Below are 121,896 nucleotides of genomic sequence, written 5' to 3' on the forward strand. Positions count from 1 at the left end.
CAATCATATGGTTACCTAATTGCGTTGCCTTTAAAAAGTTATTTATATTGAAACTGGATACTACCGTCATGCTACGCCGACTATTTTACCGCCCTCGCTTCTCAGATTAATTATTTTGTCGCTCAATAAAGACTCTAATAACGTTTCCAGAGCCTTCCGTGGATAAACGCCCGTCAAACTTGCTATGCCTATGGTTAATGGAATAGGAAATGAGAAGCTGCAGGGATTGGTCTCAGCCCTGGCATAATGTAATTTTCATAATAATAATGAAATTTGAATATCCTTAAATCCTGTTAGGTAAAACAAATTATTTAAGAGGGCGCGTAAAACATAAACAATAATATTCTTTATTGCAACCATGGTGATCATACAATTATTAATTATTGAGCATCGTCATTCAACGAGGAAATGCGGCCAGCCTGCTGGGCACACTGCCTGCTGGCGGTGAGTTAGAGGATGTTTTTATTTGTAGAGTTTTTTATGTATACTTTTGAGTAAGTAAGTTGACGAAGCCTGTTGCAGATTTTACCGCTGTATTGTTTTGTGACGAAGCCTGTAGGCTGTTTGTGAGTTTGTGTTCACCGGACGAAGCCTGCGTTGCGGTTATAAAATTATGGTCCCTGAATACAATTTTATAATTGAAAATTAGACATATTTCGTTTTTTTTCTATCGACCCAACTTAAACCTGTTAATACAATCAGAATACGCCTTCGTAAGCTTTAAATTAAAATTTTAAAGACCCTAGATACCTAATCATAGCTTAGCATGGCTTATATACCTAGGGTATATCTGGTCTATAATATCACCAATAGGGCTAATATGCTAGGCTCTTTATCATTTGTCACTATGCCTGTCACGTTCTAACAAGTATGTAAGTGCGAAAGTGATGAGCATAGTGACAAGTGATAAAAATGGAACCATACTGCCATCGCAGATCATCAATAAGTATAGGATTTAATTTTCAATAGTAATATCCAAATTATCACGCATTCGTGTTTACAATAACTCTAAATTTAATTGAATAGGTTCCACCACCACCATGCCATGCCATAGTATCGGCTAATGTCCCATGCGTTCTGGAACCACCGGGTTTGTCACGTACGGATGGCAAGAGGCTGGACGTGTTAACGTTGGTTCCTTGGCGGAAGAGGCGTTGTCTCTTGTGCGATGCAACAAGTATAAGTACATATGCTGCATCTCATTTGAGACACACTCTTAAGTCGGTGGGATCGGCGGCAGAAACGGCTGCAAGGCTCAAACACGCCAAGTACTCCACCTTGGAAGTGACGTACAATTTCATACCGGTCGCTGGAGACTGCTGGACCCTGGGGTAGTAGTAGTGAGGCTCTGAAGTTGGGCGTTTGCGGGAGAAGGGTAATGATCCCGCTCTGAGTCTTGGCTGATTTCCATCGCCATAGAGCGTGGGAATGCCCGGCATAATGGGAATTTTAAGGCCGGTCTTGTTGCAGGGTGGGGATGGGCGTTAGTTTATAGATGTTTTTGACAAAGCTTGTTGCGAAATTTATGGGTTGTTTTAGTATTCATGTAGAATAAGTTATGACGATACTGTGTGGATTACATTTGTGTTTTGACGAAGCTTGTGGCAGATAGGTAACCTTTGTCTTCTTCCTCGCGTTGTCCCGGCATTTTGCCACGGCTCATGGGAGTCTGGGGTCCGCTTGACAACTAATCCCAAGATTTGGCGTAGGCACTAGTTTTTACGAAAGCGACTGCCATCTGACCTTCCAACCCAGAGGGGTAAACTAGGCCTTGTTGGGATTAGTCCGGTTTCCTCACGATGTTTTCCTTCACCGAAAAGCGACTGGTAAATATCAAATGATATTTCGTACGTAAGTTCCGAAAAACTGGGAAACTTTGTAGGGAAGGTGAAATTCGGCCGAACCTGCCGGGACTCTTTAACGTTTATAAATAAAGTGTGCTAGAGGCCATGTTTTTGTAATATCGCCGTATATGCAGACTATGCATAGGTACTTGTCAACCGGGACCGCGATAAACCTTAAAAATCCGACTGCCTTATCTCGGGTGGTGCGACTGACGCTATTTGGTCAGTTAGCGTTGCGAATAATACAATCATCCTAAGAACCCCTAGCCCATTCCAGGAGTTTCTGTAAGGAGCGAAAAGGGGAGGCGGCATAAGAGCCGTATCAAGCCCGTTACGGACGAGTACGATAGGCGACATATACGCGGGGTTTTATAGATTTCTCACCTTCGGTAGCGGGCTTTAAAACTTCGCTTGTTATAACACTCATGAATTTCAAGTTAGCGAAGGGATTTATATCTCGTTAGCTCATGTAATCTTGTTATATTGGATAAGTTCAGGGGTTACGTTAATCTTATGAAGCTCGTTCAGTCCTCGCCTATAAAACGGATATGTTAAATTCATTTTTAATAAGAAATAATAACTGTAAAACCGTACAATTTTGGCTGATTTTAACAATATCTAAAACCGTTTTAAGTGAAAACGCATTTTCCCTAGTTAAAACTAGTTTTAACTTGAACAATTAACTGGAAGAGATCCCTGAAAGGGATACCTAAGTTCGCCTTTTTTCTATTTGTACAATAAAGTGTTTCACTACTACTACTATAATTAGTTAAAATTAGTCTTCACCAAGACACTTTGTGAAAACAAGTTTACACTTAAAAACCCAGCTAAAACAAACAGAATTCTTATGCAAAACTAGTTTTAAGTAGTAAAAACGCGTACTAAGACGATACGGAAAATTAGTTTTAACTAGGGAAAACGCGTTTTCACTAAAAACGTGGTTTTAAGGTGACGTACATATATAATGTGGGTCCACTTTCTTATCTTTTTTTTCTTAATTTTTTTCTTGTATTAAGAGGCCTTATTCCTACAGACGAGCGTATTTTGTAAAATGCTTCCTTTTTCATTCAAGATTACGACGTAACTATTAGTATTTATTCAAAAACTGATAACGTACTTAAATAATCGTTTCCTAAACTAGGGGCTCCAACAGTTCAAATTTTCATTTTCTCTTTTAAACCTCTTTTTTAATGAGGTTTTTTGGGAGTCTTTTCCAAATTTTGCAGTGAGATGTGGCGTTTCGGTTCTCAATTTTGCTATAAACAAGAATCATTTGGTACATGAATGACTACAATTTGATTCAACATATCTCGTACGAGGGGCTGGAATGATTAACAATCGAAGATTCATTTGAAAAAACTGATAAAATACCTTCCGAGTTTTCTTCATTTTTTTGGCGAAAACAGGGTTTTATTATATTTTATTTCCGCAAATTGTATGCATATTTTGCTTTAAAAATAATATTATAGCAAACTGTAACTTTATGTTAACCTATAAAAAAAAAATCGTAACTATGGGACCTACATTGCCGTAAATTTATATTTTTTTAAAACACGTATAAATCACGCAGCAGCGACGCCCCGCTCTCAGTCCGCGCGGAGCGCGCTTAGAGGACGGACCTGTGCTCGATTGTCAGGCATTCGTTGTGTTCGTAATCAGCTACGGAGTTCCGAGAAGTGCTATATACTGCGATTAGAAAATCTTAATAATAGTATGCCTAACAACAGACTCGCTTATTGATGGATTTTCAGTGTTACTTTTTTTTTATACTACGTCGGTGGCAAACAAGCATACGGCCCGCATATGTACGCCTGCAACTCCAGAGGAGTTACATGCGCGTTGCCGACCCTAACCCCCTCCCTCTCCTCGTTGAGCTCTGGCAACCTTACTCACCGGCAGGAACACAACACTATGAGTAAGGTCTAGTGTTATTTGGCTGCGATTTTCTGAAAAACACATTTTCACTTGAAATTACGTTAGGGTTTGCATTATTATTTTTGACCCGGATGAAGTCCAAGTTCTCATGATGGAGTCAGGAGTTGGTCACCAGAAATCCTAATCTACTAATTATAATCCCATCGTGTTTGGGCTCAAAAGATTTGCCCTGACGAACACCATCGATCTAGATGAGGTCCAGGGTCTCATGATGGAGTCAGGAGTTGTTCACCAGAACTCCTACTCTACTCATCATAACTCCATCGTGTTTGGGCTCAATAGAGTTGCCCTGACGAGCACCTTCAATCTAGATGAGGTCCAGGGTCTCATGATGGAGTCAGGAGCTGGTCACCAGAACTCCTACTCTACTCATCATAACTTCATCGTGTTTGGGCTCAATAGATTTGCCCTGATGAACACCATCGATCTAGATGAGGTCCAGGGTCTCATGATGGAGTCAGGAGTTGGTCACCAGTACTCCTAAACTACTCATCATAACCTCATCGTGTTTGGGCTCAATAGATTTGCCCTGACGAGCATCATCAATCTAGATAAAGTCCAGGGTCTCATGATGGAGTCAGGAGTTGGTCACTAGAACTCCTAATCTACTCATTATAATTCCAACGTGTTTGGGCTCAAAATATTTGCCCTGACGAGCGCCATCGATCTAGATGATGTCCAGGGTCTCATGATGGAGTCAGGAGTTGGTCACCAGAACTCCTAATCTACTCATCATAACTCCATCGTGTTTGGGCTCAATAGATTTGCCCTGATGAACACCATCGATCTAGATGAGGTCCAGGGTCTCATGATGGAGTCAGGAGTTGGTCACCAGTACTCCTAAACTACTCATCATAACCTCATCGTGTTTGGGCTCAATAGATTTGCCCTGACGAGCATCATCAATCTAGATAAAGTCCAGGGTCTCATGATGGAGTCAGGAGTTGGTCACTAGAACTCCTAATCTACTCATTATAATTCCAACGTGTTTGGGCTCAAAATATTTGCCCTGACGAGCACCATCGATCTAGATGAGGTCCAGGGTCTCATGATGGGGTCAGGAGTTGATCACCAGAACTCCTGATCTACTCATCATAACTCCATCGTGTTTGGGCTCAATAGATTTGCCCTGATGAACACCATCGATCTAGATGAGGTCCAGGGTCTCATGATGGAGTCAGGAGTTGGTCACCAGAACTCCTAAACTACTCATCATAACCTCATCGTGTTTGGGCTCAATAGATTTGCCCTGACGAGCATCATCGATCTAGATAAAGTCCAGGGTCTCATGATGGAGTCAGGAGTTGGTCACTAGAACTCCTAATCTACTAATTATAATTCCAACGTGTTTGGGCTCAATAGATTTGCCCTGACGAACACCATCGATCTAGATGAGGTCCAGGGTCTCATGATGGAGTCAGGAGTTGTTCACCAGAACTCCTACTCTACTCATCATAACTCCATCGTGTTTGGGCTCAATAGAGTTGCCCTGACGAGCACCTTCAATCTAGATGAGGTCCAGGGTCTCATGATGGAGTCAGGAGCTGGTCACCAGAACTCCTACTCTACTCATCATAACTTCATCGTGTTTGGGCTCAATAGATTTGCCCTGATGAACACCATCGATCTAGATGAGGTCCAGGGTCTCATGATGGAGTCAGGAGTTGGTCACCAGTACTCCTAAACTACTCATCATAACCTCATCGTGTTTGGGCTCAATAGATTTGCCCTGACGAGCATCATCAATCTAGATAAAGTCCAGGGTCTCATGATGGACTCAGGGGTTGGTCACCAGAACTCCTAAGCTGTTCATCATAATGGTAATTTGATGGTGCTGGTCGGGGTAAATCTATTGAGCCCAAACACGATGGAGTTATGATAAATAGATTACGAGTTCTGGTGACCAACTCCTGACTCCATCATGAGACCCTGGACTTCATTTAGATCGATGGTACTCGTCAGGGCAAATCTATTGAGCCCAAATACGATGGAATTATAATGAGTAGATTAGGAGTTCTAGTGACCTACTCCTGACTCCATCATGAGACCCTGGACTTCATCTAGATTGATGGTGCTTACCAGGGTAAATCTATTGAGCCCAAACTCGATGGAGTTATGATGAGTAGATTAGGAGTTCTGGGGAGTTCTGGTGACCAACTCCTGACTCCGTCATGAGACCCTGGACATCATTTAGATCGGTGGTGTTCGTCAGGGCAAATCTTTTGAGCCCAAACACGATGGAATTATAATGAGTAGATTAGGAGTTCTGGTGACCAACTCCTGACTCCATCATAAGAACCTGGATGGACTTCATTCGGGTCAAAAATAATAATACAAACCCTAACGTGATTTTAAATAACACTGAAACTCTATAGCACTAATGTGCGCAAACGATTGGCATCTTGACTAGGCAGCATGGGTGCGTAGCCACCATGCCAATCGATACGACAACGAAACACTATATGTCTCTCTCTCGTACTAATATGCACAAACGATTGGCATCTTGGCTGGGCAGCATGGGTGCGTAGCCAACATGCCAAACGTTTACGATACGACAAGGAAACACTATCTGTCTCTCTATCGCACTAATATGCGCAATCGATTGGCTTTTTGGCTAGGTATCATGGGTGCGTAGCCAACATGCCAATCGTTTACGATATGACAACGAAACACTACTCTCTCTCTCTATCGCACTAATATACGCAAACGATTGGTATTTTGGCTAGGCACCAAGCAAGTGTGTGGCCAACATGCCAATCGTTTACGATACGACAACGAAACACTATCTGTCTCTCTATCGCACTAATATACTTTATTTATACCTGCAGTCATTTACTAACTTCTTCATTTTCCATTGGTGTGAAAGAGACAGAATAAAGAGCAAGGGTTATAGTACACTCTGTAGTCTGTACACTTAGTAGTAGTGTAGATAAAAAAAAAACTACTGTGCATATACAATAAAATAAAGAGTGCCCATATGATATCATATGACACTAAAATTAATGTTGCTTGAAATTATATTGAAAACTATCAAGATTATTCTAGTCTGCATTGAAACGCGCGTCACGTTGCCGGCGCTCGCGTACCGAGCGCCAACGCCATCTATCGAGCGTTATTTCGTGAAATCGGAGAACGCTCCAAGGATTAAGGGCTCTTAAGTGCTTACTTAGTAGTGCTTACTAAGTACTGCAATCATACGTTGACGTTGGACAATTAACAATAATCTAATAATAATCTTTAGTAATCGGGCTATACAAACAAAATATGTAAAAATGTTAATTGTTTTAGCCCGAATTAATAGCTCACGCCGTTTTCATTTTATCATAAATATCGGTATCGGTCACTTTTGCATAAATATTTCGCTAAGCGAACTCAGAAGTTATCTATAAAGGTACATATCCTCTTAGAAAGCCGCTACAATTTATCAAAGACGCTACGTTTATTGTTGTTTAAAAGAGAGCAAATACCTGTTTACCAGCGTTAGTAATCCCTTTTATGCGAGTATAGTATCCACTAGGTAACAATGGAAACAGGATCTCGATACTAAGAAACGGTACGAATGAGTAACAAATAATGTACGCAGGGTAGCCTATGAACAAAATAAGGGCCGTGATTTCTTAAAAAATGCGCTAATAATATCACTAACTTACAAATATTTAGACACTAGCTCTGCGACTAATCCTTAGTTTAATCCCTTATTTTCAATGGTTGGGGAGTTGTTCCTACGAACTAAGAAGATCATATTGATGTTGATGAAACAATACAATAAATTTTGTTCTGATATTTTATATGTATGTCATGTCCGCTATATTAAGGCGGCAGGGGCGGGACCCGCTCAGACTTCAAAGATGTGTGAAGTAGTGAGAATTTATCCGCGCCCGACCCGAGGGGGTTTTAGATAGGTATATAAAGGTAGGTAAAAAAGGGCCTAAATTATCATAAAATGAATGTTAACTTTTGCAAACGTACAGTTATGTAATAAATTACCTGATATTATAAAAAAACGCATGCACCTTTAAAATATTTAAAAATAACTTAAAACAACAGAGATATCCTAAATGACGAACACATACTGAGTTATAACTGACCCACTGTTTTGCTGTTCCACTATACACACCTTGTTTGTGCAACTTGCCCGTTGCAATTCTGTGTCTAGCTCATTTTTAGGGTTCCGTAGCCAAATGGCAAAAAACGGAACCCTTATAGATTCGTCATGTCCGTCTGTCTGTCCGATTCTGTCACAGCCACTTTTTTCCGAAACTATAAAAGCTATACTGTTCAAACTTGGTAAGTAGATGTATTCTATGAACCGCATTATGATGTTCACACAAAAATAGAAAAAAAAACAATAAATTTTGGGGGTTCCCCATACTTAGAACTGAAACTCAAAAAATCTTTTTTCATCAAACTCATACGTGTGGGGTATCTATGGATAGGTCTTCAAAAATGATATTTAGGTTTCTAATATCATTTTTTTCTAAACTGAATAGTTTGCGCGAGAGACACTTCCAAAGTGAAAAAATGTGTGTCCCCCCCCCTGTAACTTCTAAAATAACAGAATGAAAAATCTAAAAAAAATATATGATATACATTGCCATGCAAACTTCCACCGAAAATTGGTTCGAACGAGATCTAGTAAGTAGTTTTTTTTAATACGTCATAAAAATTAAAAAAAAAAAAAATTTTCATCAAACCCATACGTGTGGGGTATCTATGGATAGGTCTTCAAAAATGATATTTAGGTTTCTAATATCATTTTTTTCTAAACTGAATAGTTTGCGCGAGAGACACTTCCAAAGTGAAAAAATGTGTGTCCCCCCCCCTGTAACTTCTAAAATAACAGAATGAAAAATCTAAAAAAAATATATGATATACATTACCATGCAAACTTCCACCGAAAATTGGTTTGAACGAGATCTAGTGAATAGTTTTTTTTTAATACGTCAATAAATTAAAAAAAAAAATTTTTCATCAAACCCATACGTGTGGGGTATCTATGGATAGGTCTTCAAAAATGATATTTAGGTTTCTAACATCATTTTTTTCTAAACTGAATAGTTTGCGCGAGAGACAGTCCCAAAGTGGTAAAATGTGTGTCCAAAGTGGTAAAATGTTGAACAAGATCTAGCAAGTAGATTTTTTTTTAATACGTCTTAAATGGTACGGAACCCTTCATGCGCGAGTCCGACTCGCACTTGGCCGCTTTTTAATGTGTAATTTCTGGATCTCTCAATTACAAACCAAGTAATTTTAGTTCTACTGCATGCTTAGTACTTAGATATAAATCTATAATATTATTGTTACCGTTTATCGTATTATAATAAATATAATAATGCATGTTTTTTGGAGCAAACATTTGTAAAACTTTAATACTTTATCGACGCAATGTATAAATAATAATTATGAATTTTATATACTTATTCATCAAATTGTATAGAAAAATGTTTCTCGTATAAAACGGCAAATTTATCTACTACTTACCTTTTTCTACTGACAAAGTTGTTTGACCGGCTATAAGTGAAATGTGAAACGTAAATTTCTTTAAGAGGAAATAAAAAAAAAATCTTTAACCCGAAAATGAGGAATAAGTAGGTACAAAAAAAAAACATCGAGTAATAATTAAATAGTTTAGGTTATTAAGATCATTTTTCAATAGTTTTCTATCAAGGCAAATTCACTACTTTTCACTACACAGTTGTATAAGAAATTGGGTCATACACAGATTAGAAAACAAAAGTTTTGTAACCTGTGGACGATGATATTACCAGTATTATCACACAGGTTAATAGAGAAGGAGTGACTCTTATACTAGTACGGAGGGCTCCATTAGTTAATTCCACTTGACTGCCATTAACTTTGAGTATGTGTGGAGGGGGTGCTGTGGAGAAAAAAAATATCGCCTAGTTTACTAACGCGACTCATCATTGAAATAAAGCCTCGTCATAAATTCCCTCGTTTAACCGTGATGTATAGAATATATTTTTCGAGTAAAGCCGACATCTTTTTAGTATACTTAGTACCTACATTAATTACTTTAGTGTAGTTTGTATAGATATTCCATATTGCAAGCTTGCTCATTATTATATCAAAGGTATAAATGATAGTGTGAGTCAAATCTTGCAAGCTAAATTTTACCTATTAACTGATTTGCAATTGAAATTTTCCGACCGCAAATCAGTGGAACCATGTTAGCTACTTTATTGCGGGTCGCTATCGCACGGCTCCGCATGGGTTACATAAACAAATTTTATACCTAAACCTTTCTCAAGAATCACTCTATTGATTGGTGAAAATGGCATGAAAATCCGTTCAGTAATTTTTGAGTTTATCGCGAAGATACATACACACAGACAGACGCGGCGGGAGACTTTGTTATATAAGTTGTTGTGACACATAGTAGCTACTTTCTGCCTATTCTTATACCCTACTGAACTCCTTTAATAAATCATGTGAGGTACTAACTGTTTGTCAATTATTTATATTAAGCGTCCCCGGAAAACTCGGTTCTGCATACAAACGTTAACGTTAACTACGCTATGATTTTAAAACGACTAGCTAGATTGCTCTGAAACTCTGTACTTACGATTGAATATGGTATATAGATATGTAATTAGTTTATGTAGCCTCAGAAACAAATTGAACGCATTAGTAAAATAATTAGTAAAAGTATCAGAAAAAGATTTAAAGAAACATAAAACTAAAGTAATAGTCAATACCTACCAGAGGTCCAGAAGTATTCAGAAGGAAATTAAAATCCAAAATTAGAAGGCTCGCAAGAGTCGCAGACCGGTCTCGGCCTATTGGCCGTAGTTTGGAGAATGAACCTTAAAAAACAGAACCCTGACACATTAAGAACCTCCTCCTTCGAAATTTCGAAGTCAGCTACAAAGGGCACATCCCGTAATCGATTAACAAGGAACGAATCAGACTTCGCGTCAATAGTAGTTATCTGCCATTCTCAATTAGACTGTTACAGATACTTTTGAACGTAAACTGTACAGGGTACAGGGTGCTAGACACTTGTGGCGCGTTGTTTCATCCGGTACTATTGATACTGACTGTACTTATTTACGTATGGGGTAAAAACGATATTGGTTATATGTTCTGCAAACAGAAAAAGGACACATCCTAAAACTGTTTGTTGTTTTTGTATGTTTAGGCATCCGATTGTATTCATTTCTAATCATGGAATGTGTTATGTTTTGAATAAATTAAAGGTCGTTTATCAAAGTCTTATACGAATATAATTAAAGGAAAGTAATTACTTACTTTTGTATTTAACAGAGACATTTGGCTTAGCGCCGACTTCAATAGGATAATTTTTTTTAAATCTTTTTTTAAGTTTGTTTTTTTTTTGTAACAAGTTTTTAGATAATATACTAAGCTGTAAACTTTGTAATAAAACACACTTCTTATACGACGTCGTCACATCCTACATAATTCTACGAAGGCTAATCTATCTATAAATATAGTTTTCAGCGCGTAGCAGCGGTTATTGATCAATTATATCGAACTGTTTCGTAGCAGATGGTGAGTGGCGGCCAATGGCTATCGGCGGTTTGGGTCGCGTGAGGCAGCGCGGGCCAGGCAGTGAGGCCAGTCCGACCGCGGCCGTATACACGCCGGCCGGCGCGCACAACGTGCACAACGCGCCACTACCTCGCGTGCTACCCGCGTCGCCGGACCTATACGATAATAAAATACACCGGCTGATGCGGAAATGTGCAAACATGTGGTGCTTGTTCCTATGATGACCGCCGATTCACGTGCGTATTTTTAATTTATTAAATTCATTGTGATATTTTTATTTATTGATAAGTATATATATATACCCAAAATGGTTTTTTTAAGAAAGTTTTGGTACATGTCCATTATAAAGACGCATGCACAGTAAAACAATAAAAGTAACTTATTTATCTCCGAAAGTATTTTTGTAAATCCACGTTTACATAAGAAGCACTGTGTGTCAAATCACTGCCTATAATATTTACAAAATAGCACAAAATCCTATAAACATTGGTACGGCATATGCATCAGTGTCAATGCAGCTCGTCGGGTGCACCTTGTGTTCATAACTATGGCATTGTGTCGAGTATTGTTTTACATATTCGGTTTTTTCTTCACTTACACGATGGTTTTAGTGAAATGTAAGTACTACAATGTAAAACAACTATTTTACTTTTTTTAATGACTTTAATATTTCGATTGCAGTATATTTAATGGTTAAAAATAAAAACTTTATCTTCAGAAATAATATGAGTTTGTAGCCGAGAAACACAGAAAATAAAACACTAAAACCAAACTGTGCTTAAGCTGGCCGTACACACTACCTATAGGGTATGCCTACCTACGCAGTTTTATCAACTGCTCAAGTAAAACGGAACGTGTGTGGCATTCGACTGTGCAGTTTTATATACAGATTTACCGAAAAGCAGGTTGAACCTAGTACGAAATAATTTTTGTAAGAATTCATAATGACAGCCAAAATGTGCTCCTACGTTTTTGATGCGTGTTGTTTGAGCTGATTGGAATAATATTGATATTATAAAGATAGGTAGGTAATAAACTGGTACTGTATGTACATTACTTTATACTTTTGTATATTATTAACATATTTCTAAATTCACTTTAATATTTTCATTTAAAAAATTCTACATAAACTTAGACAAAATGAAGTTAGGGTGTTATCCAATGACCAATTTTACACTAATTAAGTTGTATCCTATTAATACCATTTTAAACATATAATTTACGTCTCTTAAATATATGTATTTTTTTATTTAAAAATATAATAATTTGTTAGGGTAAATATATATATTTATATCTACAATCAACTCATCACGATTATTACATGGAGAAAACCGCGCTTAACCTTCTAACCTAGTAAATTCGCCGGTGATTTAAGTAATAGCCCACGTAACATGCGCCATAAGTCTTGCATTAGGTCGTTCACATTCGTAGTTACGCACTGCGTTTTTGATGCAGTTAACATCATGACTGTTGTATCGTAGGTCCGAAGATCATAGCTGTTTGTCACATAACTAGTTGGAAAATATATAAAAAAGCGAAGAAATGACAGCAGACTTAGTGGTCTGATATTAGTTTGTTATGGTTATGGATATGATCTGTCAACTGACAGCTGACAGATCAGATCCATAACAAACTAATATCAGACCATTAAGCCAAAAGTCAAAAAGACTTAAGATAGTAGTGGCAAACCGGTTACTTTGATTAGTAGGCTAACTTGATGATAGTTTTTTAAACTATAGAATAGGATTCTATTTTGAACGTTTTCATCATATATTTCTGCTTAGGTTGCCAATAAGCCCATGTACATAATAAAATTCTTTAAGAAATAAATCAACTCCAAATTCCTCAAACATTGATGATGAATGTTACCCCAAGGTGTTGAATGGTACCCCTAAACCCCAGTTTACAGTACATATAATATTCGAAAAATTTTACTGAATGAATAAAAATAGTTCGTAATCGTATGAAATCATACGCTGTTCTCATTACATGAAGTATAAATTCTATAAGTTTACAGAATTACACATTGGCCTTGACAATATAAAATATTTAGAATCACATCAATCTAACCGGCAATGTCATGTGTCGTTTTTCCATTCGGCTCTTCAGTAAATTGCCTGCCGATGCGTCTAGGCCGCCAATTGCCTTAAATTAGGAACCCATTTGTTTGTGTTTAAGTGTCGACTGTCGTCTAATTGTGCCACAAACAGCTAAAAATGGGTGTGGGATGGTGATCAGCTGTGATTGTTGGGATGCGGAACGGAGCGGACGAATTAATTCTCATTGGGATGTTGCGAGCACTATTCATATTATTGATGATTGTTACAGTGGGGTTACTCTGCCTATAGTTTTTTTAACTATAAAGCACTACGCCACACATTCTTTATAATATTTTCTAGGGTCAGTTCTAGTCTAGACTACAACAACCCGAATACTATGAACTTCTAGAACTAATAGATAGATTTGTTTTATCAGTACTGATCATACACTGTGAACTTTGGTTAAATATTTAAATTATGATCAAAAGGAGTTACGATAAATTGTCAATAGTATAGGTATATAAAATTTCAATTATCAATTCGGAAAACAAATACAATAGGCAATGAAGTCAGGCAGTCAGCTTTAACAATAATAAGGCTACATAGGGCCTATTAGTGGGCAGTTACTGTAAGTTTAAACACGCAAAACGTTCATACGTTCAGAACATATTCACGCGTTTTTGACGAAGAGGTAATCGGTTCCGGTGTCCGGATCCGTTATCGGTAACGGATTTCGACTTGTTATAATTCTAGCCTTATATATGTGATTCTAGTATACCTATGTTTCGTCGTATTTAATTTTATATCTTCTTTCTGGTATATGTTGTGATGTGTTCAGTTTAGAGGGATATATTTTATCGTTTGTTTAATAAAAGATTCGGTGTCTCTGTGCCTGTGTCTTTTAGAGACAAACTAAGGACACATTTTACAGGCGATTACAGAACGCTACCATGTCTGTACCCTTACCATCCTTACCACGAGGTTGACAATGACCTGACACGGACATAGAGCGTGTGCGTAACTTATTTTCGACTGGCATGTTAGTGCAAGCGAGATGTACCTATAATAGAAAGCAAGTTACGCAGGCGTTAGCGAATGTGTCAGTGTCAAACTGATCAATGCAATTTGATTTAAAAAGTTAAGTTTTTGACTTGTTTTTGACGCAAATATATTGAAACGACAGGTCTCAAAATTGAAATATATAGGGAACTGCAAACTCTCCAAATAATAATAATAAACGAATAAAACCTAAACTCTGCGTAGAGGACGCCACTACCACAATCAATCAGAATCTGAGTGTCTATCGCAAAACAAGAAAATCGAAATTTTGTTATCTAACCTCTCTATCACTCTTGCTTATTCGAGCAATAAAGAGGCAGATAACTACATTTCGACTTTTGCGTTTCTCGGTAGGCCCTTTGTAAACAAACCACCTTGATGAAACGAAGTCATATTTTATTATATGTGAAAACAGTATGTATAAGTTACGTCATGGTTTACGATAGGTGCTAGTGCTACACTCTGGCGGCAGAACATGCAGTAATACTTCCTATTGTAAGCGGCGAGCAACAGGAAAGCCATCGTGAAAATCTATGTCTATTTTATGTCATTCAAATAATGTAATAATGATAGAGATAAACATACAATTTCTCAGAGTTGAAATACGAGGTTTACGTTCTTAAATTTACTTTACTCTTTGTCTTAAATGCATGCTAACATTGGTAACCCAGATGGCAGCTGAGCGTCCCTAGTTCACCAGACATGCGCACTAGGCTTCACCCCCGCTGTCAAAACAACGTGAAAACATCGCACAATAGGTACATGAAATAAAAGATTTTATCAGAAATTTTAATAGGCAACGGGTAATAAGTAGGCAATACTTTATCGCTAGTGTGTTCAGTGTTGTGTTTGGGTATAAATATGAAGATACACAGATTTGAACTGAGTAAGTTGTATTTGTAGTATAATTCTGTAGAATGAGAGCTTTTCGGATTTTTTATAGTAATCCTGATGAAAACTATAAATCATAGCATATCGTTTTTGGAAATCGGTTCTTTTGTTGAAGGTTTATTAATTATTATATGCAAACACACGTTCAACGCAGCGGATATTAATAATTTTTTTATATGATTATTTATTTTCACTCTTAGGCTAGGCTAGATTTCTTTTGAAATCTGTAGAGATGAAACATTTTCACTTCGCTAAGATGTGCAAACAAATTGACTTTTTCCTTTTTTTGTTGTGGAAGGCACATTACAAAGATGAGTTCGAGTCCCACGTTAGCCAGAGTTATTTTTTTCATTGTGATCGACATCTGTACCTATATACAATTTATAATGTGCAAGCTTTATTGCACATGATTATTCCAATTCAAGAACTTCATACATAATAATATGTTTCGGAAATTCTTCTTACTTTGATAGGGGAAATAAGCGCCTCAGGCAGCTATGAAGAATAATTCTAGAACTATTATTACTTCGTATAGAACCGGTATAAAAAAACCAGTATTTTGCGCCATGAGTTGTCGGCCGATAACAAATTATGGAAGCGGAGCGTAAATCTCGCGACCTAAACGCGTAAGCGTCATAAATTTCACGGCGCTTATGACGTCTTGGTAACGAGGTACAGGTTGCGATTGCGAAAATTTCATTGTCTGGTATGGTTTCTAATAATAATTTAAAGGTTGTAAGGCTAAAATTATTTTGCCCTTACGGTTACCTATAATATTTTTTCTCGTAAGTACCTTATGAAAGATAAACTAAATATTGGTAACTAAAGTAAAAGGAATTATTCACGAATATAAAGTAAATCATACTCAAATTAACATAATTACCTTTTATTTCAAAGAACTTGATAATAACAAATATATTTTACAACAAAATACGATAACAGAGTTACTTTGTTAACACGTTGAGCTCCGAACTAGAAGTGGCGTTCTTCTTCTATATTTATACCCCAGTAACCAATAGAAAAAATATCAAAAGAAAGGTAGCTTCAAATTCCCTTGTTCACATCTACCCGTACTCTGTTTTACTCAAAATATTTAAAAAAATGAAGGTAACATTAACATTTCTTCATCCGTTGACCTGGTGGTCAAACATAGAAAGAGACCTCAATCGATCCCAGATGTCAAAAGAAACAACCCAAAACAGAGTAACTTGGCGCAGAAGAGTGAGCACACCCGACCCTAAATAAAGGGAACAGGGAAAGAAGTAGAAGAGAGCCGCCCAGACATTAAAACATGAAATTATTATTTGACAAAAATAAAGATTCACGTTAGAATAGCGGCTACAGCATGATTGAGTTATTATTACTATAGAGAAGCAAGAAGCTATAGGTATACTAAACAATAAAATTACATTCTCGCAATCGCAACCTGTACCAAGTGACCAAAATATCGTAAGCGCCGTAATGTTCATGGCGCTTATGCGTTTAGGTCGCGAGATTCACGCTCCGCGTCTATGGTTTATTGTCTAAACAATAACTACTCATGGCGCAATACTAGCACAAAATTCGGTAATAATAATACGTAATAATAGTTCAATGTAGAGGATAAAGGTATAAAATATGTGTACGATAAATGTAATTTTTTTTTTTTCTAATTTCTGACAACAAATCAAGAAACGCCAAAACTCAAGCTTTAGATAATTGCACAGTAGGTAGCCTGATAATTAATTTCCATGATATCTACCTAAACTCTATCATCATTGTCACTACTTAGATTAAAATTGACGTGATGTCTGTCACTGTCAGTGTTGTTTTTGCCCGTTAAAAACGAAATTACTAATGTATATGCAGTATAAAGTATAAAAAGGTCAACATATTAAATTCATACCTATATATGCATTTTTTTATCCGTGTGATCTTCCTTTTTATGGATCCGTAGTCAACTGTATATATATAGTTTCGCCATGTCTGTCTGTGCGTTCTTCCGCGGCTTTACTCCGTGTTCGTTAGTGCTAGCAAATTGCAATTTGCCATGGATACATAAATCATGCATGGCAACAGAACGGTAAAATAAAAACTAGAAAAAAATGTTATTTAGGGTAGGGGTGTTGACAAGTTCCGCTACCTCGGATGTACAGTCACGTATACAAACACCCGGGAGGAGGAGATTGCACTTCGCATTCAAAACGCACTACGATGTAGTGCAGCCCTCCATGAAGTGTTGGTGTCCAGACTTCTCAGTAAGAGTACAAAATTATGAATCTATAAAACCGTCATTCGGCCTATTCTTATGTACGGCTGTGAGGCCTGGACACTAACTCAAAAAGACGAAAGTCAGCTCCTGATAGCGGAAAGAAAAGTGCTCAGGAAGATCCTGAGACCTGTCCGAAGTGACGAAGCCTCCTGGAGGATCTGGAACAATGCCGAGATCGAGAAGTTGGTGGCTGAGCCCAATATCATCGGCGTAACTAAATCCCACAGACTTCGCTGGCTCGGTCACCTACTCAGAATGGGGGAGGATCGGGCAGTCAAGGAAGCGTACTTAGGGCGACCAACCGGTCGTCGACCGATCGGGCGCCCCAAGTACCGCTGGTGTGATGTCGTGGAGGCGGACCTGCGTCGGCTGAATGGCAATTCATGGCACGAAACCGCGGTGGATCGGGACAGGTGGCGTTCCCTCGTTTTGGAGGTCAAGATTCTTTTTGGATCGCTGAGCCAAAGCAGTTAGTTAGTTTAGGGTACCTTCCATACTAAATGTTTTTTTTTCGCTTACTCCAACAATCATTTAATGAGCAAGTGAATATAATTCGGAAATAATCACTCCAAAAGAAAAAAAAATGTGTCCCCCCCATAACTTTTCAACCATGGATCCAAAAAATAAAAATAAATAATCTTGAAATAATATCGTAATGCTAAAGATTTCATGAATGAATACTATAGCGAACATGATCGGTCCAGCAATTTGGAATTATTGCAAAAAGTCTTCTCTTAGTAAAAAGACGTACAAAGCGCTGCGTAGGTAGGTAGGTACTCCCTTATAATGTACATGATACTTACTAATAGCCTCCGTTTAGCTTATTCTAACAGAACGGTAACTACGGAACCCTACACTGAGCATGGCCCGACATGCTCTTGGCCGATTTTTTAAGTACCTGTAAGCTTTCAGGACAACGATAGCGTAGATGTAGTTAAAAAATTACAATCTTAGTATAATTTTAGAGCCAAGTTGAATTTATAACGAAACATTTTTAGCGAAGGTCTAGAATATTTAAAAAATATCTATTTCAAATTTTAAACCGTAGTACCTACAAGTAGGTATAAAAAACCCTCCTTATTTCACACATTTTGAGAAATTCGGAGTCGAGAATCTACCCATCTATGATAATTATCGTGTAGTACAGTCAGCTGCAGAGAGGTACTTTATACCCCTGCTTTATCTCTGCAACGGATTGTAAGTATTACCTATAATGTTTTGTGCAAATAAGGTTCGGCCAAACCGCTGCTCAAAAAACGGTGACGGCAATGTTGGCCGAACGTTAATTAGAATTGACCATTAACCATTTTGTAGTGCTTATTTTTGAGGGTTTAAGATTTTTGTTAAAATTTGAAGGCGATGGGGAATCCTGAAGAATACTTGTTTGGCTGGCTTTCGTGGGTATTTTGTTTTATGAAGCCATGGGCGTATTAAAAAGTTTTATCTATCTTTCTATTAGGAAAAAACATTATCACAGCGACATTATTGTATCGACCAGTTTTATTGAGCTTACTGGCGAACTAAATTGATTTAAGTAATTAAGTTTGTCCTACATTAATCGATCATTTATGTTTTATTATTTAACACGAACTTTCAGAATCGAACGCAACTAACTCATTATAACGTGATGGCTTATATTTCTTCTTAATTGAACCGTAACTGTAACCGTCCGTTACGGTTGACGGTTCAATTTGTAATGGTTAATGGTCAATTCTAATGAACGTTCGGCCAACACTGGGTGACGGTACGGAATAGCACTGACGTGCCGTAAGCGTACCGTTTTTTTTTGCGTGCCCTCCAGTTGTTCAAAACACGCTCTTAATCGCAGTGACGCGTCGTAATTGTCACGATTTTATCGCATGCTCTCCAAAAGTACCTTTACTTGATTCCGCACCGTGTGGTCTATCCTTTTCATTTCTCATGCTCTGAACGTGGGTTGTTGTAGTTTTAAAAAGTGTGAAAAAAAGACGCGTTTGCTGTGTGATACGTTTCTACTCAAGAGCACTGTACTTTCTAATTACGTTTTTTTTTCTTTATTTTTTTTACGATAAGAAATTAACATTTTGGGTTTAAATGGATTTGTTGTACAATTTCCATTCTAATAATTAACTCTCCTTTCCATAAATAGCGATATTTTTACCTAAATAGTTAATTGAAAGTACCCTCCAGATATACTACTGAAGTTTATACTTAGCTGTGTTTTTTAAATGCACCCGTATTTTACATTCGCCATATTCGAAATCAAAAGTGAGTATTTGATTTCGAATATGGCGAATGAATTCGGGTGAAAGGCACCATTTCAGTCTCAGACTATTGGCGCTCAAACGCAGTGAGGTCTACCTCGATATAAATGGGTGCTTTTCATCCCATAGTTAACAATCTACTATTACATGTAGGTAATAAAATGGGTTTCATGTATTTTACCACAGACAAATAAGTTCAATGATAATAAGAACACGTTCGTTGATGTATGATGGAATTTAATTTGCAATAAGGATAGGGTGTGACAAAGGCTACATGTCTATCTTCCCGATGCACGTGCAGCTAGTGCCACGTGCACTTACGTGACCATTGCGTTTTTTTACTTAATCGGTAATTCTTTAATGCTTTAAATATTTCAATACACGCAATTATTCACTATTCAATGCTGAACACAATCAGCATGCTGAGTTCGAAGTAAAGACAGAAATATTAACTTTTTTATGTCATGGCGTAGATAAGCGTACAGGAAGCCGACAGAAATTTTTAAAATTTTGTCTTAATCTGTCAATATGTTATTGTAGATCTCACCTGCACTGCTGATTGCGAGATGTGTTCCCCTTTTAACACGGCGTGCGTTAACAGTTAACACTGCTTTTAGCCGCCCACCAACCATTTCTCATAATCCCTTATCTGCTTATCCATACCAACAATCATCGAGACCCAGACAGATAGCTTTACTATCTCGCCTTAGTATGTTATCGATATACATGCATCTCGCCTGAACTTTATATTTATTACAACTGCCACTTACCTATTAAATCTGACACTTAATTATTAGATTACATGTAGTGCTCACGAGGAACCCGAAAGATATTAAACATGTATTTTTGAGGCCAAAAGAAGGATTTTATTTTTATAAATATGAGTGTAGGCCAATTTCGCAAAAACAAAATCAGTTACGTATTTTTAGATTTTTTTGGATGTTTTTTTACATACCTAATAATCTTAAATAAAAAAAAACATAATAATTCGATTTGTTCCCTAGTTGTACGGAAGGTGGAGGTAAGGAATTAAATCTCCATGTACCAAAAAGTGTTATCAAAAAACATTAAAAAGGTGGCGCTACAATACCTAGAATACTTGCACAGAAAATCAAATCATAGACAGCGCACTTCACTCCGTCAATAACGCCTTGGTTCTTAGCTACTCTAGCGCTACTCTGGAGAGATTTGGAACTATTGTTTATAGCTGATAGCTGGACACTTTTGCAACAGTTCTACCATAAGAGATTTCACTCCTTTTAAATTCAAACTCCATACCTAGTTGGTTTGTTACTTGTCACTTTTTGATATCTATCAAAAACACGTTTATTTTGCAATAAGTAAGATGTTTTTTTTTAAATGGGTATCAACTCTGAAACTAGGCGAATTCCAGAAAAGTTGATAGGACAAATTAGTATTTAAATATGGTCAGGAAATCACTGTTAAAATATTTCGGGTATCTCATGAGTACCATGTATACCCATAGAAACAATCACAGGGCTAAGCCCAGACGGATAACAGACGATATTACCGACCTAGGAGTATGAGCGGCGAGAATTCGCTAACAATGTTGCATGCTGTGGGATATGCGCACGCGCCCGTTGTAGACAAATCGATGAGGCACTTGGTTTCAACAAATACTTCCGCTAACTCTTTTATATATTTTTATTTCAAGTCTTTATATTTTTTCATTTATTAAAATAAGTCATTGTTTATACGAGGTTTCATAAAAAAAAAAACGGATGATATCAATCAATCACTGTTGATTTATACCAATATTTTAGATTTATTAATTTTCTTCCATTAAACTACAAGTACGAGTACCTACAAATAAGAATAATATGCATTATATAAACTGCCGCCTTAGAAGCGACTGCATTGTTTTAAGCCACGTTTATGTACACTTCAATTCCAAACTAATTGGACGCTCAATATCTGAATCTATGTATTATAAATAGTCGCCTGTGCCGGCTATGTGGTAAAAGTCGTGAAACTAGCAGGCTGGTTGCCACCCAAATCTGGACCGATAATCGTTTTTAGAAGATCGTGCAACTAACATTCAAACACAAAGTTCATTTGTAATACGAGTAGAATTTTGTCTGGCCCAGTGAAGAAAATCATATTCCTTAGTTGATTGGTGCATTCCGAGTATTCCGTGCCGGACGCCCTTGAAAACATGGTCATTATTCACTCATTGTTACCATAATACGGACGTAAATAAATAACCTGTGCAGATTGTACATGACATTTTATCTTATCACATCGAATCTCTCTGTGTTAATGGCATTCATGATCGCTGTACCGTAAACTTTGTCATGTTTAAAACAATCCAACATGTATATTTAAAATGCCTATAGAATAAAATGCTGCCTGTTATTATCTGTTAGGTAGATACAAATAATAATAATAAAATATTTGTTTTATTTATTAAGGTAATTACAAAAACTATATCTAAAAATTAGTTACAAAGCATCGTTAAACCAGTAAGGTTTGTCTCGATACTCCATTCCGTAGTAAATTTTATACAAAAATAAAATATAAGTTTGCAATTTGCCGTATTTCGATTTCATTTTTTAGAATCCTGTATTAAAAACATTAACAGTTGTGAAGTGAAAAATATATGTGTAGTAAATTACTTAAAATTCACACGAATGAACATCTTATCAAAAAAATCCCATATTAACCTGGGCATATTTTGCCTGAAGTTATTTTTAATTTAGATGCTATTTGTTATACATAACTCTTGCCGTCACGACCTGAGGTGTGAAATTTGTTGCAAAATACAATAAATAACCCTAATTAAAATAATAAAAAGATCATGTAAAAAAGCAATAAGAGGAAAATTTAACTAATAATTAATGACTATTTATTACTGTCTTCCGTGATATTGTTCTGTCATAAAATAACGACTTATGACAAAACCATATCATGCAAAAAAGTAATAATTCGTATGATTACTTTAAAAAAAACTTGCTATACCAGTGAAAAGATTATTTATCTTTTAGTCGCTATCCGAAAGATAATAAACTTTGGTAAAACTCCTGTAAAAAGACTTAGTATAGCCTAAAACCGCGTCGGGACCACATACGGACCACGTTTATGCTATATATGTTAACGGCACCAATCATGGGACATTTAAGAGAAAATTTGGAGTAATTTTGGTATTTCACCGACACCTGTAAAATTTCTACTGCTTTATGTCTATACCATCCTATTACTGGTGCCTGTTCCATTATAGGGGTGTTTACTATATGCCAAAACTGTGCCTATTCCCAGGATTAAGTTTTCAAGTGGATCCCAGGCTGTTGTAAGCCGCCGTGACAAAAATGCCACAATAGTTCAACGTTAGGGAGATAGTAAACTGAAATAGATGGCATTTACTAAGAAAAAGTGACCAAGCCCTCCAGTGACCGAAGTTGGAAACGAACCGGCGTCCTCAGCTTACGCGGCTAACGCCCTGAATCAAAATATTCAACAAATAAAAATAATGTTATTTGTTCCCTAGTTCGTTCGCTTGGAAGATGATGAGTATCTAGCCATCACCGTCACGCTCGTAGCTGTTATTTAAGACGATGTCAGACTTTAATCTTGTCTATACAATCAATAGGATCTAAACGAACCTACAGACGATAATAATTTATATCATAGGCGGATGGAAACAACCCGATCAATAATTTCAATGACAAGTCAATGACAGTTGAGCACAAATCAATATTGCATAGGCATAAGTATGGATTGATTGCTTTAACCGTCTTTCTAAACTGTAATTCACGGCAAAAAAAATTAAGAGATCGAAATCATTAATCAGACATCAATCAACGTTAATTGAATTAACGTTTTATATTAACTAGGTCCATTTTGGGTCTTTAAACTGGATCTATAGAAATTAAAAGGTATATTTATATTATTTATGAACATTTCTTCTTTTTCAGTTACCAAATAGTTATGTATGTACATAAGTGTTGTAAGTAGATAGTCATTTTATTTCTCTTTCAAATGTTCGAAGCACACCTACGGTGTAATGTCGGACCAGTTTGTTAAAAAATATTCTCTTCTCACAGAAGTTAGTATGTAAAATTCTGATCTGAAGGTCTAGTGTAACATGAAAGCAAAATATTCGTTAACTATTCGATGACGTTAGGTGAGAAAACTACTCGGAAACTAAAAACCTATACTTTTTAGTTAACATGCGAGTGTGACATGCAACCTCAAACTCGTCCTTTACGAAAGATAGCTCATTTTGACAGTAATTTACCTTTTTCGTATGTTGGTAGAACTGGGTGTTATAGGTGGCCAAATTACGAAGTACAGCCCATGTGGGATCTTCGAGCGTATTAAGATCACCACTTAATTGGTTCGCGTTATATTTCCGTTGAATAAATGCAGTGGTCGGCAACCTTTAAGCAGCCAATGCACTTTGTTTAATAATTTGCAACTTTATCACTATATCTGATAATTTATTATTATGCAAAGAGCACTCGACAATGTCAACGACGACTGAAAACGACAACAATTGTCAACAAATACCTATTTTAAAGGATACAAAAAAAGTTTCCGACAGCGGCAGTACTCTCAAGTTCAAATGCCGCACGGGCTTGCGCTTGCCTTTTACTTGATAGTAATACTTTTCGATAATGAAAATCTACAATCAAGCTGTTTTAAAATATGCACCCTTTCTTCGTGGTTCGCGATACTTGTATAGTAAATCTGAATAGACCATAGATTAAGTACAGATACAATTATAATATGTTAACGGCACCAATCATGGAACATTTAAGAGAAAATTTGGAGTGTTTTTGTAATTTCACCGACACCTGTAAAATTTCTACCGCTTTACGCTTTAAAAGTTGAATGTCCAATTCGTCCTTTATGTCTTTTATGTATTTAATGAAAGCTACTGCAATTGGTTTCAATATTATTAACCAATAAAAACTGTGGTTTTTTGTGGCGCCATTAATTTTTAAAATAACAAGTATCAATGAAAAATTAAACTTAAGCAGATCTTTGGCTCTTGTTTATGGTAAAATGTTGCCAGCGATTAAAAACTGATGGTAAATACTTGTTTTACAGGATTTGTCTATACCATTCCATTACTAGTGCCTGTGCCATTATAGGGGTGTTTACTATGTAGTACTACGAACAAAATCGATCTTTGTAAGCGCGAGGCCACGAATCATGTTGTCCTTGTCATGTCATGTTATGTCATGATCATTTGCGTTCCGAACGCGCCGACTTGAGAGACGTAGACCTGATATAAATTTTATATACAAAATAACCAGGAAGGTTCGCTGGCCGCCTGTTGCCGACCCCTGAACAAGAATATTATGTATCCGTTTTCAAACGCGCTGACTGCGGGCGAGTGTAAATTCAAATATGACATTCGTAAACGTTTCGAAACCTAAACTCAATAGTTAAATTAGTCACTCGAGAGTTGTCGAGTGAAATGTCGCGTTTGGAGTTTCGCCCTCAGGTGGCAATTCCATTTTTTACATTTTCTAACATTTATGAAATATTTACTATTAAATTGTCTCTAGTTTTGTTCTGAAATTTGGCTTAAAGTGTTTTAAAGTACAATAAAATCAAGAATCTGATACTATTCGTTAGGACTGACAAAACCTATGCTGGCGCCATCTGTAAAATACTTCGACCGGTCAACCCCATTTAACGTGCAGTAAGAAAAAGTTCAGACGTACAAGGCCACGGCATGTCGCATGTGCTGCTGTCAGAGAGGAGTGCTGCTGTATCTCGGTTTTAACCAATTTTTGAGGAGAGCAAGAAAACGTAATTTGTAGGTATTTCGTCTAAAATATATCATCTGTTTATGCCATTGTACTAAGGGCGATAATATTCAGTTTAAGCAGAGCTTACTTTTTGATATTTTTAGATATTAAACTTTGTACAGGCAAAAATAGTTTTCTGTGTAGATTACTGCCCGAAAATCTCAGAAGCATTCTACACAAATTCAAGTATCTCTTGTTTAGCTTTGAAATAGCAAGCACTTTATCTTCTTAAATACTTCACATATTTGGTTCTTCACTCAATAACTTTTCCAATTTTCATGCCACTCTGAAGAAAATGGTATCAAATGAAAGCTAACTGTAAAACATATTTTTATTTTTCTTATTAGACACTGTTTGACAAAAATCATTTGAAAAAAATTCCTTGTCTTTTAAAAAACTGCCATCCTCTGACCTTCTGACACATGTGAATTGGTACCTATTTCATTGAATTTATTACATTCTAGAAATTATTATGTGACATGATGACACATTCCTTCAGCAAACCCGTTTTAAGTCCTCGTGAATGGGTGGTGCAGGATCATGCTTACGAACTTTTCTGTTCTTATAGTCCCATTTGACAGACGTGTTCGATAGGAATGAGGCTGGTACGTGGTGAGAGCTCGTGAGTCCATAAAAATCTCACACAGGTCGACCTAATTCCCAAATTCAGAAAAAACTTGTGCTTGGGGTATTAGGCGACGATACACAGACTTGTATAGATAAATTTATACTTAGGTGCATAGATAACATCCATAACTCGGGAACAAATATTCGTGATGAACACACAAATAATTGCCCATACCGGGACTTCAACCTGGGACCTATTGCTTTGTAAGCAGGGTCACTACCGTCTAGGCTAGGAGACAGTTGAATTAGACTTTAATTGACCGGTTTTATATTATTTTTATGGAGCTCCCGATATTATTAAAACAATATAAAAGGTAATCATGGTTTATATCCCGGTCAATTTAAGTCTAGTGAAACTAACCGTGACCGTTAAATTACTTATATCGGAAGTTTCGTAGTAATAATATAATTAGATCTCACCATTCCGTATTACCTATTTTTTATATAGCCGTATCGATCTAAAACTTTGCTTAGGTATATATTGTTTACCTTTACCATCGATGAAAATACAATAGAAATAGAGGTATACCTAATAAAGGTAATCGGTGGATCTATTCGGTTGCTAATTTTTTTTTTCACAATCCATAACTCCCGCGGGAACAATATAGGCCTTTGTCCTTCAGTACGCCAGCATGAAATAAGATCTTTTTCGAGCAAGTGTGATGAAAATGAAAATTATACATAATGTATGTGATGTGTACCTATGTGAAACACCATGGATTACCGTATTGCAAATTGCCTCCAGCATGGAACTTTTCATCAAAGTAATTGTTTACCTACCTGTCTTGATCTACCCAAAACGCTTAAGTACAAGTGGATCAGGAGGACGAAGATTTACTTCCCAGCATTCAGCGGAGAGAAGTAGGCTACGGACCGAAGAACGGTGGATAGGCTTGACTTATTCGGTCAATTTTTATCCCTAGGTACCTAATAAGACATTGTTTGTAGATTTACATAATTATTATTATGTTAATTATTAAAAAGTTGAAATAAAATATACGCTTTTTTTTAATTGATCGTTCGCTACATTACAATATTTTTTCAGATCTTGGAAGTAGGTATCCAATATAAACAATACAGTTGGTATTTTGTTTTGTATTTAAGTATAGTTTATCTATGTGTACAAAAATTATGTGCACTCAAAAACAATTCGGCAAGATGTATCCTGTAGAATACTTTACTTGCCTCTGTGCCGCCGCTTCTCGAAGCTCATTATGATATGTTACGCTCTTCATGCTTGCTTTGCACTGGCCACGTAAAGTGGTAAGTAGATAATATGCAACGAGCGATCTAAGATGATGGGATTACATCTTAGCCGAGATGACAATAGTTTGCTACGATAACGAAACGCTTTCCGTTCTCTTTCTCTTCCATATTAGTGAGATAGAGATACATAGCTACGTCAGCACAAACGATTGTCATCTTGAGTAGGCCCCCAGTTCAGTTTTTGATGCGTGCTGAAACTGTTGAAAAAATATCGGACTTCAGGTAGGCATCGGGTAATATTAGTAGGTACTCAGCTATATTAAGGGTTTTGTAAAGTTTATTGCTTGTTCGATACTCTAAAACTTCTCTTTTACTCATTGGCCTCGTACCTATAGCTTGAACAAATAAAGTAGCGGTCTTTATACGCCGGAAGATCCCACATGCACTGTACTTCGTAATTTGATGATTACCACCCAGGTCTGCCAACATGCGAAAAGAATTTAACTATGAAAGTAGTGAGCTAACTTTCAGAATTGTCAAGTGTCACGTTGCGCAATACACTCGCATATTAACGTAAAACGTATCGTCAGTAGTTTGCTCGATTAACTTTTTACATGACAAGTGTCAAACTGAATGTCATCCGAGTCTGGTTACTTTGGAATAATCGTATCTCACCCAATTGTGACATTTTTTTCTTCATAATCAACGTTCTTAAAGAGGTTTTATCTTCATCGTTTTTGGTGATGTTTTGATTCGATGTTCATTTGAATATCACCCTTAATACTTTATCAGTTAGGTCAATATTAATTTGTGTAGTATTTCTACCATTTTTAATGCGAGGGCTTGTAAACATTTTAACATGTTTATGATACTACTGCTTACTGCTGATGATGGCTCCACAACGAGTAGTAGATAGGAAAAATCAATGATATCATTATAAAATAGAAAATGAAACAGTCATTCTATTCCCTTGGTGGTCAACTGGGCCCGCAGGGCACTGAGCCCATGGGCTAAGTTGACCATTTGATTGATTTGTTAAATATTTGAACGGCACTTATAAAATTAGAATAAATAAATGTCACTTATAAATTTAATTTAATGAATTTCTTGAATGTATAAGTTTACTTCTGCTCGATATTGTCTGGACCGTATAAGTCATATCTAGCACAGATGAAATCAACAATCAGCTACTAAAAGTTTGAGCTCACTCAATACCATATTTAACAAATTTACATGCCTACATTTTTTTCGTCATTTCGCTTCGGTATAATGTGCAAAACACGTTTATTAGTTTTTTAAATAGACCATAATTAAATTAACGTTAAATAAAAATATTTTATTATTTATGTCCAATCTTTTCAGAAATTTATAAGTAGGTATATTTAAACATGACTTATCTAAGTTTTATCATTTGTGACCGGTTTATTGATTGAACATGAACTAAAAAACTTAGTTCTCTCTCCTTATCGTTAAGAAGGTGGCAGAAAAAATCATAGACCTCTACGAAGATGGGAAGACGACTTCAAAGCTCTTGTTGGTGCCACTTGGCGGAGGAAAGCCCATGGTCGGGAACTTTGGAGAAACTTGGGGGAGGCCTATGCTGGAAAGCAAGACAATCTCGACTCCGATGTCTGAAACTGAGCATTGATATATAATAATAGTTTTTAAACTAATGATAAGTGAAACTAGGAAATAATATGTTTATTATATTTTGTAAACTAGTTAATAAGATTGTTAAATAAAGGCTTATTGAATTGAATTGAATTGAATTGAATTGAATCGTTAAGAAGAGATTATCGTCAGTGTACTCGTACCTATTTTACCTCAATCCGAGGACAATGCCACTTAAATATGTTCATAAATCTTAGTGGGAATTGTCTCAGGATGTAGGTTGCACTTATAATTTAAAAACCAATAAGTATCCTCTTTTTTGTAACATCTGTCTATGTCTGCTTTTTTTTCAAAAATAAGAGGAAACGAGCTTTTGTGGTTCGCCGGAACGATATACCTAATATTTGTTACTCTCGACTTTCGGAGACACTCGGTTAAATTCGTTTGCATGTATGTTAAAAAGATAGCAATATTTGCCGTTGTATCTTGTAGATATATTCAATTTAACCGGGTAATTTTCTTTCCACAAACACAAAATAAAACTAATTTGCCATAAACTGGTACCTCATTAGAATAGTTCTTTAACCGGTAACCGCAAGCGGAAACGAAAACCTTTTCGTTCCCGAGTAATTGTACAAAAACGGTTTAAAAAATAAAACGGTTTGCGATCCCTTATAAATACGATACGAAACGTAAACGTGAGCGACACTTTGAGTAAACGTACTTATAATTTACACTCGCTCTTTGAGTTTCCAAAACGTCCCGCTTGATGCGCTGTTCAAAATCCCATACAAAATGAGACTTAACCTAAACGCGAAAGTTACGTTACGCTATCGAATGGAAGTTACACTAGAGGTACTGGTCTGTCCGAAAACTGCAAGTGACTCGAACTGGTAAAAAAATATAAAGAGATACCGAGAAGGTATCAAAGTAACTGAAGTGTTTAATTAAATTAGTTCATTTAAATTTCAAGCTTAATATTGCTTACGCTTAAATTACCCATATGTATGCTCATAATAAAATGGGCAGTTTCAACGTTCCCTTTTCACAAAACAGTTTAGGTACTTAGTACACCTCTTCGGTTCTATTAATACATATTTGCAGCATTGTTTTCAGTTCAGTTATCGGCGTACACGCAGGTGGCCCAATTGACAAGAGTTAGCGGTCATCTGTCATGGGGGCTCGTCGTCGCAAGCGTCAATTAATCGCTGATTTAAGCATTGACCCCCACTTGAACTGCCTGGTTCTGTCAGCGATGCGTTCGTCTCATTCTAGACCTTGCGGTGAAGCATTTGTCCACTCCGCCATAAGACTATTGTGTAACCGCGTAAATTTATAAACTATTTCTTCCTGTACGATTTTCACTTTAATATAATTTTAGGGTTCTATACCTCCAAAAGAAATATTAAATCCTTATAGAATCATAGAACCGCCACAAATTGCCATTAACTTGTCACTAACTTATCTGTTACAGGCACTGTTTATTTGGGGGATTCCCATGCTCAAGTTATCAGAGGCAAATATCCCTATCTCAAAAAAGTTATTATCCGCAAAAGCGTTTATTAAGCAATTTGCTTTAATGTTTACTAGCTATTGCAGTTGACTCAGCTCCATATGATACCTGTCGGAATGTCTCGTGGTGATTATTAAATTTCGCTGAATAAACTATTATGTTGAAAATACTCCAACTGCATTTAAGGTCTACTCGTGTCAATCTATAAAAGGCAACATAATTGTATTGCAATAACAATAAAGTTCGTGTCATCCACGATGACGCGCAGATTTGTCAAATCTAACCTTTGATAACATGATATTACAAGTCAATGCTCGCGTCTTCGTGAATGACACGCTGTATAATAATAGGCAAGTATTATTTTGGTATTTTACTTAAGCCTATTTGTGATGCTTTAGTCTCAATTTTTTGGCGACCAAACATTACTCAATTGTGTTATTATTTAGTAATGAGTTATTAAGACATAGAAAATCAAATTGTCAATACAAAATGGTTTCAAACACAGCTCTAGAAGCGAAAATAAAAAGAAATACATATATAGACGGTATCCCCCAAATTATTTGCATGTACTACCCATAGGTTTTACCTTATTTTCACATTATAAATAAATATTTAAGGGCATTATTACACAAATTGACTTAAGTCCCACAGTAAGCGTGTGTTGTGGGTACTTAGCCAATGATACACATATCATCATTCGCTTGCCCTTATCCCATTCATTTGGGGTCGGTGCAGCATGTCTTTTTCTTCCATATCTTTCTGTCGCCCGTCATCTCATAATTCACTCACGTTCGTTTCATGTCATCTCTCACACAATCCATCCACCTTTTCCTAGGTTTTCCTCTCCCGTTCCAAACAAATATTATAGGACATTATTACACAAATTGATTAACAAGGAAAAGTACCCAACTGTCTGGTTCCGATTTGATTTATATTTATATATGTTATAGAGTAGTCTAAAATAACGGACACGTATTTTTTTTAGCTGGCCAAACTCAACCTATTGGGAGAAATTGTCTTCCAAAGTACTAAAAAGTGACTAAATCTTCTAACTCCTATAGAAAGTGATACTCGAGCAACTTGCTAGTTAATGGCTTGTTTGAGTATATGATTGATAACAGGAAGAAAAAAATGTACACGTGTTTTGTTATATCTGCTTAAACTCAAGTTTTCCTAAAAAAACACCCGTCTTTATGTGTAACTTTAGCGATAAGATATATTATAAAACTTCGAATGTCGATTTTTTTTAGGAACAAATGAGTTTTAGCTGATATAACAAAACACGTGCTCATTATTTTTTGCTGCTTTCATACATATACTGAAACCAGCCATTAACTAGAAGTTGCTTGAGCATCGCTTTCTATAGGAGTAAGAAGATTTAGTAACTTTTTAGTACTTTAGAAGACATTTTCTCTCAATAGGTTGAGTTTGGGCAGCTAAAGAAAATACGTGTCCGTTATTTTAGACTACTCTATAACATATATAAACATAAATCAAATCGGAACCGGACAGTTGGGTACCTTTCCTTGTTAGTCAGTTTGTGTAATAATGTCCTATAATATTGATTCTATTTATACACGTATATGTGGTATGCATAATTAATAAAATTATTTCATTTTATTAAATACAGACGATGATGATGCCTATGATGTTGATATGATGGTGTTATGAATGAGTGATATTCGGGTATGTTCAATGTTCCAAAGGTTATACATACTCATATGTACTCGTATTGCATTTGAATTTTATATTATTAATTCAATTTCATGTTTTATTTTTTGCTAGGTTTAGAACATCATTGTACTGAAATAAGTAATGTCAATATTATCGGCATACCCCAGCTTTTTACACATGCAGTTTTATTTAGTTTCACTGATGATTGACGAGTCGGAATGTAGCCAAAGGAACTCTTCAATGGAAAAATATAAACACATTGAATTTAGGCTCATTAGAAGGATCTCGAGTAGAACTTATACAGCCAATCTCACAGTCGGCAATTAAAGTGTGTTTCAAAAATAATTTTGACGGTCACTTGTACGGTTGTAGTTTACTTATTCAAAAACGATATATAATCGCATTTTAATCATGGTTTGATAATACAAATCGATAAATATACCTGATTTTGAATTCTCCAAGTAGTCGATAGTCAGATGTCAATGGTTTCCTTAAAAACTAGGGAGCCGTGACGAAAAGCCGGGACAAGACTTGGAAGGTAACTACTTTTATTAGAATATGTTAGATTTAGACAGTTTACACATAGGAACGATACAATCAGAATACTGAGTATGTGCTGTAATATATAAATTTACTTAAAATTACAACATACATAGGTATAGAATATGGCCGTATACTTACTTACACGACTGTTCGTTTAAATTGAACTCTTATCAAAGAATTAACACACTTGCATTCAGTGAATGCGAAGAGAGCGCTTATCAGTAACGAGGAAGGCATCAATTCTGATTGATGCGTCGCTGAAAAAGACCATTGTTGTGCGATTGAGACGTCTAGACCCTGCCCGTTTACTAAAAGTACGTACGTTCTGAACTGACTAACGGTAGCCTTATGTCTTTACAATAAGATTTACTATACGACAGTGTGAACGATGTTACACCCATTGGTGAACGCAATCGAGGCGAATTCTTTATTCAAACCAGTGTAACCTGATCATGAGATTGAGAAAAATATATTTAGGTACTTAATCTGTTACCGAGAATAATCAAAATTCACATAAATTCCATTGAGTGTAGGCAAAAGTTTGCTCATCAAACTACTAATACGTGCGACATTCTATTACTTACTCATTTTTTTACGAATCTCATGGTTACGTTAAGACTGGTTTCACTGAGGCAAAGCAACCCAGACGGTCATGTTACTCGTATCGTATGTTTAAATGCCTCATAAGCAATAAAGACGCTTAATTAGTTTCAACTGCTTGAGAGATTGCGTGCAAAACGTTTGAACTCACATGACGATACGTCGCATGTCTGGGTCGTGGCCACCAAATTTGTCCGGGATATTTCACTATAAATTATCATTTACTTAGTTACAGCTATAATTATTGGCTTCAATTCTACAATTCGTTGCTGCCTCAATGTGTAATGTAAAGGTAATGATATGGTTATGGAATTGTATTCAGTTTCATATCGAAAACTAGTTAAGCATAGTCAGTACTTACGAGTCTACGAGGCTGAGAGATTAGTCCTACGGTAGGACTAATCTGTCAGCCTCACAGGAAGGACTCCTACCTAGCTAGAAATACGGCGTTGCGTGAACAAAAGATTTCCTTTGGCAGGATTGGTCCTTTTAGGACCCAAGGATGGATTTAAGTGCAGCCATCAAGATTTTTGATGTCACGTTTAGGTTGCTCTCAATTTTATCTTGATATCTATAAAATTTAAGTTACTAGGACAAGTTTGGTATCGTTTTCGTATAAATCAGGGATGCCGAATTCATTTCTGACATCATACTGAAACCATTCCGAATTAATGTAATATAAACATATAAAATAAGGCTGAAGCAATTTAGTCAAAATAGAGATAGTTTGAGTCCCGGGGAAGAACATGGGATTGTTTAAGGGTGTGAAAACGGAGGTAAAAATTTGTATGGGGAATCAATAACCGCTAAACCGATTTAGATGAAATCTACGTCTAAATCTTTGATTAAGTTAAAAATGATACCAAACTTGACTTGAAACTAAACTTAAACAATTATTAACCTCAGACGTCGTCGCTGAAAGGACCACAATGTTTTGGCTATAGCTTATATACATACATAAATCTTGTATTCATACCTATTATTAGTTAAAATATATGTTAATCAATAATATTTCAATAAAAGCAACTTTTGTAAAAATTTTAGGTTAGGTTATATTAGGTTTCTGTCATGTTTGTTTACATTATTTGCCATTTTCTATTAAACTCCACTTTACTCTCTGTACGCATATATACATAATAGTACTTTTGAGCCATTGCGCTTGATGCTTAATATAATATTTTGTAAAATCTAAGCATATGGGATTACCCCGTTTCTTATTCGTAGTTTGCGCGGAAACTTGTATGGAAATCTTGCTTCAAATAGACTAGGTACTTCCCGGGAGGATTATTGACTAGTTTCCTTAGAAGTTTCCCGCTACTAAAAATAAACTTAATACCTAATTATCTTTTTATGACGTTTGAGTAGGTAACCAGAAAAACATATTTTCAAGAATTTTTATAATTGATTGTTTCCTGTTTGGGATGAGGAGTTACAACACCATTAAAACTTTGTTCAAATTGAAGATAAAAAAAAGTTTTTTTTTTTTAAATACATTATTAGTTATATCCTTATTGATTCGGTTACGTTTCTCTCTGAGTCAAGAAGGCGTTTATTACACAATATGATATGAAAACATTAAGTAAAAAATATGAAGCTATATTTTGACTTTGGTTATATAATCTTTTTGGGATTAGTACGCGTAGGTACGATTATATTCTATTCAAAGAGATAACCTTTTGTCTGTGATTTCCATCCAATTTTTTCTTCCTTTATCTCCTAATACATATGACTACGTATATTCAATTATTTGTTTGATTTTTCCCTTTCGTCGATGTTTTTCAATCCTACACTCTATTATTTTGCGCTCAAGATCGTCATGTTGTCTAAATATTTCTTATATTTTTCCTTCTAAAAGACGTTTGACTAATATATATTTTGTAACTTTAATAAGTGCAGATTTTTTTTGAATTTTTAGCCGTGAAAGTAGTTTTAGAGCCAAAAGCTCTAAAACTACTTTCTCGGCTAAAAAATAAACAGAAATATAATAATGGGCCATATCTTATAAATTGTGGTTAAGACTAAAATATCTACTTTTTAACATACAATGCAATTAAAGGTCGGTTACGAAAAATTTCCATAGCAAGAAATTTCAATTCCGTGAGTATTTGGAAACTAATCAAATTTATAACTAGGTAACTGAGATACGTAAATTTGTGAACGGTTAAATATGATAAATGACTTAGATATCAATTTTTGTCTTTACAGTGAAATTGATATTGCATAGGTAACACTTTTACTGCTAAGTTTTATTTTATTGTACATACCTACCTAATAAAAGTGTTATTTTGTTACTTCAAATTAATGGTTTATATATATTTGAAAAAATATGTTTTTCTTTCTTATATTACGAGAAAAAAATAGGAAAATCTAATATTTAATTAACTATAATATCCTTATATCAATCCGGATCCGGTCCGGCCGGATTGAAAATCAATCCGGTTTGCAATCCCTAGTTAGTAATTTATTCTATATCGAAGAAATATCTAGCAGATACAAAAATATATAATAAATGTTTTCTGTAGGTACTTAGTAAATATAAGCAAAATACCTACCCACTACAGCATTTTTTATGTCCCTTTTCCATTTATAGATTTATAACAGCGGGGCGTACTGATTTACAAATACAGAATATTAACATTATCTCTGGCCAAATTCCAGAGTATGCAATAGTTGCTCTTGAATAATACTCGTAATTACGATAATCCTTTTTAAATGAAATGCCCCAATGGCAATGACAAAACAAACACACGTTATAATAAGAACCTATATAATTCAAAACGTTACGAACAAATTAGCTTCAATAATGTCCAATTAAAGTCATCATTTCATTTGAAGTACGTTCAGTCAATGGTATCGATTTAGTAAGTATCGTGAAGTTCAAGTGCCAGCTCAAATTAACGATCGATACTCGGTGCTGCGGTTATTAAATGGTTTTTCATTTCTGATGCTCTGAATGTGGGTCGTTGTTGTTCTAAAAAGTGTGCAGAAAATGATACGTTTCTGCTCTAGAGCATTGTACTTTCTAGGTATGTTTTTTTTTTACAGTAAGCAATAACAATTTTGGTTTTAAATTGACTTGTTGTACAATTTCTATTCTGGTAATTAACTCCCTATTCCATAAATAACGATATTTTTTATCGAAATTGTTAATAAATACAAATAAATAAAATACATTTGATTAACAATTTAGGTAAAAATATCGTAAATCGAAACTTGACAGCCCGGTCGAAAACTCTATGACCACAAACACACTTAGTTTGCATTGACTTGGCAGTGTCAATGGATATACCTATAAATTCATATCCCATATGAGCGGTAGTGTAAACCAGCGTTGTTGCCGAATTCTAATTATCTATATTATACACGTGGTTTGTTCAAGATTTAATTAAATAGTGCATATGCGCACTGTGGTATTATACTCGTACGTATTAGCCTGATTATTATAACGCACGTTATAAAAAAAGAAAACATTATTTCTGCGATCTAGGGTTAGTGCTGTATAACAATTATTCTTATTAAGTTACTATATATTATTCAACTCGCAATGTAGGATCATATGTTAAAACATCATGCCGTATATCTCTATTGCCTTCTATAAATTTTATAAGTGGACTTAATACACGAGTGACGTAACCACAGGACGTTTGATTGCAGCAATGCAGAAGAAGACCTGCAAGCCGGCCATGCTGGGTCGAGTGTGGTCGGCGAGTCGGCGCGCGCTTAGCCTAGACCACACTCCCGCGCATCAGTTCGGGTGCTGTCAGTGGCAGACGCAGCAGCGGCCGCCGGTAGCCTACCTTATATACAGGTACTTATAGATTGAGTATAATTCAGTAAGAACTTCGTCGAAGAGGAGGTTAAAAGACGTCCAAACCTAATATCCTTGGCAGGGCCAGATGTGGCTAGTCCACGCTGAGCATTGAGCAATCTTCCACGCATCTGACTGACACACTTCAGCTGGCTGTCAGTGGTAGTATCTAGCGCACGCCAGTCGCCTATTTCATCGTATACTTATTTACAATCTAAACATAAGATTCTGAGCATTGAAGCAGTCAAGGGAAGCAGAGGTCTGAGATGTCCTTCGTACGTTGTTCATACGTTTTAGAAATAAATAATGCAGCGAACTCTCAATTTATTAATTACTTATCACAAAAAATTACGTCACATGGTATCTTCTGAAAATATTTTTTGATTAAAAGCCGCTGTTACATTACATAATGTAAAAGGCTTAAGGAAATGAAAACTAGATCTAAGTGAACAGTTTGTGTGTAAATTATAAATGAATCCACAACTCCCTATGGCATTTACCAACACAAGAAATATTTCTACTTCAAGTAGCCCTCGTTGGAGTTGTATCGCAAATTTTTAAGCACGTTAGTATTACAGTTGGAGGACGTCCATGCTTGTATATATTTATGGCGACAAAAATAATAAAGGGTCCCAGTGACGGTTCCATAAACTACCTACTATTTATTTCACTGCCTATGAAGCCGATAGTCCTGGGTTCGAATCCCGGAAAGGGCATGTATTTGTGTGATGAGCACAGTTATTTGTTTCTGAGTCATGGGTGTTTTCTATGTATTTAAGTGTTTGTATATTATATATATTGTTGTCTGAGTACCCACAACACAAGTATTCTTGAGTGTAACACACTGTGACACAGTGTATATAAGATTAGATTAGTAGGCGATTACTGCCAACAGTCAATGACAGTTTATTTAATTCATAATTCCAGTTTCCTAAGCGTTGCAGACACTATCGGTAATAAATAAATAAATAAATTGAATTTTAAGAACTAACTAATTTTAATTCAAAATTAATGTCATTTCGTTATATCCCAACACACAACACACATTGTCAATAATAATGTTATTACTTGATGATAATAAAATTGTAATTGATAGTGTTGGCTCGGGACTCTATTATTTTTCATAAAATTTTAAGTCATAATGTATTATTTGTCCGCATTTTCGTTAGCCTTAATTTGGTTTTTCTTAGAAACGCGTAACTTTTCAGTATTGCCATTAAACAAAACAAAAAAAAAAATTCCTGAAAAGTTAACGGTTTCAGAGTTATGACTAATGATAATATGACTATCATTACATTATGACTTTCAATAAGTATACCAAACAAAGGGATCCGGTTTGGCTCGCATTAACCTAAGTTGTTTTCCTTAGACGACGTATGAGAGTTTAAGATGTATTGTTGTGATATCTTCAAGCGAATGAATAAGTGAATTATTTTATGTACTCGTATTAAACATAAAACGAATAAGCCGTCTTTAGTTAAGTTTATGTAATGCAGAGATTTAGCCAGTTTTCGTTTATTAAGAAGTTCCAAAATAAAAATTATTATTTTACATTTGGTACATATGGTGCTACTCACTTTCCGTACATATGTCGAAACTTTGAAGAGCCATATGTACTGTAAAACGTTGTACGCTAAACGTTGTAATATGTAATTCGCAACTCGTGTCGATTGTGGGAATGGAGACGAAGGGAGTGTTTTAATTTATCACCAATTCACCACTCGTTGCGAATTTCCTTTTTTCAGCACCTGTATCGTAATAACTATTTAGGTATATTTTGTCACTACTTCAAAATGGTTATTCCCTCATTTTCTCCTACCAGTAGTAGTCGAAGTAATTTCTTATACGTACATATATGTGCATATAGTTAGATAAATTCAGTGGAGACTCTCAATACCATTAATATTCATCTTCCGCAGATGGCTTCTGTTCATCGGTGTGGTATCGGTCGGCATTGCGAGCTTCGCCTGCCAACAACTACCAAAGCAATACGAGGGAAAAGTAGAGCTAAAGTACATGAAGTGGTTCATATACTTCACAAACTGGGGATTCATGGTGATCGCCCTGCAGTCGGGCCTGGCCCTGGCAGTTGTGCATCGGTACAGAGCGGAACGGATACTCAATCTAAGTAAGTTTTGCTAATCGTTATTTCAATTTAAAATCTCCTTTTGAAACCTATTGCGTCCTTGTTCTTTATCTTTATTTAGATTTATGTCCAATTTATCTCTGATTTAGGTGTACGTAGTATTTTTATCCTGATTGTTGTAGCAGTTGAATGATTTGCATCCTTATTATTGTACAGGATAGCCCCCATAGTTATTTATTTACCGAATAAAAAGAAGTAAAAGAAGAAGATGTATATATGTAGATATTTATGTAATAATTATATTAATTAGTAAAAACGGAAATATTTAATTTTCTCGTAAAATATCTGAAGGTATGATTGTATGTATATTTCTTCTTTCTCATTAAGCTTACCTACAGCTGTTAATGTGATATTAGGCTCCCAATTAGCGTTGTAGAATCTCGGCCTAATTTCGAACTTACGTCAAAAATTTTTAAAAGATACGATATGGCTCGGATATGTCAGTGTCAAAAGTGACGTTTCTTTAAACAAAAACGTCAGACAGCACTGACATATCCAATCCATAGCGTATCTTTATCAAATTTTTAACGTACATATGTTAATGTTCGATTTGGGCCGTTTGTTTTACAATGATTCCGCAATGCAAGTAAATAGTGCGGCTCGCAATTAGTATAGTAAATAATCGGACAGACAGACGGATGACGAATCTATAAGGGTTCCGTTTTTTGCCATTTGGCTACGGAACCCTAAAAAGCGCTAATCAATTATGGAAAATAAATTGATAACTATCACATTCATTATAATAAATTATTGTTTACAAAGACTCGTTGGTACACATAGGTAAGCTCTCTTTTTCTCTTTTCCATGTTTGCAAAAATATACAAAAAAATTAACTGCGGTTGGACTTGAATTATACATTGACACGCCTTATATCGGAGCACGATCGCTTTAACCTACTCTAGCCAACGAAATTGTAAATGTGCCTATTTGATCCCTGTGTTTAAACTCCTCACTTAACATATCTTCAGCTTTATAGCAGCCGAAATCGCTTCATATTGCGAAATCTGTGCAGGGTAGTCTACAGTAACTGCATAATTTGCATGTAACAGAACTCACAGGTGACTCATTCAGTATAATTTTATCAAAGCGGCATTCATCAAGTATCCCACCATAGCGTGACAAGTGAATAATCGTGCCCCCTACTCTTAATCTTATAGAGCAATGTCAAGACTCGCGTGGGTTCCTAATTAGAGGTCTAACTAAACGCTTCCCGCAACCGTCATGCGAATTGCAATTAGTGAGACTAAATCGGCGCAGTGTCGTAAAAATAAAGACAATTTAGTGACGACAGTTTTAGTTTTAATTCGGTGCACGTGAATGCTAGCACGTGTTTTAGTTATTTCGCTGGTGTCGCGTAATTCATCAATAGGCTTCAATTTATTTGTTTACAATTTGTTTCAATTGTTGTGTTTCTAAGATGGAGCTAATTTCGGCAAAGTTGCTATGACATGTCTAATACTAGTAATAATGTTGTATCATTGAAAGTAGTTCTAAGAATTGATTAATTTTATTCATTGACTAAACTGGCACTAAATGTATTGTTGTCCGAGAGATTGCAAACTATATTTTTTCTGAGGAGGACTCGCCCACAGAGGGTTCCGTAGTTTTTAGTATTTTTGTTGTAGCGGCAACAGAAATACATCATCTGTGAAAATTTCAATTGTCTTAACTATCACGGTTCATGAGATACAGCCTGGTGACAGAGGAACAGACAGACGGACGGACAGCGGAGGCTTAGTAATATGTTCCCGTTTTACCCTTTGGGTACGTAACCCTAAAAAACAAGCTTAGGTATTATGTTTTTTTGTAAAGCCTTAGTATGAAAATTACGCACAAGTGATGACATTCAAGTGTTATTGACTATTGTAATCACTTGACATTTGATGTGTCTAAAGCATCTGGCAAAGAACAAAGAGGGCCTATGTCTACTTATAGTTTACTATTTTGCGATAAGCCCAAGTTCTATGAATAACAGAATCAATATTTCTGACGTCAGCGATGCACCATAGAAACCGAGACAAAAACGTCGACAATAATCACCCCACCTGTTATCGTATCGATTTTAACCGTTGCTAACCGAGTGGGGCCACGTGGTCGGGCCATTCCACGCGCGTGCAAATCGCTTCTAAAGTGGCGTTAGAAATTTTAACATAAAAAAATAATACTAGTAGCTCCGTGACCTGTAGACCTCGCGAACATAGCTTAAAACTGAATAAATGTAAGGCTTCGTTATTTTCAAGAATTTATAAAAACTATATTGCCAAAAAAAAAAACAATTATCTAAAAGGGAGGGCCAACTATGTTTGTGGAAAAAAAATGTGGAATAGATTTTATCTTCACAATACTCCCTTTATTATATGATGGAATAGTAATCTATGTGCTAAATTTGACCTCATTTGCTAATGATTTACTTGTCGTTATGATTTTGTGATTTGCAATATCCTCATACAACACAAAAAATGCAAAGTAACCTAAAAGTAAAAAAAGGACCCCCATATTTTTAACATACTTATACTTAACTAATAGATAAAACGTATAAAGAGCCCTTAAAGACATTTCCAAAGCATAATTAATGATGGGTCAGTTTATTTTCATACAATTTTGTATGGCAGAATTGTTTCATTTATGTATAGCATCCTCCAAATGATGTTTGAATACTTGAAATTTTGCTATGGATATTTTTTACGTATATTGGAATAAAACAAACCCGTTTCGAAAGGGAATTTTATTTTTGGACCTGCGACTGCGATTTTAGAAATGCGACCTGTAGAGTAAAGATGGACACACGAAACAATGTTTGCCTAACAGGCCAATTCGAAAGTACACTCATCATCACCATCTAAAAGAATGTCATTCAATTATCGTGCATTTCGCACGTAGATACTCCGTACATGTATTGGCGCAAGCGAGACGCATAATAACTATATAAAATGGTTCATATATCATTCGTGCATTCTGATGTCAGTGTACGTTCGAAATTAGCCTGTTATGGCTTTTCTACACGATAGCTCAGCGTAGGCCAGTCCTAGGGACACATTTATGCGTTAGAGGGAGCAAGTGATATTGCTATCTCATTTTACCGCATTGCTGCGTCCCTTAGACTGGCCTACGCTGGGCCATCGTGTAGAGGAGCCCTAAGCTGTAACCAAGATGCTTCGCCTGCGTTGGTTTGTTTAGTTTGCCAGTCTTTTCAGAATTTTTTCCTCTTCGAAATCCCTCGAGTCGCAATAGAAGGAGTTTCATAGTCTTAATTTTAGCGAGGCGATCCAAATTAAAAGGCTTTAAGATAATGTTATTAATACATTAAACCACAGCAAGTGGCCCAAGGTCGACCACTACTCTAAACAATGCAAAGATAATTTTGACATTTGCGTCAGTAATGCAGTCAGCAGTAGTGCAGCGGCGGTCGGGAATACGAACGTTACCTTTAATTAACCCCTGCGACTGATGGATGGTGCCCGCCTATACAAATCTTTAGGAAGCCAAGTTCTTGCTGTCACAAGTTGTACAGTTATCAAATCTGACCGTCACAACCGAAACGCAAGGAACGGGTAGAGCATGATTAGGAAGATACACCAAATAGTGCCAACGGACCTTTTTTCCGTAAATGACCTCAAAATTGCATCATTGGGCCGTCTCAACATGCAACAAAAACAAAAACCTCACCGTCACCTTTGGGCAGGAGCAACTGGATGCCAGCTTGGACCCTTCGACTCAGTCCAAAGGCGCGCTATACGAATCGTCGACGATCCCAAACTCAAAAGCGGTATTGAACCTTTAAGTAGGAGGATAGTTTGCCTCCTTGAATGTGTTCTACCGCTTGTACAATCGGCTGTGCTCTGAATAATTGTTTGACATGATGCCAACGGCCACTTTCTATCACCGCACCACTCGCCGTCGGCAGGGTGTTCATCCTCATACCCTAGAGCCTAAGTTGCGCACTGTGTGGCTTAAGAGGGATTTCCTCCCGCGGACGCTCCAGCTGTGGAATGAGCTCCCTGCCGAGGTTTTCCCGAGGGTATGCAGTATGGGGTTCTTGAAAAAAGGAGTGTACAGGTTTTTAAAGGGTCGGCAACGCATATGTAATACCTCTGGAGTTGCAGACGTCCATAGGCTACGGTGACTGCTTACCATCAGGCAGGCTGCATTTTAAGCTTAGTCAGGACCTATATTGGTTGTCAAAATACCGCACAGCAAGCTGTTCAACTGATGTGGATTTATACAATATGCGGCCCCCTGACTGGTAAGCTACATACCTGCTGCAGACTAACAGCTACAGAATGGGAATGGAAAAGAAAATACTCCCCTTTCCGTTTCCAAACGCTCACGGTCAGTCGGTCATCCCCTGAATGGTAAAAGTATAACCACCTCCATCTTCGTCGGTAAAAGAAGGACCATCAGAGCTTCACTCTGAAGTGTTCTATCTCTATAGGATTTGGTAATTTATACGCTAAATCACATTTTTCTTTATCGAATACCTTGCTTAAAATATCAACAGGAGATTTATTATTAATCGTCGGAACACTGTGTTCCTGTAAATTCGTGCCCTGCATTTTTGTAGACAAGATCTATAGCAGGCATCGCCGGCTTTACACAAAAATTGACTAAAATAATGCCACGGCTGTACCGTAACTTTCTGCCGCTGAAACATTGCTGCCGGGGCTGCGGAAAAATGTTAGAAAACTGTCTCCCTCTTTTAGGTATGATAATCATTTTGGTAATTAAAGCAATATAACATACATTTACGTTTAAACTTCTGTTCCTAAAATAATATAATTCTTCCAATCTACAACGACATCCGTATAGAAAAGCCAAAGTTGATAAATTAATCTAAGTGTAAACACTGCTCGCACCCGTTTTCGCCTGCGCAACTGTCCGACTCGCGCGTTGTATAGTGTTTATACGCATAGAGAAAAATGAGAACGAAACGCCCATGGAGTGGCCCGGCTGCCGCCGATGCGGGACCGCGGCGGCTGATTGATACAATTTCGCGTCAATGAGGCCCGACTCCACTCGGCTGCGGTTTTAATTATCCTTATTGGTTCCTCATTCCCGCCTCCGGCCCCATTCTTCACCTTGCGTCTTTAACGATACATGTCCAAAATAATCGACCAATGCAAAAACAATCAATTTTTACGTTTAAAAACACATGACATAGCGATGATAAGCAAGTTTTTGCTTGGGATTGAACCAGCATAACTAGGACTTTTAATTACGAATTTTCAATTGCGAACTGCCCACTTTAAGCTGGCGCAGGCCTACATAGGACAATTATGTATTGGAATAACATATAAATAAATAAATATGATAAGACATTGGTCTTACTCTTTTTTAATGAATGAGTATGAGTTTGCGGCGCTTGCTATAGAAACTATGGGTCCTTGGTCCTCCGATACCAAAAAAATTGTTAAAAAGGTGTTGGAACGCCTAATAGGTGTCTCGGGGACCACAGAGCGGGCTCCTTTGCTCAGAGGTTATTGAGTCTGGCGGTGCAAAGAAGTAACGCCGCCAGCGTTCTGCGGTCGGTATTTTATATTTAATTTTATTAGTGGTAATTGTAGTTTTAGTTTAGTTAATTAGTTTTTAAGGTTAAGTTTTAAGTTATTAGTTTTATTTTCATTTTGTTTATGTATTTTATGTACTTTTGGTTAATAATGCTATTTTCACAAGACTAATAGTACACACATTGAATAAGTCCCACAGTAAGCTCAAAAAGGCTCGTTTTGAGGGTACTTAGACAATGCTATCTATAATATTAAAATATTTATAAATAACTAAATACTTACCTACTATATAAAACACGTACCTATGACTCAGGAACAAATATCCGTGCATATAGGATTTGAATCCGGGACCATCGGCTTCATAGGCAGGGTCACTGCCCACTAGGCCAGACATGTCGTCAATATATATATATATATCGACAGATTTAATATCTATTAACTATGGTGGACCTGCAAAGGTTCTATCCCGTTTCATAGTTGTTACAAATGTCAGGGTCAAGGTATAAGGTAGAACATGCGTAACGTACTTTATTTAATATGGTTATAACCCTAAATATATCGGTATTCAGTTTGTTGATTGATTTCGTAGTTTAATACAATATAATATATGATACCTACATTATGCTATGGTATCATGAATATCTATGTGTCTACGTCTAATATTTTGCGCATTCAATTGACATTGTGACAGTTATAAATGGCAAGTAGATGTGCGAGTGGAAGTTTTTGTAAAACGAATTACTTATTTCGATTTCAACGAACAATTAAATTTAGAACGCAAGTCACGAGCTGACCAAACTAGCTATTATAGTGTGTGTAATAGTTCAATGTACGGTTCGAGTTTTAGGAATGGCCACAAAAACATAGTGCTACATTATTAAACCGGACAAATGTTTTTGCTATAATATCTTTTACCGTTAGATAATCTTCAACCGCTCGTACTACGCAGAAAAGTCGCAGTTGTAAGCCGTTATGACATTTTTATGGATGTATGGTAACCCGGCTGTTCAACATATGGACATATATTTGTGCTGGTGATGATAACTGTTAACATTAGACTAAAGGGAGTTTTGAAAGTAAGCATGGAACAGTTTTAAGATTGTAAGTATTTTTTATGATTTCAGCGTGGGAGGGAACGTCGAGCGGGCGGCGACCACGGACACCTCTCATATGCCGGAGCTACTGGCTGGCGCACACTGTGGCCACAGACCTCGCCTTTGTCATCACACTCGTATACTGGACGCTAGTCTATGACCCAAGTAAGTGCGGATACACCGTAGGTAGGTCCAAACCTACTATACGTCGACGCTACTGGCTGGCACACACCAGCACTACATACCTCACCATCGACGTGTAACTCGTTTGGGAACTTGCAATTCAGCGGCTCTTGCTTTTAAACGTGTTGCAAAACGGTACCTACATGAATATACGTATTAAAATCCAGGTGCCTTGCCGTTAGAACATTGACATTATTCTCGGAAAATAAGTAAACCCTTTTTTCTTGACTTTCAGAAATGCACGAAATAAACGCGTTGAATCTTCTGGTCCACGGTGGCAACTCCGTAGTCATGTTGGTAGAACTAGCAGTGACAGCGCATCCCGTGCGTGCAGCCCATGCGCTCTATGGTGCTGGGGCAGGCCTGGCCTATGGGTTATTTAGCGCGTTCTACTGGGCTGTCGGGGGCACAGACCGGGCTGGTCTCACTGCGATATATCCCGCGCTAGATTGGAACAAACCTGGTGAGGCTATTATTTGTATTTGATGACTATTCTATTTTGCAATGCTATTATCATGTCGTTCGAGAATTTCTGAATAGTTGTGTACGCGTGAAATAAATAACTATCTTAATCGTGGTTAAAAAATAATAATAATGTAAGGTTAGAATAAGTGAGAGAAACATTGGGACAAGATAAACTTGTAGGGAATCTTCACACTGTTTCTCTTGTCCCGAGTAAAACTATTCTCTTACCCCATATGACCTTAATATAATTTAATGGGCCATTGAAACTTATATTCAATAACAACCCTCTAACTTGTACGAAATCTGCAAATTATTTAAAAGCAATACGCTGTAGAAAGTTTTAATCCGGGACCCGCATAAGTAATTTTCGTCGTTTCTAAATAAATGCCCCGAGGTAATGTGGTCCCGTGTATTAAACTACGTCCAAAAGAGAGACACTGCACTGTTAATGTCATCTCTCTTTGTGTGGTAGGGCACAGCACAGCTGATGTCATTACAGATCTATACTCTGTATATTTAGGTATTTAAATAAAAGTAAACAAACAATTTGTAAAATTTCGGGTAGTTATAACATTTATTGATTAACCAACCAAATAAAAACCGTCTGAATCTGTCACTGAACGACTTGACTTTAACCTACATTATTTGATCATGTATTGTTTTCATCTACCCTCAACTATTTGAGGGTAGATTTTGTTTACTTTTATTTAAATACCTAAAGATACAGAAAAGCGCAGCCAAATAACACTAGACCCTGCTCAACGTGCTGTGTTCCTGCCGGTGAGTAAGGTTGCCAGAGCTCAACGAGGATGCTGAGTGATAGGGTCGGCAACGCGCATGTAACTCCTCTGGAGTTGCCGGTAAGACTACGGAACCTGCTTACCATCAGGCGGGTCGTATGCTTTTTTGCCACCGACGTAGTATAAAAAATAAATATGCAATTTTGACCAAAAATATGTACCTAGATTAGGTAGACGAAATATGAGAATCATTCATTACTTTTTCTAAAATTTTAGCTAAGGCAGGCAATTTGTTGGGTCTGCTATTAACTACAAAAAAAATTGTTTCGTCTTTCTTGTTTCTGCCTCACAGTTTAACTCCACAATTAGGTATGCGAATTTCTTTTAGATCAGATAGCATGTTGTCACTGTATCATGATGCATGTTAGGAGGAAGCGAATAAGAAACTCTCCTATACTTACCATAATTAAATATTTAAACTTTAAAATTAAGAATCAAAAAGTAACTCCTGATTTTTTTCTATTATAGGCTCAGCATTCGGGTTCGTAGCACTGTGCGCCGTGGTGATGGTAATTGCGCACGCATTCGCGACGTTGGGCGCGGTGCTGCGCGGGCGCCTCGTCGCGCGCTTGCGCGTTGGACGCCAGCAGCAAGACCGGCAGGCGCTGCCGGCCTACTGAGGATAGGATAAGATACGCTTAGAATAAGTAGTCTGTGGAAAACAAGTGAGCATTTAGGTTACACGAGCTGACGCGTGTTTGTCTATCAGTACTGGCTCCTTAAGTTGCTATTGAACTTATTTTGCAATTTGTAACTTCAAGATCTTTTAAATATATTCTCAAGTAGCTACTCGATGAAGTTAAACAATTGTTTATAGTTCTTGGTAATTTGCAGTACATATAGGGTCTAGGGTCGGCAACGTGCATGTAATTACCTATGGAGTTGCAGGCGTCCATAGGCTACAGTGACTGCTTACCGTCAGGCGGGCCGTATGTCCGTTTGCCACGGACGTGATATAGAATAAAATAAAAACATATTCACAATAATGGTCATTATTAGTACAGTCGCCATCAGATATATCGGAGCGGCCAAGGTGCTCACAAATATCTGAGCACGCCTCTATTGTGCCTTGGCACTAGTGTGCGTGAAGATATTTTTGAGCACCTTTGCGTCTCTGATATATCTGATGGGGACGGTACCTATTTGCCATCGTATCTATGTTCACCATCGCAACCACCATTATAATATACAATGAATTGACAAAATAAGCGATAATAATTGAAACAGGAGGACCTCTAAATAAGATGACAATGGTTCATCGAATGCCAACCAAAAAGTAAAAAAAAAATATCAGGATGAAAGATGCGAACGAAAAGTAGCGTGATCATTTTAATACACTATTTAAATTTTGAATGGCGTTTTTTATAAACTATTGGCACATCGGGTCATTGATCGATGTGCGTCAACCACTGGGTAAAAAATCCTAGTAGCTTGATGTGACTTCTCAGACTGCGCAGAATAAAACAGGATAAAGTCGGAATGCAACAGACTATTACAAGCTAGAAATAATTGTAATAACACTCAATTCACTGCCCTTTGCATCTGCAAGTTCTAAAAAACGGGTCTCTGGTAGTGCTTAGATTAATACTCATCGAAGCGCTTGTCCGTAAATAAGATAAGACGGGTATAAACATAACACATGAGATGTTTGTTTTAGCAATTTACAGGTTTTGACAGTTTTATTTAGCAATTTACAGAATTTAGAAAGATGACGCCTGTTGAAAACGTAGCCTGTGCTAGCGAGTTAACCTTATAAGTTATAATGGTTTCATTATTGTCAGGAGGTTTAAGGTGGTCCTTTTCTGTTCCGTCAATATAAGCTACGTGTTTTAACGTTAGTTGAAAGCATTTATGAAAAAGCTAGTTAGGTTTAGAAAATCGCTGTCGGCTGTAGGTTTTCAATTGTTCATGGTGTGTTTAGCGATTCAATTCGAGGTGATGTTTTAAGGCGATTTGTCGCTGTTATGTAACAGTAGAAGCAAAGAATTATTCTTTGTAGAAGAGGTGTTAAGTGTAAGAAAAAATCGCGCCCCCGAGTTAGACACCCAAACTAGATGTCGATGTGCGGCGCCATGTGTTTCATGGTAACACATCAACTGGTGACAACCAAAGCCACCGTATAATGTATGGAGCTGTATGTTTGTCTTAGACGTTAGTTACACGTAACTCAAACAATGAATCTTTTTTCTAGTACAGGTAGCAACGTTCTTTAATAATTGTTTGACATTATTACCGTACAAACTCGAGACACAAAAGCGTAAATAATTCGTTCAAACATGGGTGTTAAGAAAGCATTATGTATTTGATCTAGCGCTACTTATACACATAGATTACACATGGGCGTCAAATTCTGTTTCATTCTTTATAACTTATAACATAACAAATACTGCACTGCCTGTTGTTTTATGATATGTCAGAGAATAGAAGACAATTAATTTATAATTACTTAGTTTTTTTCAGTGATGCAAGTCTCTCTCAAATGAAGTTCTCAGTGATTTAGATTTATTATTTAAAAATACAAGTATTTTATTAAATTTAATATATAATATAATGTATTTATTCGTCTATATTTTTGTAAAAAATATAAGAAACACTATCATCAAACATAGAATGTAGTATTCATGTTGAAATCTGGAGGTTGTAAGAGGTATTAAGCACTGTGACTTTCTATAGTTTATATAGGCGTTTACACACTTAGTCGCCGGTCGCCCGGGCGACTCGACGACTCGCGTAGTGGCGACGCACAAGCGACTACTGGTCGCTGGCGACCACTAGGATCACGGGTTCAAATGGAAGCGTTCACACTGCGAGCAACTGTTGAGATGACAAATGTGTATCCGTCTCTCTCTCGAACATAATTGTGAAGAACACAACATGTTTTATGTGATGCCTGCGCTCTGCTTGGTCTCCTGGCCCTAGTTGGCTATGTTTTGGTCGCGGAGAAATCAAGTCGCCAGCGACTAGTCGACATTGCGAAACGGCTCTTATAGTTTCATTAAATCATTTAGGTCGCATACCAAAAACTTTATAAATAAATAGTTATACGTGCATTTATTCGTGTAAAGTAATATGAATCGTATTATTCAGACAAATAATAAATTTGTGATAAAAATGTGATTAGCTGATTAGGTAGCTTACCCAAAACTTTAGGTTAGATCTATATTACAATAGTGCCATTTCCTCTTTGGAAATTCCTTGAAATGAGTGGTAACGCCTAATGGCTAAAAATGTATACTTTACACCATTTAAGTATGGAATTTTGCTTGGTAATCTAGCGAAATTTGCACTTTAGATCATGGAACTTTGTTGTTCTAGAACGATTGTATTATGTATGCATTTGTGTATACTCGTAAGGCTCTGCCATAAGACAGCTAATAAAGTCATTTATCTAATTATTTATTTTACTCGTACAATAGCTAGTTTATTTTAGAAACGGTTTAAACTCACGCTTTAAATTCACTTTGTACAGTTAGCAAATACCTATTAACGGCTAACGTGGCCAATTATAATACCTAATATCAAAGCTGTATTAAATGTAAATATTTTTCCTTTTTTATTGTGGAACGTACCACATTACAATCGAACCCACATCTTTGGAACGCATTGGACCGGCAATCCAAAGATGTGGGTTAGAGTCCCATGTTGGCCAGAGTTGATCATCGTCGATTTTTTCATTGTGATTGACATTTGTATATACCATTTATAAAAAGGTGTATTACGTAATATTTGGCTATTTGGCTATTACTATCTATTCGATCCTGACTGTACAGACCTAATTCAGAAGTCCTTCTACCTACTTCTAGGCGCGTTTAAAACACGTGAGTTAATTGAACTGTTATAATATTATAAGATGAATGAATTGTTCCTAGCCATCGTTTGCATAAGTAACCCTGTGACCATATCGATGAGCAATAATGTGAAGCAATAGTTAGATGTTTAAGTTATGGAATCTCTCGTGGTTTTATATAAATAGGTACCTTTTTAAATAAATAATATAAATATGTGAACATTGAGAGCAAGTTACTCTGGATTTTGTAGGTACCTATGAAACATCGAATGCTCATTAAGTTGTCTTATAGTTAGGCAAATGATTGTGTCCTATTATTGTTAAGAAAATTATGGTGATCATAATAAATAAATAAATACGTATGTAATTTAGCAAAAACTGTTTTTTTTTTTTAATAATAATTCATTTTTTCTTCGTTGTTGAGCTGGCTGTAACTTCTAACGTTATATTTACTATAATGAAATAATCATTTTACATTTATTAGGTAGTAGCATGCTGCTGAAGTATTTATCTTGGGCCTTGTTGAGTTTGCGTCTTCGGACATCAGAATTCATCGTTCGGTTCGACAATGATTGGGATTTAAGAACTATTTATAAGGCCAGTGACGATATTTTATTGGTTTAGACTAGCGTACGGATCTTGGTTTTTTTTTACCGCTGGTTAGCCGGCTACACTTAAACAGTACTTTGCTGTTCGATGTGTAAAACTTTTAGTGGCTAGACCTATACAACCATAATGCCCATTGGGATGATTAGGATAGGGTAACTTTATTAGTTGGAGAGCCCAAGAGTTTGGAATTATTTACTCGAGCATGTCAGATTAAGATATGAGTGATAACTTGCTATCCCTGAAGATTTACCTTAACCACTTCTAGCCGTCTATGTTGATGGGTTGGTTAGTGGAGGGTTCGTGGGCAGATAAAAAAATCGTTAAGCAGATTTGGGATTCCGTTAGTTTGGTACACGTTGATGCTAATACTTAATCTGACAACTATTTTTTCGCATTTTCTTAATCTGACTGTTACAAGTTCGAAATCCGATTTTTACATTGTACCTAACCGTTAGAAAACCGCTGTCCTTAACTTAATCCGACACGCTCGAGTAACTACAAAAAATCCCCTACTATGACGACTACCTATTACTTTCTGAAGTAGGTATCTAACTAAGAATACAGGTATAAACATTTATGGCCATGCATTATACAGTCTTTAGACCTGTTTCCCACTTACATCCAGTTTTTTGTGGGTACGGTTATTTGCAGGATCCAGTTTTCTACGTAGGTGGGAAAGAGCTCTTACGGTTATAGTCCGTTTTTTAGCACTAGAAAGAAGGTAAGCGATTTTGATGGGTCTTATTATTGAAAAACACTTTTGAAAAATAAGTCACGGAAAATATGTAACAAATATAAATCATATAAGTAAGTAGTTAAGTACGATGTTTTACATTTTTGGCTTTTTCAATAAAAAAATATTATGTCAAGACCTTTTTTCTAATTCTAAGAAAAACGAATTATAGTGGACGATGCATCTTGGATGCATCTCATAAACGCCATCTTGTGTAATACCCCGTAAGCGTACGAAGCGCCATCTATACCGAATCCTTGTTCTAGTTTTTCTACGTTTTTCTTTTCCCAGCTAGCTCACCTGGCGCCAAGTTGGCTTTGTCGGCCGACTGTTTTATACATTAGCAAAGGCCATTGTCCTAGCCAGACCATGTGTTTTAAATATAGACTAATCGAAAACCCAGGCAACCCAGTGTATCTGAGACCTCGTAATCCGTAACAGTTATTCATAATTAGAGAGCGCGCTATGCTGGTTGCCTGTGCGTAAGACTCTTCGGCGTTCGATAAGTGTAATACCATGTTAGGTTAACGACCTAGACTACTGTCACTGCCCAAAACTATTCTAGGTTAGTAGACATGTAATACTAAATTGTAGCGCCTGTTAGAAAAAATATAGCAAAGAAGTACGAGAAACAAGAGAAGTAAGAGACGTGTTTTTGCGAATGTTTAGTGCGAGGCGTATAAAAGGGGAATTTAGTAGAAATTAAAATAAAACATTGCGGCTATCGGTACCGTAATTTTTTATACTGCTTAGTATTTCGTGTGTTGATATTTGAAGCAGTGTTTCAAACGCAAGAATAACCACGTTGTTAAATTCGGTAAGTAGATGAAATAAAATTATTGTGGCATTGAATTAGGTATTTATTTTTAGTGTGAGTTTGTATTGGTACATAGGAGGTTGTAAACATTATTTATACAGTATGTATTTTTGACATAACCGTAAATTAAAACCAGAGGAAGGTTTTAGTGCCATGACGATTTTAAAGACGATGTTTATTTAGTCTTAATTAAGTACCAGAGAGTTCATTTTTAGGGTTCTGTAGCCAAATGGCAAAAAACGGAACCCTTATAGATTCGTCATGTCCGTCTGTCTGTCCGATTATGTCACCGCCACTTTTTTCCGAAACTATAAGGGCTATACTGTTCAAACTTGGTAAGTAGATGTATTCTATGAACCGCATTAGGATTTTTACACAAAAATATAAAAAAAAAAATTTGGGGGTTCCCCATACTTAGAACTGAAACTCAAAAAAACTTTTTTCATCAAACCCATACGTGTGGGGTATCTATGGATAGGTCTTTCAAAATGATATTGAGGTTTCTAATATCATTTTTTTCTAAACTGAATAGTTTGCGCGAGAGACACTTCCAAAGTGGTAAAATGTGTGTCCCCCCCCGTAACTTCTAAAATAACAGAATGAAAAATCGAATAAAAATATATGATATACATTGCCATGAAAACTTCCACCGAAAATTGGTTTGAACGAGATCGAGTAAGTAGTTTTTTTTTTAATACGTCATAAAATTTTAATTTTTTTTTTTCATCAAACCCATACGTGTGGGGTATAAATATATTTGTGTGAAAATCCGGCCCTGTTTTTTACCTGCTCTTCGAGAAACATAACATTGCTTCCTTGGCGCTAGCTAGCCTTGCGCTCGCATTACCAGTGCAAGCGAGGTCTTCGAATACGTATCTTTGTTTCGAATCGCAGTGCCACAAGTTAAGCTGGTTTGAGAGCGTTTAGTCGCCTACCTTAGACGCACCAATAGAGATTAGACAGCTATTCTGTTAGAATTCTGTATTAGTTCATAATGAATCTTATTCCGTGCTCAATAGAGTAGTAATTCAATAAACGCTACCTATGCGGCCTCACCATTTTTTCATAGTGGCACGCGCCTTTGCGGTTTTTAAACAATAGATAAGACGATAATCCGTAGAAGCTCACGGAGAAAAATAGAAACTATACCATGCAAAATTCCACCGAAAATTGGTTTGAACGAGATCTAGTAAGTAGTTTTTTTAATAAGTCTAAAATAATTTTTTTTTTTTTCATCAAACCCATACGTGTGGGGTATTGATATTGAGGTTTCTAATATAATTTTTTTCTAAACTAAATAGTTTGAGCGAGAGACACTTCCACAGTGGTAAAATGTGTGTCCAAAGTGGTAAAATGTTGAACGAGATCTAGTAAGTAGATTTTTTTAATACGTCATAAATGGTACGGAACCCTTCATGCGCGAGTCCGACTCGCACTTGGCCGCTTTTTTTTAAATAAAGTACCTAGTGATACATTGCGTGCTGATTTATTTTTATAAAAAGGTCGCACTTCCTTAATAAATCACGCAATGGAGGTTTGTTCTTTAGGGCCTATAAATACTACCCTGAGAATCTGCGGTCGTATCAAATATACACGCTGCTACACTGCTGCTACACATTACTAAGTTAAATTACCTACACAACATTCATTATGGATAAAAATTACGAAGAAAATTACATTAGGTACTTACCTTTCATATATTATTTGACCTTACGATTTTTTTTTATTTAAGTAAGGAGATATATAATTCAAAAGGATAGGTATTATTTACTAACTTGAATCTACATCTTTCGATTTTTTTTACGAGTGTGTTCTCTTTGTCTTCAATAAAAGTTACCTACAAATAGATCAGTACCCCTAGTGTAAATAAATTCGATTTCGAAACGTGACGTACGCGTTTGCGTTTAGTCTCATTTTGTATTGGATTTAGAAAGAGCGCGCCAAGCGGGACGTTTTGGAAACTCAAAATCCTATACAAAATGAGACACGCAAACGCGTTCGTCACGTTATGATGTCGATAAAATTTACACTAGGGGTACTGACGGTAAAACCAGTTTAAGAATTTACTTAAGTATATTTTTAATGCGTGAAATACCTCTATGTAGGTATATTATCCTCACCTCAGACTGGTTGTATAGGTACTTTGTTTCTTCCACGAATAAACAAGTTGATATTTATTTATACTTACATACAGTTGTTAACTAGCGAAACAGGTTTTTCGTCTATTTTGCACGAATAAGTAATAAGACAATTTTTAAATCCGTATCGGGCCTCACCAAAGCTGAAGAAATTGTAGCGAGGTTCAAAAATATCATTCTAAGAATTATATCCTTAAGTCAAGAGTTCGCATAGTAGGCTAATGTGGGATTCGATTACTACCAAAACGATCTTGGAAGAGACCTATATTCCGAGCAATGGGTTGTATCTGGTATACATATTGAAATTTATTTATATACCCTCCTATGTATGTCCTTTTATCTCTCCATATAGCACGCACTTGTGCGACCCGGTTTTGCGAGTGTCCATGGCCGGCGGTAATCACTTACCATCAGGTGATCAGTCTGCTCGTTTGCCTCCTATGTCATAAAAAAGGTAACAGGTGGTTTTGTGTCGCGATTTCAGAGTTGGCCCCATATTACATAGGTATTAGTTGATCTTATTATATTTGTTCCCCCTCAAAATGAAGCTGTCTACCCCTTCTGATTTTAGAGTATATTTTTTAAATTTTCTGCGGCATTGGAACACCTTTTAGTTCTAATTTTAACTAGTCATAAATTTTCTGACTATGAAAAAGTAAAATATTGTTAATAGGCATTGTAAACATAAAGTTTCTAATAAGTCTCTTGAGAAGCATGTCATGTGCGTCGTGTCATTCACGATGACGCGCAGATTTGTCAAGTCTAACCTTTAATTATATGACATTACGAGTCAAGTCACGCGTCTTCGTGAATGACACGATCTATAACAACAACTCATTATGTCGTTGCAGGAAACTCAAAAACCTGCCGTAACTACTGATTAACTATCAACTTTTTTAGGCCTAATCTTCTTATTAATCTTTTTTTTTGTTTTTTTTTCACCTACTCTGGACAAAGGTTAACGCAGCTATGTTTCCTAAAAAAATATTATATTTATTATGGCTCTAATAAGCGTCGGGTTATTAGAGTCCCTGGTAGGGACACAAGGATCTCGGGATTATGGCAGCATCATATTATATCTAGATAAAATTGACCGATAATTAATATGGATGATGACACATGTTGAATTTTATTTTAAAATCTAATAAAATAGATAGCAAATGAGTAATTTATCACAATAATGTGGATGTTATAATTATATATGGAAATGATAAAAAAGGACTTGAAAGGTTCGAAATCGAAGATTTTTTAATAATTCTAATAAGGAATAAAGTAATACCATTCTATTCCTTACATTTTATTTAAAAAAAATGTACAACAACTGGCCGGGTGCAGACGGCTTGGCGGGAAAACAAAAACGATCGCAGCGCTTGATGTGGCCAATGTTGGCGAAAAATCTCGCGGTGTATCGGTACTTCTCAGTTAGTATACTCTCAGTCAGAAACTACTGAACGGATTTTCATGTGGTCTACACCAAATGTGTTTAGCATTAGAAACGAATAGATTTTGCGCATTAAACTGCATTATAAGGAATGTTTTTAAGGAACAATCTTGATTTTGTTACGCTCATTATTCTTGAGCGCCTACCAAGTTGCCAACGCTAGACGGCGCGGCGCTGCCATCGTGCACTCGGCCAATATACGTAAACGCAATACTTCATCGACAAAATCGCTATTTTCTTGTTTCCCGTACTTTAAGATGGGCTTTTAGTGACCGTGACGTTACGTTCACTTATCGTTTTGTTAGGAGCGTTTCGCGAGTGAAGTACGACGGTCGGACTTTGACTATCATTTACTATGTGTTAAATACATTTGATCCTATAAACAAACCTGTTGTCAACTAGCCTAGTATAGGTAACGCGTTACAAACGTTCGCCAACCACTAGTTGAAAACTACCGACTTTTGTCAAAACGCGCCTTGACAGAACGTCTAGCGTTAAAAGTGGTACCTACACCACGTTTGGCTAAATTTAAACAGGTTTACCAAGTATCCTCTAGGGATCGACATTCCCCAAGTTCCCTACAGCCCTTTTTATATCGCCCTTATAACGCTTGACTGTTGACTGAATGTAACTGTTGCCTGGGGTATAATTATTTTCGGATCGATAGATAAGGTCAGCTAAAACCAAGCCTAACCATACACAAACCTACGCAATTAACTAATCATTAAAATAACCTGTTTGAGAGTTCGCACAGTACGATAACTTGTTAGTCAGTTACATATGTTTCTATAAACTGTGGCATTGATCTTGAAGTAATTTAAATTTTACGGAAGCTTTCTTGCGAGCTGTATAATTATAAAAGAGGAGGTCAAGCTAACATGTGTGGAATAATATCTATATGTAGAAGCATTATTAGCCACAGAAATCCCTTAGTAGATATAAAGTAAGTAAGCACATAGCTGCTCCCTCGGAGCACTGAGTAACGGCCCGATTCAAAGAATGAGATACGATAAAGATAACGATAACTGCTGGTTTAGATAATTTCTCATTTAGCTATCGTTTGTATCTCGTATAATTGAGAGAAATATCGTAGATAGATCTTATTGGGATCACAGCGGAATCTAAATAATTGTCAATGTTGACATGTCGTTTAGTTATCGATCTTTTAAAGATCTTAAACGTGTCTTAATCATTCTTCGAATCTCGCCGTAAGACCTTTCAAGATTGCAAAGGAATAATCAATAAAAAAGAGGAGTCTAGTACTAGAGACGCTGTTTTATTCCCAATTTCCGATAAAAGAGGTATAGTGGTAACAACTAATACCAGCCTTAGAAGTGTACATATACAGTAGGACTCCAGTTAGCAACATGAAACGTTACGAGTAATACGACGATTGTGTTAATAAGTACCCGTTTTCATTAGGCTCTTTGGATTTCAACAGGTATTAATGTGTGATTACTCAGTATGATTTATTATTAAATAGATGTATTGAGTATTGAATATAAGACCACAGAAAACTATCTAAGAAAACATTTTAATGGCGAAACATGAAAAAGTCTCGTCCCCTCAACGCGACTTTGCAACAACGTCATCAAATACATACATGAAAACGAAATCCGAAATAATTTCTACAACAATTACCTACCTACTAATGACCCACTGCTTACGATTACTGTTGTTAGTAATAAAGTAATGAATTTAACGGTTATGCTTTTGATTTTTACGCAAAAACATACCAAGCATACCTAATCGACGCGTGAAGCGTGCGGAGTCGACCGTCCTCGAGCCGAAAAGTAAATAGCTCTTTATGGATTTCTTTGATTTACGGCCTTTATGTTTAGGGCGCGTGAGGTATCATTAAAGATGAGTGAATAATAAAGACTGCTAATATCTAGTTGACTTCCTTGTTGTTAACTCTATGATGCACTAAAAGACCATGTGGTAAGAATCGCCCTAAACTTACCACAACACAAGCGGGGTGGCGGCCGCCCGCCATTAACATGGTGGTCCAACATCGAGAGAGACCTTAAGAAAGCCCAATCGCCAAAACCGACAATACGGGACCGACAGGCCTGGCGCAGAAGTGTGAGGAGACCCGACCCCAGATAACGGGAGCAGGGACGGACAAAGAAGAAGAAGATGATGCACTAAAAATATTAAAGTATTAAAGTCCCCCGGGTTAGTACCTATCTATTTTAAAAACACCGAAAATATTCGGCAAGAGACGAATAAGGAAAGGTTTAAAAGCGCCTTATAACCTACTGCAAATACTTAAGTTATAATTGCATACATTTAGACACTTACCTCCAGGCAAACTGTAAATACAAGGGGCCGATTTTTGAATTTCGATCGCTCGTTTTCGTGTTCGCCCTTTAATAATATCTCCACTACTAGGTATTTAAATTCTAGTAATAGAATTGAAAACGAGTGGTAATTTTCACTGGATTCCCAATTTCCATCGCTCCTACTTCAAAAATCATTTTGCCGTTTCCAACAGATTTTAGAGTGACGAAATCGAGCGCTCGAAATTCAAAAATCGCCCCCCATTTTTGCAGGGATCCGTTTAGATTTAAGTTCTGTATACTGTAAGACAATAAAAAAACAAAGATTATGTTGCTAAAAAATAAATACAATACCTGCATCATATCATCATAGGTCTACGGAACAAGTCTTCAGAGGCAAAGTCGGTAGTCATGTGTGAGACTGATGTTACCCAGGGGGGCTCCTGGTGTGTTATTGTAAAGGTTTGACATGACGTTGTTAATAAAATATCATCTAAGTAAATAGAGGAAGTTTGTGGAAGTGTGAATGTTTCGATATAGCTAAGGAAGCGTGGGAAATGGCACTTATGCCGTTAGTACTGATAACGCATTCTCTTTATCGCTGACTAGACTACGGCTGAAGGCTGACTCTGAAGGGCTTCTCATGTACCACCAGTCTTTCTCTTTACTCGTCTCTGTCATCACCTTGAGCTAGCGCGCAGGGTGCTCCCGCGCAGACCGCACAGCATCCGCGATCAGTCGCGCGCCACTTCGCGCATGTGTGGTGCGCATCATAAACAAATCATGCTTGCGTGACGTTACGGCTGATTAGTGCATAGTTTAAGTGTTGTGTGTGTAATAGAAGGTACCTATATTTATAATAAAAATTGTACCTGGCAAAAAAATTACGAAATGAATAGCATGGATTTTTTTCAAAATCAATACCTATTAACCGTTTTTATTTCTGTGAGCGTTTTATCAATATTAACATACCTATAATCTTTCCCATGTACGAATTAATTACAAATATATAATTTAAGCAATGCGAATTATACAAAGGTCAGTGTTATTTTTTTATTTAGGTTAATACAACCTAAATAAAAAAATAACATGTATAATAAATGTTAAAGTTTTTTTTATAATATAATATTTTAAAGACTCAATCATTTAAACATTTTATAAAATAGACATTAATTATTTAACAATTACAATAAGCAACTGGTTTTTAAATAGAGCAATAAATCAAATAAAATTCACAGCAGCAGGTTACTAAAATAATTTATAATAATAAGTATTTTTCCAATTCATCTACATTACCCGCACCGCAGATTTTTTGTTGATCTATAGCCAGCTCGAAATAGACGAGCCTCGTTCTATTTATAAACCTACTTATGTAAATAATACCGGAAAAGTTGGGTTTGCCTTGTAGCAATAGAAGTATTGTCATCTTCACTTATAATTGTAACTTTAGAAGGATAATACAAACTCGTTATTGTAGGTTTAGGTACCTCATTAGTAGATTGTGTCACAAGGGAGCAAAATGATATATTTACGCCGAGAGCGTATACTGAATCTTAAACGAAGCGAAGGATTATATAATTGAATGTGGAAATTGGTGGAAATAATTTTGCTAACATACAGCTTTTCACTTCACCAATGAGGAAATTGATATGTTCCAAAATATTATGTAGCCAAAAAAAAAGTATGCAAAAAGGAGAACAATCGTATCCTAGAACAGAAAAGTGCCACTTTGATCCCTCCTAGCAGGGATGAAAAGAGCCACTTTGGTCACTCTCTCCAATAACTTTTTTTCGAATAGGTGATGTGAAAAATAACATTATTGACGCAAATACTATAATTGCCTATTGTAATCAATTCTAAAAACTTTGAGAGAAAAAAGCAAGACTTAAAACGTTATAAAATCAAATCAAAAAATAAATGAATATATAACTTATTGAAAAATTGTAACCCATAGACAACATACCTTAAATACTTACATAGGTACATAGAGTTTGGTCAAGATAAGTCTGCGACGATTTTGATAGCACACGTAGTTAGTGCAACTGTTTTAAACGTCAAACGGCCCGATTCGAAGAATGATTAAGACACGTTTAAGATCTTGGAAAGATCGATAACTAAACGACATGTCAAAATTGACGTTTATTTCGATTTCGCTGTGATCGCAATAAGATCTAACTCTGACGATATTTTTAACGTCAAAGTGACATTGGTTGCCCGAATTGAGCTGCTTCTGTCAATTATACGACATACAAACGATATCTAAATGAGAACTTATCTAAACCAGAACTTATCGTTATCGTATTTCATTCTTCGAATCGCGCCGATCCGCCTATGAAATTATAACGTATAAATAAAACTTTCACTGCGTGTGCAATCAAAATCGTTGCAGACTTATCTTGGTCTAACTTTACCTGTATAATAAAATTATTACCCTGGAAAAATAAATATCATTTTGGTGGTAAAGCAATCGCCGATATTCAACCGAGAGACCCCCCTAGAGATAATTTGCATTCCTTATTCACAAGTTTGTGGCTGCTTATGAATATTAAGTGGCCATAAATTTGTGTTTTGTACTTTGTTTACACTTAATAAGCTCATTGTATATATTATTTCCTACATGTTTCTTAAATGAACTTTTAGCATTGACGTCACAAATTCTTGCACTGATAGTTAATTTTAATATTATCTAGCGGATTTTCTGTAAGTATTTATAAAATTCTTCTCCAACGTTTTTCACAAAAATATACTGTATAGTATACTATAGTTTGAGCGATTTGTACTTAGGTACGAGTACACTGGAATTTCTTAGAAAATCTCACTTAGGACACTACTAAAAAAAAACTTGTATAAATATGTATGCATTCAAATTCTTAAATCTTGATACGTACCTGTCTCATGAATTTAATACACAACCTCTGAGAACAAATCGCCATAAAAAAATATCCTATGGAAATTTGTATGCGTGGTCAGAAAGAGTAAACTCATAAATGTATTTAGTACATACCTAATACCTACTATAAATAAATACTGACGGACTAATCACTACCTACAGTTTTCTCTATTTGTCAGTTTGTCTCACGTGTTACAAGTTTTGCACAAAAGCTAAAAATATGAAAATTGCCTCTATAACCGAGTAATATCAAGTTTGGTCGAACTCATCGATTACTTTAAATAAAAAAACTTACAAATTATTAAAATTCAAAAAAATGATATCCGCTTACACATCCATCTCGCTCACGCTTACGCTCAGTGAGAGTGAGAGAAGAACCCTATGGGGCTTTAATAGACGATCTTTATGGGAATGGGCTAGCTACCACAAAACTTCATTTCACAAAACCACGATCTTGAAGGAATTCTTCGACCAAGGTTTTTTTTTTAGAATGTATTCCAGTTTTAATATATTTTTGAAACCGGGTATATTACCAGTCATATTCTGTATACCTGGCTCTCAAATTACACTTTTATACCACAGCGTGTGCTGTTTGTTACCTAAGTAGTTGGTTTTCCCAAGCACTTCCCAGTTTGCATGTAGTCAATACTTACACACTGGCGTAAATAGACTAATGATAACGACACTTTTTGTTCATTCTGACACCTCTATCGCGACAACATTCCTACAACACATGATAATATTTTACAAATTTAGAGCGGTAGATAGTTTTCCCGGTTAATTAGTTATGCAACAGAATAACACAGAACAACACATACCCACGAAACGACGTCGTATCGTGGGTATCTGTGTTGGTCCTAATTAACAGAACTACTCACAACATCCTACCTATGACATCAAATATTTAGTTTCCTTGTTGGTCGTTTTCGCTTCGAATGAGGTTACATTAGATTTGCTAACGTGCTGTGAATAGAAACAAAAAAAATATACTTATTTAATATTTTTTTATAATGTTCGTTTCGAGTCTCGACAATCAGTATAGTTGTGGATCTGTTTACCCAATTCCAGCTGAAATGATTAATTAGATTAAATAACAGTAATATAATCCTTAATTGTCCGTTTCAAATCGCTATATTTACGGTGTCTGGTTATGACATAAAATTACTAATTTAGTGTTCGGTGTTCGGGGTTTTTAAGAGGATACGGGAGCTGAGATTTAATCATAACACTTTGAAACTAAAACTAAACTAAACCTATCTTAACCTATAGGGTCTAAATTATGTGTACAGATATATTCTATGCCGCTTGGTAATGTGCCCATAAGACTGGCCGCGGTTCCTCGTTGGATGGCAATTCCAATGCGCTGAGCGAGGAACGTGTGGTGGAGTGGAGGTCACCAGTAGACCGGTCAGAAGATATTTTAATTTTTGATAAAGTTTTAAGGCCTTCGGGCCACAAGGACCTAAGGTTTCTACAGCAAATGCCGCAAATACGTAGCCGTCACCTAAAGACGCGTATTTGCGACGTTATTCATTATAATAATATGTGTTGAAAAATTTGAAAAGATCGTTGCTCTAGCTTCAAAAAACACGGAGGAAACAGTCGAGTACGTTTGTATGGAGAAATGATCACTCCTATTGCCTCTTAAATGTACATACTTACACGTACATACATATAATTATGCTTATTTCCCGGTAGGCAGAGACCACCGATTTCCACTTGCTAAGATCCTGACATACCTCTTTCCCTTCCTTAACTTTCATAATATTGCTCGCCGGTTTAGGGTGCTCTTGATCTGGCGTTTGTTCAGGATTTCCCCGATTTGATCAGAGAAAGTGCGCCGAGGTCTACCCCTTCCAGCTCTCTCTTCTACTTCTTCCTTATACACTCCTTGTTAGCCTTCTTTCACTTATCTTTTATCACACTGCTCCTTACTCTATCTTAAACAAAATACAAATCTTAATTTTTAATGTATTTTGACTTAAATATTGTTATTCCAAATACAATACAAGAAGATTCGCGTGTGCGAGTCTTAAAAAGTTAAGCTAACTAGATAGTTCAGTGGAGCATATAATAATTATTTGTAGCAACGTAAAATGCACATTGTTATATGGAAATCGAACTTGTGACCTCTTACAAAGTAACCAGTATCTATCTACCACAGAGTCCATTAGTCAGTCAATCATACCGATAAACAGTTAATTAGTTCATATGAAATACGTCTACTGGGTGATTTTGGGGTCGTGATCCCGAATGTCAAAAATGTATTAAGATGGTCATACTGAACAAGGTTTCCCATGGGACTGACCACAAAATCGCGAAAGAAATATCTAATGGAAACCTTGAGAACCCGACGTAGGCGAAACGTATGGGCCCTGGGGGTACATTTTGTCACGATTTTTATAATCATATTTTTTTTGAATACCACGACGGTGGCAAACAAGGAAACGCCCCGCCTGATGGTAAGCAGTCACCGCAGCCTATGGACGCCTGCAACACCAGAGGTGTTACATGCCGTGTTGCCGACCCTTTAAAAACATATCTTATTTTATTATACCAATAAAATTACCCATTGTTCAGTATTTTTGACGTTCAGGATCACGACTCCAATCACCCAGTATTCAAAACCGGGAGTGCATTCATACACTTAAAGGTGAACTGCCCCACCATGAGCCACCGTCATACAATCAAAGACGCTCAGTTTTAAACGACGTGCTGTAGAAATTAAGTAAGGCGAGAACCATCACAATTGACAACTTCGAATACAACCTTTTAAACCATCCATTTTTAACGCTCAAGTTATTACAATAGAATTATATTGAGGAATAATTATTCCGCAACGTAACTTCCTCCTAATTGCATGGGTCTATCCAAATGATAACAGTATTGAGTAGTATTATTTAACGGACCCTGAAACACGCGGATGTGAAACGCTCGGCACATCCTCGCGACCGCTCTGAGGCCGCCCGTTTCCCTTCGTTTTCTACAAGGACCTTCAAATAGCATGAATTCATATAATTAGACCATGCGTATGTTTGAACCTTGAGCTGTTTAGGCTTCATACTCTGGGGATGCTGGGGGGGGGGGGGGGGGGGACTCTGGGGACCCAGTGCGATTGTACTTAGGTGAATATAGCTTTAGGTAAGGTGCATGATGAATTGAAGACTAAGGTTGCCTTTTTTACGACTTCGGCAGATTGTTTTTTTATACAGGATGTTTATTTAGTCACCTGCAATAAGTTATGGGTCTAATATATAGGTCTTATTGAGCAACTATTAATATAAAAAAAAATTGCGGTTTCGTACAATTTAGCTGTCTGACCATGATATTTTGTATGGTAGAGTAATTTTTTTTGCGATATCGGGTTTGGTCCCATAATAAAAGTTGCTCAATATGAACTATATATTCAGCCCGTAAATTATTGCAGGCGACTAAATAAACACGCTGTGTTTTACGTTCCTCATGCTATGAAAGTTAGTCTTTATTGTTCTATAAAATGTGCAGAAATACTTTTCTTCTCTGGAGCATTTTACTCTCAAAGTAAGTTTTACGATAATCAATTAAAGTTTCAAAGTTTCAAAGTTTTTATTTGCTAGAATCATGGTCAGGTACAATGTGATGGACTTAAAATAACATGGATCAGCACAATTCACCATTTTTAGTGGCATGCAAATTAAAATATACAATTTGAAATAAATGAATTAATTTAATTAAAATAAAATTAATATCATTACAACTAAAATAAAATAAAATCACAGTCATAAAGAATATACAAATTTACAATGTCAACTTCTAACCTAGGTATATTAATTATTTAAAAAATCATTTAATTTATAAAAACATTTATCAATGAGCCAATGTCGGAGTTTCCGTTGAAATAAATTATCTGGTAGCAGTCTTAAATCTAGAGGAATATTATTATAAACTTTTCCTGACATCATGTAGCAGTTGTTATTATACTGGGCTGAATTAAATAGTGGCTGATTTATCCTATTAATATCTCTATTCCTTAACTTTGGGTTTTGAGTTGGTTTAAAAAAAAAATAGGTTTTAAATGGATTTGTTGTACAATTTCCATTCTGATATTTAATACCCTAGTCCATCAATAACGGTACTTTTACCTTAATTGTTAATTAAAAATGCCCTCAAAAAATACTATAAATGTGCTTAGTCATTTTTCAAAACACTTGTTTTACTTTTCTCGTATCCAAGATGAAAAGAACGAGTATAGTGTTTAACTTGGGTGAAAGGCATCATTTTAGCCTCGGACTATTATCGCTCCCACTGCGTTCGAGCGCCGAACTACCTCGACAAAGATGAGTGCCTTTCATCCCTTGGTTAATAATCTACTATTACTAGATACTTAGCGTAGGTTTGCCGAGTTTAGAGGTGCAAAATCACATCGCGGTTACGTGTTAACAAAGTGTAAGGTTATAAAAATTAGCTGTAGATTTTTTATTAAGTGACCTTACCATAAAAACCCGGATACACTAACGGTTCAGCACGCGGTCGTGTATCCTAGTGTTAGAAGTAATATAGTAACTCATGCTAAATAGCGTGATTTATAGAAATTTCTTCCTAACACGTGCCTGTAGTGGTGTAAGGCGATTCACACATTGACTGATGTAAGTGCACAAGTACCTATCTATATGCAAATATCTCTGCGGATGGTGTGTGAAACGCCTAAAAACTAAAAGCTTAAATGTATAACTTTTGTTCTGAGTACCCAGTATCAGGTATCAGGATCCAGTATATAATACAATGATCTAGTGAATCATTTATATCTATGTACCGGAGTGGACAAGACGCTCAATAATATATAAATATCTGAACACACCTCTATAGTAAAGGCGATAAGTGCTTGTTCAGATATTTTTTAGCACCTTGGCCGCTTCAATATATCTGACGGCGACTGTATCTATAAAAAATACAAACTAGTAAATGTTGACTGGCTATATATACTTATACTTTTAAATATATTTTTTTTCTTCTCTTTTATTTTTATCTGTTTTGGCTTCTAACCTTTTTTGTAATTTCAAAGAAGAATGTTTTCTCATCGCAAATATAATGAAATAGCACTTCGATTGCCCGTCGCATTTGCAACGGTCCTAATAATAGGCCCGATTATTGACTACGTGCGATTTGCGTAAGTTTTATTGTTTGTTATCACGTTTAGCTATCATAAATGCATGTAGGTACATTAGAAGCTCATTCAATAGTACACTTTGTTATCATCCGGTTAAGGTACAAAATTGATCGAGTTTTCGAGTACGGGAGTGGTTCTGGCTGCACATATCGGCCCTTACGACACACTCGTGAGAAACTAAAAAAAAAAACAGCAGTCTCAGAAATCGAGTCGTGGCAAAACATTGAAAATACTTTGTTCATGGAAAGGAACGGCTTTTACGATTAGCAATCAAGTACCTACTATAGATGAAGAGGAAAGGGGACGGCCGTTTTCCATACAAACGTAGTCCCCATTTTTCTCTCTGGATATTGACATTATGAAAAATATTTCTACATCATTTGATGTATATTGACCATAACTTTGCCTCTACGTTTGACTTTTTTCGATTTTTTGATTATTGTAAAAATTAGGAGCGAAAAACTGTTTTCATACAAATTTTTAAAATAATCAAAAATTCGAAAAAAAAAATCAAAAGTAGAGGCATAGCTGTGGTTGATATACAAGAAATAGTATCAACATATTTTCAGTAATGTTAATATCCAAAGAAGAAAATGAGGACTACTTTTGTATGAAAAGGATTATAAGTTAGATTATACAAGGTGAAGCCAGTAACAGCTGCAAATAGTGGAAATTAGATTAATGAATACTTTTTTTTTTCAAACTGAATCTTTTAAATTTCGTTTGCGATCACAAGTAGTTCTAGAGTCAGACCAAGATAAGTTGGCAGCGATTTTGATAACGCAGACAGCACAAGTGTTATTTTAAACGTCAAACATCTATGAAATTATGTCATTTACTTAACACTTGGACAGGCTGGCCAAAATCGTTGCCAACTTAACTTGGTCGGACTCTACTGCTAAGGTATAAAATCTATAGAAAACTATAATAGCTACAAACTGTTTCACGTAGCGGCTCAAGATCCAGTTACCTACTGCGCTTTGTGATACAAAAAAAAAACAATGTGTTTATACATAAGTTTAACCCATCTATATACACTAGGAGTACTATATACATATGACATTAGTCAAGCGAAATTTATACTATAAATCTATTTATTGACAATAACAATATACATAATGGATATATACAGATGAATACTATAACTAGCTTATATCTAAAATAGGCCCTTGAGGCATTGTACCAAGGATGCTGGCGGCATTTCCTCGTTGTAATATTGAGTTATAATATTGAAGTGAGCTATGCTTCGGATAACGTGTTCAGTATGAAATGAAAGCGAGATCTGCTATAATTAAGTAGATAATTGTAACGATGATTATTTAACTACCATGCTGTTAACTATTCCGCAATTTACTCGTAATATTACTTAATTGTTTCAAAAAAAATACACAAATATTAAAAAAATATAACCAATATTAAATAAAACCCACCCGATATGAGTAGATAGATTATAAAGTTTAGTTATAGCGTCTTGTATTTGAGCACATGATGCCAATATTTGGACACGAACAGTTATGTACGTAACGAAGCCTTGGCCTTGACTTGTACGTGCAATAGCCTCTCATAACCATCGAAAATTCGTAATGACGTCATGAAAATAAACAACGCTTACTGAATGTTGCATAAGGATATAATATACCTATACTACTAATACCTCATTCTTTTCGAGTAGAGATTTCAAATTGAAACGCGAATTCCGGCGAAGTCTTGAGAATTAAGTATCTTTTTATTATAATTAAGCTGAAAGTGCTAGGACGACACGGGTCACTGAATTGAATTGAAATATGTAGTTTTATTCCTGACATATAATACGTTTTTATATTTTTTATACAAGTACCTACCTATCCAATTGAATTATGTTTTATTCTTTTTTGTTAGGGTTCCGTAGTCAACTAGGAACCCTTATAGTTTCGCCATGTCCGTCTGTCTGTCTGTCTGTCCGAGGCTTTGCTCCGTGGTCGTTAGTGCTAGAAAGCCGAAATTTGGCATGGATATATAAATCAATAAAGCCGGCAAAGTCGTACAATAAAATCTAAAAATTTAATTTTTTTTAGGGTACCTCCCCTACACGTAAATTGAGGGTGAACTTTTTTTTTGCTTCAACCCCTCAGTGTGGGGTATCGTTGGAAAGGTCTTTCAAAACTCATAGGGACCTTGAACAAACATTTTTTGATAAAGTGAATATATTCGAAGATAATCGCTCCGAAAGAAAAAAAAAATGTGTCCACCCCCCTCTAACTTTAGAACCATAGGTCCAAAAAATATGAAAAAAATCGTGGAAGTAGAGCTTAAGAAATACATTAAATGAAAACTATAGCGGACATGATCAGTTTAGCTGTTTTTGAGTTATCGCAAAAAGTTTCCCCTTCATAGTAAAAAGACTTACTTTAATTAGGTACTGATTATGCAAATCTGCCTATTTGTTTAACTCGGGTGAAAGGTACCGTTTCATCCCGAGGTTAACAATTTACTATACTTTAAGCTCCAGTTTAGCTTATTGTGACAGAAGAGTAACTACGGAACCCTACTGAGCGTGGCCCGACATGCTCTTGGCCGGTTTTTTTTTATTCTTTGTCAGGCTGTCTTTGACATAGGCCTTCTCCAGGTGGCGCCACTCCTCGCGGTTTTTTGAGTCTTCTCCAGCCTTCAGGAAAGTTATCTCCCCATATTTTGTTCATTGGGGTCTTTTCTTTCCTCCTTGAGTACTTTTCTGACATCTTTTGTCCAATTATCCTTTTGTGAGCGCATCATGTGCTGTGTCCATTTTCATTTGAGTGTTCGGATTCTCTGGGAAACGTCTTATATTTTGGTTTCGGGCTAGGTAGAAATAGGTCATGTATTGTATACTTTCTAAAATATTTTAGTGTCCAAATCGATTAGCTTGTAGAGTACTTATAATTATGTTAAGGAGAAAAAGGTAATCTAATCCGCGCCCAAAGTCGTGGTAGGGTTTTTTTTTTGGCAGTATCTGACAAGATATTACTTAACGTTAAATAACAGTAACACGTTAACATTTGACCGATACATGCGAGGTTAACTTTTAACTCGCTAATTTGGTATTCACGGTCATACAACTGTTTTGACTAAGTCATTAACGGGCTTTCTTTATTTATCTAACCAATTACTGTTTTGTATTCACAGACCAACAAGGTTACTTTAAGAAGAACAGAAATAACTGTAGTCAAGAAACGTACAGTGGACAAACACAATGACTCAATGGACTTGGAGACATAATGCGTCCTGCTGCATCGGGCATCTTCGGAAAGGCGATGAGTCATCTGAACTCTTCGCGAGGTCATGGCGAGGGACAGTGTCACCCCTGTTCTGGAGGCTGCCGATCCTGCTCTGGGCGCTGGTAGTCATCAGCTGGTCGGGTGCCGGCTTCTGGGGACCGCCGGAGATGTTCTTCCTGTATATGACGCATTGGGGGCTGACACTGATTCTGGTGGAATCTTTGTTTGGAGTCGTAGTTACGATTATGAAGCATTGTGGGACATTGCCTGGTGAGTTTTTAAAGTTATACCCATTTAAGGTACAGTGGTACCAACAGCAGACCAGAAAAAAAAACTTTGAAAAGTTGGGGGTACTCAGACAACGACATATATAATATATAAATACTTAAATACATAGAAAACACGAAAAAATATATGTGTTCATCTCACAATTAAATATCCTTACCGGGTTTCAAACCCAGGACCATCGGCTTCATAGGCGGGGTCACTAACAAGTTGGCCAGACCGGTCGTCAAACTCACACAACTTTCAACATTCGCTCGATAGATAAAAATCACGAACATAGGTTTTTAACGCACCATTAAAAATTTGTAACTATTTTTGCACTAAAGCTATTAACATGAAAATTGCTTGTAATGCAATGCTTTGATCGAATTCATCGATTTACTTTTTTGTTAAAAAAATTAATTCAATAACAATGATATCTGCGATCCTGGGCACACACTGCCGCCCGTCTGCTCACTGCCCAGCGAGTTGCGCTGCGCTGCGTTCAGAGAGTGACCTGAACTCGCTGCACGCTCACAAAAAATACTTACCTATGTTCCAAATTTTATTATAATACTTTTCTTTCCGGTTTTGCCTTGTTGGCTATGGAATCCAAAAAAAAATTTAAAGACACCTTTAATTAACGTATCACACTATTAAGAGATATTTAATTAATTTACCCGTTAAGTAATATCCCCTAAAAAGGATTGCAGGAAGATATGTAATTTGTAAGAAGTTTTGGAAATGGAAATACACGTTGAATAAGTATCTACACTACGAGTACTAGTTTAAAACATGGTTTATGCTTTACCTAATAATTAAATAAAACCTTGATCAAAGTAGATCAATAATATCATAGGAATTGCAAGGTGATTTGCAACATCATGAGATTGAGCGTTTATCGTCAAATTAGGTAGTATTAAAACTGGAGTTATATGGAATTTATAAAGGCAGGTATTTCGATGTAGTTGCACTGAGAGTTATCAATCTTGATTGATTTCAATAATTTACAATAAAATGCAATCAACCTGGTAATATTTAATAGTCATGATTGGGAAAACTGCGCACAGTGCACAAATAAGTACATTCCACCATATTTTCTGTCCCCTTTTTTTTAACAACTGAATTATGTCCGTCACACTGTTCACTAACAATATGATAATATATTACGATTTACGCATTAAATATCTTATGAGTCTTATGACATTTAATGGGATGTTTACAAGGTATGCGATAAGAGTAATTATAGTTTGCATATGTTATCGCACATCACAATGCGAGTAGTATAATAATTATGTTAATTATGTTTTGACGACCGGTTTGGCCTAGTGGGTAGTGACCCTGCCTACGAAGCTGATGGTCCCGGGTTCAAATCCTGGTAAGGGCATTTATTCGTGTGATGAGCATGGATATTTGTTCCTGAGTCATGGATGTTTTCTATGTATTTAAGTATTTATAAATATTAAATATTATATATATCGTTGTCTAAGTACCCTCAACACAAGCCCTAATGGGCTTACTGGTGGGACTTAGTCAATGTGTGTAATAATGTCCTATGATATTTATTTATTTATTATTTTTATATTAATTGTTCTGACGTGTAGTAACTTTCGATCTTTTCTCAGTTGAATAGTAGGATAAGAATTTATGTCTTAGATGAGTAATCAAATTTTTGTTATTGAAAACTATGCAGTATGTATGAAATTATGAATAGGGTGGGAAAATAGTTAGCATGGCATGGAAAATTACTAGTCATTTATGCGGAAAATAAATCTTATTAGATACTTAGTCTAAGCTTTATGTATCTTACTGAAGAGAGTTAAGAAAACTTAATGTGATTTTATAAATTGTAATATCTATCCACATTTTCAATCGAGAACCGTTACAAGAAATATAGAAGGTTTGGAGATTAGACAAAACTAGTTTTCACGAAGGCACTTTGCCGAAACTTGTTTTGAGTGAAAAAAATCCCAATTTAAATTAGTTTTCGCCAAGACATTTTGGAAAAATAGTTATAACTAATTTTAACTATGGAAAACGTGTTATCACTAAAAATGAGTTTTTAAGGTAACATATACACCGTGCTTTTTTTGATTTCCGTTAATTTTAAGGGTGCATTCTTGAGTTTAAATTAAGTAACTTTCTCAAAGACACCGGAATTTTAATTAACTCCATTTCGGAGATAATCAATCATTTATTTTTATGTTATAAGGCTCTCCCGAGCGTATACACTTGCCTTAGGACCTATTTACATATTCATTAGTGTTTAGTACGAGTGTGTACATTTGCTACTAAACGTAAATACTATCTCGGACGATTGATGTTCGAAATGACATTGATATGTCATAGTTTTCAATTGTTTGGTTGAATTAAATGTAATGCCCGTGTTACAACAATGCTATATGCAACAATTAATTACATTTTATACATAGAAAAAATATACATATATATATAATTTTTTTTAATTAACTAGGTATGCCATTTAGTTTCCTTAAACGTACTTACCTATACCCCGGAGTTAACGGAATTCAATAAAAACACGGTGTATACGAAACATCAATTAAATTATTCGAAAAATACCCGACACCCTGAATTCAAGTTGACTGGTGACCTTTTTAGTGACGCTAGAGAAGTTATAGTTTCAGTCTTGAATAAGTTCAAGGTCAGTCAGTTTATTTTTGAACCGAAGTGCAGGCAGGATGTATGATGGAATGTTTTTTTTGAGAATAAAAGGATTCTAATACTTCAATTAGTAGTAGATACGTGATGTGCTTGTACTCCCATTAGTTACGTGCGCAGCATCGGCACGCATTTGGCTGCAGTGGCATTCTTTGTCACACAAATAGACGCGACCGACCAACCGGTCCACTAATTATTCACTTTAGATTCTTACCACTTGATCGATTGTAACAGTGTATTTAGAAAATTAATTCTTAGGAAATGTCAACGTTAACATTATGAAAATATTTTTTTCTGTGTTTATTAATGATTTGGTTATCTTTGTTTTTCTTGTTTTCGAATTGAAACTGAATTATGTCTGTGAAAAATATTTGTCTGCTATATTTCTACCAATAGTCAAATTCGTATGCCACTATATTATGGGCATTATAGCCTTGAAATCCATAAAATCGATAAATGTGAACTAATATGTAAATATGTATGTACATAATACGTAAATTTACGTAAGTCACAAATAAAACGGTGTTCGTGTGACGTGACAGTTCTTTGCTTAGCCACTTAACCTCAAATTATACAATGTTAAGGCGATTGACAAAACACACAAAATCACAAGGAGAAGTTGAAGTAAATACTAATATTTACGCGTATGTAGGTACTCAATAAATTTTGACGTATAGTAAACACCCCTATAATGGAACAGGCACCATTAATGGGATGGTATGGACAAATCCGGTAAAGCAAGTATTTACCAACATTTCACCATGAGCAAGAGCCAAAGAGCTGCTTAAGTGTAATTTTTCATTGATATTTGGTAGTTTGTAAATTAATGGCGCCATACATCCCATGAGTGGAGCAAAAAACCATAGTTTTAGTTGGTTAATAATATTGAAACCAATTGCAGTAGCTTTCATTCAATACATAGAAAAAATAAAGGACGAATAGGACATTCAACTTTTAAAGCATAAAGCGGTAGAATTTTACAGATGTCGGTGAAATATCAAAAATACTCCAAATTTTCTCTTAAATGTCCCATGATTGGTGACGTTAACATATATCCTTTCATAACTTGAACGTTTTACAAAAAAAAAAACGTTTTTAAAGACGCATTTCAAATGTGACAATTATTTAATGGACACTTTATCACGTTCAATATTAATTTTGAAATACATCTGTAAAATTCCGTAAAGACATGGGTCTAAGGAAGGGAAAGGCACAGGTAACAGTTATTACAAGAAGAAAATATATAGGTATACCTGGTACTGTATGTCAAACAGAGCCAGTCTTTTCTACGAGTAATTAAAACCATTTGTCGCCATTTAAGTAAATACCAGTATAGAAGCACAGGGTCGACAAGTACTTCAGATGAGTACTCTAACATATATATACACATAACATATATAGTTTAAAAGCAGAATAACTTAACCTAAATGAATGCAGAGAGTAGTAAAAAATAAAAACTGGTGAACTCTATACATGTTTTCTTTCATCATCATCGTTACATACACGTCACATTGGCATGGAACTTTGACCTTAACTCTGTTATGCCTATAAGCGTCATCGCCATGTTTACTATGCTATGGGTAACGTCTATAGCTACAGGTTAAATGAGAAGGCAAAATGATTTTGAAAATTAACTACTTCGTAGTTTTTAGTTTCGCCTGCTTGCGTCTGATTTTTATTAAGTAGGTATAATAAAAATAAAATGATAACACTAAATTGAGTAACTGAGCTTAGCTTTATTAAATAAAATCAAACTTAAAAAAAGGAAATTTGACTTCAAGAGGTAGAATAAAATAATATCTATTTTATATTTGATAGCAACTGATATGTTTGACGTACAGTGGTTTTTTAAATCGGTTCACAAATGACGGAGTTCTGAGGTAATAAACTTACAAAATAACTGTCGAATTAATACATTCCTCCTTTTTTTGAAGTCGGTTATAAAGAACCCCGTGTTAAGTGGTAGGCCATCGTTACGTAGTTAAACCAAGGTAACGTTGTATTCTAAAATATAATCTGAAATTTTACTTAACTGATTCGCATCTTATTATTTATTTATTTGTTTATTCTATAAAATATCTTACATTGAATTAACCAGAAAAGTGCCGTGAAACTCTATTGGGTTCGTATCGCATAGGTAGTGACGCCGCCATCGACAACGATAGTAGCTAGGAAAGAAATTTTATAAGGAGCATGTAAAACTTTATTATTTACCTGTCGCCACCTAGGTTAAGGATACGTTTCGATTGGTACGCAGAAGGATTGCAAAACGAATTCCCTGCTCAGGTAGGAGCTTTATGACCAAAGTCAACTAGTATTTTAATCGAACAACTGTCCGATTTAGCCCTTTAGTAGTATCCGTTGTATCTACTTACATTTGAAGGATATTTTATACCGACATTTACATTTATGTAAGTCGTGCCCACAACGCCAAGGACAATTATAGGTGCTATGGCGGACGCTATCAAAGTAACCTTGACACTTTCGAGTAAGGTTTACATTAGCTTGCTTGCGCCCGTAAGTACCTACATTGTCGTGTAAGACTGTAAGTGTTGTTTTTGTTCAAGATGTAAAGCGTTCAGAAGGTTAATTGACTAGTCTAGTATAAAATGATGACATTGAAATTTAAATATTAGTAGAAATTAGCAGGGTTTTTGCGTCAATATACTGAAGATTATGTACCTATATTATAGTAGAGATAAAATAAATAAATAAATACGAATACAGATTAATCTAGTTCCAAACTAAGCAAAGCTTGTATTATGGGTACTAGGCGACGATAAACACATACTTAGGTATATACATAAAAACACCCTGCACCCATGACTCAGAACCTATTGCTGATATCGCTACAAATATGATACACAAGTAAACCTATTTGTTAAATAGTTAAATGCCTGAGTAGATGTAAGTATATTTAAGTATCTGCCTGTTTTACAGTGAATGTGAAATGGTGAGATCATAAACTATACAAACGTTTTAAAAAAACCCTGTCCAATGTCCATCTCCGGCCACAATCGGTATCGACGGTATAGCATTGCAATAATCAGAAACTGTACTAGGTTAACTTTTTGAACATATTTTGTTCTATATTGGAAAATCCTAGTTACAAAACCATGAAACATCATGTATTTAGTTAAAGTGTAATTAGTCCGATTTCTTTCGCCATGTTGTACAGTAGGTCTGCCTAACTTCTTGGACTTTCTCAATTATTCAAAGGTTAACTGGACTGGTTCCCTTATAGTAATAAGTTCGCCTTCGTACGAATATTCTACGTTATCTCTCTCTGTTACTGTTGTACAAGAAATCGTTTTAATACTATCGCTTCTACTAATAATTTAATAATAGGTACCATTTAAAGACATCTTTTTTAAAGCCAATTACCTAAATAAAGAGGTGTCTAAATTATTGCAAGACCTTGTTAAACAAGCAACAGTTAAAGAATGTCGCAGATCGAAGTCAGTTCATGCTTCACTGCACCTGACCATTATTGTCTGTTTAGTACAACACTGATTGTACCGACAATCAGTCATATATTCTGATAAAATTGGGGTTAAGCCTGTATAAATCTCTCCAATCGTCCGCCGCGAAGCTTAACCGTTCATGTGTGTAGTGGTCAAAAATCGTGCATTCAAAGTGTTCAAACCTTGGTTGAGAGCAGAAAAAAAAGTCATTTTCGAAAAAAATTACAAACGATGACTATAAATTGGGTCAGGACCCTAATCATACAACAAGACGTTAATTAAAAGTTTACAATACATTAAGTGATAGTTTCAATAGCAGACATCAAGTGTTTCGTGACAATGATCACCAAATATTTGACAAGTCAATGTCAATGGCGAATGTTTGGTTTAGGTCACACGTCGCCCACTGATTTCTACGTGAGCTGCTGGCAAAACAGTCGGTCAGCATTGCCACTGCTCTTTCTTCGCTGTTTCCTCTTCCTCTTCTCCTTGGCTGTATTAGTCACTACAATGTCATTAACATTGGGCAGCATCGGCTTTTGGTTCATATATGTGACGCATTGGGCCTTCTTATTAGTTGTCCTTGCTACGGGTTTCTCAGCCACCGTTTCGGCGTATGCATATTTTAACTATCTTATTGGTACGCTTTTTTACTTATTTCCTATAGATATCGATTTACCAAAGTTGGTACGAAGTAAATTTAATGCTATGCAAACAGCTATAAGTGTGTAAGTGCCATATATCGGTTCCAAAATAGATACTGACAGATAATACACAGCCTAAACCGTCAAAGATATGACCTTGAAATTTGGAACATGTTTTTCAAACTAAGAGGGTAAACATGGGGTTGAAAGTTTTTATACGAGTAAAGACCGCGGACAGAGGCTAGTATGTATAATGTGATTACTCGTTTTGACAAACATGCATTTATTAATTATGTCCATTCATACCAACTTAGTAAATCAAACAGTACCGTAAAACCACCCAACTATAGTCCAAAGCTCCCAACTATGGTCCACAAATAAACTCAATTTTTCTCGTTCAGGTGTGTATTTTACTATATTTTTGTAGTTCTAAGGCAAAGTATGTTTATAAAAGGAAGGTAAAACTAGGAGTAAACCACAAGGAACATTGGTATAGATACTTAATTTCCTTTTGAACTTGTGGACCATAGTTGCAGTATTGGACTATAGTTGGGTGGTCTTACGGTACCTAATCATGCGCTAACAATACTAATATAATAGTAATATTAATTTCTAATTCTGCAATTAATCTGTGATAATTTTCATCATTGTGGCATATGTCTGATAAGTCTTGATTACTTATATCGTTTGTATGTTAAACATGATAAATAATATAGGCGGAATATTGTAGAAAAATAATTTACCTAGTACTTAAATAAGTAGTCGAAAAAGTGTGAAAGAGTAGGTACGAGTAGGTATACATATTAAATAAATGCTTGAGACTATTACTGGATACAGAATCGATTGATATCTTCCACAAAACCCACATGTTTCCAATGGTATCTTAACTAGTTAGTTATTGACCGTGCGTCAGCGGAGCGGAGCAAAAATGCTTTCGTATGTCCGGATGTTCTTTACAGGCAATCTCGCCATTCTCAACCGAGTTTCGTAAAATTCTGTGTACAGGTTCGATGAACAGAGATCGGCGGGGGTGAGCTGTTTTCAGTTTTTGCATATCATGGACATACCTTGTCATTATAATGGTATCTGCCCCATGTGTAATTAATAATTATAAATTAAATAAATTATTTTATTTCGGCTGCCTTTCTGCTACGAACTTTACGTCGCGTCGCAATCAAAGCCTACGGAATGTGATTAATATATTTTGCACATCTTTCTGCTTAAGTGAGAAAAAAGTTTCATCTAGTATTAAAGCAAGCTTCCTTAGATAATATAAATATATTGCATATCCATATGATACTAAAAAGTGTGAGTCAAATGATATATCAAGCCTATTTATATAGGCAACCAATCTGTTTAAGACTTCGATTTTTTTTGGGGAATATGCCGAAAAACTTTCGGAAGCAACTGACGTGGTTAGCATTTTAATGTACAATATCACTCCTCTCACATCAGTCTTTTTCTATATATAAATGGATATTAAACTCAGGGCGAAACAAATAAAAAATATAGAAAAAACATATAGTTATTTATTACAATAGCACAGAAAATCAAATTTACAATAAATAAAAAAGCTTAGCACTCATTTTGTAATGAATTTTAATTTTAGTTTAATCATTTCATTCTTGTCTTCTTTTAATATTTATATATATGGATACTACATATCCATATTAACATCTACAAGAAGCTACATGACATTGATGACGTAAAAACAGCTCACCCCCGCCGATTTTTGTCGATGAATAAATATATATATATTTTTGATTCAGTTTTTGGATTTTTTTTTAAATGGCGTTTCCATACATTTACTCAGTTTTACGTAATGCTCTCGAGGTCTACCATCTCACAGAGCCCCTAGTTATATACTACGTACAAAATACGTAGGCACTGCTTACAGTCATAAGTATGCTGTCAGATTCATGAATTCTGGCATTGAAACAATACACGAATCACCCAGATTACAAAATACTTTATGTAATTCGCAAAACGCTTTACAAACACCATAAAAACCACCAGATATCAATCTGCGGTATGTTTGTTTATTGTTTACTCACAGACATAAGATATTCTTATCATGTAAGGACACGAGAATACGAGATACACCACTGTTCACGATCCAACGCTTTGTTTTGGGCCGGCGCGTATGTCATATAAACAATATTCTTTCGGTTAACATTCCTCGGAATGATCAGATGTGTTAAATAACAAAAAGTAAATAATATTCCATATGAAAACCATTTCAGAAAATAGTAATTAAGTAAGTCTTATCGTTATCATTTAGTGAATGATATAAAGATGTATGTTTGTATTAGAACGACCTGCGGAATGTTTTATTATCTTGAATTCTGGCTTTCACGACTGATATAAGTAATTAAAATATGTTTAATAGTAACGTATCTGATATGCTTAGATATACATATCTAATCTGTAGCAAGGATCTCAACGCACGAGTCGAGCACGTTCCGCGACTTGCGCCCTTGGCTCTTGTTCATGTCGCATACATACGGCGAATGAGCATGCAAAAGATACTTAACCATATTAAGATTGACCCCTGATTATTAACGAATCTATAGCACAGTTATACTGGTTCTTTCCGTTCTTACTCTCGCTTATTCTCGGTATGTGTTGAGAATACAGGGCCTTGTGCCACTTGCAAGAGCTCTCTTCAACTATTTGGGTCTTCCCTTGCCATTGCCATACACGATTAATCTAACTGACACAAAGACCTTTGTGTAGATACAAATGTCACGAATATCACGGTTGTGACAATCGTAACTGTGTTGTGACGTGTGCTAGATTTAACTCGTTATGAAACGCTGACATAATAATTTGATTTTTGTATTCGTAGGTTATGGAATGGTAATTCGGTATGTTATTACGGCCCGATTCGAAGAATGAGATACGATAACGATAAATTCTGGTTTAGATAAGTTCTCATTTAGATATCGTTTGTATGTCGTATAATTGACACAAGCAGTTCGATTCGGGCAACCAATGTCACTTTGACGTTAGAAATATCGTAGATAGATCTTATTGGGATCACAGAGGAATCGAAATAAACGTAAAATTTGGCATGTCGTTTAGTTATCGATTTCTTAAAGATCTTAAACGTGTCTTAATCATTCTTTGAATCGGGCCGTTAGGGTGCTACTCGGTGATCACGTAATATGCTATTGGTAATAATAAATTTTCTATTAAAAATAGTAACAAACACAAAATATAATATAAAGCTGAATTGGGATTTTTAGTGTTAACACTTAAATACTGTTGACGAACATAAGCCAATTTGAGCTTCCGTTGAAAAACGCAGTCTTTAGTAACGTTTTTGTAGTCCTTTTCTGTAATGAAGATCAATCTTGTAACACATCTAGTTATAGCATATTTTACGAAGCTTATGATGTTTTTTTTTTATATCACCGATTAGAATTTTGCGTTAAAGCTAGTACTACTACTACAAGCTAAGAGACAACAGGAGTGGTCATTTCTCTATACAAACGTACTCGACTGTTTCCTCCGTGGTTTTTGAAGCTAGAGCAATGATTTTTTCAACTCAGATAATTATTATTAATATCTGTGTCAGACTGTTTTGCTTTTTTGTGATATTTTTGTTTCTTAAGGCACTTCAAAGTGCACTTCAAACATTCGCAAAAACGGCCTAATTTACTAGGTCGCAAAGAGAAACATGGTAGGTATTCAAAACTGTCTTCAATTAGCCTAAAAACGAAGACAGTCCGACACAGATCATTTCATTACCACTTTGATCTCAAAATGTCGTTACATTTGGTTACATTTTGGAGGAGGGAAGAGACGAGTGCGAAACATCGTTTTTTGAGATTTTTACGCAAGATTTTTCGCCTAACCTGGCGTTGTCCTTATCGCACTAGTTTTCGAGCCGCTTCCGTTAGCGAGGTGGATATATTCACCTAAAATATTAAAAAAAAAAGTTTATTTACCAAATTTTTTTACAAGATTTCCTTAACCTGTGACTGCCACACTAGGCTATGCCTGTGTTGTGAAGTCAGATTGAAAACAATACTAATTTGAATTACAGTCAACGCTGAAGTTTTGGTTTTATAATAGGTTACTAATACTAAAACATTTTTGATAAACAATTTATATCTCAGCTCCCGTATCCTCTTAATTCTCTCTCTCTCTCATTACTTTTGGGTTTATATCGCTTTAAGGTACAGGAATTCCCATATTAATTTCTACTGTCAGTATTATGTATCTGTACAATATTAATTTTTAAAATTGTTTTTCAACACTAATCAAAAATAATCACAATTATCATCTATTACGAGTAATTACTTGTATTTAGTCCTATAATAACGACACACAAGGCAGTGTGTCCAGCCAATTTCGAAAGATAGTTCTTAGACATCCTTAATTTAATTAAATTAAACTAACAAAACCTATTTTCAAAACACTTTTATTGCTTTATCATTCATATAATAACTGAAGAAATCATCGTATATTTTTAAATTTCAGATGCAACGTTTGGTCTACCGTGGTATGTCAAGACTTACTGGGTCCTGTACAACATCACCATTCCTGTCGCTTTTCTCATCACTATATTCTACTGGGGCGTTCTAAAAACATGTAAGAATATTAATTAAAACAGCATTTATTACAAACAGACACGTAAAGTAGCACTTTTTAATTAACTGTATTAAAATCTTTATCTGTGCAACAAGAGAGGAAAGTTAGTTTTTCTTGCGAGTGTTGATTTTGAGTCCCGAGTAAGCAAAAGATTCTATAATTAAATTCTAAGTTAGAATCTTGAGCGTAGCGAGGGACTCAAAAACACGAGATGTAAAATAACTTTGCTCTCGTGTGACACATACAACTTTTCACCTCAGTAGTGAGAACATATTAAAGGTAAAAAAAATTCAACATCAAGTAAAGTTAACCACATTTATTTACATTCATGTATGAAAGCCATCATCGTTATGATGAAAGCTTCTAGAAATATTCCTGTATTCATGGCCTTCACTAAATTAAAAAGCTACTATGTCTCACTCCCTTTTATTTTATATTCGAAAACTATTTTCTATGTGGACCTAATCCATATTTAATTCAGTAGGTACTTACAAGAGTTACAAGAGTATTCCTTGAACGGTTGCTTTCGAATGAAGGAAAATAATCAAATGATACTTACATTGTTAGTAAATATATACGTGTATATGGTACAAAGTAGGTATGAATGTATAAAAATAAGGAAATCATGTTCATCTTTTTGGCTTGTGGTTAAAGTTAAGCATTGTTATGCATTTTCTTTTGTTTGTTTGAAATCATTATTCATTCGTTTTTTTTTTGTGAAAGACACAGATAACGAACACCTGTAAGTAAGTTTCATTCCAATACCAATGCCAAAATATGTAAACAAATTAATTTACCTTTATTACTTTGTAGTCACGCACTTTTAATGAACGCACACATTTCTATCAACAAATTGTTATTAAGCCTTGTATTTATTAACATAAAGTTTTAATTAAAATACTTGTAAAATGATTTGTAACATTTATACAAAAACAAACTCCGTTAAAAATTGAGATCAAAATTTAAATGCTTTCCAAGTCAGTCATATTCTATACATGTTTGCTATATACCTAATATGCTGTATAATATGCAGTATGTACCTAAAAAGTTTATCCACTAACTGTACATACCTATGGTGTCCACAGCTGGAAGAATGGTGAACTACGCCCCAAACCCAGTGCTGGACGTGATGCTGCACGGCGTCAACTCGCTGGTGATGCTCGTGGAGCTGGTCGCGTCGGCGCACCCCTCGCGGCTGGTACACATCATGCAGCCGCTGTACTTCGCGCTGGCCTATCTGCTGTTCTCTGTTGGATACTATGCGGCTGGTGGCTTAGACCCGTAAGTATCATAGCATTCATAGCAATATAATAATAATAAATAAATGTAATAAATTATTTTTTTATTATTCAAAACATAGATGGTACATCATAAGTCATAATATGCAGTTGGGGCCCTAAAGACTGCGTTAGTTTACACTGTGTTGCAGCCCCAGTGGTTGCCCGTGTTACATGATTGGTTAGAAGTTGAAAAGAACAATTAGACTTAATTTGTAACATAAAAAGGTATCGACAAAAAAAAACTCTTTTATATCTAGTTCCGGTACAAACTATATAATGCGTGCGTGAGTGCGTGCGTGCATGCCTGCCTGCGTGCGTGCGTGCGTGCGTGTGTGTGTGTGTGTGTGTGTGTGTGTGTGTATAATATAACATTTGAAATGTTAAATATTTCGCGTTTGGACACGGGTCAATCAACTTTTTTACGCGTTGTCATTGTCATGGTTACGTGATTATGGGTCGCTTTTAAAAACCAATACTTGCAGCAAAACTAAATGGCGAGTCAGGTCATAATGCCATCTCTTTCACGCTTGATTAAGACCAATCAACCAAACAACAAGGGATAAGGAGATGCCATTATGATCTCAGTCGCCAGTTAGTTTTGCGGCAAGTATAGTTTCATGTAGCTGAAATTAACAAAACGTGAATGTTAAAGGATTCCTCATGGTTATTTCCATACGAGTAGCCCTGTCTGTAATGAACGATCTACTAAGCATATTAGTAAACCTTGGTATAACATGCCTTCTAATAAACTGGGCTATTATTGGCTGATGAAATACCTAGTTGATTCATCTTCATATACGTACGTACTAAATTATAATTTTCATCAGGCTAGTGATACCCGCGTCGAAAAGTCGGCAAACTAAATTAATTTGTGATAAATATATAAATAAATAATAAATATTATAGGACATTATTACAAAAAATTAATTTTTTATTAATTAATTAATTTATTTATTTATTTTAACGTTAAGTTTAATAAATAAGGCTTGTGTTGTGGGTACTTAGGCAACGATATACATAATATAATTATACATATTTATAAATATTTAATATGAGTACATAGAAAACATCCATGACTCAGGAACAAATATCCATGTTCATCACACGAATAAATGCCCTTGCCAGGATTTGAACCCGGGACCATCGGCTTCATAGGTAGGGTCACTGTCACTGCCCACTAGGCCAAACAGATCGCCAAAATGTGAATGTGATGTGATAGACTCGATTGCGAAGTATGATTTATCATAGCGATTCTAAGAGTTTAATTCATAATAAGGAATAATCACGCTGTTCAGCTGATGATAATGATTCCGTTCAGATGCCGATGAGGTTGGTACCACTTAATCAAGCGAAAAGCTAATAGTGGACTCTCAAAATAAACCTTGGTTCTGTTTAAGAACGAATAATTCAGAGGACCTCCTTGGCGATAAGGTGCTAGAATGTTTCGCAACGATAGTGTATGGGAAGGTTGTCATGTAAATGTTTATTATTTTGCATTCACATCATCATGCACATTTACGCATTATAATGTTAATGACCACCAGCATTATACATCCACATAAAAGTAGATTTTCAAGTTATTTAAGCCGCATTTTTCACAAAATGTTCAAACTTATTTGTAGTTCTAAACAATTGTTAGAACGAATTAAATATCAGTGACAGACAATAAATAGGTATCCAAAAGCATAAATAAAGTAAATAATAATAATAAGTATAAATGTATATAGTATATACCGGGTGCTCAGTAATTAATCTAACCTTCTAACCACCGACAGCACCTCAGGCTGGTCCATATCAGGCCAGTACACTTATAGGTCTAGTAAAAGTTTCGTGGATTTCCAGATAATCGATTTTTTCTGTATTGTTGAATAGCTAGCATCTTACTTAACTTCACTCACTAATCTCACCATCTAAGTGTTTGTAAAGATGTACTTTACTAAATTAACTAGAAAGTTGGTTACACTGGCCTCCATATATTACTCACCACAAGTGACAGCAGGACCGAATTAATAATATTCGGCGCATTTAATGTCTTTTCGTCTATTATGGACGTAGTTCCAAGGTTAATGCACTATTAAGCGAAGATGACTATTGCAAAAGAAGATAAGTGTTAACCAAAAGCTTGAGTACCTACAGTTGACGGATAATTTTATTATTCATTATCATTAATATATTTAAGGTTTGCACAAAAAGCCAAGTAACAAAATGTTATTCAATTATTTAATGATTTTATTATGTTTTCGTCCTTTCAGATGGGGTAACCCTTTTATTTATCCCGTGATCGACTGGTCGAAGCCGAACCAGACGATGGTGGTAGTAACGTTGACTGCACTGTTCCTGGCCCTGATGCACATCCTTACTGTTGGGATTGCTTCGCTACGTGACCTCATCTCGCGAAAGTACATCAGAGATTCTACAGGAGTTTATAATGACGGATTCAAGGCTTGAAAGCTAAATGCGAAAAAGTGAAGAACTACGTGTTCCTAAGTGTAACTTGAATACGTGTAAACTGACGTATAGATTTGCAGATCCAATAAGCATTGGTGCTTGTCGTGCTAATATGTGCTTTACTTAGACTTAGAACACTATTTATACCAAATAAGGGCCTCCCGGCCGTCAATGTGTCACGGACTCATATTCCTAAAGGTGTTGTACGTATTTTTCCTCATTATGTTCGACCCCGTTGTACGCCAATGCCAAACTACCTATACAGCGCCTTATTCGTATATATGAACGCCTGATGGTTTAGTTAGGTAATACTTACTTAGTTAAATTTACTACAGGGCGGTCTTTACTCTTTAAGACTTGCATTGTTGCTACCTAGCGAAGTTTTCGTGAGCGAAGAATTCAATGAAAGTAAATAAAGAGTCTAGGAAAAACCAAGTAAAACATATTTTTAGATTTGTATTTAAAATGGTTCTTGTTTAGGTACTGTTATCATTTGTTGCTCTGAAAATAGGCTACTTAATTAGTTATTTCTTAACTCCTTTTTAAATTTTAAGTTACGATATTGTCACTATTGTGTACATACATACATTTTGCCATACACGTAGTACGATTATGTCATAAAATATACTACCTAAGGTAGTTGATCCCCTGGACTCTTCAAGTATCATATTTATCTAATACTTAAAATAACAATGAAAGTTGTTTACCATAACTCTCACGCTACGTTCATTGGCTAGTATAAACAATATGAACATAGACAAAGGATTATACTTAGACGCGAAAGAACTGAAAAGTGGAAAATATTGTAGCACGAAATTGAACTGCTCAAATAGTTGGCGTTCTAATTGTACGGCTACTTTATGCGGTGACCAGGGGGTCTAGCCAAGATTTCAATCATTGATAGAAAATACCAATCGAAACATAGCACAGTAACTATGGAGTGTGGAATTAAAAGGAGTGAAATCTCTTATGGTAGAACTGTTGCAAAAATATCCAGCTTTCAGCTATAAATAATAGTTCCAAATCTCTCCAGAGTAGCGCTAGAGTAACTAAGAACCTAGGCATTATTGAGGAAGTGAAGTGAGCTATGATTTGATTTTTTTTTTTCAAGTATTCTAGGTATTGTTGCGCCGCCTATTTAAGGTTTTTTGATAACACTTCTACATGGAGATTCCATTCCTAACCATAACAGTAACAAGCATCTGTCATCCCGATACATTTTTTCTTTCCGTTTTGGCGTTTGTCGATGTATTAATGTCATCTAGACTCCCTGGTTGTCAAAATCCTACTTGTTACAAATGTATTTCAAGTTTAAATTTAGTGGTCATAATATTTCAAACTTCTTTATAAGTTTATTCCCTTGTCTAAGTTAAAAATAATTATTAGGTTTAGGACATGGGCACTAAAGACTGTGATAGAATTACTGAAGCCTACTGTGATTTTAGACTTTTGCTGACGATTACTTAAACTATCAACTAAGTTTGTATATTGTCTTAAAATGCAGCAAAAGTGTCATTGGTATAAATAAAAGTGCAGTAAAAGATGATTGCTCCATACTTTGATTTGGATAAGTATAGGTGACGCATGGAACAAATAGAGTGAATGGAATGCATTACTGAACCAATATAGAGATATGAACTATAATTTAATCATAAAATAAGAATAAGCCTGAAGGTTTATGTTTTATCAGTCATGTTGTTGTTGCGCGTTGTCTCATTAAATGATGCAATTTATATAATAATTTACTTGTTTTAACTTTTATATTATAGTTTGAGCTCAGTTGCCTATTATTTATTTTGAAACTGTAAAAAGTTTTTTTGTGCATGAACTAAAGGATATGTCGTATTTTTTAAATACAAAACAAATAAGAAATTTGTTTTTAGAACTTTACAATATAATTTCATCTAGATTATAAGACTTATAAGGGTTACAAGTTGTTACAATTATTAAATATTGATGGTATTCTATCAATAAAAATACATATGTGTTTGATAAAATTCCAACTGATAAAGTGATAATATATCATAACGTAATTTTTTCATAACTAGCTTAATCATTTCCGTGTACTTATGTAGCTATGTTATGGAATGGCTGTTATAATTTTTTATAATTTAAAACTTAGCAAACGTCTATACTAACTTTTGTCCCATTCTAATAAATCCAACTGTCAAAATGACAGAACGGTACAAACGATTATGAACAGAATCACAGAGTTAGGTAATAGACGTTTTTGAATAACAGCGATAATGTTTCGTTGGTAGACAAAAAGTACCACTTCGTCACTTATCAAATTTATCAGTATGACGATTTTTATGACATTATTTAGCAAGAAGCATCTGATTCACATGCGTATTAGTAGTAACTCGTTTTAAAACGACTTGTAGTTGAAATAATTTGAATGATAGGAAAACAATACTTTAATTCAATACCTACCACACAGTTTTCCTCACCTGTTTACCTTGCCAATGTCCTTTGAAGAACTCTTGGAAAGATAAGCCTTACAAGTGAGACTTATCCAAAAATCTAGTTTCTACAATTGCTAGTCTTGTATAATATAATATATATTATTATGAGTGCGAGTAATAAATTTAATGTGAATGAGATGGACAAAAATTACGTTTGCTTATATCAGTATTGTATTTGAGACCAATCGGAAAAATCTTCAAAAAGTTCGTATCGTAGAGATTGTACACTTTATCGTATCAGTATTTATTCTTTAGAAAAATATATAATATAAGATATTTTACCCATGCACGATGATACTAATTATTTCGACTTGAATAATGACTCATGAAGGGCTACAGCTCTGATGTGACGAACGGATTTCGGTCAGACTAGATATCAAAATTCTGAATCAGTGCTAGCTTTTTAAAGGAAATTGTTATTCAAATGCCTGATTTTATCACATTATCTGATAAGCGCTTGAACTGTATCACCCTTCGAACATGAAACAGCAACAACAATGCGATGATTCGATCGCCGACAAGCGCAAAAACGTATCGCAGATAACATTATTAAGTATTTTCTACGTGAGGGCGGCGGTCCCTGTCACCTAAACCTATATAAAATAAAAATGGGCGTGAAAAAATATTTCAAAAATGAGTTTCAAGTGTCGAAATTCAACTTAGAACACGATATCACTCCTGATTTTTATTTAGGATGCTGGCAGAGAAACCGATCGTGTGTGCCTTTGTTGTGTTTGCGTGCAATTTTGTGTGCCGGGAATGTAGCTATGGTGATAGCATCCTGGGTGGTGTTGGCTGGTTGGTTGAGTAGCCACGCCTTCTGGTGGATCTATCTGACGCACTGGGGCATTTTTGTTAATGCCCTAACTTCGATACTTGCGTTTGCAATATCTCTTAAAGTTTACTTGGTTGGTCCCATAGGTAAGTAAAATATATATTATTTTAATTTTATTTAAATTTAAGTAATCAAATGAACTTCTTAGTTTGTAACTAGTTAGTTACCTATCAAATTACAAATTGTAAAATGTATTTAAAATCTACTACGGAAAATAGTCTCTGTAGAGCAATAGATAGCTTTTTACATCCACACCTACAAAATGTAACGACGAAAATGATATAATAGCAATTAACTCGTCATTAAGCATTGTAATAAAGCTCTGCTAAAATGATTAAACTTGTCTTTTTCAGATAGTGCTTTTGGTCTCCCGTGGTACATAAAATTGTACTGGTTCCTGTTCAATGCGTCAGTGCCATTGGCTTTTATGATAACCATATTTTACTGGGCTTTCATCGGTGGAACATGTAAATAGATTTTATATATATTATCTCTATTATTGTTGCATGGTACTACTTTTTTGGGTTCCGTACCTCAAAAGGAAAAAACAGAACCATTATAGGATCACTTGTGCGTCTGTCTTTCTGCCCGTCTGTCCCAGCCTATTTATAATTCTCGGGGTGAATTTTCATTACTGAACAAATGTTTAATTTATATAGGGATGCCCAATTGCAGAAAAGAAGGCTTCGCAGCATACCTACTTTATAGCTAGGTAGGTAATATTGGTTTACTGAGATGACCAGCTTATTAACAAAGAATGTTGACCTTCATAGAAACCAATATTTATGGGGAACAAGGTTTTTCTAGAAATTCAAGTATTACACATAAATATTGAACAAGCTATTTTGTTTGATATAGTAACTAAAATGTACACATTTGTAAAAATATTAGACACGTTTTATAATCACGTGACATTACCATCTAGTGTTAAACTTGGAAACCTCTTGTTTTTGAGGGACGCTGTTATGAATGTTGGCAACCTTTTTTACATATTCCTGGATTACAACCTATAAAATGACTCACTTTAGACCGGTCCGGGCCTGGGCCAGGGCATCCGACACTTCATTTTCTATGACGGGTGATCGCTGATCACGTGATGCTTTTATAAAAAACGAAGTGTCAGACGCCCCGGCCCGGCTCCGGACATGAATCATTATTAACTTGTATTCTAATTTGTCGCACATTTTGTGATCTAGAATTCTTATCTAGACGTTAACATCATTGGTACTATAGAAACCTTGATGTTCGCGAAAAACCGATTTTAATTACCTTTAACCCTGAATAACTTCCGATGCACACACGAGATTTTCTGTGACTTTTAATACAACATTTAGAACGCTAAAATGAAGGTGTATAGGACTTTCTAGCTTTTTATCTCTTATTCCGAGGTGAAACCCTTAATTTGACTAGATTATAGGTTATAAACAATCACTTTTGGTCATTTTTTTCCAGTCGATATTCCCGGCTTGGATGATACGTTGGATATATTTGTTCACGGCATCAACTCTGTAATGATGTTTTTGCTATTGATCACCGCGAGGCACCCGACTCGTCTGCTGCACTTCTACCACACGGTGGCGTTCGGCATATTCTACCTCATATTCAGCCTGATCTACTACTTTGCTGGAGGACTTGATCCGTAAGATATTATACAGTTTAGAGTAAAAACCCAGAAAAAGCGCCTAAATGCAATTAAAAAACTGTAGTGTAGTGTATCACAAAAGTGAAACACTTTCTGTCACATTCTCGAGTTACACTACTACACTAGGCCTCGAGAGTCAGAGACATTAGCACCCTAGCGGTCACAACATAAATTAAATAGATTTAAATTTGACTGTTATGAATTTGATATTCAATTAATATCATTTATTTTCAGGCAACTAAGGTCCATAGATATACCTTACATACTAACATATATAGAATATAGGTACAATAATAAAAATCTTAAAATCTAAAAATAATTTTGGCGACGCGGTTTTCTGCTGGGTTTCCGCGTCACTTTTTATAAGTAGTTATTTGATGCAAGTGATTTGAGGTTTATCATTATCTCTATAGTCAGCTCAACTCTGCTTCTATATTTAATATTATTCCGTGGACTATGATTTATTAAGTTCAAAGGACTCATACCTATATTGCTTGCATGTTTAAATGTTAATTATTTACTTTAAAAGCTTTCATTATGAAAAAGGGCTCATCAGCAGTAATCATCTCTATATAGATCATTAATCACTTATTTCGTCCAATTTCGTTTCCAGGAACGGGAATCACTCGATATATCCCATGCTGGATTGGTCTAAACCGGGCCCCACGGTCGTGGTGGTCGTGGGAGTAGCCATCGGGCTCATAACACTGCACGGACTGGTTCTCCTCATTTCGCTGTGTAGGAACCACTTCAGTCAGCGGTTTAGGAAGGAAGATAGATCTTTCTCGGTTTCTGGATGAAAGTAATAAAACTTACAAAATGTATAAATGATTTATTAATTTAATTCAGTAAATAGTTGAGGTGTTCAGGTGTCGGATTAGTTAAATTGAAGACATGTGCATTTTTATTTAGTCAAATTGATAGTGACAGTTAAATGGTCAAATACATCGCAGCTTACATTTATTCGTTTATTAATCAAGGTGTGTTAGATGCATGGATGCAATATGATTTGCTGTTCCAGTTGTAAATAGTAGGTTATTTTAATTTATTATTTTAAAGACTGCAAATGGTGACTCAAAATTAATGGCTAAAATATGTGATTTGTCGAGGTCTAAGGTTAGTTGTACAACGAAAGAACAACTTTATCATAACTAAGATAGAAAGCACTTTTAAATGACTGGTACTGGTAGCCGACAGAGAACAGTTGTCGTAGAAAGCTCCGATTTTCTTTGTACAAAATCGGTGATATTTCTAAAAACAGAAATAGATTTGAAAACGTTATGCTCGTAGTCGTCATATGTGTCTTTTGGGGTCACAGATCAATTTAGGCCGCAAGTAGACTGTCATGGAAATGGTTACACCATCATACGTGTATAAGTAGGTATAATAACAATTTTAACAAATGTTCGTATATCTTATACGTTTAAACGAGAAGTATTGTATCTCGGAAACGGCTCTAACGATTTCGATGAAATTTGCTATATAGGGTTTTTTGGGGCGAAAAATCGATGTAGCTAGGTCTTATCTCTGGAAAACGCGCATTTTTGAGTTTTCATATGTTTTCCAGATATTGATCATAATTGTAGGATTGCTTTCAAATAGGGTCCCATATATATGATAATTAATCTAATTGCGGCCTTAAAGCAAAGCATTTTTTTTCCTGTTTAGAGTCACATACAATTTTTTTTTATGTAATGAAGAAAAGGAGCAATAAATTATTTGATATAAATATACTATGGTTTTTCCCCTTGAGAAAATATCATAATCACACCTCAATTATAAAATTAATATCATATTATTTGTTGCCTAACCTTTCGTGCTAATATTGATACTCGAGCAAGCGAAAGATTGCAAAATTGAACTGCGAGCGTAGCAAGTGGTTTGAAAATTTAATGTTAAGCGTTCAGAGTAAAATTATAGTAAAACACCAACGTGCATAAAATACCAACTGTAAAACATTACGAATCAAATCAAAATGAACGCTATTCAATATTTATCATCACTTCCAAGTCGATTCCACCAACTTTGCCACTCTTGTGGCTACAATGCAATTTTCTCGTCGGTTTTTGAAGTACATGTCAAGATTATGAAATAAATTAATCATTTATTATTCAGCTGTAAATTTTATCTATATGACTATGTTGAGTAGTATTTATTAAAAACCTTGTGAACTTTAGCACTTATGCATCTTTGATGTAGGTGCCTAAGATACCAAATACCAATGTGTTGCTTTGGCACTGGTTGCCAACAGTGAGTCAACCCGATAACGCTCGGTACCATATCTATTCGTAGTAAAAGATAACGATAGTGAGTGCCGAATATTGCACCTAATGTTAGTATCGCGTTACCTTATTTTTTTGGCACCACGATGAGTGCGATTAAACGGTATTTTAGGGAAGAGGCAAAAGTGCAGATGTTAGTGCTAGGGCATCCCAAACCGTCGGACTTTTACCTCAGTGTTTGGCAAACAACTCGGTCCGCGGTCCCACTTCTCATTTGGCGGTCGTTCCTATTTCTAGTGTCACTTGGAGTAGTACTCGCGTCTTTGATTCTGTATATATTGGTGTCTAAAGCAGGATATTGGTTCATTTACCTTACGCATTGGGGTCTCACGATAAACACATTTGCCACTGGATTTGCAGTTGCAGTCTCCGCGCGCTGCTATCTCTATGGACCAATAAGTAAGTTAATTAATTATCTTATCATTTAGTATATATAGTAATGCAAAACTGTAAGACTTGACTGATGTTTCATTATTTATAGTTTTGATTTGAGTTCATATTTTGATCAATTCGTTTTTTCTTCCCACAACAACAGAACTCAAAAATTAAATATAAGTGCCTAAACAACAACAAAAGCAATATTTTTTTCAGTATCAATTGCTTGACTTTGCTAATATTGTTTTGGCAGGCGGTGAATTTCTTCTACCATGGTACGTGAAGACCTACTGGGTATTATACAACTCGGCCATTCCCCTGGCCTTCCTCATCACTATCTTTTACTGGACTGTACTCTATGGATGTAAGTAGTTTTTGTTGATAATGTAGTGAGGGGTGAGTGTCCAAATCTAGCCATATCGGTAATTCGAACTGAAACAAATCTAATTGAGACGTCACTGGCGATTTTATGTAGAAGCCTTGGTGGCCTAGCGGTAAGAGCGTGCGACTTGCACTCCGGAAGTCGCGGGTTCAAATCCAGGCTCGTACCAATGAGTTTTTCGGAACTTATGTACGAAATATCATTTGATATAATTACCAGTCGCCTTTAGGTGAAGGAAAACATCGCGAGGACAATAAGGCCTAGTTTATCCTCTTTAGGACATTATTACACAAATTGACTATGTCCCACAGTAAGCTCAATAAGGCTTGTGTTGAGGGTACTTACATAACGATATATATCATAAATAATTAAATACATTAAATACACCCATGACTCAGGAACAATATCCATACTCATCACACCAATAAATGCCCTTACCAGGATTTGAACCTGGAACTATCGGATTCGTAGGCAGGGTCACTACCCACTAGGCCAAACCGGTCGAAAGTTTATTATGTCAGTCAAGTCACACCCGAGAATTCCATCTTATATAATCCACATTTTAAATTTTCAGTGCACGAAGAAGAGGAGTTGAACCATGCCCTAGATGTGTCTGTTCACGGCGTAAACTCGCTGGTGATGTTCGGGCTTCTCATCAGTGCCTCCCAGCCCTCGCGGATGTGGCACATCTACCAACCACTTCAATTTGCCATTCTCTATGTTATATTCAGCGCGATTTATTATGGTGCTGGTGGAGTTGATGCGTAAGGAACCGTTTTATAGAACTGCGCTTGTGTAAAAACATTTACGGCCACTTGCACCATCCTAGTAGCCCGGGGTTAACCGGTTAAACCGTTAACCCAGAGTCAAATTGTACTGGTAACCATGGTAACTCCAGGTTTAACCGGTTAACCCGGGGTTAGTGATTGCTGCAAGTGGCCCTTACTGATTTATTAAGTCAACCTCGTTAACCTTTTATATGCGGGAACACGGATACGCGTAATTAGGTAGGTATTTAGCTCTAATTAAAAATAAATTCGAATTTGATGATCCACGTCCCGGCACATACGAGAGGTTAAGGTTAATAATCTTATCAGCGCTTTCTGACTATTGCTACACTTTCTCTGACTCACAAGAGCCCATATCAAAGAAATAAAATATCACCTTCAAGTATTTCATTTGTGTTGCAGGAGCGGAAACAGATGGATTTACTCCGTAGTGGATTGGTCATCGCCAGGCACGACGATAGGCGTCGTAGCATTGACCGGGCTTCTGTTAGCGGTGCTACACTTCGTGGTGATGGGGCTGGCGGTCGCACGCGACGCGCTGGCTTCCAAGTTGTTTCACGACTCGGTTACAGTGCATGGGGCGGAGGGGGTACCGCTAAGGCGACGGCCAAGTCAATTGCAGACCTCAAATGCATAGATTCGATATTATTACCACTTCGCACAGCGGTAAAAACGAGTATGATATTATAATAATGTAATAGTTGTAGAGAATAAAGAGGTACGAGTAAAGTCAATTGATGCAAAATTAGTTTCGTATATATGAAGAGCTCTGTGGTCAAGAATTATATTTGGGATGTTATCGCGTGAACAGCTTTTTTGTAATGAAGATGAGATGAAAAGACGATTGACTGTGTTTGACTTTGCTGCATATCGATTAGAGGTTGGATGTAAATATAATCTTTTTATATTTGAGAACTTATGAATGTAGATATTAAAAATTAAGCGACAGCATACTATAGTTCCTTGTTTTAATTCCTCTTGTAAATATCGCCATGATTTTCGAAAAGTTATAGGTTGACAGATAAACACTAGTATATAAAGACCAATCGCCGCTTAGCGTTCGCAACCATAGAGTAACTTATATATACGTTCACAACTACTGCGGAGCTGTCAAATAATGAGCTCAACAAAATAAAGATTATTCCTTAAAAATGTTTACTATAATACAGTTACTAATGTGAGGAATCTATTCGTTTTTAATGTTAAACACACTTGACTTTTGCTTTACTGAAAATAGAATTATCTGTGTATTTTATATTATTCGGTTAATTTTCTTCGTCGTTGTTTCGTTACAAATTCAATGAAAAAATGTATGTTTCATTATGTTTTGATGGCCCACTTCCTGATCCTCTACCTGGGGATACGTATGATGCTTTCAAGTATAAAAGTTTTGCCCTTCTTCACAGGTTTTAATCAACTCATTTTATGTTAAAACATATGTTCTTTCGCTTATCACGTTTGTTGTGACAGACGACAGACAACTCTGCGTGCCAAAAGTATGTTTTTGACGGGCTTTCAGTAACTGTCATTATACAATTACCTAATTTTGGTAAACTGTATTAGCCATACTATTTTATATGGAGTGTGGAATTAAGAGGAGTGGCATCTCTTATGGTAGAACTCTTGCAAAAGTGTCTAGCTATCAGCTATAAATAATAGTTCCAAATCTCTCCAGAGTAGCGCTAGAGTAGCTAAGAACCTAGGCGTTATTGACGGAGTGAATTGTGCTGTCTATGATTTGATTTTTTTGTTCAAGTACGCTAGGTATTGTAGCGCCACCTATTTAAAGTTTTTTGATGACACTTTTTGGTACTTGGAGATTTCGTTCGTTCCTTATGTCCACTTTCCGTACTATTTTATTAACATCTAAGCAAAACTCTGCGTTGACATAGACTAGATAAAATGTTTAGCCGTTACGTTGGTAAGCCTGGAATAATACTATATGATATATAAGCCTAATTTCTAGCTCAATGTTGGAAATATAAAAAGTTTACTGTTACTGTTTCGTCCAGTATTATTGCAGTTTACCATTTATGACCTATTTTTATCGTAAATATGATTTTAAAGCATAAAACGTGAACAAAATAACGGAGTAGTATGGGAATTGACGGAAAAACACGTAGCTTTTTTGCCATATTTAGCCACATCAAGCGCTGTGATCGTTCCGGCTTCCCCCACCACAGCCTATTTATTAGCTTCATATGTATCGTCTTTTTTATTTAAGTATTTTATATATACCTAGTACCTATATGTGTATATTATATTTGTATGTATATGTTATTATATGTATTTTTGTTTGATTTGCTTTTGCTGTTGTGATTGTAGCACTGCTCACAATCTCTCTGCTTCGCCTTAAGGTTGACTGGTAGAGAATGCCTCGTGGCATTAAGTCCGCCTTTTGTACTGTAAGATTTTTTTTTGCAATAAAGATTAAATAAATTAATAAATGTACATACTAAAATTTCAAAATTCCCCTAATTTCCCTTCCCATGGGAAAATTCCCAGGAACGTTTCCAGGAAATTTCCCACCTAAGGAACTTTCCCGGGAACGGCACATCACTACGATCACCGAGCAAAGCCTCGGACATAGGCAGACGGACATGGCGAAACTATAAGGATTCCTACCGACTACGGAACCCTAAAAAGACCTAAATATTAATATTAGCAAACCTTAATACGAAATACCTTCAATGCTTTATGGCAATATTTTCAATAAAACTGTAATTTGTGGACAATCTGTCATTTTATGTCATTTGAATAATTCTAGACATAGTGTTAAATGAATAAGCAATCATTGAATATTATAATGCAAGCAAGTGAAATAATTTTAGTTTAAGCGTTGAGTCGAAAAAAATGTAAGTTTTAAAACTGAAAATATCCCAAGCTTCCTGTCGTTAGCATATTTAATGCTTTATTTAATGAGAATATCAGGACATAGCATATAAATATAAATATAGGTTTTGCAAATTGGGCGCGTCGATATCTTCTAAACGGTGACCAAACGTGCAACGCACTGATATGTACATAAGTAAGTAATAAGGCGGGATTCCACCAGCGTGCGGCACAAGCATTTTTTAGGTACTGAATATGCTTCTGTTGTGCCACACAATGCCGCACACTGGTGGAACCAGGCACCTTTAGATTGTAACTACATATCAGCGCGTTTCACGTTTGGCCACCGTTTAGATGCACTATACTAGTGTCGCTTACGAACGCTACTTTATTTAATATTTTGGTCTAATAATGCAATATCATGGCTTGGCTAATTTAAGTAACAATGTCAACATAAAGCCCGTAAAATAAATAAATCTCCCAATAAAATAAATTCATCAACGACACTCCAAGTGAAGTCCACTAGTACAGTCAGCATCAATAGTAGCGGATGAAAGAACGCGCCAAAAGTATCTGATATTCTGGGTAAGTTTTCCGAAATATAGATTAATCTCTAAAATTTACATTAAAAAGTATATCTTTACCGTCTTAATTGTTCTACATATAGAACCATCACATTTTGTTAAGCTGTTACAGAATGGTAGATACTTTTGAAACCTTGTTTGATCCGCTACTTTTGATGCTGACTGTACATCGCGACTGTCGGGTGGAATTTATTCGAGAAAATCTATAAAGTTAGTTATATTGAGTCTTTGATGACCGTTAATCATAACAAGGTACCTATTTGTATTACGTATAAGCGCCCCAGATAAACTCAGGAAACATCTTAAATGCAATTGTAAATAAATATAACGAACGAATTCAGGGTCCAATAAAACACGAATGAAACTAATTATACTCAAATGCGAACCTAATTTTGTTGAATTATTCAATCAACATATTATAATATACACTCATCATAAGAATATAACCAACTTCCCCCAAGTAACACAAAACTGACGAGCATTATGTCCTCATATTTATTTGTGATAAGCATGAATATTATCGTGGTAGCTTTCTGTTTCTTTCGGCCCGATTCGAAGAATGATTAACCCTTTACCAGGCTGACAGTTCAAAAATGACAATGGAATGTCAGTCTTACTCATCGAAAATAGAACACATGTTTGAAGTGCTTCATGTGGGAAATATATATCCCTTAGCCTGGTAAAGGGTTAAGACACATTTAAGATCTTGGAAAGATCGATAACTAAACGACAGGTCAAAATTCACGTTTATTACGATTCCGCTGTGATCCCAATAAGATCTATCTAAGATATTTCTAACGTCAAAGTGGTTGCCCGAATCGAGCTGATTGTCAATTATACGACATACAATCCTTTATATGTCGTATAATTGACAGAATCAGAACTCTATCTAAATGAGAACTTATCTAAACCAGAACTTATCGTTATCGTGTCTCATTCTTCGAATCGGGCCGTTTATTTGTTTTTTTTTATACTACGTCATATAATATACAAGTAATAATAAATATTTTTGGCACTTTGTCTGTGTTGATATTTAATACCTTGACTGAACCAACAAATAACAATATATTCTACTTGCGTGCACCTATTCACATGCATTTCAATAAAATGCTTTAGTCAGGCGTGTTTTACGAACAATAAAACCGCTGAACTGATTATAGTTATCAAGGTTTTGTACATAATTAATACTGAATAGTAATTTGTTTAGGAAACGAGAACTCAATTTCTTGTAGGAAATAAGAATAGTACCCCTAGTGTAAATTTAGTTATTTGTATGGGATTTAGAAACAGCGCGTCAAACGGGACGTTTTGGAAACTCTAAATCCCATACAAAATGAGGCTTAACGCAAACACGTACGTCTCGTTTCGCTGTCGAATAAATTTACACTAGGGGTACAGAATAAATGTGTGGAGCCTTTTAACTACTCACTGCGCATTACTAGTATCGTTTTACTTAGGTGTATGTTGTATGAATTTTATTTTAAATTTATGTAAATGTTGAGCAGTTTATTGATCAAATTATAAAATGGAATCAGTGTTTTAAATATATTATTGATAATTATTAGTATAATATCATTAATGAAACTAGACTGTTTTGACGTTCATAAAGATAGGGCCTCATAACATAACACACAGGCTCTCACAACAACATTTGTTTTATAAACCCAGTTAGGTTCTGCAGAAATAATTACATAAAAGTCAGGTTTGAGGGTCAGGGAGAGTCAGGTGTGCAAGATTCGCGGCAGCCGCGTCGCGTCAGTCCGCGAACGCGCCCGCGCACTGCCGCCGCGCCGCGAGCGCTCCGGCACTTTGTGCGCAAACCTTACACTCTGTATCATATACACTTTGCCCCAAACCCTTTAAAAAAAATCAATGCTATAAGTTAAACTCGAGCATTCCCGGATACGTTAGATCTTAACATATTCCCATGCTCACTATAGATGATAATATCATCCCGATAAGAGCTTAGCACCGTATAGCTTCACCGTCGAATTTATTTCAGTTGCGAAATTGTGTTATCTCGGATACCTTATCTGAGACTATTGGACTCTCATCGATGATTGACTGACAGAGCAACAAAATATTGATTCAAACATGGTGTTGTGACAAAGTGAAAATGGTTAAATATTTTAGGAAGACTATATCCCTGTCGGATTTCTGGGTGTCGTCCCACGAGCGCCTGAGTGATTTCTACGCATCGTCATGGCAACGCGGAGATTCACCGATGCCACTGTTGGTGATACGGATGGTGGTAGCTATTGTGGCGCTGGCGATCCTCGCGTGGTCGGTGTACGAAGCCCCGGTACCGCACTGGCTGATCTACCTGACCAATTGGGGCTTAGTGCTGGTTTCCGCGATGGCTGTCAGTGGCCTACTTGTGTCTTTGGGTGCCGTGAAGAAAGCGCTACCAGGTTAGTATCCAAACTAGTGATAATATTTTGCCAAATAAAATTGACTCTAGAATAAAGTGACATTAATAATACGAATTATAGGAAACTCCTCATTCTCGTTCGATATTTATTTATTTATCGTATGGCGTTTACACACTGGTTTTTACAATAATGATTACATCAAATTAAAATTTACAGTTTTGCAGATATACACTGTCGTCCTTTGTCAGTTCTTTAAAATCTTCGACAGGTCCGTTGTATCTAGTGATGGGGCAATCAAAAACTATATGATGTATGGTCTGTTCCGGATCTCCACAGTCGCACGCCGCCGACTCGCTCCACCCCCATTTGTGCCAGAGGTACGCACAGTTGCCCACACCGGTTCTCAGACGGTTAAGCCTGCACCATATTTGGCGGCTTTCTTTAAACCCTTTGGGCCGCTCCTGTGTGCTGAGCTCAAAGAAGGGGTTTGCTGCGTTTTTGTGCTGCTGGGCTTCCCAGTCCCTCATCCAAGCTTGACTGGCCTTCCATGTCGGGTCATGGGTATGAAAGGATTTCGCTGGCGCGTTTCGGGACTTCAGTCGGGTGCTTTTGAGGCTGTCCATGTCTTCGTGTATTGGCAGTAGAGTGTTATCGGACATTTTAGTGAATTCCCGTGCTAGGCATTTTTTTCTGCGGATATTCGGCGGTGCAATGTTGCTGAGGGCTGGTAACCAGTAAGTAGGCGTTGGCATAATGCAGCCCGATATTATCCTCATCGTGTGATTAAGCTCCACGTCCACCCTGGCCACGTGTGCACTGTTCATCCATACTGGTGCACAGTATTCCGCCGTCGAGTAGACGAGGGCCATAGCAGTGGTCTTTAGGCAGGCAGCGCTGGCAACCCATGACGTTCCTGTGAGCTTCTGAACTATATTGTTCCTAGTCTTCAGTTTTCCAGACAACTTGTCAAGGTGGTTTTTGTACGTCAAACTTCTGTCAAGGGTTACACCCAGATATTTTGGGCAGAAATTGTGACGCAAAATTATATAACGATATGGACAAAGTGAGCTTTTGTATTTAGATTTTATACGAAATAGAAGCCTTAACGTTCACTGATAAATTTTACGATGAAATCGACCGGTTCACCTCAAGGCCCTGATTGATAAAATAGCCAGTATTTCCCACAAGCGTACCTAAGTATTACAAATCTGTCACTTTCGATTTTAAGCTAAAACACATTTAGAGCCAGTGTTGGATTCGTAATGTTTTTAGGGTTCCTTACCTCGAAAGAAAAAAACGGAACCCTTATAGGGCCACTTTGTTGTCCGTCCGGTCGTCTGTCTGTGTGTCAAGACCCTTTTTCTCAGAAACGCGTGGAGGTATCAAGCTGGAATTTATATCAAATACTTAGGTCTACTGTCCCTTGGAGCTGTGAAAAAAACAAACAAACAAACTTTTAAACCAACGCAATCAGAAGATACAGCCGTTTATGCCGCAAATTTCCGCAAATTTTCGACACTCGCTAGGGAATCAAAACCTATAGGGTACTTCCCGTGAACTCAGAATTTTGAAATTTGGTACGAAGCGACGTCTTATAGCTCAGATAAATAAAAAAATTGCCGTACGGTTTTTCGCAATTACAGTAGTAGGTAGGTATACCTACCTACAGGTTTGTACGGAACCCTCGGTGCGCGAGACCGACTCGCACTTGGCCGGTTTTTTTACTATTGTTATGATTATATTTATTTCCAGTCTGACATTATCGTGAATTTCTAAGCTATTAACGTACTGTATTTTATGTATGGAAATAAATATAATCTGATAGTAAAAAAATTATTATGTAAATAAAACCTGGCTATTTTATCGCTGAATACAAATACTAGAATATGATAAAGGAAGTGTACAATTTGTGTATGAGTCATACAGGGCTTAGGGCTACTTGCACCATCCTACTTCCGAGCAAACCTGGAATTACCATGGTTACCAGTATAATTTAACACTAGGTTAACGCTTTAACGGGTTAACCCCGGATTAGTGGGATGGTGCAAGTGGCGCTTAATGTTACAAATGAATCTGCTATACAAATCCATACTAATATTTTAAATGCAAAAGTGTGCCTGTCTGTTTGTTTGTTTACGCTTAAACCGCTGAAGCAATGTAATAAAAAAATTGGTATGGAGATAATCACAAGTCACAAGGAAGGGCATATGGTATTTTTTTTTCCAGAAATCAGCATTTAAGAGGATGAAAACCTTTTGTGGAAGTTTGTATGGGGAATCAATAACCGCTACACTGATATAGATAAAATTTAGTATGGAGATTGTTTTAGTTATGAGGAACGACATAGAATAGTTTTTATCCCCGAAATACAATACGCAATATACAATAGATTTTATCTAAATTTGCTCAGCGGTTTAAGCTTGAAGAGGTAACATACAGACAGACATGTAGACAGAGTTACAGTCACCTTTATAATGTTAGTATCGATACAAAAATGTATAATAAAGTAATATAATAAATATAATAAAGTTCCCCTTCCATCCACACACAATGCATAATTTGCTTACTCTTCATGTAGTATGTTTCAGTATTTAGTATGCACTAATGCATTCCAGGGTAACTCATGTTCGGTAACTACCGCCAACAAACAATATAAAGTACCTAGTATCTAATCTTCTTAAAAAGGCAGAACCATGCAGGTTCTGCCTACAGAACTACTACAATGTCACTAGTTATTTACAGTGACGAACCGTTTTCATGCAGGAGGTAACCAGCAGATCAAATTATACATCAACAATGGCGGACATCAGTTGAATTGTTTGTGATGCTCACAGCGCTACAGTTTTCAAATTATCAACTTCCTCATAACTGGAATCGAATGTTTTACAAATCGAAGGTTATCGTTGCTGGCTATTGATAATCGTCTAGCAATTAATCTAAACACCTATTATTGTAGTCGTCATTGACCATTGTTATACGGAACTCGACGCTCATAATTGTCATAATGTAGATTTGTATTTTCCCTTTGTAAATTATAATGGAGATAGAACGTATTTGTTAAATTATATACTAATTTAATTTAGCAACGGTGATTGGATTAAGCGTCATATTTATTAAGTAATTTATGCATTTTGGATTACCGAAAGAAACTTTACATGTTTGTATGTGTGTATGCGTGTTTGTATGTGTTTACATGTCATGTTATTGCGAAGCTCTATCAACGTGGTTTTGAGTGTAATCGAGATTGGATAAAATATAAATTATTACATTTTGAGGGAAGTTCAATTACATTAACAAGTTAGGGAAGTTCTCTCAAGACCTTTGGCGTTACTGTAAGGGATCTGGTGGCTGCCCTCAGTGCCATATAAAATCCATCCCGTATGCCGAGTGTGTAAAGATATGACTCATGCTAGTAATAGATTCAATAAAACTATCTATCTGTTTCTGAGAGATAGGTTGAGTTTGATTTAATTAGTATGCAGTGACGCTCGCAGTATTTACCCACGATCGCAATGCGAAGTTATCTAACTCGTTACGAAAGTCGTTGGTCGCCGGACAGGCTTCGTCGGGCCGACCTTGGCCGAGTCGCTGGCTTCACTCTCTTTTTACTGGCCCACATTCATAAGAATACTACTAAGCAACGTGAAATATGCGATGAATGGCGACGTACGTAATAAACACACACACGATGTACACACATCCTTATGTCTCACAACCCTTGTTCATCCACATATTACGTCACAGTAACAGGTTAGGGTTTTGTCAAGTGTGACAGTACGTATTAAAGACCTATTTTTTTCCTTTGAAAAATACAAGGGGGGGGGGGGGTCTAGAAAATTGAAATTTTGTGTGATGTAAGTAAATATTCTTTACTGCACCACATACAAAACCAATTTTCAAACCAACGTAATTAATAGACGACCCCTAAGTAACATTCAAATGCGTACAAATTATCTTTTTTCTGTACTATGGTCCATTTTAAGCTTACTCTACACCAAATTTTAGATAACAAAGTGTAAGAATGTCGTTATGAACGTCATATTTTCATAGAAATTTTATATTTATGTTTACAATTCCATACTTTGTCTTAGTTAATGCCATGTAGAGCTTGCTCCGACTCCACCTATGTTTTTATTTCCTTTATCTATATCATTTTATACAATTCAACACCTGGAAAATACGAAACTTGGTTGCTCGCGTCATATTCTATATCCAAGAAAAACTCACCTTTCTTGTCCAACACAAACCGCAAGACTTAATTACTTGTAACTGCCATTATCGACCTTATCTTGTTGAAGTTATGTTAACAAATGGGCAGTTAGTTGTGCCAGCGATGTGGAACTTGATGTTGACCATGTTTACTATTTAACGGGACGATAGATTGCGCGAGTGCATAATACTAGCATGCGTGTCCGTATTTATGACGACTCGGTGTCTTAATAGAATATGGTCACGTAATAAATGGAATCTTTTCTGTTATTGGCTTTACACTCGCCTGTAATCCTAACGTGAAAATGTTATATACGGATCAAAACTTTTGTTCTTTATCTCTTGCTACTCTAAACCGTCTGTTGCTATCTCTATTTACATAAGTAAATTGAAATTCTGTTTTTCAATATGTTTCTTCGGGGTCCATATTGGGTTGCATAAAAGTTTTAGTCATATCTTTGATACGCATAACAACTTGTGTCATAATCATCATTGCTCATACAAATAAAAAGTGATATTATACTGTGTCATATATTTTTAGCCATAATATTTGATGACATACATAGCAGTTGTCATATATTTTTTGTGCATACCTAACGAACCTAACCAAAAACTTTATGCAAATTAAGTTTATGACTATAAAAATTATGACATAACTCATTTATGACAAAAACCCAGTTATGCACAGGAATAATACTGACTAAAGATTTTTATGACTTACAATCCTATGCATAAAGTGTTATGATTATGACGATTAAAAATATGACAAAAGTTGTTATGCGACCAGTGGGAGTCCGGTAAAAACCGTCGTTTTTCTTTACGTCTAATATCATTATTATTTATAAATCGATCTGGTCCTCACTTCACCTTATATGACTGTAAATAATTAAGTTTGCATTTCAGATGAAGGCATACTACCGTGGTACGTGTCAATGTACTGGTTGTTCTACAACATATCTGGCACTGTAGCTATAGTGATCACTCTGCTGTATTGGATACTACTGTTTGATTCAAGTGAGTAACAACCGCCATTATAGTTTTTAAGAATTGCTGCTCGAGGATTCTGTAAAAGTTTTTACAACTGTTTTCAAAGGCTTATTCGTAAAATATATAATAATACTTATAAATATTTGAGAACGAGCTCTTGAAAACAGTTTGCAAAGTCGCGTTAATTTCCGGTAAGTATTGTGGGGTTCAGAGGATCGTCCGGCCAAAAGTGCTTAACTGGAGTAACCAACTGAGAGACATCCGTACCGTGCCTAGGTACCGATGGATCGAAAAAATGCAGCAAGACCTGTGCGACATTCAAGCGGCTGAATGGCGTCAGATCGCACAATGACGAAATCTAATGTCGGAGGCTAAGATCCACTTCGGGTCGCAGAGCCAGTGAAGTAGTAGTATTGGGGTTCAGGCAGTTAATACTATCAATGGCGATAAAACGAGTAGCAAGAGAACTGACCAACATAGGTGTGACTAAGGTGAGAAATCAGTAAACGCCTTTGGGTTTTGTATGAGCAATTTGACGAAACTGTACCAATAGATATTTTGTTTCGTATTTCATTGTTGAGTAAGATTCTCGTAAATAAATGGGTTCCTTTCCCTAAAAAAATTGAAATCTATAAAGAGAAAGATGACCGGTCTCCAGTTTTAGTAACCCTACCTATGATGCAGAGGGTCCTGGGTTCGAATATCGATAAGGGCATATGCGTGTGATGAACATAAGTAGATATTTGTTCCTGTATCCCGATTGTACGCATAACACAAGCTTTCTTGATCTTACTCTGGAGCTTAATCAATATGTATGACGATGTCCTATAATATTGTCCTATATAAGTATTTTTATTATTATTTAATAAATGAAGTCCTTAAAATTACAGGCATGGCTGAGGTTAAAGACCGCATGTTCTGGTTGGAGACGGTAACGCATGGGTTCAACACGATCCTGGTTCTGATAGAGTTGTTTGCCTCTCGCACGCCGCTTCGCTTCGCTCACATCTACCAGCCCCTCGGCGTGGGCGTGTGGTATGCCGTGTTTTCTGTGATATACTATGTCGCCGGGGGTACTGATGGGTAAGTCATTATTTATTTGTATAAGTAGTTATGTAAAATACAAAATCGATTGCAGTGCAATTTCGCGTCTACGATTATGCACTCATTCGGTCATAATAGCGCATATTGTAACGTCACTTTGCACATTGTCGTAGATCGTCGGAGGTATTTAGACATCAGTCTTGCTCAAGACGCATATTGTCCATTGCGTACACGCACAAATTATATACCTAGTATAGGTAGGCAGGTAATATTTCGCAAATATCCGTGGTACGACGTGTTCTATGTCAATGAAAATCATTAAGACGTAAATCTACGACGGGAGATGATAATATTAGGTTTCGGCCCACAATGATATTGATGTACTTCTTACTTTGAATTGAAGATGTTTAGGAGATGTGTACAAGTAGATGAAGACTTGTTAATAGATTAATAATATATTAATATATACTTCTTCCTCGCGCGTTGTCCCGGCTTTTATGCCACGGCTCATGGGAGCCTGGGGTCCGCTTGGCAACTAATCCCAAGAATTAGCGTAGGCACTAGTTTTTACGAAAGCGACTGCCATCTGAACTTCCAACCCAGAGGGTAAACTAGGCCTTATTGGGATTAGTCCAGTTGTACACGATGTTTTCCTTCCCCGAAAAGCGACTGGTAAATATCAAATTATATTTCGTACATAAGTTCTGAAAAACCCGTTGGTACGAGCCAGGGCTTACACCTGCGACCTCCGGATTGCAAGTCGCACGCCTTTACCGCTAGGCCACCAGGGCTTCTCTCTTGTTAATAATATAATAATATTTTTTCGCGTCAAGAAATGTTTTCTTCTACTTTTTCCTAATCAGTACACGATACCGAATATACCCTTAAATAGATCCCCACTATTTTTGTTTCACCTTGTAATTTATTTACTCTTTTTCAGGCTAGGGAACCCGTTTATTTACGAGATCCTGAACTGGAGCCGCCCAGGCCCCACAACTGTGCTAGTGGTGGCTGCTTCAGTAGGTCTGATCATTGTGTACTCATTGCTGTGGGGCATCACTATAGCTCGAGACAAGCTAACTGGAGTGCTCATCCGGACTACCAGCCATAACCTTCCATTTACACCTCCCGATTTCAGTGGATATGTCTAACCTCTGACTCCAAAATGTTTTCCGTCGGAAAGACTAATGCATCATTTAAACCAAACAACTTCTCTGTTGCTCGCGTTGATAGACAGTGGAAAAAGCAGTATATATTTTTTTCATAGAATTATCATCATGACTTTTGCGTGCCATGTGAGTTTACAGATACATGGATATATTATTGTGTCCACATTTATGTCGCAATATGTAATGACAAAATGAGTAGGTAAGATATGATACCGGCGTTTCACGTCGGTACGGTGGTGGTGAAACCAGCAACATATTTCGATGCTGAGGATGGTCATTGTTATTACAAAACGTACCTACATTAAAATGTTCTGTGTAACATTTTCCTAAGTCTAAATAACATAAAATGTTATTACATTTTTATATTGACTTAAAACTGTTTCGTATGAAATATCCAGAATTTTGTCATTTTTAAAAGCTCTGTTTTCGCGAACGACTAATCGTAAGAAGCTTGAGATTTCTAACAAAGCTCATACGATTTTGTTTCCAAGTCAGGTGGTTATATTTTCGCTAGCATATTATACTAAACATGAGCGCTAATATTAATCAGTAACGGGCAAAAATCGATTACGGTATTTTTATTATTGTTTTCATTATAATCGCACACTTTTCAATTGTGTATCAGAGAAGGCAGATATGAGACGGCATCTATGATAAAAATACAAATATGTATGGTTAGGTACTTAATAGAATTTTTTAAATGACGTGTTTTAGCAATGTAATAGTAAATCGCACTTAACACAGTACTTATAGAGTGTTTGGGTAATGATATTTCCGAAAAGGTATGTTTACTGACTGCGGCTGTGGCAGGGTTAAGATCATTTTGCCCTGCAGGTATTTAATTGTATATGTACTCTATCTCATGTTGGGTTCTGGAAAAAAGAACCTGCAAAGAGATTCTTAAGACTAATCCCAGAGGAAAAAAGCTTCAGAGTTGTCTTCTTAAGTCCTACATCATCTGCATTAATTATTCTATTGTTAGATGGTCATCATCATCAGTTTCATCCTGTATAGATCATGTCATTCACGAAGATGCGTGCCTTGACTCGTAATGTCATATTAATAAGTGTTAGATTTGACAAATCTGCGCGTCATCGTGGATGACACGTTGCCTAAAACTGCATACGAGTATACTGACGTGAATTCCAGATAAAGTTACGAGGAGCATTTCTAAAGCTTTGTTCCTCTATACCATATATGTAGTTGCAAATATTTTAAAACAATTTTAGTGCAGCTTGTTGCGTTTGGATTAGATTTACTTGACAAATAAATAAACATTCCGTATATTTAAATTATACTGTAATGTTTAGAATATGTACTTAATATATTTTTGTAAATATTTTACTTAAGTTTATTTTTATTACTAGGTTACTGTAAATATACTACTAGTAAATACATTTTTATTAAATGTTGTAAATGTTTGTTTTGCTTGCCTTATAGGCATTCAATAATATTAATAGGCATTTTCTAAAATAAATATTGAAGACCTGAGCTCCTAGTGTAAATTTATTCGATTTCGAAACGTGACCTAAGCTGTATCTAAATCCCATACTAAATTAGACTGAACGCAAACGCGTACGTCACGTTTCGAAATCGAATAAATTTACACTAGGGACTCTGATTCTCACAAATCCTGGTGATTTTGCGTTCTTGCTTTCTTAACTCAGAATCACTAGCATATTCAGTCCTGATGCTAAAAAATGTCACATAAATGTGCATGAAAATGCTAGTTTGCACACTGAAACGTGTCATAATGAAACGGTCATTTTGGAACAGAGCTTACCTTTCATAAAATTTAAAGTTTTTGTACTTTAAAAATTCAGTCACTTTTATAACTAAATATTCGTGATAAACAAAAGTATGTAAAGTATAACTAATTAACTTTATTCGTAAGCATGTAGTTTGTATGGCTTATAGGCGAAGACCTGTGATAAGTGTGATATGTATCGGTATATAAATTCTGTAAGAATGATCATTATTGACGTTAGGCTTTTATAAAGTTGAGATTAATGTGATGAAATCGCTCACCAAGATGTCCACTGCTCTCAAGTTAATTTGCCAGACGACGCAGACTGCTGTCCGCGTTTGCACCAGCGCACCGAGTTTGCGAGCTCCTTCCTTTTAGGTACGATTCTGAACATATCTAACGACTGTTATATCTCAAATTGTAAATTTAATTTTCTCATTATTTTTGCAAATTTTACTACTAATATTGGTTCTCAAGAGTCCATGTATGACTGTCAAAATAAAAAAAATTAAGTGGTGTTCAGTGAAAAATGGTACATTTTGCTAAAACTTCTTGTGAAGACGAGCATCTAAGAAAATTCTACACGTCGTCTTGGCAACAAAGTGATTCGCCTTTAGCAATGCTAATTTTGCGGGCCTTGGAGTCTACTTTGGCACTGGGGATATTATTGTGGTCTTTGATTGAAGCTGCGGTGCCTCAATGGCTCGTCTATTTAACTACTTGGGGTATAATACTGGTTTTCGCTATGGGAGCCAGCGGCCTTTTTGTATCAATATGTGCATTGAAAAAGAAGCTACCGGGTGAGTTATAAATATTACTTTTCATTTTTGTGCTTTTTGATGGTCATTCAAATCAGCATCATACAGTTGTTTTTCATTCTATTTATTTATTTAATCTTTATCGTACAAAAGAAAACCTTATAGTACAAAAGGTGGACTTAATGCCATGAGGCATTCTCTACCAGACAACCATTAGGCAAAGCAGAGAGATTGTGGGCGGTGCTACTTTAACAACAACAACCAAAAATAATACAATAACATACCATACATACATACATAAATATACATACTTATATTTCTATTCTATATGTAGTTTGAAATGATTAAAAAATAAGATTTGCCATAATGGCTTAAAGGATGGTGAACGTCTAATGTTGCTGGTATTTTCCAAAGGCGCACAGGTTTCTAAAGGACCGCAGGCGAGCGTAAGCTATGGTAACCGCGTACCATCAGGCGGGCCGTATTTTTTTACGCCACCTTTCAATCTATAACATTTAAAAGTATAATCACGCCAGTTGTATCAACTCTATCCTATTAAGGGCTAACGTCTAACACATCAATCATGTTCAATCCAAAGTTAATTAGGTGCTAATGGATTTTGGATCTACGATCTTGATTAAATCGATTTTTTGCAAACCACAGACATACAGTTTTTTTAATTAGCTGGGTTAAAATCACACGTGCATTACACCCGTCTTTCTTTTTGACTTCTTTGTTTTCGTTATGAACCAATTTTGAACTCAATAGTAGTTACAATTACCTTGGTGAGAAAGTTAGTGAATGCACTAACAAAACTCAAAGCTTGTTCGTTGCTAAACTTGCTGTACAAAAGGAGGGTAATGAATATAAAGTCCTCCTCAAAGAGGATGACACTGCAATCGTTAAGGGAACAGTGGCATGAAGGAGCCATGTTTTGCATTGTTTTGGTAGTTTTGGAACGAATTTTAGATGACCTTTTATTTTTTCAATTAAAACGACATCTACAAGCATTTGACCTAAACAAAATTTTCTCTGAAATCTGGGTGATTCATGAGACTTTTTCCCTATGCAATATTATATGCACTTCTGTAGGTAATTGGCTTATTTTGAATAATTGAGAGATTTTGTCAATAATTTTATGAAACAAACAATTGCTCAGAAGAGTCGGAAGCTAGTAAAAAAATTGTCATTACAATAATAGAGAAATAAGAAGTAATAGAGTGCTCACTCCATACATCAGTTTTGGTACCAAAATGATTATTATATTCGCAGACGACATCTAGCATCGAGTAGCGGAATTCTCAGAACTGCTACTCGACAATAGATATCGCGGAACTCTATTTTCAACTCCTACACTTACTCTGGTTATAATATTAGCTGAAAATCGTTGAGCATTAGATTTTTTGTTTGCCGCGATATCTATTGTCGAGTAGCAATACTGAGAGTTCCGCTACTTGATGCTAGATGTCGACTGCGAATATAATAATCATTTTGGTACCAAAACTGATGAATGGAGTGAGCACTCTATTACTTCTTATTTCTCTATGTTACAATGAACCTTCTTCTCTTCCTATTAACCCGTTTGAAGGTATGATTCTCGTTAGTTTAATTATTGTATGTTAGGTGGTTATACATAAGGTTGTTAGTTACATATGACAATGAACAACATTTTATTTGATTTCAGAGGTAGGCAAGCCACCGTGGTACGTAACGATGTACTGGGTACTTTATAACATATCCGTCACTTTGGCGATCGTTGTCACCATGCTTTATTGGAGATTGCTATCCAAAAATGCTAGTAAGTTGCGAATTAGGTAACTATTTCGTATTAAGAAATTTCACGGGTATGACTCTTAATTAATTGTGGTTAATTTTCAAATTCCAACAACGTGCTCCGATGGTTTCGTGTAGTTGTCCATACGTTGTTCAATATTGTTATTATGAAACCTATACTTAATTAAAAAAAAAACTGAGATATCTTTTTGCAATAATGTTGATGTTTTAGGTAAATACAGTATTCATGATCGATATTTCTGGTTGGAAACTTCATTGCATGGCTTTAATGCCGTGTTAGTTCTGATCGAGCTATTAGCATCTCGGACTCCAGTGCGTTTAGCACACATATACCAGCCTCTCCTTTTAGGTGTCGTGTACACTGTATTTTCCAAAATATATCAGAAAGCTGGAGGCACTGGCGCGTAAGTTGTTTTATTTTTATTTTAGTACAGTACACGCGAGTTCTAAGAACGTCAAGCTGATAGTTACAGTAAAAGGGTGTGCACTGTGTACTTTGTCCGTGCACAGGCGTGTGACATAGAGGGCAAGTTGAACTGAGAGAACAAACCTCGCGCACAATTTGTCTACTTGTATGTCTAATAACAATCAAGTTTTTTTAAAATATATTTGTGAATATATATTTTTAAAATGCACCCCTTCCAAATTTTATGGCGCCAAACACGACTGCACTTGGTTAATGTACCATTATCTATCCATTTACCTATCGCACATTTAAAAAATAATAATATTTCGATGGCTTATGAATTAGGGCATTCATTTCAAGCATAAATGTCACAGAGAAATATCCGCAATTACTCGAAAATTAATAATAAAGATAAAAACTGTCCTCAAAAATTTACTTTTTTTTTACATTTTATCTTTTTTTTTCGAAAACGAGGCCGTTGACCTGTACCTTTTTTTTATTGTTGTGTTGTATTGTTTTACTGATTTGTTTGCCATTTGCCTTTAAACATACATCCATTTCAGAGATGGTGAGCCCTATATCTACAAGTTCCTGGACTGGAGTGAGCCGCAGGTCTCATTCACGACGACAATTGGTACTGCAATAATAACTATATTTGTATACGTTTTCCTGTGGGCATTCGCTTTTGCCCGTGACGTGCTGAGTCGTATTTGCTGCTCAACTAGACACAGGACAACTGAACACAGTGTACTTATTTAAATAGCATCCAACAGAAACTGAATTCGAACAAGTTAAGTGATCTTAGTTATTCATTGGATACTTCATAATAACCATAATTGTTTTCAATTATGTTAATTTTTACTTTTAGACGAAATATTTCTTAAAAGTAATAAGTTTTTGTACCTGTCGTTATCATTATAATAAAAATAATTTTCAGTTGTCACAGTAATTTATTTTAATATTCTACGGGTTAGTATTTTGCCTCTATAACAGCCGTCGCTCTGAAAACTTTACTGTAATTTATTTAATTATTTCGTAAGTACTGTATCTAAAGTAAATATAAATATTTCAGTGAGGACAATTGGTAAAAGTATTCTAAAAAGATTACTTATTTATCTTCGTTGTTTTCAACAAAAGTTTCATAAAGTATTAGTAATTAACAGATTTTCCACCAAGTGATTGGTAAAAAAGTCGCTGGTCCGTAACCATTTTATTGTTACGTACCTGCCTACGTAGATATTGGGTAGAGTTTGTGCGGAAAGAGGAGTTGTGGAATGTATGGGGCTCAATACTTTCCACGACTTTTCTCTTTCCGAACAGACTCAAATATATATTGACCTCACGCAAAGAGGAATCTTAGGGCACCAAACTGTCTGCAGCCTGAAATCTGTGACATCTTCCTGAAGATTTCAATATGCTCCAGGTAGGTTACAGTAGGTTCCAATCATGTTTTTTGAAGTTCATATTTTTCTTTGGTCATCCGTAGGTAATCAATTTTACTTTGAACTTCCCTGTATCAGCACTTGACCTAAATTTAACTAAATTTTTTTTCCGAGTGCGAAGGTATAAAAAGGTGCGTAATACAATTGAAGAAAAAAGCACGTGCTGTTTTTAGGGTTCCGTACCTCGAAAGGAAAAATACGGAACCCTATATAATTTATATCAAATACTCAGTTCTACTATTCCTTGGAGCTGTGAAAAAGTCAAACTTCTAAGACAACGCAATCACAAAATACAGCCGTTTATGCCGCAAATTTTCGACACGCGCAAGGGAATCAAACCTACAGGGTACTTCCCGTGACCTCAGAATCTTTAAATTTGGTACGAAGCAACGACTTATAACACAGATAAAGGAAACATTGCGAAACCGTAAATTTTTAATTACATCATATATTATAATAAAAATATTTTTAATAATTAATATGACTCAATTGTCGTGATGGGTGAACTTTTACTTATATACCTACAGGTTTGTACGGAACCCTCGGTGCGCGAGTCCGACTCGCACTTGGCCGGTTTTTATAATTTGACACTATAAATTAGGATAATGAATATACCAATCAAAGAGTAAAGTAAGTATATACCAATTACTTTGTGATATAAAGGCCATCTGTTGTTGAGTAGTTGCATTATTCTTTTTACTGCCATCTATTGCCAATTACCTAAGCTTTAATATAAAGATTTTGTATAGATGGCGTTAAAATACTGACTCCCATTTTTTTTGGATAGGAAATATTTGGATAGGTGTTTACCTTATAATTTTAATAAATACACAGGTTTCCATATAGATGGTGGAAATGTATCACCGCAATGGAAGCATTGTGCTTTAGCGCCTGTGACATTAGTCAGGCAAGTGCATTTTCACGTTTCGAAGTTATAAATAGCAGGAAGGTGACACTAAGTTTTCATATGCACAAAGTAGTAATTAGCGCCAATAATCATGAGACACGCGCGTTGTGTAAAAGCTATCTATCTTGTACAATTACTAGCCTCTTCTTGAAAACATATACACGAGGCATAATTTAGGATGGCCTATGATGTCCAGCACTGCATTGTAGTGGATGATTGATGAAGATGGATATCACTTTAAGTAAGATTTATTTCGATTATTCTGTAAGGTAGTGTTATCGCTGCTAAAGCTTTTTATCATCTAACTGTAACAACGTCTAACAACGTAACAAAATATGCATCTGCTCATATACGAGACATGTATCATATAAATATACGAAAATTACTTTCGAAATCTGTAGTCCGACAGGAATTTGTCTGTACAAATTGTTCAAAATGATCATTGTTCTTTTTTGGTTAATTTTTAGAAGATTATGGATCCATATCAACGGTCTACTTCAGGAAATTAGGACTAGGTATGTAGGTACAGTCAGCAAAGCTTTTAGCATACACTTTTGTATTCAGGGGTGCTAAGCTAATATTAGTTTTGCTGAGCCACTGACGTGCTTTAGGTAAGTTTCCGAAACTGCGAAAATCTGATATTTTATTTATATATTTCAATTTTATTGCACAAAATACAAAAAAATATCAACAAATGGCGGAGTTAATGCCCAATGACATTCTCTACCAGTCAACCATCGGACTAAACAGAGACATGTAAAAATTGTGCAAGCTAAGTAACTAAGTATAAATAAGTAAATGTAAATATAATATAATATTATAATAAAGTAAATATATTTTTGTATAAGAATCGAAATTATTCATTTCCAAAAGTAAAGTGTCCTTAGTTCCCTGTGAAATTATCTTAAATTTTCAAGACCCTTTCCCAAATTTTAGAAACTTTTCGCAACTTGCACATTTGTAGCCGCAAAAGGCTTTACTGCAAAAGGCTTAAGTCGGATTTAACTCTGGCATTAAAAGTTATACCTAGTTGATCCAGCAACGTATCGGATAGATAACACCACGTGATCATTGCATGATGGTATTTGCTGTCAACATCGCGAACAACTATTTGCTTTCACGAAGTTTAGTTCTCGAACGTCGTTGGTTATTCTGGGAGTATTTCAATTCAGTACCGTTAGTTGATTAAAGTAATTTTACTCCGTCTAAACTAAATTAAACTAAACTTAATATCATGAAGTTACATTTAATTATTTTCCTTTGATCTTTGAACGTATTGTTTTAACGTGTCAGTAGTCGAACAACTTGCTGAAGACTAAAGCAAATGTTTAATAGAACTCGACGACGACATGTTAAAGTCATAAACTCGTACTAACTTAACCCTTTGAACGCTAAGCCTATCGTGCTCGGCACCTTATCGAGAGCCTTGTCGGGAAGCACGAAGGTTGACATTGGGTTGTAGTTACACGCTTCAGTTGACGTCTTTGGCGGCAAAGAACAACTAATAAGTTAATTAATAATGAATTGGGGCGGATGGGCGGTACCTGTCTCTCGGCGGGACGAGTAATTATATCACAGCCCTTAATTACCTCATTAGTAAATAATACAGCTACGTCGCATTTGGAATCACTGCCCGATGTCTTACTTCATTTAATAGCCGCCTTGGTCTTTGTTCGCCCGTGATGAGGTAATTTATAGTATAATTATTTTAGCAATTCAAACACTTGAATAAACATATGATAAATTGTTTGCAGTACATATGGTTCTACTTTACCGCACCAGTGCGGTAATTAGTACTTTACGTTCCTAGGTCGAAAATTTAAAGGGCCATATGTATTGGAAAACATACGATATATGTGCGAATAGTCTTCCCTTCAGTCGTGTTTTAATTTATCGCCACTCGTTGCGATTGTTCTACTTTTCGCAAGTCTATCGTAATGTATTTACTATAATTCTACTAAATATTCTACTGGATATTGATAAACCAAATAAGTAATAAAATTGTTTGTGGAATTTAAAGTATTCATAATATTTTATTATAAAAGTATTTATTTTTATTACTGTTTGTATTTCCAACATAAATTGTTTATTAGACTGCGGTTATTTACTAGACCTACTCGTAATTAAGTTGTCAGAATTTATGGCTTAGTACCTCTGTTACTGCTGAACATTTTTATGATAATTGCCTTTGTCCATGTGGTTTTTCTTTTGTGTTTTCTTCAACATTCCGAGTAGGTCCTTTTTAGAATCGATTAATGGGTTTAATATCAAAGTTAGTATCTTGGTACCCATTTCATTCCACAAATATAATTAGTACCACAGTCTTCATTTAAGATTTTAATAATGACTTTAATAATGTAATACAAATCCTCCTTATATTTAAAAAAAAAATATTTTGAATTGACATAGGTAATTTTATTTAGCAGAAATCATATTTGATAGATCGATCACACAAAAAAAATATATTGATATTAAAAATATTTCTTATTTCTGGCGTTGAAGGCTAAGAGGAAACACGTACGGAGCAATTTTAGTGTTGCAATAGCTTTTTCGCCGTGATACGTTTCGCCTTGTGATCTGTACCCCTAGTGTAAATAAATTCGATTTTGAAACGTGACGTACGCGTTTGCGTTTAGTCTCATTTTGTATTGGATTTAGAAAGAGCGCGCCAAGCGGGACGTTTTGGAAACTCAAAATCCTATACAAAATGAGACTTAACGCAAACGCGTTCGTCACGTTATGATGTCGATCAAATTTACACTAGGGGTACTGTACCCCTGTGTGTAAATATTTTCGACAGCGAAACGTGACGTACGCGTTTGCGTTAAGTGTCATTTTGTATGAGATTTTTGACTTTCCAAAACGTCCCGCTTGGCGCGCTGTTCAAAAACCCATACAAAATGAGACTAAACTCAAACGCGTACGTCACGTTTCGCTATCGACTAAATTTACACTAGGGTACTGATTCGCCTCGGTCTACCATATTTCATTTTTTTCATTTCTTAGAATCTATTTTCCATTGTATATGTTTAATCAATTTAAAAAAATGTTTTCAGATTAATAATATTTTCTTATCCAAGTAGGATAGCTTTGTGCCTTGTGTTCCATCACTAAAATTACGTTTAGTAATGACTCATTAAGGATGCCTCATTTTTACATGAACATGTTTATACAAGAGTGATTGATTGCTCCGACGTTATTATATACTTATTGACTTCTGCTCATAAAATGTACCAAAGAAACAGGTAACATAATGATCATAGGTACTTAATGATATCGGTAATGACTGTAACGTCAAGTTTACATGCTGTTGTTTTTTTTTCTTCAATTTAGCTAGCTACTATTTATATTAGCTATATTAATCAAGAGCGTTATCCTCGTCATTGGTACTATATATTTACCATTTTTGCAGTTTATCTTATTTAAGTATAATATTAAAATGTCAAATTTCAGTCGTCTTAGACACATTTGACTGCTGTCTTAGGAACAAAAGTGCTAGTAGCTGGTATACAAAGTGACAAAAAATAAGTACATTCCCGATTCCGGGGAGGTTTTGGGATTATACTGAGCAACTTTTTTGGGACCAACCCCGAAATCGCGAAACTTGTATAAGAAACGGGCGGGGAGCATAGGAGCCCTTTGTTTATTGACGCGAAGTGTGAATATACAGTTACCGATTTATTTTATGGCGTCATCTTGTTTGGTAATTTAAACAATCTCATATATATTTATAACGAGGAAGTAACTTCTTAAGCTTAGACAATCTATTTGCTTTCTATCTATGGCGAAACAGAGTGTGGGCACGCCGTAAAAGCGCGACGCTTGCCGGCGCCTCTGTGGTTTCACTCCTGCGCACACTGAGATGGTGCGGATTCTGCCGGCTGCCCCCCTCGGCAGCAAGCGGACCCCAGACCTCCCTCCTCACTAGCATCGCACGCGCAACGCATGACGTCTACTGTGGCTTCGCGCTTGTGGTAACCTCGACGTATCTGGTCCAAGAGCTCATCTACGCTTATCTGGTATTTAGTGTACTAAGTAATACATCTTGTAGGATATGCTTTACACGAAGAATCTTTTAGATAGAAGCGCACGTCCTTGTATGTTCTCATCTCTGCTGGAAAGCTTCGAAAACTGAAAAATTTCTACATGAGAACATTTCGGAAAATTCTCATTGAAATTTACATGAAGATGAAACATTCCATTTTAGTAATTTTCCATTATTTTTTCCAGACATTTCTAAAAACTGTTTCTAACTGCGTGCGATTTTCAATCCGGAGGTCGTGGTTTCAAACCGCGGCTCGTACCAATGAGTTTTTCGGATGTTATGTACGAAATATCATTTAATATTTACCAGTTGCTTTTCGGTGAAGGAAAACATCGTGAGGAAACCGGACTTATCCCAATAAGTCCTAATTACCCTCTGGTTTGGAAGATCGCTCTCTGGAAGATCAAATGACACTCGCTTTCGTAAAAAACTAGTGCATACGCCAATTTTCGGGATTAGTTGCCCAGCGGGCCCTAGGCTTCCCTGAGCCGTGGCAAAAATGACGGGACAATGCGAGAAAGTAGGAAATTTTTAGCATCATTTAGCAAGTCATCATTACACGTAGGTATGTAATTCAACGGTCCAAAGCGTGTTGACAGAAGTTATTTTGTAGGAGCGTGGCGATATGGACACGCTGGCGCGTGTGATGTTCCTTCTACTCTGTCACGTGACTTCTATTGCCAAGCAGATCGTCTTCATGGCCCGCGCATCCCGCATCGCCAAGCTCGTACAAGACTTTGATGGTAAGACCATTCAACAAACACCTGTTATTGCGCGTGAATTATTTTTACCCTGCAGATGTCTGTGTTACAGATATGGCATATAATCCGGAAGAGACAACAAGAGAAAATCTGCTGATAGAAAGAGCGCAAGGAGCGTCGCGGCTTGGAGCGGTGTACGCAGGAACTGCAGCGCTAACCTGTGCCTTGTGGACTATTTTTCCATTCCTTGCGCGCTTGGGCGGCACACGCGTAATTTTCGCACTTTGGGTACCCTTTGGTTATTACTCCTGGCCCGAGTTCCTTATTGTTCTCCTGTACACGTATTACGTTACCTCGTTGGTTGGGATTGCTAATACCACTATGGATGCCTTTATAGCCACCATACTCGGACAGTGCAAGACTCAGCTAACCATACTGAAGTGAGTGCTGCATTCTTATAATATTTTGTTACACATAATATAATTTATGTTTTACAATGCATGTTGAATTGAAATCATTTTCAGAATGGATTTTGAGTCGTTGGCAGAGAGGGCAAACGAACGGGCACGTGAAACTGGAGAACAAGTAGGCGCGGCAGCGACAGCACTCCTCGTTCGTTGTATTAAGCATCACCATAAGATTTGCGAGTGAGCACCTTCCTATCTTATATTATGATTAATGTGTCTCAGGAATCAGTCCAAAGCGCAAGTTAGAATTTGAGTGTTTTGTTTACTATTTACAGCACGTCACGCGAGGTGCAAGCGATCTTTGGCGGAGCAGTGTTGCTACAGTTTGCTATTGGCGGTTGGATTCTTTGTATGGCAGCTTATAAAATTGTCGGCGTAAGTTCTTCTCAACGGATGCAACGTCTTTACGTTTTAATGATTAATATTATGAAGAGCTATTGTACCTCCGGTCCGGTGTACTGAAACTTTATATTCTTTACTTTTACAGCTTAGTGTGGCCTCTTTGGAATTTGTCTCTATGGTGATGTTCCTAATGTGCATACTTACCGAGCTCTTTCTTTACTGTTATTATGGAAACGAGGTTGCTGTAGAGGTGAGCCCACACAGTAAAACATTCGTCATTATTAAGGTACCACTAGAGTTCCAATAATAAATTTTAGGAACGTTGTTCACAATTTGTAACACGGCTGCTGCATAAACTGTGAATGTCCTGAATTCAATTTTTTTTTAACCACCCAATTATTAAATCTCATTCAAGGGAGTTTAATTGAGTAGGTAAAAAAAACTGTTACAGAGTGCACAAGTTAGCGATGCGGTGTACGGGATGGAATGGGTCGGGCCAAATGGGGTCGGGAAAGAAGTACGGCGCGCCTTGCCCTTTGTTATATGTTGTAGCGTCGGCGCCGCCCGTCGCCCTCTACGCCCCGCTGCAGTGTTCATCCCGCTTTCGCTTGAGACTTTCGTCACGGTAAATTTTAAAACTTTTGGTAAAATTCAGACTACTCGAGGTCGAGGGACTATGAGGGTTCCTAAATACCGTTACGCCGTTATAACTAAAATATTCTTATGTAATGCGATTTAACGTGCAGTGATATAAAACTGGTATTAAAATGATATTGGAATCATCAGTTACCTAGCTGTCATTCACGCGTTCATTTTGCTCAGAATTATCTGCACAAGGATTAGTGCGAGCAAGACGCCCGCGTTAAAGATAGCTAACCGATATGATTCCAATATTATTCTAACATCGTTTGATTTCAGCGCACGTTCGATTGGCATACAAAGTTGTAAGTCGCTGTTCTCTATAGACGTGTATCAATTGGCTTTTATCAACTACTCAATTGCAAATGAAAAAAACAGTATGTTGCTTAGAAATGCAAACCATAATTTAAATCGACTTGTACGTGTAATCAGATTAGCAGTTGTGCGTCTTTATGTGCAGATTATCAAGTCGTCGTACACATTCTACGCGATGCTGAGACAGACTCAACATTGATTTCACCGTGAATGGACAAGCAGTCACCAAGCATCACTAGCGATAGTTTTTTAGTCAGCTTATAAAGGATATAGAATAGAATAAACATTATGAATATTTAAAACATCTTTTATATAATCATCCTCGAATCTCTTTGAGGAACTTAAAAAAGGCTATTGAAAAGATATTAGAAACACGATGAAAGTGAACGAGGGGGTCGGTTTACCTGTAGCGGGAGGTGGAATCGTAATAAAAGGAATTTATGAAGACCGGCTTTGTAATCAAACGCTTTTGAATGCGACATTTCGACATCCGCTTAATTAAGCGACGCCGGGCCTCTCCCCCTGCGACTCTCCCGCCAAACTCTAAATCTGACCTCTGGCGCCCGC

General features: G+C 36.1%; 7 protein-coding genes across 15 annotated transcripts; all 7 read left to right on the forward strand.

Moving 5' to 3' along the window:
* The first annotated feature begins 11,231 nt into the window (after positions 1-11,231).
* On the forward strand, positions 11,232-49,376 carry LOC133519192 (protein rolling stone-like). 5 transcript variants are annotated; one of them, XM_061853166.1, is made up of 6 exons: positions 11,232-11,545; positions 36,986-37,154; positions 39,074-39,282; positions 45,929-46,063; positions 46,317-46,544; positions 47,815-49,376. In XM_061853166.1, the coding sequence occupies exons 1-6, from the start codon at positions 11,500-11,502 to the stop codon at positions 47,964-47,966; spliced, it is 939 nt and encodes a 312-aa protein (XP_061709150.1). In that variant the 5' UTR covers positions 11,232-11,499; the 3' UTR covers positions 47,967-49,376. The 5 variants fall into 5 exon arrangements, with proteins under 5 accessions (XP_061709150.1, XP_061709151.1, XP_061709153.1 ...); XM_061853167.1 differs by having other exon boundaries at positions 11,239-11,545; positions 37,001-37,154; XM_061853169.1 differs by lacking the exon at positions 11,232-11,545 and adding an exon at positions 14,430-15,293 and having other exon boundaries at positions 37,001-37,154.
* Positions 49,377-59,854: 10,478 nt separating this feature from the next.
* On the forward strand, positions 59,855-86,894 carry LOC133519200 (protein rolling stone-like). The gene is made up of 5 exons (XM_061853184.1): positions 59,855-59,997; positions 70,331-70,692; positions 81,962-82,072; positions 83,158-83,353; positions 85,605-86,894. The coding sequence occupies exons 2-5, from the start codon at positions 70,398-70,400 to the stop codon at positions 85,798-85,800; spliced, it is 798 nt and encodes a 265-aa protein (XP_061709168.1). The 5' UTR covers positions 59,855-59,997; positions 70,331-70,397; the 3' UTR covers positions 85,801-86,894.
* A 1,054-nt stretch (positions 86,895-87,948) lies between these two features.
* On the forward strand, positions 87,949-91,570 carry LOC133519199 (protein rolling stone-like). The gene is made up of 4 exons (XM_061853182.1): positions 87,949-89,186; positions 89,454-89,567; positions 90,553-90,739; positions 91,356-91,570. The coding sequence occupies exons 1-4, from the start codon at positions 88,874-88,876 to the stop codon at positions 91,540-91,542; spliced, it is 801 nt and encodes a 266-aa protein (XP_061709166.1). The 5' UTR covers positions 87,949-88,873; the 3' UTR covers positions 91,543-91,570.
* Positions 91,571-92,491: 921 nt separating this feature from the next.
* LOC133519196 (protein rolling stone-like) lies at positions 92,492-95,527 on the forward strand. 2 transcript variants are annotated; one of them, XM_061853179.1, is made up of 4 exons: positions 92,492-93,423; positions 93,653-93,763; positions 94,356-94,545; positions 94,972-95,527. In XM_061853179.1, the coding sequence occupies exons 1-4, from the start codon at positions 93,111-93,113 to the stop codon at positions 95,204-95,206; spliced, it is 849 nt and encodes a 282-aa protein (XP_061709163.1). In that variant the 5' UTR covers positions 92,492-93,110; the 3' UTR covers positions 95,207-95,527. The 2 variants fall into 2 exon arrangements, with proteins under 2 accessions (XP_061709163.1, XP_061709164.1); XM_061853180.1 differs by lacking the exon at positions 93,653-93,763.
* A 4,190-nt stretch (positions 95,528-99,717) lies between these two features.
* On the forward strand, positions 99,718-109,181 carry LOC133519198 (protein rolling stone-like). The gene is made up of 4 exons (XM_061853181.1): positions 99,718-100,396; positions 105,470-105,580; positions 106,444-106,636; positions 107,538-109,181. Exons 1-4 carry the CDS (start codon positions 100,102-100,104, stop codon positions 107,746-107,748), a joined length of 810 nt encoding a protein of 269 aa, XP_061709165.1. The 5' UTR covers positions 99,718-100,101; the 3' UTR covers positions 107,749-109,181.
* Positions 109,182-109,339: 158 nt separating this feature from the next.
* On the forward strand, positions 109,340-113,412 carry LOC133519201 (protein rolling stone-like). Its single transcript, XM_061853185.1, has 4 exons — positions 109,340-110,313; positions 111,956-112,069; positions 112,277-112,469; positions 113,035-113,412. Exons 1-4 carry the CDS (start codon positions 110,043-110,045, stop codon positions 113,228-113,230), a joined length of 774 nt encoding a protein of 257 aa, XP_061709169.1. The 5' UTR covers positions 109,340-110,042; the 3' UTR covers positions 113,231-113,412.
* Positions 113,413-115,642: 2,230 nt separating this feature from the next.
* Positions 115,643-121,631, forward strand: LOC133519195 (odorant receptor 4-like). Of its 4 annotated transcripts, none has more exons than XM_061853175.1 (9): positions 115,647-116,507; positions 118,614-118,839; positions 119,479-119,608; positions 119,679-120,006; positions 120,091-120,213; positions 120,309-120,408; positions 120,521-120,625; positions 120,827-121,000; positions 121,475-121,631. In XM_061853175.1, exons 1-9 carry the CDS (start codon positions 116,503-116,505, stop codon positions 121,526-121,528), a joined length of 1,245 nt encoding a protein of 414 aa, XP_061709159.1. In that variant the 5' UTR covers positions 115,647-116,502; the 3' UTR covers positions 121,529-121,631. The 4 variants fall into 4 exon arrangements, with proteins under 4 accessions (XP_061709161.1, XP_061709159.1, XP_061709160.1 ...); XM_061853176.1 differs by having other exon boundaries at positions 118,614-118,794; XM_061853178.1 differs by lacking the exon at positions 115,647-116,507 and adding an exon at positions 116,736-116,754.
* The last annotated feature ends 265 nt before the right edge of the window (positions 121,632-121,896 follow it).

This window comes from Cydia pomonella, chromosome 6 (assembly GCF_033807575.1).
Source record: "Cydia pomonella isolate Wapato2018A chromosome 6, ilCydPomo1, whole genome shotgun sequence".
Classification (NCBI taxonomy): Eukaryota; Metazoa; Arthropoda; class Insecta; order Lepidoptera; family Tortricidae; genus Cydia; species Cydia pomonella.

Coding starts and splice junctions, on each gene's coding strand:
- LOC133519192 (XM_061853166.1), top strand. CDS start 11,500: ATGTGCAAACATGTGGTGCTTGTTCCTATGATGACCGCCGATTCAC. Junction 37,155..39,073: donor GTAGCCTACCTTATATACAG/GTACTTATAGAT, acceptor CATCTTCCGCAG/ATGGCTTCTGTTCATCGGTG. Junction 46,545..47,814: donor GCTAGATTGGAACAAACCTG/GTGAGGCTATTA, acceptor TTTCTATTATAG/GCTCAGCATTCGGGTTCGTA.
- LOC133519200 (XM_061853184.1), top strand. CDS start 70,398: ATGACTCAATGGACTTGGAGACATAATGCGTCCTGCTGCATCGGGCAT. Junction 82,073..83,157: donor CTGGGGCGTTCTAAAAACAT/GTAAGAATATTA, acceptor TGGTGTCCACAG/CTGGAAGAATGGTGAACTAC. Junction 83,354..85,604: donor GCGGCTGGTGGCTTAGACCC/GTAAGTATCATA, acceptor TCGTCCTTTCAG/ATGGGGTAACCCTTTTATTT.
- LOC133519199 (XM_061853182.1), top strand. CDS start 88,874: ATGGGCGTGAAAAAATATTTCAAAAATGAGTTTCAAGTGTCGAAATTC. Junction 89,568..90,552: donor GGCTTTCATCGGTGGAACAT/GTAAATAGATTT, acceptor ATTTTTTTCCAG/TCGATATTCCCGGCTTGGAT. Junction 90,740..91,355: donor TTTGCTGGAGGACTTGATCC/GTAAGATATTAT, acceptor TTTCGTTTCCAG/GAACGGGAATCACTCGATAT.
- LOC133519196 (XM_061853179.1), top strand. CDS start 93,111: ATGAGTGCGATTAAACGGTATTTTAGGGAAGAGGCAAAAGTGCAGATG. Junction 93,424..93,652: donor CTATCTCTATGGACCAATAA/GTAAGTTAATTA, acceptor TTGTTTTGGCAG/GCGGTGAATTTCTTCTACCA. Junction 94,546..94,971: donor GGTGCTGGTGGAGTTGATGC/GTAAGGAACCGT, acceptor TTTGTGTTGCAG/GAGCGGAAACAGATGGATTT.
- LOC133519198 (XM_061853181.1), top strand. CDS start 100,102: ATGGTTAAATATTTTAGGAAGACTATATCCCTGTCGGATTTCTGGGTG. Junction 100,397..105,469: donor CGTGAAGAAAGCGCTACCAG/GTTAGTATCCAA, acceptor TTTGCATTTCAG/ATGAAGGCATACTACCGTGG. Junction 105,581..106,443: donor GATACTACTGTTTGATTCAA/GTGAGTAACAAC, acceptor TTAAAATTACAG/GCATGGCTGAGGTTAAAGAC.
- LOC133519201 (XM_061853185.1), top strand. CDS start 110,043: ATGGTACATTTTGCTAAAACTTCTTGTGAAGACGAGCATCTAAGAAAA. Junction 110,314..111,955: donor ATTGAAAAAGAAGCTACCGG/GTGAGTTATAAA, acceptor ATTTGATTTCAG/AGGTAGGCAAGCCACCGTGG. Junction 112,470..113,034: donor AAAGCTGGAGGCACTGGCGC/GTAAGTTGTTTT, acceptor CATCCATTTCAG/AGATGGTGAGCCCTATATCT.
- LOC133519195 (XM_061853175.1), top strand. Junction 118,840..119,478: donor AGCTCATCTACGCTTATCTG/GTATTTAGTGTA, acceptor GTTATTTTGTAG/GAGCGTGGCGATATGGACAC. Junction 120,626..120,826: donor GAAACGAGGTTGCTGTAGAG/GTGAGCCCACAC, acceptor AAACTGTTACAG/AGTGCACAAGTTAGCGATGC.